Source organism: Xenopus tropicalis, chromosome 4 (assembly GCF_000004195.4).
Source record: "Xenopus tropicalis strain Nigerian chromosome 4, UCB_Xtro_10.0, whole genome shotgun sequence".
Classification (NCBI taxonomy): Eukaryota; Metazoa; Chordata; class Amphibia; order Anura; family Pipidae; genus Xenopus; species Xenopus tropicalis.
In genome coordinates, this window is record NC_030680.2 from 107,928,007 (window position 1) to 108,072,185 (window position 144,179).

The 144,179-nt window shown below is 38.3% G+C and overlaps 3 protein-coding genes across 3 annotated transcripts in view; 2 read left to right on the plus strand and 1 right to left on the minus strand.

Moving 5' to 3' along the window:
- Positions 1 to 19,797: 19,797 nt before the first annotated feature.
- Positions 19,798 to 30,278, plus strand: rgs4 (regulator of G-protein signaling 4). Its single transcript, NM_203964.3, is given in 5 exon segments — positions 19,798 to 20,018; positions 25,091 to 25,189; positions 26,936 to 26,997; positions 27,825 to 27,991; positions 28,814 to 30,278. Coding segments are annotated over 5 exon segments (732 nt in total). The 5' UTR covers positions 19,798 to 19,851; the 3' UTR covers positions 29,051 to 30,278.
- Positions 30,279 to 41,255: 10,977 nt separating this feature from the next.
- rgs5 (regulator of G-protein signaling 5) lies at positions 41,256 to 77,694 on the minus strand. The gene is given in 5 exon segments (NM_001079294.1): positions 41,256 to 43,656; positions 51,800 to 51,966; positions 57,678 to 57,739; positions 59,176 to 59,286; positions 77,538 to 77,694. Coding segments are annotated over 5 exon segments (546 nt in total). The 5' UTR covers positions 77,582 to 77,694; the 3' UTR covers positions 41,256 to 43,494.
- Positions 77,695 to 136,122: 58,428 nt separating this feature from the next.
- The window catches only part of nuf2 (NDC80 kinetochore complex component NUF2), an 11,354-nt gene continuing 3,297 nt past the window's right edge, over positions 136,123 to 144,179 (plus strand). Inside the window, 10 exon segments of the mRNA NM_001126637.1 lie at positions 136,123 to 136,138; positions 137,746 to 137,939; positions 138,427 to 138,501; positions 139,700 to 139,776; positions 140,119 to 140,180; positions 140,678 to 140,775; positions 141,746 to 141,819; positions 141,915 to 142,011; positions 142,448 to 142,510; positions 143,157 to 143,294. Of these exon segments, the coding sequence (NP_001120109.1) occupies positions 137,817 to 137,939; positions 138,427 to 138,501; positions 139,700 to 139,776; positions 140,119 to 140,180; positions 140,678 to 140,775; positions 141,746 to 141,819; positions 141,915 to 142,011; positions 142,448 to 142,510; positions 143,157 to 143,294 (807 nt within the window). The 5' untranslated portion in view covers positions 136,123 to 136,138; positions 137,746 to 137,816.

Below are 144,179 nucleotides of genomic sequence, written 5' to 3' on the forward strand. Positions count from 1 at the left end.
CAGCTAGGCTGACCTGATAGAGAACTGAAGCCTGTCTGTGATTGTGTGACTGCAGGGCTGTCATTGGCTCTCCCCCTCCTACTGTGCCCACTCTTCATTTCACACTGGACAAAGATAGGATCTATAGGGAGCTCCAATAAAGGGGCCATTTTTTTAGATTAATTTTTAGCCCAAAGTGAAACCAGCACCATATATTATTCATAATTGCCTACAAAATTAGGGTTTGTCCCATTTATCCAATATGTCTCCTTTAATAGAGCTTACCCAACAGAATCCTGCACTGAAATCCATTTTTCAAAAATTTTATATAGAGCTAGACATATTCTTAGTTTTCCAGGTGCCCTCAGTCATGTGACTTATACTCTGATAAACTGCAGTATCTATTTATTAAGTAGGACAAACAATAGGTTACCTGAAAGGAGTTTTAATGTGTAGCGCTGGCTCTTTCTGAAAGCTCAGACTCAGGCACAATGCATTGAGATGGCGCCTACACACCAATATTACAGCTAAACAAATACATTTATTGATTCAAGAATACAGTTTTAAATGGCAGTATCAATCCATTATGTTTAACAGTAGGCTCAGTAACTGAATTGATTACACAATGTGAAACATGTAGGCAATGCTCTACTGAGCCTAAACTAAGCATTATCCTAGTTACACATCAAACAGCACAATATTTATTGTACCTAATAGTGCAGACATAGACAGACCAAAAAATTCACTGAAGCATAATTCCTGCTGAGTATTCCCCTAAATGACCTTGACATGCCACCATGTTCCAAATCCAGTTGAGCACTGAAAGAGGCAGTCATTCCCTTGCCACTCTTCTTACATTTCTCACTTAGCTTCTGTGCTTGGGATAAAGAAATAATCCAACTGTGAAGAAATCGATTATTGGAAACGCTGGGAACAAATTCCCATTATCTCACATCTAATACATTATAAACCAATGGTTGTATACACTGTAGTTCAAAGATTTCCTTTACTTGCTCTACTATTCAGTCATAAAACGGAAAATATACAAATACTAAAATTCAGCAGCTTTCTTAGCTCATTTCCAATTTTCTCTCATTTGTGCAAGCCTCTACTAGTCAAGGGGATGCCTGTCTATTTTTCTGATATCCACCTTTATACAGGTATGGGATCACTTATGAGGGAAGCTGTTATCCAGAAAACTGAAATAAGGAAAGGTCATCTCCTAAAGCAAATATTTAACATTTTTAAAAATGATTCTCTGCAATAATAAAATAGTGTCTATAGAGGCTTTCAACACTACAATCTGGTGCAAGGATCAGAACGCAGCATGAGGAGATAGCTTGCCGTAGGGTGCAAGTGCTTAAGCGAGCACTAAGGGGCATACACTTGCATTAGCACTTTTGCCCTAGGGTTGCGTTAATGACCCCTCATGTATTTTTCCCCATAGGAACCAATTAAACATATATTCTGCCAGTCATTCGTGTTTCAGCAAGATGTTGCACTTGTCATCCTAAACCACACGCATTAGCAAGAAACACGAATTGACGTCACAGTTAATGACATCATATAATGCTATTAACATTATAATGCAACTATAATGCAACAATAATGCTATTACAACAGACGGTAAAGAGAAAATGCTTATTCATAAACAGCATGCCAATAGGCATTTTTGCTAATATTTTGGCTGCTGAATATGAGGTTCAAGTAATGAATTTGTCTTGTAGGATTTTACCTATTTTGGCAAACCCATGATACAGAGACCTGTTTTACAACCTAACATTGGGTTAATATACAATCATAATTAGGTTTAGAAAAAATCTTTCTTTTCTAGTAGAAAATAAACATTATAATGCCTCTCAGTGGAGAGAGTAATCCATACACTGTCACACAAACAGACTTTCCATTCCTCCTGTATAATAACCAGTAGTGACTGACTCCCTGCACCCACGCTTTTATTCTATGACCTAAAGCACGAGACCCACCCCCTTCCAGCTGCCTGAGAACAGGCTCTAATCAATCCTTTTGCCCATTTAGCTTCTCACAGCGCCTTATCGCTCATCTGTGTTATGAATTATGCACTTGTACATTATTATTATTCCTGCAGACAGTTAGGCTTCATGTATAATTAATCTCCATGAGTGTTATGTACATATATGGTTATACAGAATGATACTTACATACATATTCACAATAATAATATCACCATGACAGATTGCTTATGAATCAATTTTGCCTGCCAGGTGTTATTCCAAATCTTTTTCTTCTGGGCTCTCTATTAAATTCAAAATATAGCTTACAGCGTTTCTTATTTAAAGAGCCAATGCTGCCAATTGAGGAATGTAATAAAAGGAATACATGTAAAAACAAGCAGTGTGCTAAGAATTTTTTCTTTTGTATGTTGTAGTTTGGAAATAGAAAGTTAGAGGCCACCATCTTTTTTGAACTTTGCGCCCTGTACTGGTGGCAGTGCCCACAGGTCTTTGCTATTCACATCTCACGATCTAGCCCCCTTTAGTGATAAAGCACTTGCTCCTGGCCATTTGTAAAGGAGCCCTAATTTTTGCACCCCGCCCCCCCAAAAAATCTACACCTTTTAACTATCATGACAATGTCAAACTCCTTCCTTTAAACCTCCCACAGAAAATCGATGCAGTATTTTTGGCCCAATCCCACCTCATCATGCCCCAGACATCCCCTCAGCTCCACCCTAGACCTATACAGGAGAACCCTGATTTTACATTTTCTGTGGGACCACATAAAATTGGAGTAAATTCTGGCAAAACATAAAATCCAGGAAGGAAAGAGCACTGCCTACCTATGTCATTTATGGGAAAATTTAAAGGGATTCTGCCATGATTTTTATGGTTTACTTTTCATTTCTAAATTATACTGTTTAAATAGCAAATAATTTACTCAACCATATAACATTTTATTCTTGGACCAACAAATCTATTTTTTTAGCTGTAATATTGGTGTGTAGGCGCCATCTCAGTGCATTGTGCCTGAGTCTGAGCTTTCAGAAGGAGCCAGCGCTACACATTAGAACTGCTTTCAGGTAACCTATTGTTTCTTTTACTTATTGTAGTGTATGACCCAAGTTGCATAATGGCAAACAAAATTTCTCCTTCTTGGGTGCTATTCTCATGTCTACCACTAGGGGCATGGGAGCATATTTAGCAATGCAAATAATTTCTGAACTTGTTCTGCTGAACTCAAACATGCTACAATCTTCATACTTCAAAAACCTGCTTTCTAGAAGGGTTCGGTGTCTCTTACTGTGTTTAATATAAACTCCAATAGGTGAGCTGGACTACTGGAATGGATCACCTGGTCCGCTTGTTCCTTCCAGAACACTATAGCTTCCAGGGCCAGCTTCCTCGGGAGCTGCATTCATGGCAGTAATTCCAGGGTTCCAACACTCTTGCACTTTGGTAGGAATAATATAAACGCAAACTATCTACTGAATGGTAGTGTGTTGGGGGCATCCTTAATGGAGAAGGATCTAGGGGTTTTTGTAGATCACAAGTTGTCTAATTCCAGGCAGTGTCATTCTGTGGCTACTACAGCAAATAAAGTGCTGTCTTGTATAAAAAAGGGCATTGGGATGAGAACATATTTTTGCCGCTTTATAGGTCCCTGGTAAGGCCTCACCTTGAGTATGCAGTGCAGTTTTGGGCTCCAGTCCTTAAGAAGGATATTAATGAGCTGGAGAGAGTGCAGAGACTGCAACTAAACTGGTAAAGGGGATGGAAGATTTAAGCTATGAGGTGAGACTGTCGAGGTTGGGGTTGTTTTCTCTGGAAAAGAGGCGCTTGCGAGGGGACATGATTACTCTGTACAAGTACATTAGAGGGGATTATAGGCAGTTGGGGGATGTTCTTTTTTCCCATAAAAACAATCAGCGCACCAGAGGCCACCCCTATAGATTAGAGGAACAGAGCTTCCATTTGAAGCAGCGTAGGTGGTTTTTCACGGTGAGGGCAGTGAGGCTGTGGAATGCCCTTCCTAGTGATGTGGTAATGGCAGACTCTGTTAATGCCTTTAAGAGGGGCCTGGATGAGTTTTTGAACAAGCAGAATATCCAAGGCTATTGTGATACTAATATCTACAGTTAGTATTACTGGTTGTATATATATAGTTTATGTATGTGAGTGTATAGATTGGTTAGTATAGGTTGTGTGCTGGGTTTACTCGGATGGGTTGAACTTGATGGACAATGGTCTTTTTTCAACCCTATGTAACTATGTAACTATGTAACTCTTAGGGGTGTAAGCCAATATCACCAGTGATGTTGTCCATAGCAACCAATCAGATCTTTGGTTTTGTTTTCTAACTTGTAGGTGACCATTCAATTCTAATTACTAATTGGTTTCTATGGGTAACATCACCTTGCACACTGTTATAAATATGCCCCTTAGTTAGGACCAAGTATAAGGTACTGTTTTATTATTACAAAGAAAAAAGGAAATCATGTTTTTAAATTTATATTATTTGATTAAAATGGAGTCAATGGTTATTTGCAGCTTCCTGGATAACAGGTTTTCAAACAAGGAATCCTTTACCTGTAAGTGCACAATTAAATCTATTGTAACGTATTAGATGTTTGGCCACAATTAAGCTGGGAAGAAATGCTGCTGTGGGTAAAACAACAGGGGAATTTGCTGAAAATTGCACTTTGCACAAGGCACTGCTTTAATAAATGAGCATTCATTACTTTGCAGCTGTTATAGTTCAGTTAGGTCTTTTTTACAGTGATGGACTTAAATGTATTGCCTGCTGCTCTGTTCACCCAGACTCTCTCTTTGTAGCTATCCCAGGGTTCTTCAACATATATCTGTTTCTTATTACTCAACCATTTAATTCGCTGGACAGCAGCCATGCAGGGCTTCTCATGTGCTATCCAGGGGTCTGTTTTTTTCATATTTTTTACCTTTATTAAGTCCTAGTATCAGGTTGTCCCTCTACAGCTGTGGGGATTAGAAATCACCAGAGATACCAGAGGGTGCAGCAGGTATTTTATGCCTTTCCCTTTTGTTTCCTTAGTTAATAAATATCCCGCCTACGTAGTTTTGCATATGCTTGGATATTACACAGTGCTGTATGCCATACTTTCACAATAGCCGTTGGCATAAAACACAAAAGATCCTTGCTTAACAGTAGAATTTCCAGAGCTTATTCAGCATGTAAATCTCTGAGTGACTAATGATTGTTGAGGCAGAGCAGAATATCAGAATTAATAATAAGAAAAAATCTAGCATTTTCTACACTCTAAAATCTAAGGTCATGGAGCGGTACTTTTGCACTTCCTGTCATATTACTGGAAAGAACCCAGAAACGTGCATACAGAGCACTTTGGATAAACAAGTCTGCTGTTCTCCCACGGCAAAGACTTTTATTATTACCCAAGGGAAAGAAATAAATTATGGTCCCCAATTGAGTAATTTGGTGCGGTGACAAAAGATACTATGAAGCAATAGAAATGTTAAGTACTATGTACTTAAGTACTATGTTCCTGGAATCAGGCCCGGACTGGGATTCAAAATAGGCCCTGGCATTCCAAGTACACAGAGGCCCAAACAGCCCCCACAGGACCAATAAATAGTGACTGTCTATGGCATCTTATAGCAGCCCCTCTGGCATTTGCCAGAATTCACAGATTGCCAGGCCTGCCTAGAATGCACTAAAATGGATGCAAAACTGAGCAAGCTCTGATACTATTCATAAAAGCTATACACACTATTTGGCCATGCAGGGGAGGTTAAAGCACCTGTCCAGCCTTCTCGCGTGCAAGCATTCTCATTAACGCAAGAGAACCTTGGAATCATTCCAAAATGGCGTCAATAGGTGCCGCAAGCATTTTGGAGGTTAATGCAGTTATTAATGCAGAAGGCAATTCAGAAGTGACGTTATCCCAACTCTGAAAATGTTTCCTGCAACTTGCATGCAAGCCCCAAATTGTGCTCGCTGATTAGTGCTTACACCAGCCTGCAATTGTGGGAAAATGCTGGGCAAAAAAACATTGTGCTTTGCAGCCGGTGGAAGAAGAAACACGTAAAAAAAATTATGTTGATTTTACCCTGTTTTTTATGCTTTTTAGCAGCTAAGCGTTTTTTATGCTGGCGATGTGTGAATTTTGTTGCTGTTTTTTTACACATCATGATAAATCTGTCCCTTAGTACTGTCCTAGTACCATGACTAGGACAAAGTATTGAAACAACAGACTGTATAGTATATTATAGAAACAATTTTCTACAACATGCAAGAGTAGCCCCTTGTAGCCCTCTGTTCACTTGTATAAGATTTTTAAATGCTCCTCTTGAAAACTGTGGTGAACTGTCCTTTCACCATTTTATAAATATGACCCTGTGTGTAGAGCTGACATGAATGCTACCAATTGCCAATATAAGCTACACTCCTGTAAGAGAAGTAAGAATATATAAGAATAATACAATTATAACAGCGTGTTGAATTTTGGAAGGCCAAAATACGTAAGAATGTATGCTGCATACTTTATTAACATTACATTAAGGCCTTTTTGTGGAACAATATAACAAACAGGGCAGACATAGCAGTTACAGAGATTAGCACTTATATGGACAAAAAGAAATCAGAATAAAAGTATTTTTAAACTGTGACTGTGTGTATTGTTTAACTGTGATTCAAGCCATCAGTATGTCCTCTTATCTCTGCTTTGTGTATCCTTTCAACTCCCTTTCTTTGATATTTCTTTGTAAATGTTCCATTACAGTCTGAGCACAGCCCTTTGTGTTTTACTCTTGTATTTTATTTAGAAGGTTCTTCATGTTTTCAGTCAAATCCTTTCTCTCTTCTTTCCTCGTTTTCTCTTAAAACTGCCCCTGCATATTCCCTCTCCTTCTCTCCATGCTGATTCAAGCGACTCATGATTAATAAGTCAGGCACAGACCTTCCAGTAACAGATGAATAGGTAAAACCCATTATGGTTTAAGTAAGTTTCCCAGCAACTTTGAAGGAGGATTGCAAACAGACTATGTTCTATGTGTAGCTCTGACAGCCCAGTAACTTGTTCTGGTTTGATTGTCTTTATTCTAAAAATACTCACTGACTGCTGTGTCTGTTTAATATTCTGGTGACTTTAGACAGGACTCTTTTTTCATTTTATGATTACATAAAAATGGTATATTATATACAGGATTTTCTCAAGTATTGAACTATAGAATTCTGTAATACAGCCCAGTTTTTACAAGCAGATGTGGCTGAGAAATATAACAAAGTTAGTGGCACTTCCCACTCGTCCCCCTCGGCACCGCGCATCACCTGCTTAACAAAATCCAGACAGTTTGTCAGAATTGCATCAACAGAGTGTGGATACTATTTGCTTTAAAATTATACAATCTCCAGTCTATATCAGGTCATGGCAGAAGGCAATGTTTTGTGCGTAAGCAAATGATATTACCTCAAACAATGTGGAGCCTTTGAATCACCAACTTGTACAGCTCATTTTACTTACTCCTCAGTTCCCTTTTTATTATGGTTCCTAAATTAGGTTAGATTATTGTTTTAATAATAATGTACGAGGATCATGGGATAGAGAATCCCGAGACTTGTTAGTGTCATGAAAATGGCAGAGCCAGTGGTTTTACCTTTGGGAAGATGGTAGTAATGTAATAAATTGACTTGTCTAGTAGTAATCCATAGCAACCAATCAGCAGGTAACCTTTAGGCTGATGCCACACGTGGCGTTTTTACGCTGCGTTTTTTCTCAGCCTCAAAATGCTGCACAAGCCACACAGCCCCTGACTATGGCGTTTTTTAGCCTAGTACTGGTGACGTAGCAAATCCTGTTTCCATGGTGCTAATAGTGCGAAAAAGTAAAAAACGCCGCGTATTTCCGCTAGGTCTGGCAGCTGCCTTTGTGTGTACATAGGAATAGCTTGCTGTGCAAATACTGGCGTATTTCGGCCAACGCTTGAAAAATCCGTGCTAAGGCGTTTTATAGCGTTTTTCCGCATTGTGTGGTTTGCTTCGAGTCTTTTCGAGTTATTTCTATGGATGATGATATCAGGCGTTTTTCAGCCGCTGAGAAAATGAGAAAATACGCAGCGTAAAAACGCCTCGTGTGGCATCAGCCTTACTGATCAATTTTTGATAGCAAAATGACTGGTTGCTATTGGTTATGAGATGTGAGCAAATTTAAACCATGTATTACATTATCCCATAAATGGTGGCAGGTAATTAAAGCAAAAAAGTTTGTCCAGGCACAGTAAACAAAAATAACCAACAAGATCAATAAGACATTATACTTTTAAACAGGGGGCCAGTAAATGCTTCCAGCTGATTGGTTGCTATAGGTAACTAGACCAGTAGCAACTCTGTGCCTTTTGTTACATATGGGTGCTATGTAGCAAAGAGTAGTAAAGAAAAGTGCAAACCTTGCATAGTAGCCATACCAACCAATATGATGTTTTAAACAGATGAAGTGCTACCTGCTGGTTGCTATGAGTGATTTGGCCTGTGGCAACCTTTCCACCTTTTATTACATAACCTTCCCCTCTATAGTATCTTTTATACAGTTATTAAACTTGCATGCCATTCAGACCCCATTGGGCATTCTTGATATAATTTTACAAGTCTGAATATAAATATATCAGTATATTGTAAGTAAATTTATGTCTGTGGTAAGTAGGCTTGCCAACTTTTCCAGTTTATAAAATCAGTCGTTGATGTCAAGAGTCAGGGAAATGGTATGGGGTGGGGTGGATTGAGGGTCCCAGTGACACAGTTTTGTCCAGGTTCAGTCTCTAGGCAGATCTGCACCAGATAATTTAAAGAAAAACAGGTCCTCAGGATGTCTCAGTCCAAGTGAGTAGGTAGAGGAAGAAAGGAACATAGCAGCAGCAGAGACTTATTCTATGATATCACCGTTTTAATATAACCTCAGATATTTTAATATGTTAACTATCCAGCCCATTATATGTAAAAATCTAGACAGGACTTGTCTGCAAAGAACAGCTATGCACCAGAAGCACTTCAGTGAAGCATTGTAACCTTATCTAGCATTCCTCAATCACTAAGGAGAATAGGTCCAAACTAAACCATTCTGCCGACAGATTCAATGCCTTCTGTACTAATGGCTTTTATTACATTCCTTTGTTAGTGGTGTCTCAGATTCTCAGTTAATTTCATAGCTAATTCAACACTTAAGGATAATGTCAGACGAGGTGCCTGGCGTATATTTTCAGCAAGAGGAAAAGGTAGCCGATATCCACATAAAAACGCGAGTTGCCGAAAATATATGCCAGGCGCCTCGTCTGACATTAGCCTTACAGGAGAATTCTTGTATACTGGAATTCTTGTTGCTGGGAGTTGTAATAACATGGGCAAAGGTCTGCACCTGCCCAGCAATCCACTGTAACCAATCAGATTTTGTTTTTATTATTCTGATTACATTAAACCAGTAAAAGTAAAAAATGCCCATTGATTTATTTCTGTGGGGTAATGGAGTGGCACTATTCTTTACCCAAGTTTCTGCATACAGCCTGTATCACTGAAACAAATATTCAAGGCACCCGCAGATTTCCTTGAAGTTTGCCCAGGACTAGTATCCCATAGCAACCATTTATAGTTTTCGTTTTAAAACGCTAAGGGGCAGATTTACTAAAACCTGCTGGTTGGGTGCTATGGGTTATTAGACCTGTAGCAAACTTTTTATTACAATTTTTTTTAATTACATTTATTACAAGTTTGTTTTTCTAAATTGAATAAACTTGCATATTGATTGCTCGCTTTATTAATAAACTTGAATACCTCGAATTTTCAAGTTTACAAACTTGGAAAAAACTTGAATATATCGAATTAAAAATATGGCTTAACTTTGCTTTTAATGTTATTTTTACATTGATGTTTTGAAGTTTTTTTGCCATTAATTAATACCAGACATTTGAGTTTTTGCACCATAATTCAAATTTTAGTTGAGTTTTTTTAGTTGAATGTTAATGAATCTCCCCCTTAATAAAACCAACCCTCCCCTCCAATAAAGCAGTGAGACCTATGGTACCCTGTGCCTTCCAATTAAATGAACTGCAAACACTCTGGCTACAGCAGCTCTAGCCTCTCCTCTGTATTGCCATTTGTAAAGTATGTATAAACAATTGCAAATGCTTAACTAAAGATAAATAGAACAAACTGTGACCCAGCAGTATGTTCAAAAATCTTCCATAATAAATATACAAGCTATGTGACATTACAAATAGTTGCATATACATACCACCAATGGTTGAAACTCTTTTCAAGGGTTTTTTTTGTCTAGTCTACCTCTGTATATATTTAAACACCTTTACAGGAGACCTCTGTTCTACATCCAGTGGTTTAGTATGTCTCCTTTCATGAGCCAATGGGTCAGATACCTTGAAGATTTGGCCTGCATTTTTCCACCTTTACAGATAAAGAGGCATTCAGTATAACAAGTATTTGGAACTCTTTAATCTGAAAGTGGTCCTTAATATCACAGTTTTGCACTCCATGTTACAATATAGTTACTAAAATTAACTCCTTTTTGGGTGTCAGGAAGGTATTTTACCCCCTCTGACGTAAATTGGAAGGGCTTCAGATGGTTTTTCTTTCCCTTCCTATTTACCTATTTAGGTGAAAAGGTATTTGTATGTATATATATATCTTTATTTATAAAGCGCTACTAATGTACGCAGCGCTGTACAGTAGAATACATTAATACAAACAGGGGGTTATTAAGATAATATATAAATACAAAGTATAACAATAAATACAAATAAATACAAGATACAGTTAAGAGTCAAAGACACAAGAGGATGGAGGTCCCTGGCCCGTAGAGCTTACAATCTATATGGGAGGGTAACTTACAGACACAAATAGGCAAATATAAGTGCTGTAGTTTACAGTGGGTGACACTGCATTATATTAAGTGCTGGTTCCCAGATCAGGTGCTGGGCGAGTGCTCCAAAAGGTAGTCTTTAAGTTTAGTTTTATAAAGACTAAGGGAGGTTTCTCTCCGGAGTAAATCAGGGAGGGCATTCCACATGTAAGGGGCAGCAAGGTAAGGTGGTAAATGGATGTATGTCTTTTTAAACTTCCTCTACTATGTTACTGTATAACAAGAAGTACTATTTCTTAACTGTAAAACTAGCACAATGCATTTCCAATACAAACCCAATTTATTGAGCTTATATTGAATACAGGTGTATCTTATACCAAAAACAATAAAACAGCACAGACTCCCCCCAGGTCCTTAGGTTTTCTAATGTTGAGTATAGAACTGCATGCAGTTACCTGTTGTTTGTATCCAGACGACTGGAGAATATTTAAAAAAAAATATTTCAGCACATGAGTTGTATTTTTAAATAATTTGCCTGATGGGCAGTATTTTTTAAACTACTGCCAACACCCTTTTTAGGGATCCCGTTGGCTTTAGCATATTACTGATTCTTTAAGGGGATGGGGGGGGGTGCTTGCTATATCTTTACAAAGGTGCAATTAAGGACATTTGTGGAGGAAAGTTCTGGTTCACTGTTTTGTTAGTGATCAGAGAATGTTTGTTCTCACAGTGTTTCTATGGCATTATCTTTGGATGAGAAAGATTGAGTTTGTAAATTCATGAAATCCAGTTATGCATGGAGCTATTGGTAGGCATTATCTCTGGATAAGAAAGATTAAGTCTGTAAATTTATGAAATCCAGTTATGCATGGAAACATTGGTACTGTCATACTCTAATAATTGCCCCATGTTCCCTGCAGCTAGAAACTGATGTGGAGCTTTGCACCACAGCATTGAGCAGGAATGTAACCAAAATTACATTGCATTAGACTGAGTACATGTTATGCTTACATGTAATATGTACCTTACCTTAAACTGTTTTACCATTTGCAGTTTCTACTTTTGTCCTGAAATAAGATCCTTTTTTCCTGAATACACGCCAGGCGATAAATCTCAGCGACTTTTAATTAACTCAAATCGCGCACACATTTCCATCATGCAGATTAGTCGCCGCAACTTTTTTAAACATTGTGGCGACTAAATGCCGTGTGTGTCTTCACCCTAAGATACTTATATCCTTTGGCATTTAGGGCAGTGGCAGAAAATCTTTGTTGTCACAGGTGACTAATCTCCACACAATGCCATCCCACCGGCTAGAATAAATCGCCAGTGGGATGCAGGGGCGATTCTGGACATATCGCCGCCTAAGGCGGCTCCTGGATGCAACTCGCCTAATGGCAGAAGCACCCCTGGTGGGATGGCATACGCGTCGCTGCAATGTACCGAAGTCGCCTGAAGTTGTCTTGAGAGGAAACTTTGGGCGACTTTGGGACATCGCAGCGACACGTATGCCGTCCCACTGGCGATTTAGATTTAGAATTGCGGGGAGATTACTTGCCTGCGGTAACGAAGATTTGTCGCGAGGCGACTAATCCCCCCGTGTGCCACTGCCCTTAGAATAGGGCCTCCCCTTTCAAGCTGTACACTTGTAAGAACTACAGGCTAAAAGACTGACTAGCAATGAATTAAGATAAATATTGTATGGTAGCAAAGTAGTTCAATCTAATTTAATTGCAATGCACATTTAATGTATGTCTAAAGGGATAAACCGGCACCTCTTAAAAAATGCAAGTTTCTAGGAAGCACCTATTATAATAGTGTGTACTCTGTATTGTGCTGTATTACATCAATAGCAGTGACTCCCAAGCTCTAAAGGTGGCCATACACCTTCAGATACGCTCGCTTGGCGATGTTGAGCAGGCCTGTCGTTGGTGCCCCTACATGGGCCGATTAGCTGCAGAATCGGTCTAAGGGACCTATATCGGCAGCAAGAATCGGCCTGTGTATGGCCACCTTTAGTCTCTGCCAACCTTGGCTCAATTGATGTTCCAGTTGGAATATTTTTTACATTGTATTTTAAAAGAGAGTACAGATATAGGATGAATTATCAGGACACACATTATCCAAAAAGCTGCAAAATTTGGGAAGACAATCTCCCATAGAGACCATTTTATGGAAATAAAACTTTTTTTAATGGTTTTGATTTTCTCGCTAATACTAAAACAATACATACAAAAGGGGCTGGGAACTAAGGTGCATACACCTATATTAGCAGCAAACAATCCTATTTGTTTTTAATGTTTAAAGAATGCTAATACAAGGCTATAGAGAATAATCCCTTAGAAAAAGCCCCATGTCCCAAGCATGAAGTATAATACCTGTACCCATACCTGTATTTATTTGTATAGGTTATGGAAACCTTTTCAAATGAATATAGTACAACTGTAGCGTGACATAACATAAATTTAAAAAAAAGACTTGTGTAAAGTAATGCGGAGTAAGAGGATTATAGTCAGAAATACACACTGCTACTTAGCATCATGCAGTTTGTCCTTCCAACTACTCTTCATTTTTTTAATGCTTGCCATTTTCATCAAAATGTCAAATTGTGAGTGCATTGTGCAATTTGTGTATTACTTGGCACTAACCAGAGATTAATCATAGCTCTAATTCTGCAGCAGGAGTGCTAAATACTCTGATAAGGCAGCCAGCACTCACACTGTTTGCGCACTGTTGCATGAATAAGATATTATTTCGATTTCCCTCTCTGCATTGGCAATAGCCCTTGGTGTGACATGCTAAGTGCTGATCTGAAGGAAGCAGGTAGATGTCATTAACACAACTGGAAACCTGAGACAGACAACATGCTCCCTGCTTCCTAGTTACATACATGGTAGCTGAGGTTGAAAATAATTCCTTTCTCACCTCTAGCCACTGGGAAGAAATGAGAGACTGGAATATGAGTAGGAGAGGGACTGAACAGAAAGGTAAGAAATAAAAAGTAACAATAATAAAAAAATATAGTCTCACAGAGCAATTGTTTGTGACTGCTGGGGTCAGTGACCCCCATTTGTTAGCTGGAAAGATGTAGCAGAGGGAGGCAAATATTTTAAAAACTATAAAAAAATGAACAATAAAGACCAATTTCAAAATTGCTTGGGATAGGACATTCTATTATATCATGAAAGTTAATTTAATGGCAAACCACCACTTTAAAAAATAAATTGCAATTAAATCCCTTGTCCTCTACTGTGCCATCTATCTACCCTGATAATAAACCCCTTGGTCATACTCTTTCAGATGCAGCATAAAGGGTTATTTCTTCAAATCATATGAGTCACCAATAAAGTATTTACAAATTGAGCTACAAGGGGAAATTTAATTGATTCCTGATTCCAACATGGAAATCTTCTTTTACCAGTTTTGGTATGAATTAAAGCCTATGCAAGGCTCCATATGCCATTACCATAAAGAGATACTGACACCAGAAACTAAACCTTTTTTTGCATTTATCATAACAATGTCTTTGCATGCTATGTATAGTTTTGCCATAAAAGTATTTGCCCGGTGCTTTTACATCAGATTTTACCTATCTGATCCCCATGTTACTCTATGAGGGGGCTGCCATATTTGTGCAGCAGGAGTCCGTTAGCATTAGAAGCTATAACTGACAGGCTGAGAAGGGACAGTCAGGTTGGCAAAACAATCAGGTTTAGGAACTTTAGATGTACATTCATATTTTGAAGAGTAGTTTTTTTAGTGTCAGTATCACTTTAAGGCTAATTGCACACAGGGTGTTTCATTTGCCACTGCCATCCAGCAGAAAACAGAAGCAGACCCAATGGCCCTGCCTGCCTGATATCACTGATAATGTTATTTAATGTACAGCACCCTGGCTGAAGCACACAGAGCCCTGACAGATAGACCTCGCCCTGAGCATTTTTTAAAGCAGTGACTGGGGGCCCAGGGCCTTTTGGCTGACGGCAGCTGAGTTTGTCACACTGATTTTAGATTTATGCCCATTAATTACCAAAGTAAACAACTGCTAAGTATTTACTTTTTATTTATAAATATTTTGATTATTTGTAATGCTAAATATACTGAATATGCTTAGATTGAACAAATTAACAAATATCTGTCATTTGCTTATCTGTTTTTCATTCATATCCTGGAAGGAAAACACATCTTCTGTATTTATTATGTCACATGCTTGTGTCATCTCCAGATATTGATTTCCTGCTTTCTAGGCCTTGCATTTGGGGCCTTATTGAATAAGTTGAAAAGGGAAGGTCCATAATTCAACCCTTTGGTTCACCACTTGCTATTTTTGCTCAGTCCCTTTTACATCAATGCTTTGTACTTTGCTCCTTAACAGGTTCTATATCCATTTACAGATGCACTTAGTGAGCTCATATTACATGGGTATATGCAGTGATCCCCATTAATTAAATCCCTTAGACAAATCTAAATAGATTGCATTAACTGCCTTACCCTATTCCAAACATATTCAGTTTAAAATGGGCATGTATCATAAAATACTGGCCAAATGGCCTTTTGATGAATAATGTGCAAATATAATGGATGGGTTCTTCCTTAGTAATAATCAGCAGATTGAGCTTTAACTCACACAAATCGTGGCTACTAAACCACAAGAAAGACCACAGATGGCATTGGTTTCCCATCTCACTGACTGCCCACTGGAAAGAACTTTTATCTTGCTGTGAGCATAAAGTTTCTGGTAAACCAAATGTATCTTAGAACCTAAAAGTCTGTCTTTAGACATGTTTAGTCAGTGATGTCCATTGGAATGTATCCCAAAATTAACTTGGCTTTATTGAGGAGGCTGGCTTGTTAATATTGCTAGGGAGGGTAGAATCAAACTGCTCGAGCTGGCCCTTGTGATCCATTTTGAGTCCTTTGGCATGTTTAATATCTTGCAATTACAATATAATACCCTGTGTGAAGCCTTTTCATATGCTCTCTATTATTGCCAGTTTTCCCAGTTATCTTCACTAAATATTCATTAGCTAGAGCATCTAGATCCTCCCTGCCAGCTATAAATTAGTATAATATCCTGCCAGCAGCCATTAAAGTCATTCACTAATTTATCATCCTCAGTCAGCTATGGCTAATTCTTGTCTGCACAATAGCTTGTCGCTTTTAGGTTTTTCCCCTCAAGGAGCCTCATCTTGCCCCCTCTATTCAAGATGCTCAAGTGATTCATCGGGAATTAGGTGCCTTTTAGAATCTATAAAACATGGTATATGCAGTAATGACTTTGTTTATTTTACTGCTAGTATTTGCCTGCTTGGCTGACGTGTGTGTATAACACAATTTACTTTAAAGTAGATTTGAAGGCAGCCCAATTAAGGAAGCAGGCAGCAGTATTCTAGCGGTGTATTTTTAGCTTTTATACTTTGTTGGAGGTATTCTAATGATTACAAGTTATTTCAGTGACTAGTGATATTCTGGGCATTAAACAGGGCAAAATATTGTAAGCATTGATCTAATACTGTCAGGGGCTGGCAAGTTCTTATCCAGCAACCACATTCTGTTCCATTTATACTGCTTTTTATGATAATACACCCCAAAATGTATTTTAACATGGCTGGCTTAATAACAATGGCTAGAATTTGAATTCCTGATCTTGTAACTATAATAGTAAAAATGTGCTCTTTGTTTATGGTGCATGGGATGTGTCTTACTGGATATAAACACAGAGACAGGATAGGGAGTTAATTGCCTGTGTGATGCTAAGAAGTTCATTGCATTAAGTTAGACTTTGGTGCATATATATAAGCAGTATCTAGGGCAGGGATCCCCAACTTTTCTTACTCATGAGCCACAGTCAAATGTACAAAGACTTGGAGAGCAACACAAGCATCATAAAAGTTCATGGAGGTGCCAAATAAGGGCTGTGATTGGCTATTAGGCAGCCTCTATGCACACTATCAGCTTACAGGGGCTTTATTTGGTAGTAAATCTTGTTTTTATTCAACCAAAATGTGCCACCAAGTGAGGAATTCAAAAATAACTACAGGTATGGGATCCCTTACCCGGAAACCTGTTATACAGAAAGCTCCAAATTACGGAAAGCCAGACTCCCATAGACTCCATTTTAATCAAAAAATGTAGAATTTTAAAACTGATTTCCTTTTTCTCTGTAGTAATAAAACAGTACCTTGTACTTGATCCCAACTAAGATATAAATAATCCTGATTGGATGCAAAACAATCCTATTGGGTTTAATTAATGTTTTGTTGATTTTTTTGTAGACTTGGTGGAGATCCAAATTATGGAAAGACCCCTTATCCGGAATACCCTTGGTCCCGAGCATTCTGGATAACGGGTCCTATACCTGTACCTGGTTTGGGGCCACTGAGAGCAACATCCAAGGGGTTGGGGGAGCAACATGTTGCTCACAAGCCACTGGTTGGGGATCACTGGTCTAGGGCAGGGCTGTCCAACTTCTGTGGTGCCGAGGGCCAGAATTTCTCAGCCAGTTTTGACCACTCCCCTTTTTTAAACCACACCCATGTTATCACAAGACCATACCCACATTAATGGTGGTAGGGCAGAAAAAACCCAAATGGTTGGTACTAACTGCTGGATATCAACCATGATTCATATGATTCATATGTGAAAGAATTATATCATATCATATTAAGACACAACCTTTAATCCATATGGCTCCTTCTTCCCTGTGAATAGCACAGCAACCCCCAGCATATAGTTACACACCTTAGGGACCATTTAATCGCTATTTCCAACTACTAACAAACTCCCAGTACAAACCTCTGCCAGGTTCACCTCCTACAGGCAGCATAGGGCAGACAGAGCATGGCACACAGAGGCAGCTAGAGTATGGCGCACACTGTCAGGGTAGGGAAGGCACAGTATGGCACATACAGGCAGCATAGGGCAGGTAGATTATGGCACACACAGGCAGCATAGGGCAGGCAGAGTATGGCACACACAGGCAGTACTCTGCCTGCCCTATGCTGCCTGTATGTGCCATACTCTGCCTGCCTTATGCTGCCTGTGTGTGCCATACTCTGCCTTCCCTATGCTGCCTGTGTGTGCCATACTCTGCCCTATGATGCCTGTGCCATACACAGTACATACAGTGACAAAATGCTGGCACTGCTCCTACAGTCTGAGGTGTAAAGAAGTGAACAATGTGGGTGCTTATAGCTTGAGCCTGAGGTGTGAACACTGCAGGGGGTGAACAATGCAGGGATTAAAAGGTATGAACAATACAGGGGATTACATATTTAAACAATATAGGGAGATTACAGCCTGAATCTGAGGTGTGAACCATGCAGGGGGCAGTTAATCTCAGTACTGATACCATTTAAAGTTTACACAAACGTAAGCCATCAAAGCAGCCAGACAAGTGGGGGGCCACACAGAGGGGGGTCATGGGCTGCCAGTTGGACAGCACTGGTCTAGGGTATGCTGTGCCTGGCTGTAGCATGGGTTGAGCAAGGGTTTACATAAACTATAGGGCATATTTTTGCATTTGGGCTATAGCTGCTGAGCTGCTGTGCTAGACCAAAACTGTTATCTCAAGTTCAAAACAAGTAATGGCTAAGAAGTGATGTTAATATGTTTGCCACTGTGGATTTGGACTGATTTGTGAATATGATGAATTGTTTATATAGACTGAGGGACTAGAAACAGTACACACGTTGCAGACCAGAAACCTGCCAAAAGAAACAGCAACTCAAGAGGATCTAGTCAAGTACTAATACCACACAGGATGGTGAGGACACAAAGATTAATATATGATTAATATCTCATTAAGTGAGCAGAAAAAGGGATAAACATTTTGGGAATTTAATAGCCCTTGTTAGATACTATCTGCTATCCTGTGTGACATACAGTTGCTCAGTTTTGCCATATAGACACAAATAGGCAGCATTCCAATTGCAGCTGTTGGAGGACTACAAATCAGTGCCATAGTTTGTGGGACATATGCCTAGGTGGTGACTTTGTCATTTAAATATCTATATCACCAGTTTCATAATATTTTTCCTTCTCTCAGACCTAATTCCTTGCCCCTGTATGGTGGACCATTCTTTTTTTAAGGTGAAAAATCAAATTGAGTGATTTTTTTAGGTTTAAACCAACTTTCAGCTTATGAAATAGGTCCAGATATATGAAAACTGTATGACACCAGTCATCCTGCTACAGTTTCAGAACAGCAATAAATGGCAACATTAAATCTCACCCTTTGGGCTTGGTTCTTTATCCACTGCTTTCAGTTCTCTGTCAGATGCAGCCACACTATTCTAATGTTAATGGAACCTCTTAAGGCTGAGGCACTTGTTCCATGCTGTTAGTCTTATCCAATTAAACCAGATTTTCTGCCCCCTAACCTCATGCTCACACCATTATGTGACTGCTTAACCAACTACAGATATTAGATGTGTGTTACAGTTAGGGTCACCACTGGCTGATATATTATAGGCCTGGCTGGTGAGAAGGGGTAGTTCATACTAATGTATTAACTAGGGAAGCAAAACAAAAATGGAAAAAACTTTTCCTCAGAAAAGGTTGTGATAGTTGTTACAGGGTTTGGATTCCAATGTTGTTTTCTCATCTGTCGACTGTAAGCCCTGTAGACAAGGGAACTATAAGATAATTTGTTTTATTACTGAGCAAGGCAGGTGTGGATAGGGGCTTTGTATCAGTGGCATTTCCCAATGATGACATTTGTTGGGAAACATATCTAAATTTGCCTGACTCTGACATCATCCAAATGCTAGCAGCACTTTTCCGAAAACTTCCCTGCTCTGGTTTTTTTCCTCCTCGTTACACGTCATTGTTATATCCCCCTTTGCAGAACTGAGAGTAAATGGAAAAAAGCGCTGGGAGGGAATGAGAGGGAGGAAGCTCAGGAGAGACAGAGGGAGGGAGGAATGATGCTCTGTGCAGAGGGAGGGAGGGAGGACGATTGCAGGGGAGAAGGAAGCTGCTGTGATTGGCTGTTCCCTGCATCTGAGTGTTGCTCTTTGAGGCTATAAAAAGATGAGAGGATGGGAAGCAGCAGCAGCCGAGCAGTGACAAGCTGGACAGACAGATCCAGCGAGACAGACATACGACAGAGATCTAACAGCAGCAGAGTCTGGGAACCTGATCTTACTTCAAGGATGTGCAAGGGACTAGCTGGAGTGACCGCTTTCCCTGCCACCTGTCTGAAAAGGTGAGACTGCAGTCTGCAGAGCATTGCATTACAGGACTATGTACTGAGCGCTGCGGAAGGATGCTTTCTTTGTGAAGACCCTTAACATAGAGTTCCCCCCCGTTAGGGGCAGTGAATGGCACAGGAGGGCTGCAATCTGCTGGGTATCCTAAATGGAGCGCAGAGCATTTTCCATCAGGGGTTGAGGTGGGAAGAGCATCATACTGCCTGCAGAGTTTGCAGAGCTCCATGTATATTCTCTGTGTCTATTGGGGTTCCTCTTGTAAGCTGTAAAATCATTGGCTCTTTGCCTGAGAATGCGAGAAGCCATGATCTGTTTTACCTCCGCTTCATCAATCTATCTATCATCAGCCTAGCATGCTGGGGCAGTTTGTAGTCTTGGATAGCAGGGTTAGGTACACGTTAGATTGCTAGCTCCTTTGGCCTCACTTCAGTTTCTGTGTTATATTGTTCATGTATTTTACCCTTTAGTGTGGTGTACAATTACTGTGCAAATGTATTTAGAGTACATGGACTCTTTTATAGCAGTGGATTATAATGTTATAAAAATGTAATGTATAATAGGCACTGTGTTATTGTCCTCAGCAAATGAAGTTGTGTAGTTTTAGCTATGGGATAAGTAGCTTACATTGTAAGGCATTAATATGGATCACTAATGTTATACAGTGATACCTAAATTGAATCAAGAAGGTATTTGAAAAAAGGCATATATTAGAAATAACTTTCCATCTCACATCATTCTCAGTGTTAAACTTGAAAATAATGGTAGTCATAGATTAACAATAGGTCTGACAATAATCTGTGACACTGGTTATCACTGCCCGACCTCATGGGAGTTGTTCAGCAATATTGCATAATCCAGAGCTTGATGTAGATGTACATATATATAAATCTTTATTTTTTACAATGTTTCTTGTATAGACACGTATTACATTTTACGGATTGCTCAGGATTTCTGTGTGAGCAGCAGAAGCTAGGAATCTCCCTTTGTGCCATTGCTCCTAGAATCTGCTGGCTGTCTTAGGCTCACGGGAGTTATAGTTTAACAATATTTTGTGATGTGAAACCTAGTGTAGAATAAGTTGTATTAAAACAAATTGTCTAAAGTGTTTAAATATCAAGATGATCACATAGACTGTGATGAAAAAATATATCTAAGGTGTATGCGATGCCCTCACCCCAGCGCCACTGCACAAAGTATGCATCCAGGTAAATGGGGTTCATTGAAATCTTAGACTTGTTTAGAGCTTTAAGGTGGCCATACATGGGCCAGTTTGGCTCCTTCAGTCCAAGTCAGCAGCTTGTTCATGCAGCTCTCTCTGGCGGCCTCTATACCTGCCTTTGGGATCCAATGTTTTGGCCCTAGTGTGATTCCATAGTTACATAGGGTTGAAAAAAGACCAGTGTCCATCAAGTTCAACCCATCCAAGTAAACCCAGCACACCTAACCCACACCTACCAATCTATACACTCACATACATAAACTATAAATACAACCACTAGTACTAACTGTAGATATTAGTATCACAATAGCCTTGGATATTCTGATTGATCAAGAACTCATCCAGGCCCCTCTTAAAGGCATTAACAGAATCTGCCATTACCACATCACTAGGAAGGGCATTCCATAACCTCACTGCCCTCACCGTGAAAAACCACCTACGCTGCTTCAAATGGAAGCTCCTTTCCTCTAATCTAAAGGGGTGACCTCTGGTGCGTTGATTGTTTTTATGGGAAAAAAGAACATCCCCCAACTGCCTATAATCCCCTCTAATGTACTTGTACAGAGTAATCATGTCCCCTCGCAAGCGCCTCTTTTCCAGAGAAAACAACCCCAACCTCGACAGTCTAACCTCATAGTTTAAATCTTCCATCCCCTTAACCAGTTTAGTTGCAGTCTCTGCACTCTCTCCAGCTCATTAATATCCCTCTTAAGGACTGGAGCCCAAAACTGCACTGCATACTCAAGGTGAGGCCTTACCAGGGACCTATAAAGGGGCAAAATCATGCTCTTGCAAATAGCCTCATGATACTGTGGCACAGACAGATCAATATGACCAAGGTCTGTCATGTATTTTAGTGCTAAGTCTGCATGTCCCATAATATAGTGTAGTGTGTGTGTATGTTATACTTCAATTAACATACAATTAACAAATATTTCGGGGAATATTTTGTGATAATGCCAAAAAAGTTCATAGAGCTGGTTAACCGAATGTGCAAAGATATGTTTCTACCTATTCTTCCATACTTAAGTCTGGTATCTAATGTAATGGCAAAACTTGCCAATTTCTATGCTCCCCAAAAAATTGTCTAGTAGGTGGGATATAATGTGATTTTTTTTACCATGATTGTATCTGTATTTTAACTAGCAATGTGATAAAATTACAGAGAGATGATTTTTAGACACTTTAGTACACAGACACCTTGGTGGGTGTCACTCATGAATCGAGCCTGTCCTGTTGTGTTGCTAAGCTTCTGCCAATTAATATAAACCCCCCGCCCATACATTTGTATGCAAAATAGGATCCAATATTGATAAAAATACACACCAGATACAAAAATGCCTTAATACTCACACACAATGATGGCTGCAAGGGAAGAATGCTTGCAGGGGGTGATGGGCTGGTTAATATTTGAGAGGTCACTCTCCTGTGACAAGAATGCACTGTGGGAGAAAAGTAAATTCTGGCACATGCTGCTTGTTTTAAAAGCGGGTAGATTTATGTCATGTGGGTGCTTAAGGGTTAATGACTTGAAGGGCCACACAGCAGGGGCAGCAGGTTCTTAGAATATCATAGAAAGCATACTACCAACCAGTTCTACACGTCTGATTAAGAATCAGTGCATTTTAAATGCAATCAGTGCAGCTCTGCTAATTGAATTATTATAAATGCCCTCTAATTAGCAGGTGATCTGGGAAACGTACCATCCCTTGACATATACATGTAAACTGACAGGCAAGAAGCCGTGATTTAATAGTGAGAAGAAGCCGAGGAGTGGAAGGGCATGCAGGCACTGATATATGCACACTAACTGAGTGAGCCCAGATTAATGTAAAGCTTTAAAAATGCCCTTATTGCCTGGCCAGGAACAAGTGGGTAGGGCTGATGCCTCTTCTGGAAAAAAAGATGGACTTCCTATCTTTCTGCTTTATTCAATATTAATAGCATTGGCATCAAGCAACATTTTCACCAGCCAGGTACCAATCCTACAAAGTAGCCTTTTAAACAGGTTTGACACTGTGGAATAGCAGGTATCATAGTGCAACACAGATTGTCCTCCCCATGTACAGAATGGGGGCCTTATCCAATGATTTATAAATCATTTATGACACCCTATAGACATTTCTGAAGTGCTGCATTTCTTGCCAGCATTATACAAATAAATGGTGATGATAATGAGATACTGTAACTTCATTCTTATTTTTAGGTATTTAGTATGAATACCTTGTTTAAATATAATTCCTAGGATCCACTTGTCACCTTCCAAATACCATTTGTACGAGAGGTTGTGCATTTCAGATCTTAGTAATACAGCAGTTTATATTTGTCTGAGATTAAGAGGAAAGGGTTAATCACTTTTAGCCCAGGGCAATGAGTAATGCAAAGCTTCTCTTTGCTTTCCTTGCTCGCTATATGTGTGTACGTGTGTCATATTGACTTGAACAGTTTGCACAAGCTTAGTAAATTAGGTTTTGCTTTAGGTTAATATAATCTAGTGACCATGAAATACATAATGGGAAAATAACAGAGACAGAAGGAACACCATGACACCAAATAATTACATTATCCAGGGCAGCCTGGGTGTACAAGGAGAGCTCAGTGAAAAGACCCTATGTCATATGTGCCCTAGTGATACATTAGCTAGGGATCCCACATTAATAGGAACGTTTGAGCATCAGAAACACATCCTTTTTATAACACAAGAAGGAAATCAAGCACAGAAAAGAATTGTAACTAGTGACTACAAATGCTGCATTGATGCCCCGTGACCGGCTGTACTGGCACCTAGCATCCATATGTCCAGGGACTTGACAACTAAGTGCATGCTGGCAATAATATTGCAGATGGGTAGCACCAGACCTGCCTTTAGAAGTGAAGGGGGGGGGGTCAAAATACTCACGTCTGTCCTGAGTTCCACAGATCAGCAACTTTTAAATGGCAATAACACAAAAATCCCTCTTGATTGTGCAAACAGCTGTAGTGGGGATTATTGGCTGTGGGAATAGAAGCTGGCCTTTGGAAGGTAAATATTGTAGACTAATATGGCAATGGTAAAACTACCCACACAGTGGCCCTTGTTAAAGTACAACCTTTGGTATCTGTTGGCTGCCGAGTTCAGCAACTTAAAGGCCATTTGCATGACATTCTTACTCTATAGATTCCAAACCTATGCCAGTCCTAGATGTCAAAATGAGTAACTTTGATATGTGCTAAAATATTCAGAAATATGAAAAGGTGGCAATTTATTTTCATTTACATTTGATCATTGCTATTTGCTTTTCTCCTGTGCATTTTTGTTCTGTTGAATGAATAAATGTATTTATCAGAGCACAATACTGTGTGAGTTAGAGTATATAGGTGTATATGCCATATACTGGTGATAATAATTGATTACCAGCACTGAATACTGTAGCTCTGTCATTAGGTAGCAGATTATACCAAAGAATATCTTAGAGTATGGCTAGCCAGGTAGATCTAGACCAAGGATATACATTTAACCTCCAGCTGTTTATTAAGTACATATCACAGCTGCCCACAAACCACTGAGCTATCCTGGAAACTGCAATTAAAAAGCATCTGGAGAACTGCATGTTGGGTATCCCTTGCCCAGAAATAGATAAGTCAACATTATTGATGGGTTATAATGACCTGGCTCTGTGTGTAATTGTGATGCTACGCAAAACAAAGCTGCGGGTTTATTTATATCCCAAAACAGTGAATCAGCCAGCATCCCCTGACAGCAAAAGATAAATATATTTCATTCATTCTCATTGGGAGTTGATACAGAAATGCACGTTTATAAACATGCATGTATATTTACCTCTCTCTCTCTGTTGCATTTCTCTCTAGTGCTAAAGATATCAAGCACCGCTTGGGATTCCTGCTGCAGAAAGCAGATGGGTGTGAACACAGCCCATGTGTAAAGAAAGACAAACCTGGTAGCCAGAGGTGAGTACCGTATGCCCTATATCTGCTAAACTGTTATTTAGATAATAAATGCTATATACTTATCAAATGGAGTGAAAATTATTGAAAATGATCTACCTAACCCAGAATATTAGCACACACCTCATTTAAAACATTGCCATTGCTGCATAAAATGCCTGTGGTAGACTAATATAATGTTTTTTTAGTTATACCATCTGGCAATGGAGTATTCAAGCTAACCAGCCCCATGAAGTGGGTCGTAAAGAGATACTGACACCAGAAATGAAACCTTTTTTACATCTATCATGACATTGTCTTTGCATGAGCTTTATAATTTTGCCATAAAAGTATTTCCTGATGCTTTTCCATTCCTTATCTGATCCCCTGTGTTCTTCTATGAAAGGGGCTGCCATATTTGTGCAGCAGTAGGCTGTTAGCATTAGAAGCTATAACTGACAGGCTGAGAAGGGACAGTCAGGTTGGCAAAACAGTCAGGTTTAGGAACTTGCTATAATTTACACGGTTATGGAACTTTTAGAGATGTCAACTAACCCCTTGTCATTTGGGTGGTAATGATCCTGTCCTGGTATGCTTACAATCAAATTCCTCTTCCATCTAAATGGTAACATGAATGTTTCAAAAGTGCGAGAAGTAGATTATTATTTCCCAAATGAGATGAGGTTAGTTGGCTTCTCTGCTGTTTTGGTCTGAAAGTAAAATTAAATTTAACTTAGAAACAACATAAATATCCATATCATTAATTCAATATGGGTATGATGGTAGAAGCCATGGAAAGTTTTGGTCATCTTCCTAAGTAACAATGCACTCCAATAAATGACCAGCACACCCAAGCAAACCTGCATGTAAATTTGAACGCAAATTTATTTGGAGTGATCTTAATGTGACCAAATTGATATAAATGATCCCTTAGAACAGATGTGTTAAAGTGGTATGTTACGTAGACCTGAACTCATTGGGGCTAATTTACAAACAAAGGTGCTAAACTGAAGAAGTGCAGTTGCCAATATCAGAGGTTGGTTTTGAACAGTATACCACAAATGATAAAATAAAAGCAAAGGCCTGATTGACTGCTATCAGCATTTGCACTTTTGCAATTAAAAACCTCAGTTTAGAAATTAGCTTTAATGAATAAATCATGGATTTCAGTGGTGTAGCATACTGACTCCATTATGACTCAGCTATTGGTATGTCCTGTATGAGTCAGTTGCTTGTGGCAATAAAACATGTTAGGCAGACAAATAAAAACTTGTACCATAAACATTCTCTAGTATCTCTCTAGAATAGAGGACAACACATGGATATTAATATTTTCAAGGGAACCTGTCACCCACACATAAAAAAGCTGTACAAAAAAAGTCCTTTGCAAAATAAACATGAAACTGAAATTCTTTTTTTTTATTAAAAATCTGAGCTGTCAGTCATATATTACCTGCCCTGCCTCTATGACTCGGGAACAGGCAATTACTTTCACTTTTTCATTCAGCACTTTGTAGAAGTCAATGCCTTTATGTATACATGGGTATCAGGTACCAGATTGTGGAGCATCAACAAGATTTTGGGATGATGCAAAGCCTGTCTTAATAACAGTGTTTTTGAAATGGCAGCTGCCTGCTTGCTATATACAGTATACTAAAATGATAAAAAAGGATTTGGAATTATTTCTTGATGTGACAGGCCCCCTTTAACAAAGGAAGATGAATGATTAGGAGCCCTCCTGAAAATCTCTGACTTTGTTTTCCTTTCTAGGCTGAGACAAGATGAAGTTAAGAAATGGGCTGAATCTTTGGAGAACCTGATAAACAATGAATGTAAGTGACAGGCCAAGAAACAAAAACTCTAAAACACAGAATGAAGTAAAGTTTAGGCAATGGAATGTTTTAGTTATGTGAGCGAGCATGTAAGAGGATGGAAAGGATAAATGAGCACTTTCTAGGCTTACAGTCCCTACATAGCTCCACTGGCTACGTGACCAAAGTTAGACAGCTAGGGACACCCAGATGTTAGGGACGTGACTGAAGAGCCCATTCCAGAGGGGGGACAGTTCTCTGTCATGTACCTCTAGTGACAGGATACAAATGAGATCTCAGACAGTGACGCAGAAACAAGTTCACTTCCCTGCTGATGGGACCCTGTTTGGCTGTCTTTCAGACACTGAGCGCTGCTTATGGTCCCCAGACAGAGACAATAAAAAGCCTTGGCTCAGTGTCAGACACCAGTTCCCAAGCTTCAGAGGTCGGGGGGATCAGGCCCTGACTCTTAGCCTGAGGATTCAGAAGCTTTCATTATAGGCATATGGTGGGAGCCTCACACCAGCCTCACAGTTCAGTAAATCCTTTTTGTTTACTTTAAATTAACAATAGGTTGTTGCTAAAACTAACTTTAACTGAATAAAATAATGTGCGTAGGACAGCATCCTGCATTCAGCCTCGGCTGTGTTATTACACACATTGACACACATACCCACACGCTCACAAACTCTTACACATGCACTCTCATTCACACACACAGACTTGTAACAATGCCCACTGACTTTCTACTACTTGATAGTTTTAGGATTATGTGCTAGCTGTTACACCATAATATTATAAGCCTCCATGCTGTTAGTTCTTACTACAATTGTCTTTTTACCCCGCAGGTGGTTTGGCAGCTTTTCGGGCCTTCCTTCAATCAGAATACAGTGAGGAAAACATTGATTTTTGGTTAGCCTGCGAGAATTACAAAAAAGTCAAGACCCCAGAAAAGTTACTTGAGAAAGCTCAGAAGATCTATGAAGACTTCATCTCAGTGGAGGCCACAAGAGAAGTAAGATCACTATACTTATTTCTTACAGCAAAAATAATAATTGCCATTTGTATCCTTAATAGCCACAGTTGCTTTGCCTTAGAGAACAGCAAAGTAACACATCTGCAGGGCTGTTGTGTTATAGGTCTACTTTTTAATTGCATAAACACAATATGTTAAAATGTCAAGCTCCCTGTAAAATAACAACTATGTATACATACAAGCATTGTCTTTTAATGATACTTGGGGTTGTTTACCTTCAAGTTAACTTTTACTTTGCTGTAGAGAGTGCTATTGGTCTTAATTTTTTTCATAATTTGCAGTTTTTGAATTATCTAGATTTTTGTTCGGCAGATCTCCAGTTTGGAATTTCACCAGCTATCTGGTTGCTAGGGTCCAATTTAACCTGGCAACCAGACAGTGGTTTAAAAGAGAGACAGAACCATGAATAGAGGGGGGGCTAAATAGAAAGATAAGAAACAAAAAGTAACAATAAAATTGTAGCCTCACAAAGCAATAGTTTTAGGCTGCAGTGACCCCCATTTGAAATCTGGGAAAGCCAGAAGAGGAAAGGCAAATAATTCAAAAACTATAAAAAGAAAAATGAAGAGCAATTAAAAACTTGCTAAGAATAGGCCATTCTATAATATACTAAAAGTTAACCCCTGTAAAATTTGTAACTGACACTTAATATGCATTCTAGCCCTATAGAAAGACTATGGCAACATTCTGTCTTGCTACTTTCTACTGTGTTCCTTGGTCTAAGCGCAGAAAGTTGGTTGTTCTAAATCACCACATTTGACCATAATTCTTATCAGCTAATATTTTTCTTGGCCCACCCAGGTTAATCTGGACTCAGCCACACGTGAGGAGACAAGCAATAATATCATACAACCCACACATTCTACCTTTGACGAGGCCCAGCACAGGATATTTATCTTGATGGAGAAGGATTCCTACCGACGCTTCCTCAAGTCAAAATTCTACCTTGATCTTGTACTGAGCAGCAGTGGGGCAAGCACCAAGAAGATGAAAGTTCTCACCACAGACAGTAACCCCTTCATCCCGCAGTGTGCTTGATACACAAGACACTACTGTGCTCTAAGAACTTAGCATCTATGTGCTCCTATTTATACTGTACGATGGCTCAGAAGTGGTGTCGAGCCAGCTCCTCATATTTATTACATATGTGTGTGAGTGTTGCATGCATTTCATGTCATATTGGGGTGAGCTGGAAAAATCGCATAGACCTATGGGTTTTTGTTGCAGGATTATGACTCACTGGAGAGCTGGGAATGCAGATTCCACACAACACTCTCAGGCATTATTTGTAGGTGGCTTTGCACTGAATCCTTTAAGTTACCTTTGTTATACCAGTATTCCCAAGAATGGTGCCCATTTTATTTTGCACTGACCAGGTTAGTTTATCATCCTGAAAACTAGCCTTTCACATACTCTCACAACACAGTGTCAATAATTCCCCTGTGGTAGTGAAGCATAGATTGTATACTATATGCTTGTGCCACTATACATTCTAAACAGGGACATTTTGCACCTCGGCACCCACAAGGCTTCATGTTTATTGGGCGTATTGAGGAAGACTACTGGTTAAGGCAGACAATTCTGCTCATCAGTTACACACTATTAGATTAGTAAGAGCTGTTCTCTTAGACAAAGCTCTCTGTGACTTAACAATTATTATTTTTTTAACAAATATATTGTTGTCCTCTCCTTTTTAACTTATGTTTGTAAGAAAAAAATAATTGCCGAAGGCTCTCCTTGATCAAAACCTTGTTTTCTGAACAACAGAGAGAACTGGATATGGATTGAGGAAAGTGGAAATATTTTGTGTGAGACTTGCTGCTGAAGGTGCAATCCTTTCATTTTCTTTAAACAAGCATGGATTTGCCTGGGTACTATTTAACTTGTGCATGCTTGTAGTAAATTGTCTGTGAAACCAAATAAATATGTAATACAAACCAAATATTGTTACTGTGTATGGTTACCTAGAACAGGCACTGTGAATCAGCACCATACATTCCACCAGCAGAAATTACTTAATGCTACAAACTGGGGCATTGTACTGACTTCATACATAACCAATGCAAACATGATAATATAATGTAAATCTATACAAAGCAAGTCATTTCAAAGAATGAACTGTTTGAATCGACCCCTTTGCTTTGCAATGCTTTAGTTATTTTTCACTGACTAATGGCCAGCAGAGACACTGCTCTTGGCATGCACAAAATGTTAGTTTAGCAGTGATTGTATCTAACTCATATTAAACATTAATGCTACAGTCTGACCATTCTAATATTTGTGTGTTTTGTTCCTGGATTCTGATATACTGTAAGAGACAGGACCTATTTGGCATGTATGTTGTAATACAGGGAATTACTTGGGAAGCAGAATGTCAGTGGTCTCCAGTATCTGTTAACGCATGGCTAAAAGATTACACAGTCTATAAAGTTACTACAATAGATAATGTCTCAGATGCACAGACTAGAGGGTCAAGAGGAAGAACAGAAGCACATTCATAGATCATGCAGTTATATTAGGTACACAATAGAATGTTTGCTATAGACTAGGGAGGTCACATTATTAGGCAAGATTAAATCAGTCAGTATAATATGAGGGGATTGTGGATTCAGTGGGGAATGTACACATTATTGGATAGAGGATGTCAATGCACTAGGGTTGCTTTCAGTTTCTAGTATTTCTAAAAAAAACACACTGCTTGCAAAAGTGTCAGTGTTAATCAGAGCAATGTAACACCGAGTGTCCCCAGTTAGTCACACTTACTATACTGTGGGTGCAGGACAGGCTTATTTATCCCCCACTAGCCTAAGGACAACATGAACAAGAACTGTTCAAAAAGTATGAATAGGAATTCCATGTTCTACCTAGATGGCACATTCTAAACTCTTTGTAATAAGGACTATAAAGCTCTTATCAACAAGCAGGGGTTTATTATTTTATCTAGATACCAGGAATACAAAGTGCTCCCTTGAAGCATGAGGAGTGTTCTCTTTATCCAATGGACGTCTCACACAGACATGCATATGTCACAATTGTTTCCAAGTATATGTATGGATTGCCTATCTATGTACAGGATCAGACTGTAAGTTACTAGCAGGTCCAGAGCTAGTAGAATGATGAAAAGGTAAACAGTAGGTAAGTCCTTTATATATAACTTGTAAGAGGTCAGGACAAGCATCAGGCAAGCACAAGTGCATAAACAGGCAAGAGGTCAGGGTAGACAGAAGCAAGTATAAAGCAAGTCCATAAACAAGTCAGAGGTCAAACCCAGCAGATCAGTAGAGCTCAGGAGGACTATATGAACCTGCTTCAATCTCCCAGCACAAGATGGAGAAAAAAATAAATAAATAGCCACTTAATTGCTGAACTGCTTGCAGCTGGACTGTATGGTTTGTTCCTATGAGCCAAGAAATGCAAAAGCAAAGAAGAAATGTCATCAAAGTTAATTACACATCTAAAACCACAGCCTTTTGTGGCCCAACCAGGAGAAGCAGTTGCTGTCAAACATAAGGTTTGGTACTATACCAGCCAGGTTTGGTTCTATACTACTCAGATCCTGACTTTTAAAAATACCTGTATGTTGGCATAAACTGTGGGGGTCATTTATGAATGCTTCTGATGCAAGTGCTAGAGCCATAGGCAGGCAGCATCTGAATGGTCCTGTTGAGCCTAAACATAAGGACTTGTGTTGTTTAATGCAGCAAACATAAAAGATAGCCTTGTTTTCTAGGGTGGAAGCTAACAATTGAAACAGGGGGTCACTTACCAATTATATCCCTAGTGGAAGCACAAAACAATGCACAACAGGTAAGAAATTATCTTTCCAAAAGGATAGAAATATATTTTTGAATTTGTGAAGACTTTACAACATCAGTACGTGCCATAATGTAAATTTACATAAGCTATAATTTAAAAAAAATTGTCAAACAAAACAAACAAAAGCTTTTTTTCCCCTTCAGTGCTGCTTATTGTTCTGCTTCTCAGTTTGTGTTGCCTAGGTAACAGAGAAGACTAAATTGGAGAATTCATTGTGTCGCACATGTATTTATATGTTTATGTTAGTTTTTAAATCTGGTTATGTTGTGCATTCCTCTACATGTAATAAAAGCTCATGATATTCATGACAGCTAATAATAATAAGAGCCTGTGGAGGCGAGGTGCTGAGTTTTTATGCATGTTATTTCTATAATAGGATTGAGCTTACTGTTAACTGGTTTATAACAGGAAAACATTAAGTGCTGATACATGTATTTATATTACGCAGACCTATATCTCACATAGTTAGGATGCTGAATGCTGTTACATATAGCCACAGGGGCAGCCATTCAAGCTGGAAAAAGGAAAAAAACACAGGTTACGTAGCAGGTAATAGATAAGCTCTGTAGAATACAATGGGAATCTATGCAACGTATCTGTTATCTGCTTAACCTGTGCCTTTTCTCCTTTTTCAATTTAAATAGCTACCCCCATGGCTACACAGCAGCTTTGTTTATATAAACTGTATTAGGTTTTTTGAAGAAAATGCACAACTTTTACCAGAGCAGGGTAATATTACATAATATATTAATTACTTTGAAACACTTTCATTTTTTGGTGTTACTGTTCCTTTAAATGAACCAAGAGGTAGCCAATTAGAGCACTACAACAAGGTTAGACCAGCTTGTAGCCAGAAGATTTGACCAATTACAAGTCAAAGGTTAATAATCACTGAAATGGGAAAAATAAATAGAGTTCAGTCCTGTATTGTGTGTTTTTGGGTGCAGTAAAGCAGATTAAATTATAAATAGTTAGCCTATGCATAATTCCAATGATTATTTCTAGAGAAAAGACTGAATCTTAAACACAAAGTTGTGCAGTAGGAAGCACACAATGCACCAAATATTACCCAACCTTCTCTGGTTCAAGGCTCCACTAGCAGCTCTGTACTGTGACTGCCATACCTTGTTGGACCATAAAACAAATACAATAGGCCTCATTTATAAACACACAGTAAATTTGCACCTGGGCAGTAAACCATAGCAACCAATCAGTGGTTAGATTTTTCCAGCCAGCTGCAGGTTGAACACTGAAAGGAATCATCAGATTGGTGGCCATGAGTTACTGCCCAGGTGCACATTTGTACGCCCCCCCAAAAGGTTGCTGTTATAATTTGAATAAACACGTAGGGGCTAAGCCCCGCTTGCATCACACTCGTTGTGCCGGTGAATTTTTTTTTTCCTGCCCATGTGCACATTTGCCCAGTGTTTATAAATAACCTCTAGTAAATTTTTTTAAATCGCTTTATTGAGTTTACAAAAAATATAAACAGGGTTGACATCTGAGTTGCATTATTTATACAGTAGTAGTTTTAGGTATGGCAAGACTTAAAAGTGGTCCATTTTATTTTGCGTGCAGTTTTATACATAGTTTATAGACAGATCCTGGAATTGGTTATGGGTTAGTAATGCAAGACATCGTGGTCGTACGGAGGCTGTGCGGGGGTTTTCGAGCCATGGGCCCAAACTTTATTATATTTGTCTGGGTGCCCTCAGTTCTTGTAGCTAATTTCTCTATAGGGAAGTGCTTGGTTTACAAGTGTTTTCCAGCCATTTAAGGTTGGGGATTCTGTTGATAGCCATTTGCTTGTTATGTGTTTGCGAGCTAAATAGAGGAGTTTAGCTATTGCTGTTCTTTTGTATGTACTGGGGTATAAATGTTCAAGGATGGCCAGTAGGCATACCTTAGGTTCCAGTGGTACTGGGGATCCCATCACATCGTGGATAAATTGAGTTATTTGTTTCCAGTAGTCTATGAGGGTTGGACAGGTCCATATTAGGTGATAGAAATGGGGATAATCTGAGTGGCATCTGGGGCATATTGTGTCTGTGTTTTGTCGAAAGTGTCGGAGGGTTAAGGGTGTTAGATATGCTCTATGCAGGATATAGGTTTGGATTGTTCGTTCCCTTGTGTATGGGGAGGCATGTTTAGGGGACTCTAGGGCTTCTTCCCATTCTTCTTGATCAATCTGTTCGGTGTTTTCTTGCCAGGCTGTTTTGGAGCGATCAGTGTGTGTGATAATGTTAGGGCTTAGGAGTGTGCTGTATAGTTTGGATATCATGCCATGACGTATCCGGCTTGGATGATAGTGATGTAGGGTCGAGTTTCAAGGGTTGGGTGTCCTGAGGGGTATTTTGTTGAGAGGGCGTGTCGAAGTTGTAAGTAGCGAAATAGGTAATGATTGGGGAGATTGTATTCTTGTTTTAATTGTTCAAATGATTTGATGGTGTTGTGGCCAAGGACTTGACCCAAGCACCAGATGCCTTTTTTGTAATCATATTTAATATCTCCAATAACATTAGGCTATATATTTGTGGATTATGGGTATGAATATTTTTGGGCTCATTTAGGTATAATTTAGCTTTCTATTTTACCACTCTCCATTGAAAACTGTGACCCTAGCAATGATGGTTATAATGACAGACAAAAGGATGAGTAAGGAAGGGCCTGACACCCTGTATTGTAGTTATCAATAATCGATTGGTTTTTTAGTGTATGTCACACTTTCTGCAGGTTCTCTGCGTTTCATCAAGGGGTTGATAAATGCCTTGTTTTGCTCATGGCTGCACGACTTCCTGCATAGGGATGTGCAACACTGCGTATGGACCTGGCGGCACTTAAACAGTTCCAAATCCAGGCCAGCTTTAAGAGTAGGCTCTGGCTAACTGCAGCTTGAGTCTAGCAGAAATAGTTTTCTTACTCTGTAACTGCTGGTAAGCCTGTAATAGCAATAAATACTAGTTTTTCTGCTGGCACTAAGCACTTGACATAGTTGAATTAATTGTTTTGCTTAAAGGGATTCCTTTATGGGAAAAAATGTTTTTTTCTAAAATAGTTAATAGTGCTCCTCCAGCAGAATCCTGAATTGTATATGTTTTTCAAAAGAGCAATTTTGAAATCTGACATGGGGCTAGACATATTCTTAGTTTTCCAGGTGCCCTCAGCTACAGTATGTGAATTGTGCTGATAAACTTTAGTCTCTCTTTACTGCTGCACTAAGAGTTGCCTGCATTGCTAAAAATGCTCCCTAGTGGTAAATATGAGAATAGTATTCAGTAGTAAAACACACCAATCGGGCCATGACCCATGGCAAATACTTTAGTTTTAGATTTCATTGTTCTACCTGCAGTTGGTTGCAGAAAGCTAATCTTTGACTGGTTGCTCTGGCTAACTGCCCAGCTGTAACTTTGCCCAGTGTTAGTAAATGGGCTATACTGTAACATCAATTGTGGAATAAAAATGTGTGTTATAATCAGGCAATCAAATCTATTTAAAGAATGCTTATATAAGCTAAAGACTGTGCCTTAATACTTTGTACATACAGAGTGATCATGGTGTTAGTGGGGTTGTGTTTTCTGGTTGCATAAATGGATATATATTTCCTAGGGATATCTGTTGCATGAAGAGTTTTTCAGGTCAAAACACAAGATGGAATAAATCTACTTGTTTGGTGAGGTTGTTTTCTCTGTGTAAGGCAATACTCGTGTACATGTACAGCATGCTTCTGTTTTGAGATCCTGCCCAATTGATACCTGCCAACCTTCTAGGTCATCTCTATGTGGCCCATCCCCTGACCCTGTGCTGTGATCCATACAATGCTTGTATACTTCACTTTAGATCACAGATGAGAAATCTGTAGGGGCAAAAGGCAGTTTGTCTTTCCCTAATTTGTCAGAGCCCCATATGATATTTTCTATCACCACTACACAGTACAGAGATCCTTAGAGAAGTAGTCTGTTCTAGTCGAAAAATATAGATCCACAATGTATTGTTGCATTCTATTTAGTTATGTATAAAGAACAAGAATATGGAAGCACATTTAATAAATAACATTACCCAGTGATGGCACATTCTCTAGTCCCATTGATATACCAGGAGTCATAGGCCTGAAGCATATGTACATTAGCCACCAGAGTATTTTTGGGATCCCCAGAGAGGTTGTACAGTGTATAAACATGGGAATATTTTATTTATACTATCAGCACCAGATTGGATTCAGTGAAACACTTGTAATGCATACAAACACGGGAACCAAACTATTTGTGTACATTTATTTCATATGCAGTGACACAGAGGGTATACAGCTTAAGCCAAGATATCCAAAGCATGCAAAATATATTTACCATGTTCCACTGTGAGAAACAAGTAGGGTTGGGGCTGGAATATCATCTTTTAATGTGCTCACATCATTAGTATTGAACTGCTTTGTCATAAATGAAAATATTGCAACTGTTTTAATATTAGATTTAAATCTAAACCAAATAATGTATATTAGCATGGAATACTTTAATAGGCATTTCAATTTAAGCCCTTTCAGTCTTACAGAGGTTTGGTGCTCAAAAAGATATATTGGTACCGGTATATGATTGTGTATCTATAAGCCCCCTTCTGGTTATTTGATCTGGGAGACAGAACAATGTATGGAATGCTTATAACAATTACTTTTTTGGGCTGAAAGACAAATATCCAGCACATAATCGATTGCTGCTGTTTAAGCAGGTGTTTATATAAAATATTCTGATTTCACTGCCAATGTATCATAACATCATGAAAGATCTCAGAATTAGCTTCACACTTCCCTCCATAACCTTTTTTAGGCATTCTTATAATGACTGATACAGAAGGAGAACATTCTGTTATTCAAGAAATAACCTGGCAGAGGTTCTAACCAAGAATCTTGGTTTTGGAGAGAGAAAACATTGCTTGCTCCATTTCTTAAAGCTCTGCTATGTGCTTGTTGTGCCCAGAAGAACAGTTTTCCATTACATCCAAATATCTCAAGGAGACATATTTAGCCTCTGTGCGCTTACTGTTATTTAGTGATGTGGTCTGTCTTCTCTTGGACAAAGAAACGATGTCTGGGGAATATAATTTTCCTGACTCTAATTTATATTATTCATGCTAACAGAATCACATTTTTTAGAAATGTCAACCTAATCCAGTGATACAGTCCTTGTAGCTATAACATCTCTCACACCCACTGGAAACATCGAACATGGGTTTTAAAATGGCTGGGCTGAATCATCATGTCTCTGATAACATTAACCTGCATAAGTAATAAAAGGCACTAAGTTTGCCCATTAGTAGTAGCCCCTAGCAACCAATAAGAGGTTTGTTTTAAAACAGGTGACCATTAATTTCTACCTGCTGATTAGTTGCTATGGGCTATTGCACCTGGGCAAACTTAGTGCCTTTTATTACATATGGAAGAAAGTGTGCTAGTGTCTACTTTGTGCCCCATTCCTCCTAGAGTACTTGTCTCTGGCTGTCTCTCTGTGTGGTGATCTATGAAATGATTCCCACAACATATACTTATATATATCTATAAAATTGTATAATCCAGCAAATCCTCTATGCATTATGTATGTATAAGGAGCAAAGCACTATTAAAGATACATTGCTGTATGCATATAGGAAAGGTTTATGATAAACCCTATTAAGCGTAAAGGGGCCTGCAATACACTGCCCTTCTAGAAATAAAAAAGATGAATGTCCTGTTGACAGAGATTCCTTTCATTGTGATATAGTAGGAAAATGTTAAGTTATAACAAACAGCAGTGAGATTTTGCAGCTGCATAAAGCTTTAAATGATAAGTAATGTTTGTTTGAAACTCAGTTTAATAGCATGTCTTTAATCTAACCATACAGTCTGTGTGCTATAAAACTGTGTGCAGCGAATCTACTTCGCAGCTTTTCTGTCTCTGGGGGAAAGAAGATGACTGCATGACTGATGCTGCATTTTTCTTTTAGCTGCAATGTCCCATAGTTATCATTAGGCGGAGCCTCTGCTCTTCAACAATTTGGTCTCTACTGACTTAATGGTGTTTAGTAGCCAGAAGACACATAAGGCTAATGCCACACGAGGCGTAGGGCTGAAATTTTCGGCAAGCGGATAAACGCTTGCCGAAAATTCAGCCCTACGCCTCCTACTTGTGCCTGCACCCGAATGAATGGGATACGCTCGGGTGCAGGCACATGTAGCCGATATACGCATGAAAACGCGAGACTTTGCATTCTCTCGCGTTTTCGTGCGTATTTCTGCTACATGTGCCTGCACCCGAGCGTATCTCATTCATTCGGGTGCAGGCACAAGTAGCAGGCGTAGGGCTGATTTTTCGGCAAGCGTTTTTCCGCTTGCCGAAAAAATCAGCCCTACGCCGCGTGTGGCATTAGCCTAAGGGCTTATATACTAATGCAGGCGCTAACTTACATAACACCCATTGCAACTAGCAATCAATAACACAGTTGCTTTCAATTTTGTATCTTGTTGTGTTCAAAACTAAGGGGTTAATTACTAAAGTTGGAATTTTTTATCTATTTATTGTGGGGATTTTTTGTGATAAAACAGAATTTTTTGTGTAAAAGGCCATCTAAAACCTGTGGAAGTCATGTAGAAAACAATACGAGCTGTCCTAGGCAAACTGTAACAATCTTTAGTTTTAGAGGTTCTTCAGCTTTTGTTTCATTTATAACTACACGAGACTTCAAAGGAAAATGTAAAAACCATGAAAAATGCACGGTTTTCGTGTTCTTTTAGTTTTCGGCCTGCATTTTAATTCGTTTGTGCTTTTTCAATTTGGATCCTTTAATAAATGACTAGACATTTGTGGTTTAGTGGAAATGAGTTTATTTGTGGTTTCAAAAACCTCTAAAACTGGGAAAATCATAACGTTGATCAGTCTGCCTTCACCTGTTGATAGGTTGCTATTGGCAACTACACAAGTGCAATTAAGTACCTATGATAGCTATGTTCATTGAAAAAGTATTAAGGTTATCTCAACAGAGAAACAAGAGTAAGGATGAAGACACACGGAGCTACTGAGTAGCAGTTACTACTAAACACCAGAAATTCCCTGCCAAAGACAATACTGAGAATTGCCTCTGCTAAAACACACGTAGATACAATTGTCAGTAAATTATCAGCATTTCTATTTCTGTAGCTGTGACAAGTAGCTGCTACTAGTAGCTCTGTGTGTCTTCACCCTAAGACCCGTGGAAGCTCAGGCTACATAGCTAGTATAAGTAAATAAACATGTCCACATTTTTTAAACCTTAATGACCAAATGAGGATAAGCAACTTACAGGTTTTGAACTGTTGCAGGACTACCCAGAATCCTCTTTCAGGCTCAGCAGCATTCAGAGACCAAGACATTGTAGTTTGACAACAACTGGAACCCTGAAACTGTGCGTGCACACCAGGATTTTGTCTGGGTGCTAGTTTAGATTTACCCATTTGAAACAAAACATCACTTACATTTTTTTTGGAAAAGATATATTTTTTAACTGACACGAAAGTAAAAGAGCAGGGCTGGATAGCATAGTCCAGTTTAATGATAAAACAAGGTACAGAATGGTGCCATATTTAGGAACTACACCCCTACAAGTGCAAGAAAGGAACTCCTGTCTGTGCTACACAATATGGCTAATTTATTCTCAGCACACTTCGCTAATATTGACAAAAAAAAATTGAGTTCTCAGCTTTTTCACATTGTTATTTAAAGAAGACTGCATTTGTGAAATTGGTGGCTATTTTTGCCTTCGTTTTTGCAATAATATGAATGGGAGTCTCATGCTGCCTGACATGAGATTGACCCCATTGCCTTCCGACTCAACCCTATTGCCTTTCTTCTTTTCTATAGTGAGCAGCCTGGTGCATGCTATAGATAAAGGGCATAGGTTACTGACATTGTCAAATTCATATAGCAGGGCCATTTGTAAATTAACACTTACATGCTCTAATATACTCTTCTGCTTCACAAACAAAGCTTAACCCATTTGTTACTTAGGAGTCTTTCACAAAAGGCATTTAAATGCAGCCCTAATGACATCTCTGGAGAACTTATTAGTTATGCCTGAAAGGAATCTGTAAGGATGATGGTCATTTGAACAGAACATCAAACTGGCGTTACACCTACAAAGCAAGAAAGTTACATATGGCAACAGAACAAGATAACAAAAGGCTTATGCATATCCCAGACATTTTATTGAGCTGTGCAGAGATCATACATGCAAAAGCAATGGCCAAACAGTGCTCTTTTTGCAGAGGTGTCCTATACCCTCACCTTGCTGTTTCACTGATAAAATGATAGTAATAGCATTACTTTATTCTAATTATTTGTCAGCTGTAAAAAAACATTAGTTTCAGGTTGGTAAAGCTGAGCCTTGCCTTTGAATAACACCAAAATTAGTATATGCAACTGCATTACTTGTTAGAGTGCAAGTTTGCACCTACATCAGTGCCAGATGTGACCACTAGGAAAGATGCATAGTTTTATTGAGATTTACAAATCCATAGTAACCAGTCAGCACTTGACATTTATAGGTCTACTGCAGTTAGAATGGTAAAAGGTTTACACCTGATTAGTTGCTATGGAATGGTAGACCCCTAACCCAGAACCACTTTTCCACTGTAGTATGATTATTATTGCAAAGTATAGACATGTAGAGATAACAGAAATGGGGCTGAACATTTGTCTGCAATAAAAAAATGTAGGGTGAACCACTATAGTTAATTCACTCCATTTTCCACCCTAGGACACCTACACAAATCCTCAAAAACTACTTCAAAGACTAATGGACCTCTGGAAAGCATGGTAATTGTTATCTTTAGATAAATCATTCCTTTATATATATTCATCACTTATCACACAAACACAGAGCAAAAATAGTTGGCAGTTATAATAATTTTCATCACCCTATCACTAGCTACTACAAGAAAAAGTTTATACTTTCGCCAGCAAGCGTGCCTGTGTACATGAAAAGTGTAAGAAGACATGGAGCTTTCATAGTTTTAGTACAATTAAATAGTGGTGCTCTGTCTGATGCTGAAAGCCTGTTCCTTATGGAATGCCTTGTTGGCCTGCTTTAGCACAACATGCCTGGATTTATTGAGCCCTTTTGCCTGCCTTACAGAAAGGTTCCCTTCGATATGTTTGTTTATCTTCGTTGCCTTTTTTCATGAAATTAAAGTCATAATGTTTTAGCTTAAAGCTGGGAATTCAGCTGAAAGACACATTCCTATCAGATTAAAAATAATAAAAAAACATATATACAAGATTGTAGAAATGATACCTATATTGGCTAACAATAACAATACATTGCAAGCTTTCGGAGCTCTAAGGCCCCTTCGTCAGGTATTTTGCCTGACGAAGGGGCCTTAGAGCTCCGAAAGCTACAATATTCTTGTATTTGTGTTTTTTTTTTATTATTTTTGACACTGGCTAACAAGGTAATACAGTTTTTGTTTTGTGACTATCAGATTAACAATGCTTTAAAGGGTGTTGCATGGCCAATTCAAGTAACTGGAAATGGTACTTTCACACCAAGAATGGTGTGCTTCTCTTGGGCATTGGCCTCGCATTGCCATTTGGATGTGAGGTTTTGACTTGTAAAGGTGAAGAAGATGATGATATCTGTAAATATAAATGTAACAGACTGCTACAATATTGAATGCCTTGCTCTCTTTTGACAGATTAAGATTAATGCTCTATACTACATTCTCATGATTTGACAGAGCATAATAGACCAATATTTTATTTGCTAGTGCTTCATTTATTTATTCATATAACTGTAGTTTCATTCTTGGCCCAAGGTGCACTTTCAGCAAAAAGTTAATTTTCTTATCTTAGGGTACTGATTTGATTCCTTTTGCCTTGAACTAAATATGTATGGTTAAATTACATAAAGAAATGAGAAATGGTATTCTGTGAAGCTACACATGTTATGACTGCTGCCTTTGTCCTACTCTAGCTCACTCACAGTGCTCTTTCCATTAGTATTTACGGCATCTAACTACTGTGTGTAAACCATCTCCTTATGTTAAATTCAGTAGCAAATAGAACCCCAAGTCATAAAGAGATGGGTGGGGTTAACAAATGCAAATGTGAAAAGTAGAGGAGATTATAAATAATGTGGGAAGAGTATGGCAAAGGAAAATATATTTTTGATAACCATTGTACAGGGAGTTTTCCGTCAATCTATGATAGTTTTCCGGGATAGTTTTTTTCCAGATTAGAATATGCTGCCGTCATGCAGTGATGTGGCAGGTTCATGTGCATGATCCAAAATATAATTAGAAATGTGTAATATCATCTTGTGTACACACACCACGTAGCTGAAATTTATTGAGACCCACAATCTCATTTAACATTTTAAAGAAATAAAAGTTTTTTTTTCTGCCACAAAAAGTAGTTCAGACAAAAAGCAATGGAAAGGCAGTGGCAGCAGATGCTGAGGGTTATTATTTAATAAAATGCTAGGTATGTTTCAGCTATTCATATAGGTGTGCTTTCACTATAAACCCTGAGAGCCTTTATCAGCAAGCCTTCAGCTCCCACATTTACTGCATATTTGACTTCATTCAATCTATCAAACCTTTCTGTAAGCATTTCAACCCATTCCCGAAACATACACCTGACTGCTTTCAAGCCATATAACCTCCCTTTACTTATCATAAGACTAAGAGCTCCATCCTAGCTTCGATAAGTATCCTTTCAATCACGTACAATGACAGTCTGTGCAGGTCACCAGGGCATGTAAAAGCAGTTGTCCTGTGCTCAAATCTGAGGAGATCTATAAAATTAATACAATGGAAGCATTAAGATACACTTGTCATCAACATAACCGAGTGGTAGTTATTAGATTTTGGTCAAATTAATGCATTCATTATTTTAATATTTAGAAACAAATAAATGCTTCCAAATTAGACATTTCTAAAACAGATATGGAAGTATACATTCAGCTTGACTTGTTACATGGACAGCCTTCCTAGATCCAAAGTTTTATTTATTCTTTCTTTACGTTTCCTTTTCTAACAGATGTAATCATGTTACAAAGCCCATACAATGGAAAAAAACCTCACATGTAGGTAATTGTGGCATGCTTGGGTCATGCTGAATACCTTGTTAGTGACAGGGTTAAATATTTGGGGATGGTCACATGTACCATGTCTCCTTGTGTAAGCACATGATTAGTGATTACGGTTACAGTGTCCTTAACCTGTGTGTAATGCTGTTGCATATACATAATGAAGAGTTTCCTTCCTTGAATACTGATAAGCATATTCTGCACTGTAGCAAGCTAAAGGTCAACACTTGGCTTTCTCAGATTCTCTTCATAGTGCCTTATCTCTAGGGTGTTAAACCTATTCATGTTATTAAAAGCTTTATACATTAGAATACATCAGTCTGTCTCTATGACACATGCTGGGATGGGTTTGTGTGAAGAACTGATGGACACCCATCATGTACACATCACTGAAAAAGTTTGATGTGATATATCTGGAGTTGTATATAAATCAACTTTTATATTACACTTATAGGACACCATAACAACAAAATCATACAAAGCACACATTGGCCAAAGCAGACACAATAGGAAAATGCCAGCTAACCAGTGTCTGGGACTCAAGGAGTGCTAAGAATCCACTGCACAGCTCCATTACACCGCTACTTTATTAGCTCCTGATAGAATTCTGAGCGCACAAATCTGGGCAGTGAATCTTTTTCCATCAGAGCAAAAATCTTCTTCTGGGCAAGGTCAAAACTTGAAGACGATGGTTCAACCAAGTTCTTCATGGTAACAGCTTTGGTGAAATGGTCGATATTGACCTATTAAGAGAGAAAGCAAATAAAGATTAAAAAATAATTTTAGAGTAAAGTAAAGTCACAAGTCATCAAAATACATTTTATATAAGTTATGTTAAATTATGTATATAGATAAATAATGTATTGGTCCAGTTACAAATAAGGTGAATCATTTATAGAACCTGCCTTCTCCACATCTACCCGGCAGGGTATTTCCCAACCTTGCTGCCCGCACTAAAAGGAACCATTTATGTCACTTCAAATGAAAATTCTGTTCCTAGAGGGTGGCCTCTGGTTCTTTGTTCTTTTGCATGTGAAAAAGATCCCCTACTGTCTCTAATATTCTCTAATATAATTATAACGAGTAATTATGTCCCCTGACAAGATGCTGGAGACTTGTCTCTTTTAGCACAGCTGTAACATCCGAAGTAGTAATGTGGCTGCCCCTTAAACCATTCCAAGTTTTTAAGGTAAGTGCATGGGGTTTGAGGGGAGTCTTTTGTCTCCTTCCTTTCAGCAGCAGCCCTTGAAGAACCTATGTTGTTTACAGATACCTGTAACAATACTTTTAATTTTTGGCAGTGATTGCCAATGGATGAGGGCTAGGTGTTGACTGCTACCCCAGCCCTAAGAGTTTAGGTTGAGTCCTTAGAACTGTTACTTGCAATCTACAGTCTGTTTCTGCATCATAAATCTCATCTACAGAAAGGTTGTGTACCTACTATGCCTTTATGCCATTATCCAAACAATAAAGTGTGAAATTGACATCTTACAGCATTCCATTTCTCAGATTTAATGTGACCTTGGATGAGCAGAATTTTGCCTCAGCTGGAAAACTGACCGATTGACCTATGATACCTGTGATCTTTACTTTTCAGAACTGATCTAACATGTTTGTCGGCCTTAGTTTTAAATTTTCTTCTGTGTCCTATTTACTCAAGACAGCATATTCATCTTTGTGATCTAATCTAACCTTAGGGGAATATTTAAAGTGAGTTCCCTTTGATTTGTGTTGAAAACATAATAACCATAATCCAGTTTTATTACTAACACCCATTAGGGTGTCTCTACACAAGCCAATTTCACATTCATATTTATCTTGGACTAAAATGTATTTTTCATAAATATATTTTTTTGTGTAATTTGTTGGACATATACACTGTACCTTGTGCTTAAATTGTACACACTTCACTCCCTCAGTGTCACTAAATGGCTTGTTTCCATTTCGGCTGCTAAGGTACAGTATGGTGCTAGGCTCTTTATCACACTGAATACATAGATTAGACAGACATATGTACTGCAAATTTCTCTGCAAATTTCTCTGCAAATTTGGATGGTTTATTAGGAGAATAATTTGGCTTCCAAACCATGTCATACTGATATTCACTGCCTTACTTTTTCACACGGGATCCTCAAATCTCCCGAGTAGTTTATGGGCGGGAGTTTTCTCATGCAGGTCCTTAAAACATATTTGCTTGCGCCTCAGACTGAAAGTCTTAAATTCTAAAGTTGCTTGGATAATAAAATAGTCAGTAAGCTTTACAGGAGACCCAAAGTTTGTAACTGTTGGCAGGAATGGCACACTTACTCTCAGAACTCAACCTGATCATCTACCATTTTGATATGTTGTATAAATATTGCAAAACAAAGCTGTTTTAACTTTACTGCATATAATAAGATATGTAAAATATGTACCTATATGCAGCTAATAATATTATGTTTTTATCCCCAGGGCCTTCTCTTTTTATTTGCTATCCTCTTTTTCTTTCTTTTCCCCTCAATCTCCTCTATATAGTTGTTTATGATGTAGACAACAGCATAATATTGCAATTTACAACTTTACAATTTACAACCTTTTGCTCCTCACCTCTTTACTTTATTTACTTTAGAATTTAAATATGGCTTCTTGGGTCCCACTTACCCTAGCAACCAGACATTGATCTAAATGACAGACTGCAAGACAAATAGCAAAGGGCTTGTCTAGTAGTAATACAATAAATAAAAATCTACCCTGATAATGATTCTGTTTTCTGTTGCAAACTAAATCTGAGCCTGGAAAACAGACAGTATTTTCACATTTCAGGTTTCAGAGAGGGAACCTGAAAGGTAATTAATAACAAAATAGAAAAAGAAGTAGAAAATTAATGTTTCAACAGGTTGTCAGACTGTCAGAGGGGTTTGAAATATGAACATAAGTCTCAGTGAGGACCACATACCTTTTATGGAAAGCCAGATAGCTCTAAACTAAATTCTGCTATCAATGTCTACTATTAACTGAACTGATTTATAATATAACGTGCCCTTAATTTAAATCAGGTGATACAGAATAGATTGGGAGATGAAAGCCAGAAAAGGGAGCGCAAGGACAGGGCAAGAAACAGGAGGGCTAGCTGACGCTCAGCACCATTCTGTCCCTGACGATACTCCCGACCATCACCACAACCAGTGCATTTAACATGTGCCCCAGTCTTGCTGGCACCAAACCACTAAAATGTTTGTGGGGAGTGGACCGTGTGCCTGAAAGTGTAAAGCCCCCCAATCTAGCCTAAAGCACATTTCACTTTGTATACACAGAGTTTCTCAAAGTGAATGCACTGGTTGTAGTGATGATGGGTAGTATCATTAGCGACAGAATGGCGATAAGTGTCAGTTAGCCAGGCAGGGCTAGCTCTCCTAACTAGGCCACTGAATCCCGGCATGTCTGATTATAATCTTTTCTATTAGTAAGGGAGAGTGAGATGCTGAGTGTCAAGTAGAACCAGGCAGGGACAATTATTGTTTTTTTGGACCACAATTAAGTGCTCTACTGTATATTAAATTCCTAGTCTCCAGCATAAGGGCACCACTTAAGATACAATTTTGTATTCTGTGCTAATTTTACATTTTTGGGTATATCGCATACCTTACCTTTTTAGCAGTAGTATTAAATGTTACATTATATCTCAGTATTGAGAGGGGTTTGCAATGGTACAAATTTTCAAGGGGGCTTGGAGAATTCAACCGCATCTTTTTTTTGTGGCTGAATATTTTGGTAATTTGTTTTGGTTTTACCCCGTCATTGCCTGCCAATCACTGTTTCCTCCCTTATTTAACACTGATGTGGAAGGTGCAGTCCAACCACACAATTACTAACTCTTTACATAAACTGCTCTATACTGTACTTTTTAAATTTGCCAGTGCAAGTTAGCACTTGCAAATTTAGAGACTGTCTTTATCTCTGCTGGGCATGTGCCTGATGCCAGTTACCACTATGACAGGATGCCAGCTAGACCCGACATGCTGCTTTCACAGTACAGCATGTCACTAGACTGAGCAGTAAATATTTACACAAGTGGCTGAACGCAGCTCGGGTCACTGTGCCTCTCCCTGGGAGACTCGACATCTGTATTCTGTGGCACAGCTTGCTCCTCTGGGATAAAACATCTGTATCCTGCTGGAAAGAATCAGCATGGGAAGTGAAGACCCAAGATGGGACTACGTGCAGTGTCCTACTTCCAACTTCTAGTACTCTTTGCATTTGTACCACTACCCTGTGCTCATTCAGAGGCTACAGTGCCCGTTTCCCTTATGTAAATGGCAATGACAAGCCCTATTGTAGAAATAACAATCTAATTTCCTGTGTATAAAGGAAACTAAATTTTATACATCTAGAATAATGTTGAATGCTAAGAAATGCAATCAACTGTTTTTAATTAAGATGTTATTCTTACATGGTAAAGACTGGCGTATACACCCTACTGTTGGGAGCTTAAGTCAAGGAGACAACCCATGTGTACTGAGGGGCAAAAAAACAATTTATTTTCTTTTTAATATGAATAAGTCAAATACAAACTGAAATTTGAAAACAAGCTTTTTTAACGAGCCTTTAACATTCTCAATACAGGTATGGGATCCCTTATCCGGAAACACATTATCCAGAAATCTCCGAATTATGGAAAGCCTTTCTCCCATAGACTCCATTTTAATCAAATCATTTAAAATTTTAAAACTGATTTCCTTTTTCTCTGTAGTAATTAAAGTGCCTTGTAATTGATCCCAACTAAGATATAAATAATCCTTATTGGATGCAAAACAATCCTACTGGGTTTAATTAACGGTTTAATGATTTATTAGTAGACTTAAGGTATGGAGATCCAAATTACGGAAAGACCCCTTATCCAGAATACCCTTGGTCCCGAGCATTCTGGATAACAGGTCCTATACCTGTACTAACATGAGTAACAAACTGGTCATTTGCAGTAAACTAATGAAGCCAATTAGGTATTTACTTTTGTTTGTCTAAAAGAAAGAAATTACAGTTACAAGCTCCTGATCAATGATTTGAACAAGGTTAGCAACCTATAGTGACAAATTTCCAATTGGGTTGGTATAGGAGAGCCATTTTGTTTTTGAGCAATAATATAACACGCCTGCTCCCTTCTCTGAGGCAAGAGCAAGCTGTTGACAGTCACTAAATGCAAAATTGTAGGAAACTTTTTCCAACATGGTACAAGATAAAGCAGTGAAATGGGTGGCTACTAAAATTAGGATACACCACAACATATTTAGAGTATTCATAATCCTAGCACATACACACACACACACCCAAACCAGCACAAGAATAGCCATCAGATCTACAGTATGAAACAGGTGATCCCTCACCCTCTAGGGTGGCTGCTGGACTCTAGCTTTAAGCCCCCCTGGAGGACACATAATTATTAATACCCCACTGAAGCTTTTCAGCCTTGCTTGGTACCACAGCAATTGTCTTAGTAGTTCCGAAATGTAACAATGAGGACTACTGAAATAATTTTATAGTGTACCCTTTATTCCAGCTTCAAGAAACACCCCTCACTTCCTAAGGCTAATCTGCTAATTATTAACAAGAGCAAATTGCTTTGCCTATTTTTTAACCTTAATCTCAACCCCACAATTACTCCCAAGGGCCCTATAATGATTAAGAAGGCTACATAATGTGCTAGCTGGAAATATAGTGTGCAGTAGTATCATACTCTATAAATGCAGCTAATATGCAATTTGGGCTAAAAGTATTGTAATTTGTGCAGAAATAACTTACGGCAAAACCTCTTGATAAGTAATAGGGTTAATTTCCCCAAGTTAAGGATGTTTGCTCTAAGCCTGGTATGGCTGGCAGCTATTTATTACATGGTGATGTGGATTAGTTGACTAATTAGAATTTGGAAATGCACCAAAAGCAACAATATAAAAATATATATAAGCATAACAGGAAAAAGGGATACATTATTAACCAGTAACACTCATTTCATTCCCAGGAGAAATCTCGCTGCAAGATGCTGTGCTACTCCTGACAGTATCTTCAAAACATAAGGCCAGATTTAGTTTGATGAGAAAAGCTTAACTCATAATTCAGTTCTAGATTTTCCCTTATTGCCAGATGCAATTCAATTAGAAAAACTTGTGAAAAATCTCACTGTCAATCACATGATTACTCTATAAAAGGGGGAACGCCGCCAAAACACAGCTTAAGCTCTTTTAAAATTAAACATAATTTTAAGCAACTTTGCAATATATATCAGTTAAAAAATACACAGACATTTCTTGATTTTTAATCTAATAATATGGTTTGCAACAGTTACCTAAGGCTGATGGCAGACGTGGCGTTTTTACGCTGCGTATTTTCCCCACCTAAAAACGCCGCACAACCCACACAGCCCCTGACTATGGCGTTTTTCAGCCTAGTTCTGGTGACGTAGCAAATCCCGTTTCCCATGGTGCTAATAGTGCGAAATAGTAAAAAACGCCGCATATTTCCGCAAGGTCTGGCAGCTGCCTTTGTGTATACATAGGAATAGGTTGCTGTGCAAATAATGGCGTATTTCGGCAAACGCATGAAAAGTCCCTGGTAGCGCGTTTTCTAGCGTATTTACGCATTGTGTGTTTTCCATCGAGACTGTTTCAGTTATTTCTATGGATGATGATATCGTGCGTTTTTCAGCCGCCGAGAGAATTAGAAAATACGCAGCGTAAAAACGCCTCGTCTGGCATCAGCCTAAGGCAGGCCCCCTGCTAATCTGGCTGTCTACTTTGAGAATAAAAAAAACAGTAGTCGACTGTTCTCAGCCTGCATCCTCAAAATCCCACAATCCCCTGCACACATGATGTTAATAAGGAAAAGAACAACACAGTGCAAAGCATTGTGGGCTATGTAGTTCCTGCATGCTGCCTGTAAGCTGTGGAAACGTTGTTACAATTTGTAACATCATTGTTTTAGTCCCTCCTGTACTGCCAGGATTTTAAATGATACAGTTTTGCAGTTGGATTTCAGCATATGGTACCGATTCATACTTTTTGAAGGAAAAGATTACAGTGATACAAAGTTTGGTTTGGAAACCAGAGTTCCCCTTCAAAGTCTATGGGAAAAAAACTGGAACTGAATTAGGAGAAAAGTTTTTTCTCATCAAACTGAATCTTGCAATAAGTTTGCATGTGACAGTTTTGTTTATGTCTTAGACATCATTATGTACCCCTTTTACAAAAACATTACTAAAAAAAACAATATTAGACAAGGGGCCAGTTTATGGTTAATTGACATTCTTTTCCGATTGGTAACCATATAAAAAAAAAAAAAACATTTTCACTGGAATTGGATTGGATCTTGCCTATAGTTCTATTTTATGATGTAAAATGAACCTATACACCCCCCCCCCCCCCCGAAGACTACAGCTGTCTCAAACTTACTGTATATATTTTTTAGGCAGAGTACATGCTGCAGTTACACAAATTAGTGGCCCCTACATTAAAGCCCTGGCATGGCTGAGATGAAAGGGTTTGGTAATGCTAATGGCTATCTGTTCATGGCAAAATGTATAACAGCGTTGTGTCTGAGACACAATTACGTTCTTGGAAACACACAAGCCTGGAAGGCAGAATGATATAACATGTTAAATTAACTGTGTACCATAGAGGACTGGTACTTTCAAAGCCATTATGTATTTTTCCATTGCTTTATTACATTCAAACATTAATCTAAATAAAGTAATGTCATTTTCTATTTCATAACAATCCAAGCTTGTGCACAGACTTGTTTGGGGGTGGAAAATGTTCTGCCTGTGGAACACCCTAAGCTTCGGTCATCATGAGGTAGCTATGTACAAAGAAGAGAAGTCATTTGCAGATACATTTTGTAACTGCTTCCCCTCTATAAGTGAGCCCTTGGGTTTGTGGGTAGTTATAAATAAGGCAAAATCATTCAGTATTAACAATACATGTTGCATATGCAGACATACTGCTATAAAAGTTATATGGGTGATATATGAATTTTATTTAAAAAGAATTTTAGCCAAATATATTTGGCAGGAAAATAACATGCATTTATAAAAAATGTTGGGAAGAAAAGCCTAAAACGGAACGATATAAGGGAAATATTATAATCAGTTACTTCTGAAGGCAGCACGGATGTGCCATTATTTAGGTCTCAGAACTATAACTGAGATTTATCAAACTGGGGTTTATCAAACTGGCATTTTGATATTTTTCCATTAATTACCACTTTCTTGACTGTCAGAAAAAGTCGGCATAAAGGATTCAGACATTTTTTCTGCCTTTTGTATTGATTTGTATATAAATCGTTAAAACTATGGTTACCAATCGGAAAAGAATGTCAATTAACCATAAACTGGCCCCTGGTCTAAGACATAAATGGTAGAACAGTCCCTTGTGAACAGAATACTACTACTATTAGCTCTTTGTAGCTAGGTAACCTGCTGGTATGTTGCCTTGTGCCTTTGTACATGCCCCATAATTGTGAGATGACACCTTAAGGTCATCTTTTCAGGTCCCTAACTTAACTGTACCTTCCTACAATGGGAGTTGTAGTTTAGCAAACCTGAATAAATACAGACTAATGTCATAGATTTAGGAATATTCCTTTTGCAATATTCCTTAAAATACATGAGTGGTGCTACAATTATTTATTATTACTATTACTACATAAGGAAACTGGTAACTATAGTTCCTGTAATGAGTAATGTTGCAGTTATAACAAAACACATTTACCTCTGGTTATAAAAACAATATGACATCCTGTATTATACACATACAAAACATACAGTGAATGCCCTGTCATGCTTCATATGGAGAGAGGTGATGGTAGGTTGAAATTGCCCAATCGGTGGCAATTAGAGAGACATTAGGACATTTATTATACCTCTCTGGGAGCCTCTGTTTGGATGAACTCATCATAGATCTTTTTGGCCTTGGTTGCCATCTTGGATGGAGACTTGACCTTTTTGTAATCCTCACAGGCCATCCAGAACTCAATGTTCTCCTCACTGAACTCTGACTTCAGGAAACCCTGGAAGACAGAGAGACCATCTGCAGAGGAAGGGAACATAATTCAATATGGCATGGTAACGACTTAAACAGAATCTCAAGTCACAAAGTCAGTTACAGAAAACATTATCTTAGACACCAAGGTTTAACATAATATAAAGAAATACTATCATGGGAAAACATGTTTTTTTACAAAACACATCAGTTAATAGAGCTTCTCCAGCAGAATCCTGCATTGAAATCTGCTTTTCAAAAAGACAAATATACTTTTTGATATTTAATTTTGAAATTTCGCATGGGGCTAGCCATATTATTCATTTCCCAGGGTGCCACAGCCATGTGACCTGTGCTCTGATAAACTTCAGTCACACTTTACTTGGAGTGATGCCCCCCCCCCCAGCAGTTGCCCGGCAGAAAAAAGGGAAGGTAACAAGAAGGTAACAGTTGGCTACCTACACCTGTATTGCTAACAATGCTCTCATGCCCCACCTAGTGGTAGGTATGTGAATAGTAAAAACCAGTAAAAACCCAAGTCCAGGTCAGCCGAATGATGACTTGTCCACTTACATAGAGTAGAAGAAACATTGGTTCTTTCTGAAAGCTCACACAGTGACCCAAGATGGCTGCCTACACACCAATATTACAACTAAAAAATACATTTGTTGGTTCAAGAATAACATTTTAGATTGTATAATGAATTATTTGCAATGTTAGTAATTGGTATAATATTGCAATAAAAACTATACCATAAAAATCATGAGAGAATCCATTTATAGTAGATTTTATTTTTCTGTATCATTCATTGGCTATTTTTCTGTGTCACTCATTTGCTTTTCGTCTATATTTTCTGAAACTTTAAAAATGATAATGTGTGCATTTAAAATGTTTGTTTCCATTTATAAAGGTCTACAGTAATCTACAGTAGTCTCCAGTTAAATGTCTAAATGATTCTTGTTATTCTTGGACACTCGGACACAAAAGTCATATATCAGTTGTAATGGGTTTAAACTCTTAAAAACTGTTTTTTCTAGTTCGTTGGTGCTGGGACACCAGAAGAATTTGTGCAGTCAGGGAAGGAAAGTGAGTTTTTGTTTGGGGGTTGAATATGTTGCTGTTGATCTCTTTTTGTGAAAGCTAACACTAACTTCATATGAGTGTACTGGTTACATGCAGAAATGTTCTATGGCCACTGCCCATGGACAGACTGAAGTGCCCACTAACAGTGATAGCCATCCCAGTGTAGTTACTGACATGAACAAAATAACAGTGAGCAACTGATGAATAGGTAAGAATCAAAGAGAATCAAAAATTAGCGAAACGCATTTGTTGCACAATTTTTTTGTCGCCCACATCTTTTTTTGCCGATCCCGTCTTTTTTTTGTCGCCTGCATTTTTTTACGCGACCGCGGCCCTTTTTTTTACACGACCGTGCCCAATTTGACGCATGGCGGATTTTTTTTACGCATTATGAATTTTTATGCGCCGAATTTTCACTAAAGTTTCGCAAAACAATTCGCCAATGGGGAAATGGGGAAATTAGCTGCAAATCCATGCCTGGCAAAAAAATTTGCTCATCACCACTGTTAAACACACCATGCAAAATCCAATTCAGTCTGCATAGCCAAAGAATGTATAAACAGGTATCAGATTCTTTGGAAAAAAAAACAAAAAGAACTATTTTTATGGGAAAACAGTCATTATAAATAAGGAAGTTTAGAGAGAAAAACAGTGTTGGAGGATTCGGAGAAATAGACTCTGTGTGGTTTCCTGCACCACGCATGGTTCTCATATCATTTACATTTTCTAGTAAGAATATTTCCATCTTGTTTACTCATAATAGACATCTGTGTATGTTACAGTAAAGATGATCAATGCAATTATTTTTCCTTGGAAAGAAAGATAGTACACACACAGCAGAATAATATTCTCATGTATTCTGCTTGCAGAGAGGGACGTGGCTTCACCATAGAAACACATGGCAACGGAAGAAATACAAGTGGAGTAATCTAATAAAAGTTGCACATTTGCAAGATAGCCTAAAGAAATATAAATCAATATTAAATCTGATTCAAGTAATTTAGAAGAAATCTATTCACATTTAATTGCCATGCACTTTCACATAGACAAATCAAGATGTGATTTTAGATCTGATTGGTCACTTTTGAGCCCAAATGGGAATCTCAGCAATGATCAGCATTTGTGGCCCCGTGTTGTACCCTATAATTTTAGCTCTTTTGGCAAAGTGTCCATTACACCTGTTTAAATCACATTACTGTCAATGAACTGTTGTAGGAATAAACTACATACATTTCTCTCTTACAGCATGTTCAGCTTCTCCCAATTAATGGAACCAAACAGAAAGGAATCTATTTAGTAAAACTATGAAAACTAATTTTAATCTCCATGGTATTCTTGTTATGTTCCTCCCAAAAATGTTTGTTTTTTTGCGTGCAACTTTATCTCTGTAAAAAATGTATTCTGTAAAAATAGATATATATTTCAACAAGACATTCCCATAGATGTATAGTTATAATATCAGAAATTATCCCTGTGCTAAAATATTTTTCAGCAACTTGCTTGATACAGTGCTTTCCAGTTATAATGGTTTAGGTCACCTCAGAGTAGGCAAACACTGTGAGAAAATCAATATCGTAATTGTAAAGTAGAAAAAAGGGTGGAACTAAATATTTTGCCCAAAACATTGTTTTAATGAATGGAAAAAAATCTTTGAATTAGTGAGAAACTCATCTTTACTAATGCTCATTAAAGCTATTTGAAAGCAGTTTTCTCACCACTGAGAGTATCATTTCACTGTCTGGGGCACAAAACAAACCTGCTAATGTATTTCTACAGCAATACTTGGCTTTTATTCCTATTCAAGCTGAGCAGAAATTATCTAAAAATGACAGCACCCATAGCAGTCACAGGCTAAGATTAATGGCACAGGGGCTCTGCCCAAGGCTGTATTTAGGTCCTGTGTCACCCTAGGCACCGAGCTAAATATGCTCCCAGATTGGGGAAGTGACATACGAAGTGATGTCACACACAACATCGGGCAATTGGGCAACCTACCCCCTCACCCGCACAGCTCCGGTGCTGGATTTCTGAAGAAACTTTCCAGCCAGGGGGATTTTTGATTTTTTTTTTTAAAAGGAAAATTTATTATATAAGTACCTGAGAGTCGCCCCCCAAAAACTGCCTCCCTAAGCACAGGCCCTTGGGTGCCTATATATAAATACAGCCCTGGCTGTGCCTCACTTTTTTTTTTTTGCCTGCCTTTTCTAGAGATGCAGAAAAACTGATCCAGTCAAGAGAATGGAAGTGAATCTGATTTTCTCTGCACGGATAAAATGCAGGTGGAGAAAAACCAAGGCACAGCCCTGTGCATCACTAGCCTAATGTCTAATACATGTACTTGTAAGCTTTAATGAGCCAAGCCCTCTTTCCAGCGTCCATTGATCAGTATTTGTATGTAATTTGTGTGTTTGGTGTATATACCCTTTTTTGGTCAGTGCTGCACAATATGCCATTGATTTATAAATACAAATAATATTTGTAAGGATGATTTCTATAAAAGCAAAACGTATAAATGAACCTACATTTTCACCCAAAGACATGATACAGTCATTCTTTCCCCCTAGCACCTGCAGCCTTTATTGGCTCACAGAAAATACATTTCTTCAATAGACAAATGACTATATAAAGAGTACAAATGGTAACCCTGGAGTGATATAACTGAATACACAGTGTTATATAACCAAATCAGATGTGCATTTACAAGTTGAAAAGCATGTTTTTTGTCTTTGCATTGATTGCAAACTGTAGCCTATTCAAGGAGTACATGTATATTTCTGCAGCAGATATAAAGTAATTATTTAAACAGTTTGAAAAGCCATGAAGGCCACAATATTGTTATAATTACAGATCTGACAGGACAGATTATAATTAAGCAGGAGAAAATATGACAAAATAGGACAATAGAAATTCAAACTTCCATTCTCTTCTGCCTGAGTGTATACGCTCGGTACATGCCGGAGGATGTTGTTTGGCAAATAAGCTTAGTACAAGTTATTATAATATGCGGTAGCCCTGGGCAACTCAACAATAGCGCAATCTTATGTAAGGACTGAAAAAGGGGAGGTAGGCACTAAGCCAAAACTGAGGTGTTATGAGGTGTTTGTAGTTAAAATATTTATGTAATATGAGCCAAACTGAGAATGCTTTTCATGTATCAGTTCATAATGTGGGTTGTTTATGTAACTGGCATTTGCCTTTGTAGTTTTAACAGGAATTGTTTCCATTACAAAGGGAAACCAGAGTTTTGCTCATTTGTGCAGAGAAGAGTTTCACTGATCCCCAACCATTGGCTTGTGAGCACCATGTTGCTCCCCAACCTCTTGGATGTTGCTCCCAGTGACCTCAAAGCAGGTACTTATTTTTTCATTTCTGGCATGAGGGCAGAATTTACCTGAATAAAAAACCCATGTACTGCCAAACAAACCCCCTTGTAGGCTGCCAGTCCACATAGGGGCTACCAAATAATCAATCATGGTTGTGTTTCTCTCCAACTCTTTTTACATTTGAATGTGGCTCGTGGTAAAAAAGGATGAGAATCTCTGATCTAATATATGGGTATTAAAGCACCATTAGCTCCCCTTGGAGAACAGTAGAGCTTCATTAGTTCCCTAGGATTGTTGGGTAGTACAATCTGTTGATTATACTAAGGAGACAATAAGGCTACACAGTAACCTTACAATGTCTTGAACAGCGATCCCCAACCAGTGGTTCATGAGCAACATATTGCTCAACACCCCCTTTGATGTTGCTCCCAGTGACCTTAAAGTAGGTGCCATTTTTTAATTTCTGGCTTGGAGGCAAGTTTTGGAAGCACAGAGACACAGTTTTAAACAAAGCAGACATACTGCAGGCTAGCAGTCTACATGAGGCTACCATATAGCCAATCACAGTCCTTTTTGGCATCCCCAAAGAATCCTATAGGACTCCATGATCACTTAATGACAGAAGGAACTCCCTACATTTCCTTTTGATATAGGAAAAATAGTACACCATTACTTGTGATGTTAGGACAAACTGCATTGTGGTGTGAAAAGGAGGGCTCAGTTATTTAATTTTGTGATTAGGTCAGATTAGATGACGTGTGTCAAAAACGACGGCATTTCATCTTTGTAAAAGATTAGTCCGAATACCGAACCAAAGAGAACTGCACGCAAAGCGCTAGGTGAAAATTTTTCAACTTTCGTGTTTATTTGACAAAAAGTCACATGATTTTAAGGATTTGGTTGGGGCAGAGGCATGGATTCAGGTGAATCTAAATCCTGCTGAGAAAGGCCGAATATTGGTGGAATCCAGAACTGAATCCTGGATTCTCTGCATCCCTAGTCTGAATACTTTTGCACTGTATAGAGACCAACAGGTTTGTTTCATGTGTCATATGTTTCACATCAATGTGACAGTGACTGTGTGAATAACAGCAGACTAATACATACAAAACGTCAGATGATTGTGGTGTTTCCTTAAACCCTTCTAGGAATTCAAACCCTTATGGGGTCAACTAAAACCAAAGGACAAAAAGGTCTGCTTTTTCCAGTCAGTGGAATATTCCTGCTTGTGGGAAAAAATAATCTCTAAGGGGTCAATGGCATAAAGCCGCACAAGGCAGAGCTTGTGCAAGGGGACACAGACAGGAAGCAGCAAGGAGCAGGGAGACAGAAGACAGACAGTAGAATACTCACAGCTGTTCTGCAGCAGCTTATCCAGTGAATCACGCCATTGCCCTGCTTCTTCTGCCGATGGCCTGACAAAGAAATCAGAAGCCCTAATAAAACATGGCTCCAAGCTCAGTACTTTATGCACAGTATATACATTATGTCCCACTCTATAAATATAATGTACAATCAATTTACTGCAGGTATGATACAGACAGCCTGGCATACAATAGGAGCAGGTCATTCACCTGCATGAAATATACATTGCTAGGGGACGAGTTTTAGTTATGGCTACAAACACAACATGGTTTATTTAATCCATATATTGTAACTGTGGTGTTTCGATAAAGAGATGGGAATTTACAGTAACTTTCCTCATCGTGCTGAAAATTCATTGCTTATGGCAAATGACATTGGCCAGAATCAGTTCAGTGAGAACAATGAAACTCATGAAAATAAATTGGGAATTGTTTTTCCCATCAAATTGTATCTAACCTGTTGTCACTTATAAGACAGGGAACAGTGAAATAAAATGCTTTATGGGATATTTTACAGCACCCAATAATTATTCCTGAATTTAATTAGAGAGGTTTTAGAACCACAGTATCCAATATGTCTCTATCATTTATCAAGGTGATTAGATCTACGAGAGGGAGTACAAACATTATTTATACAGAGCACCTGTGAACTCCAAACAAGAACAAAGCAATATCAGATACAAAAAAAGACTGCCCTGAGCACTAATTTTTGTCCTGCACTGAAGAGAATTGATAGGAAAAGCCAAGGACAAGCAAGAACAGAATAAAAACTGTTAACTGTGCACTAACTATAATATATTTCTCATCTCTAAACCAGTTTCACCATAAAATTAAAACTTAAAAGGGAAATGATTATTAAAAATATGTTTTACTTGCACTAAAGCTAGGTGCTATGTAAAACTATATCAAGTAAAACGTAGGGAAAAAGATTTGGTTAAATGAATCTTTATTTTACTTTTTTTTAGGTATTAATAGTATACACACAATCCTTTTATATTATATAATGTGATTTGGAATCACATTTACTTCTGAAAAACTGTAGCTGTGTTGTCACCTTGTTTAATGTGAAAAATTAATAAAAATCATTGAAAAGAAAAGAATAGGAACTGGGCCTGAACTGGATCTGCTATGCCCAGAAGAATCATGTAGGTAGATCAAAGGAAAGTTGTATCCTCTGATCTCAAGAAATGGGTCTGATAATATATAGACATAAGGACGGCCTTTAACATGATGTAAATTATGTCATTTTTGAAACAATGTAAAATTATACAATAACATTTACTATGAAAGCATAAGTGAAGAGTTAGAAAATCAATCCCTGAGACATGTCAGCCATCCAGAAGACCTAAACAGCCCTTAGTTCTAAACTAACTCAGTTAGAAGACTGACTCCCAAGTGGAAGTTCAAGGCAGAGTCAAGATTCTAAATGTAAGTATTACAGGCAGGAAAGACCATCACACATAAAATATATATGCAAAAAAACATACTTAGAAGCTTTTGGTGTTTTTTCAGGCTTATCTGGATAGGGGATAATCAAATCGATGGCTGATTCAGGCTTCTGGAGAAGAGTCCCGAGTTTGGTCTTTATCTCCTTTGCTCTAAGGAGAAACAAAAGAAGGTAACAAATCAGAAGAATGCATGATGGGATCATAAACCACACACGTGGCACCTACTTGCAAGCTGTTATGGTATCCAAGTCATTTTCTGTGTCACCATGCTGGTGAGTTCTGATGATTGTTCACCAGCTGTGAAGTGACACAATTTGACCAGAAACATGAGGCTTTCCAGCTTTTACTAAAATACATTTCATGTCCCAGCATCCTAGGGTAGTGATGTTGGAAACTGTAGAACTGCAGCAGAAGAGTTAATGTAATCCCACTTCCCAAATCTCTGCTTTATGTCATATTATTCCTTCAATATTCATTCCATTTGTGACCCTTTCTTTCCTATCCTTTCCCTTTCTTTCCAGTACTTTATTTATAACCTCTGCATCCTTTCCCATTAATTTAAAGGATCAGTAACACCAAAAAAATTAAAGTGTTTTAAAGTAATGAAAATGTACTTTACAATGCACTGGTAAAAGTTGTATGTTTACTTCAGAAACACTACTATAGTTTATATAAATAAGCTGCTGTGTAGCCATGGGGGCAGCCATTCAATCTGAAAAAAGAGAAAAAGCACAGGTTACATAGCAGATAACAGAAAAGTTCTGGGATTCTATCTGCTTAACTGCCTGCACCTTTTCTCCTTTTTTCAGACTGAATGGCTGCCCCCATGGCTACAAAGCAATGTGTTTACCTAAACTATAATAGAATTACTGAAGCAAATGCACCAATTTTACCAGTGCAGGGCAAAAGTACATTGTATTTTCATCATTTTATATTTTGATGTTACTATTTCTTTAAAAGCTCTGAATGAAACTGTCTATTTCATTCCTTCATATTGTATGTTTAGTGCACAATCTCTTTCTTTTCTACACCTACCTCTCTTTTCAAAATGTAGGCATCTATTCTAGCTTTTACCCGCCCAAGCAAACCAAGTGGGAAAAGACCAAATCAATAAAAAATGGCTAAGTCTCAACATTTGACATTGTCAGCTATAAATACAGCATACCAGGTTTTCTAAAGACACAATTAATGTATGAATTTAAGAGTTCAACAAAAGCCATAATCTCTGATTTTCAACATATGTGGTAACCAGTTGTTGTTGTTGCCCTGACAGACCCACATCTATTTCTCTGGTCTTATATCAGTATTTAAAAAGGGAAGCCATTTTTGAGAATATGCTTGGGATTTAGTGACATGAAAGGCTCTGAGTTTATTACCTCCTTCTGTCACCTGACCAAGCTGGAAGGGTGCTCTAGGCAAGGCTGCCTGGGGGGTGTGGGGGGTGATGAGCTGGAGGGGAGCCTCTTTTCACAAACATTGCTGACACTCGCCCAGGGCCAGACTCTCCCTTTCTCTTACCCAGGGCCCAGTAAAGGGGTAGGCTGACAGAAGAGGTACGTGACTAGTGCCCCCCACCTAGGCTCATAACTTTTTTGCCTATCCCTAGTTCCAGTCCTGTCTATCACTAAACATCTAAAAGGGTTGAATTTGCCTTGCAGAACTGGAATTTTCTCTTCTATGGCTTTACACATTTTCTGCTTTTTGATTTTAAGGCCTTCTAACCAGATATAACTTTTCTTTGATATTTATGTGGCTGTAATAATTTGAAATAAAAAGTAAATATTAATATACATTCAGACTCACCCTATGTCCCAGTACCTGAGAAAACTGCCAAACCTAGGTTAGCTCATAACATAATGATAACTATAGGGAGAATGCAGTAACAGCTGCTTGCCTATTAGTCTGCTGTCTGACAGCAACACCAGATTGGTGGCTATGGGTTACTAGATCTTAAGGAGACCTTCCGCCTGTTATCGTGTTTCCCCACTTTATTTATCGTGTTTCCCCACTTTATCGTGTTTCCCCACATCTTTATTGACCTGTGATGAAGCTTTTCGCAAACATAGGCTAAGGAGATTTTTTAAAAGTCTATGTTTATAGTACATGCAATCACTTCATTGCCTAAATTACTTAATACGGTAATATTTATTGACATATACAAAGTAGTTTCTATTTTTGTTTTCTTTACTACCATATAATATATTTAATATGGATAACTATGGGATACTGCATCTTATTAACGTTTGCAGTTGGGATGTCCAGTCACAGTATTAACGGCCATGACAAAATGTAATACAGAGCAAGTAAATATACATGACATGTACCATCCAAAAAAACAAGTGGGGACAGCCACATCAGTAATACAGAAACAGATACAGTTACTTTGATTGCATATTATACTGTAGCATAGTAATTGTGCTTTGCTTTATACTACGGACAGGCTGTTATCACTATCTGTGATAAATAATGGCAAATGCTAACACTATTTTACTTGCTGCAAGAGCATGCCATTATAAACAGGCACCAATATGTGTTGTAGGAGCTCAGGATCAATGTGCCTGTGCAATGATATATTTAGTAGCTAGTAATATACCTACCAGGTTCCACTTTGGAACCCAATTATTACTAGTAGGCTTCCCAGTACTCAATATTGATTTTCTGTTGGCCAGGTAAAATGTTATCTTGATATCCCCATGTTGCCTTCTTGGAATGGGGGATATAGAGTGTAGTTATATAGCATCTGCGGGGCTGACATCTCTGCCTTACAGCAAAGAAGACATAATTTATGATAACTCAGCTTCTATTGTGCTTATCTTTGCTCCAATCAAAGAGCCACTGTGTGGGCCCCATAAAAAAATCATAACACAAAGCTAACAGATCAGAATATGAAGTGGAAAACACATACGATGAAATGCAACAAAAGACAGAAAGTTTCCATAATTGGAGCGCTGTCTTCTCATCAAAGTGAGCTGCTGCTATTTCCAGAAATGCAGTTTATTTGTTCTGGGGTAACAGCTTTCATGCAAGAATTTATCTGGACTGAAAACAGTAAGATGTTCTGCTTTATCTTAATTTATCAAGCACATAAGTCATTTTTCAGAATATTTCAGAGCAAAATCTAAACAGGTCCGCAAATGGAAAACTATCCATCATAACAGGGTTACTAAGGACTTGTATTTATGGAGAGAACAGGTTAAAGGCAAATTATTCCCTCAGAATGAATACTTAACCAACAGATTATTCATTTAAATCATGTAAAGTGGCCTATTAAAGAATCTTACCAAACTGGAATATATAAATCAGTAAATATTGCCCTTTATGTCTTTTCTCGTGAGCCACCATTTTGTGATGGGCTTTGTGCTCCCTCAGAGATCACCTGACAGGAAATAATGCAGCTCTAATTGTAACAGGAAGAAGTGTGGGAGTAAAAGACCGAACTGTGCCCATAAATTAGCTGAAGTATCACAACATTACATTTACATTTCATTAACATTTATTTATAAAGCGCCAACATATTCCGCAGCGCTGTACAATATGTGGGTTACATACATTGGACATACAGAGTAACATATAAAGCAATCAGTAACCGATACAAGAGGTGAAGAGGGCCCTGCCCAAAAGAGCTTACAATCTACAAGGAGAAAGGGTTGAGACACAAGGTGTGGGAATGGGCATGACCAGAGTTGTGAGAGGTGGGGCACAGGGTATTGCTAAACTAGATTAGGGCAAGCCTCTCTAAATAAATGTGTTTTTAGAGATCTCTTGAAGGCAGAGAGATTGGGAGAAAGTCTGACAGTTTGTGGGAGCGAATTCCAGAGAAGGGGGGCAGCCCTTGCAAAGTCTTGAATGCGAGCGTGTGAGGAGGGAATGAGAGAGGAGTTGAGGAGCAGGTCAGTAGAGGAGCGTAACAAGCGGGTTGGATGGTACCTAGAGATGAGTTCAGAGATGTAGGGTGGGGCAGAGTTATGGACTTCTTTAAATGTGAGGGTCAATAGTTTGAATTTTATCCTGGATGGTAGGGGAAGCCAGTGCAGGGATTGGCAGAGTGGCATGGCAGAGGAGGAGCGGTTGGAGAGGTGTATGAGCCTGGCAGCAGTATTCATTATGGACTGGAGAGGGGACAGTCTTTGGAGGGGAAGGCCAATTAATAGGGAGTTACAGTAGTCCAGGCGAGAGATTATAAGAGAGTGAATAAGAATTTTGGCAGCATCTTGGGTGATAAATGATCGTATTTTGGAGATATTGCTTAGGTGAAAGTGACATGATTTGATAAGTGATTGGATATGAGGAGTGAAGGACAGGGCAGAATCAAGGATAACCCCAAGGCACCGGGCCTGGGAAGATGGGGTGATGGTAGAATTGTTAACCGTTATAGATACCTCGGGAACAATGCGGGCGTTGGATGGGGGAAAGAGAACCAGTTCAGTTTTAGAGAGGTTTAATTTGAGGTAACGTTGGGACATCCAAGTGGAGATAGCGGACAGGCAGGAAGAGACGCGAGTTAGAAGCTCTGGGTTGAGATCAGGAGAGGAAAGATAGATCTGAGTATTGTCAGCATAGAGGTGGTACTGAAAGCCAAAAGAACTGATTAATTTGCCAAGTGAGGAGGTATAGAGAGAAAATAGTAAGGGGCCCAGGACAGAGCCTTGAGGAACCCCGACAGAAAGAGGCAGGGGAGAAGATGATTCCCCATTGTAAGAGACACTGAAGGATCGATCTGAGAGATAAGATGAAAACCAGGATAAGGCAGTGTCACGAAGGCCAAGAGAGCGGAGAGTCTGGAGGAGAAGAGGGTGATCCACAGTGTCAAAAGCAGCAGAGAGATCGAGAAGTATTAGTAGTGTTTTTTGGCTTTAGCCGAAAGGAGGTCATTTGTTAGTCGGGTTAGAGCAGTTTCGGTGGAGTGTTGTTGTCTAAAACCAGATTGTAGGGGATCCAGGAGGTTATTGTCAGAGAGGAATAGCGTCAGTCGGTTGTATACTAGGCGCTCAAGCAGTTTGGAGATGAATGGGAGCAGAGAGATAGGTTGAAGGTTAGTAGGATTGGAAGGATCAAGGGAGGGTTTTTTCAGAATAGGGGTTACCAGTGCATGTTTCAGTTGGGAGGGAAAGATTCCAGTAGAGAGCGAGAGATTGAATAGATGAGTTAAGGCTTTGATAAGACAGGGGTTGGCATTGCGTAGAAGTTTGGTAGGTATGGGATCAAGCTGGCAGGTAGTAAGGTGGGAGGAAGACAGCAGTTTTGAGACTTCCTCTCCAGTCACTGGGGAGAAGGAGCCAAGAAGAGACTGGGGAGCATGTAGGGAGGGAGGGGAATGGTTATGGGGATTTAGTTGTGCAATGTCACTTCGGATGGTGTCAATTTTATTTTTAAAGTGCTCAGCAATAGCTTGAGCAGTGACTGAAGCACACGGAGGGGGCGGAGGAGGGGACAGCAGAGAGTTAAAGGTAGAGAAGAGTTGTGCAGGTTTTTTAGAGAGGGAGTTAATAAGTGCAGTGAAGTAGGTTTGTTTAGCTTGGCAGAGGGTGGTGTTGTAGGAGAGCAGAGCAGATTTGTAGCTGCAGAAATCTGACTCTGACCTTGATTTGCGCCAGCGGCGCTCAAGTGTACGTGACTGTTTTTGGAGGGATTTGGTATGAGCAGTGTGCCAGGGTTGGAGTGGTTTGGGCCTCATGCGTTTAGTCTTGGCAGGAGCAAGCACATTGAGGGCAGTGGTGAGTGTGCTGTAGTAGACAGAGGTAGCCTGATTAGGACAAGAGACAGTTAGGATGTTAGAATGAAGAGAGTCAAAGGTAGAAGAGAGATGTGATGTGTTTAGGGATTGCAGGTCTCGGTATGTGTATGTTTGGGGGGCAGCAGAGGGTGTTAGCGAGAGGTGAAATGTGAGCAGATTGTGATCAGAGAGGGGGAAAGGGGAGTTAGTGAAGTTGGAAGTAGAACAACATTTTGTAAATATAAGATCCAGGGAGTTTCCATTAGAGTGGGAGGGGGAGTCAGAGCACAGAGATAACCAGAGTCTGGCACAAGATAGGGCCAGAAAGAGGGCAAAGGCTGCTTGTGGCACCCAGAACCTAAGGAAGGTTTTCAACTTGAAAGAAAACTTTACAAGAGTGGAGGGATATTTTACCGGGGAGGGAGAATGTACCAACCCTATTAAATGCATACTGCTGACACAAGCATTACCGAGCAATGCCCAGCCTATACTATTACAGAGTTAAGTTGGGTTGAAAAAAGTCCATCAAGTTCAACCCTCCCAAGTAAACCAATACTGACCAATCTATACACTCAGATACATAAAATATATATACCAGCATCAATACCAATTATAGATTTTAATATGTTTAGATGTTAGTGTTGGCTGGGATGTGCTTCCTATTCTTTATATATAATAGAGTCATGCAAATATAAATGAGGTCAAAAACAGTTTAAGCAACTTTTGGTAAAGCAGTCAGATAACATTCTACAGGAAAAACATTTCTAGCATCCGGTCCCACCAGTCTTTTCTGCAGACTCTTTTTTGGGGGCCTGTTTTAATGCCTGGATCTCCCCAAAAAAGTAATTGTGATCCATTACCAATATACCTACGAGTTGCCTTGGGTGCCTGGACAGCTTGGCCCGCCTCTGAATTTGGATCTCCATTTCTTAAGTCTACTAAAAAATAATTTAAATATTGAATAAACCCATCGAATTGTTTGCCTCCAATAAGGATTAATGAAATCTTAGTTGGGATGAATTACATGGTACTGTTTTATTATTACATAGAAACAGGAAACCATAATTAAACATTTGCATTATTTGACTAGAATAGAGTCTATGGGAGTTAAGGTCCCCATACACGGGCCGATAGTAGCTGCCGATATCGGTCCCTTGTACCAATTCGGCAGCTAATCAGCCTGTGTATGAGCACTTCCGATGGGTCCGCCCAACTGATATCTGGCCTGAAATCGGGCAGGTTAGAAAATCTAATCGTTGATGCGGTCCCCGGACCGACTTCTCCTATGCCCGCCGTCGTAATCCGATCATTTGGCCCCAGGGCCAAACGATCGAATTACCCTGGATTCTACCGATATCGCCCACACGTAGGTGGGGGATATCGGGAGAAGATCCGCTCGCTTGGCGATGTTCTGCCAGTGTATGGGGAACTTAAGCCTTCTTGTAATTCAGAGCTTTCTGCATAACAGGCTTCCAGATAATGGATTCCATACCTTAATCAGTTGCCAGAGTCTACAAGTTTCCCTTCTAGGTCATATCTAAGCGCGACTGAATATCCTTATTTACTGTTGGTATTAGCTAGCTTTGGAAGGCATTGTTTAACAAATCTGCGTTAGGTATTGCTTACATGAACCAGGGTTATTTCATCGGGGTAGAATGTACAGATCTGTTATAAACAGCACCCAGGTCAGTACAAACAGCTCATTTGTTATATAACAGATTACAATACAAAGCGAGGGATGATCTAAAGTTACAGCTTAATACAGGATGGAAGTTGATGGGGCAGGTTTTCAAAAGTCTTTGAAATAAAGCCAATTACGTACATGTTATTAAATGTGAATGGGCCATATACTATACAATAGATGAGCAGGGATTGTTATGAACAAGGCTTCCTTTATGGCTGTGCCACTTTGTCTATGTACTGAAGGAGAGGAAGTATTCTGATCAAACATTTCAGCTAGAAAACTTCCTTTACTTTACCAACATCTCCCAGGAGAATAACAGAAAGCAGGAAAATTAAACTGATGGGTTCCCAGAGTCATTTGGGAGTGGCAGTGTAAGCAAAAAAGCAAAGAGAATTAGACGTAGACATACTTTTCCCCATTGTGCTCAGTCACAACATAATACAATCATATTGCTACAAAGACCTTATTGTAACACTTTGTGACACAGTAACAAACCCAGGAATGAGCACAAAACTGATTTTTAACACAACAAATAAAGGGATGGTAGCCAATGGGGGCATGGCCATGTTCAGCTGATGTAACAGAGTTCTTGAACTTTCCTGTTCATTAAAATAAAAGCAGAAATGCTGTTTTTAAAATTTCAAGTTTTTTAAGATAATTCTGAGTGTATCTGCAACCACTTTTTAAATAGAAAAGTACCCATGTGCCGTTTGTGGCTTATAAATATGTATATGGTAGAAAAGAAGACTTTGCAGAACTTAACACAAGGAACAGATTTTATTGGTTCAAATCATGTAGCATACTGGGCATACTGATATAATGAAGTAAAAAGTACATAACCATTGTACAGTCACTATAGGTTTTATTGTAACTCTGCTTACAGGACACCCTTGTAGTAACATGAGATCATTGCACAAGTAGTAAAAACAATGTAATCTGCCCATTAAAAAATTAAGGTTTATTGCTACCACAGGACCTCCGGTGTGGTAGACATGGATCTGCTCTGTGGCTATTATTGTGCTTCTGATGTTTATAGCAGAGAGTGTTATATAAATACAGGCTGATTTATCCTATTTTCATTCCAGCAACAGAAAGTGAGAAGGGTCCTGGAATGTTCTTACAACTATTTATCTGAGGTTCAGTGAACAAATGAACTGAGAATGTTGTATAAACAGGGCTTTAAGAAGAAATAGTCATTACACAAAAACACTTTGCATAGAATTCTGTATGAAGAAGGTAGTTGAGCTTTAAAGAAAATTAAAAATGGACTCCATCCTGCAGTTCTGTGTGTTAATAATAAAGAAACTATGGAGAATTTAGTCATTTTGGCTATGGCCTCATTCCTAACACCCAGAGGCAGATTTACTAAGACTCTCATTTTTCAAAAATTTAAATAAATTAATTTCCATAAATGTCTGACATTTACTAAAAAATCTGACAAAGTATGGCAACCTTTTATTGTTATGATAACTGAAACTTTTTCAAATTGTTGCACAAAAGCCAGCGTCAAAAATTCAAAAGCCTCTAACAATTCAAAGCAAAGAATGATCTTTTTTCAGACAAGAAAGAAAGAGGAGAAATTAAAATTTAAGGACCAGGGCAAATAGAAAAAAATTGAAAGGACAGGACATGTTTTCAGTTTGGAGGCCAGAAAACTATAGCAGACAATTCGGATACAAGAAGAGTAAATAGCTGTAGCACTTGGGATAGAAAGAACATTAGCCAGAAGCTGTAACAAGTGGGACCGAGAACAAGAGCAGTGAGGGAGGAAAGAAAATACTCTGCTAGAGACAATACTGAGAACTGCCTCTGCTAAAACACACGTAGAGACAATTATCAGTGTTGTCTATTTTGTTACCTCGACAAGTAGCTCCAAGTCTCAGTGCCCTATATGAAGTAGTGGGAAACAAAAGCTGGAACAGTGAGATTAAGAAGGGAAGATAGAGGAACCCAGTTGCAGTTAGGAGTGCCCTATATGAAGTAGTGGGAAACAAAAGCTGGAACAGTGAGATTAAGAAGGGAAGATAGAGGAACCCAGTTGCAGTTAGGAGTGCCCTATATGAAGCAGTGGGAAACAAAAGCTGGAACAGTGAGATTAAGAAGGGAAGATAGAGGAACCCAGTTGCAGTTAGGAGTGCCCTATATGAAGCAGTGGGAAACAAAAGCTGGAACAGTGAGATTAAGCAGGGAAGATAGAGAAACCCAGTTGCAGTTAGGAGAGGGAGAGATGTGAAGGATGAGGTTGCTAAATTAAGCCGGTAAAAACCTCTGGTGTTCCCTATTGTGTGTGGATAAGCTCTAGAGACCTATTATTAGAGACCTAGTGAATGTATAAGGCACCAAACCACAAGACCTTTTGATTCAGATTAAATTCAATAAATCCTGATTTACCTATTGAATTCAGTGGAGAACTCGTGAGAAAAAACAAATGTTTTTTTTTCTTCATCAAACTGAATCTAGCTGATGTTATTAGTACTTTAACACTGATGCATTAGATTGCTCATTTTCTGTAGAAAAGGTGCATAGATATGCCAATAATATTTTTTTTAAACAAATACATGGTTCTTAGATTTGGAGGAAGCCATGCTACTCTGCCTCTGACCATTCCCCCCAGCTCCTCATTTATTGACAATATCAATAAAATGGAATTATAGAGTTGTCTATGAAAAGGTGCTGCTAGTAAAAGATCTATCCTGTTAAAAAAAACATAATTATACAGTATCATTCAGAAGCGAAGACACACAGAGCTACTAGTAGCAGCTATGGCAGGGAATTTTCTGGTGTTCAGTAGCCGTGAACAGTAGCTACTACTAAATAGCTCTGTGTGTCTTCTAAAAGCTACCAGTAGCAGCTACTTGTCGTGGCTACTAAAAAATACAATGCTAATCATTTACTTATAATTGTCTCTAAGTGTTTTTTAGCAGAGGCAATTCTCTAGTCTAGGGCAGGGTATTTTCTGGAGTTTAGTAGCCCAGTGTGTCAGGTAGGCACAGAGAACAGGAGATACTTTTAAACAAGAGAATGTGTAATATGAGAGACTGCAGTAGTGATAGAACTGAAACAAATGAGCAGACCACCCCAATAAAGGACAGAGGGCACAGGACATTGATGTGGAGACTAGATATAAAAATAAACAGCAAATAGATACCTATGTATGAAAACATGTAAATCAGTGGGAGTTAAAAAGAAAACACAGGCATCAGATGGGAGGTCGGAGACCATGGAGAAGCTAATAAAATTAAAAGGATTGAAAGTAGAGATAGGTGTTACAGAAACCAAGGCAGTTCAGTGAAATTCAGTAGTGAAACATAAAACGTACTAGTGCAATCCAGCAAAGGGATCAGCTGGGCATGGGATGGGACACAAAGCACAACTAAATGCAATAGCAAAGTAGTGTGTGAGATTAGTACAAATGAGAAGAGCACTAAAAAAAACAGAGCTACTTGTTGCAAGTTTCTGTGCAAGTTATAGAAATGTTATTGGCATATTTATTAAGAAACTCAAAGTTAATTTTACTTTTTTTTAACTATTAGTTCGATCAAATTTTTTAAAATAATATAAATGAAGCAGAATTCACTTATTTTGAGACCTTTGTTTCTATCATTGGACCTGAAAAGTCATTAGCTGTGATTATTGTGGATGAGAGGACACTTGACTAATATGTAGACCTATTTCTCTGTCTCTGCCTCCCAGCTGTAAGTAATTATGTACCAAACCCAGCATGATCTGTACCTGCAGCTGGCCTAATGTATTCCTGCTGACAGATGCACATCTTACCATTTGTACAGGACACAAAGCAACACACGGTACAAACTGTTTTAACCTACAGGCAAAAAAAACCAGTGATGTCCCATGGAGAGAAGGGCCCCGCACTCACTACAGATTCTGTAATGAATGAGCACAATATATGTATATACCCAGGCAAGAAATGTATATAAGATCTACAGATAGTGAGTTAAATTCTACACCATCATCATAAAACACTTTGCATGGGATCTCTGTTCATCCAACGTGAGCCCCCCCCCCCCCAGCTGTTCTTATATTTCTATGTAGCATTAACATGTTTACAAAGTCTATAGAGTAACTCACATTTGATGTTATTCTATAACCACATCATATTCCAAAATCAAAAATTAAATTGGCTTTTGATGTAGTTCAACACCAAGGACCACTGTCTGGCTAAAGAATGCCAGCCACTTTACTAATAGATACAAGCATGTTTGCCTTTGCACAAGTAACACAGTAACAACTACATATTAATTAGTGCCCATTATAACAACTGCCTGCTAAGGACATTGTAGCCTATAACCACCTACAGACCAGAAAAGCAATATTTTGTAAAATAGGGCCAGAATGGATATTTTTCAGTCCAAGAGCTCAGAAGGGGGTTAATTTAAAGAAAGCCTAAATATTAGGTATTACTAATTTTACTTGATTTTCGCAGGCAATACCTAAAAGACTGGGCAAGTAGTGGTTTCAGTTGAACTATCCAAAAAAACAAGGGCTGCAGAAGGCGTAAATGGTAATGTAGTTGGTTAATTGTTAACATAAATTACCTTTACAGCCTCAGCAAAACTCATGCTGCATGAATAACAAGAACCACAATACAATTTTTTTTTCTGCCCCTGGCCATTTATACGTTTGAATGTCATGAGATGTCAGTTTCTCTCTGGACTAAAAATTAGTCAATATATGCCCAGGGTATTTAAAGGAACAATAACACAAAAAAAAGTAATTGAAATATAATGTACTGTTGCCCTGCACTGGTAAAAGTTGTTTATTTGCTTCAAAAAGACTACTATAGTTTAGCTGTGTTTCCATAGGGGCAGCAATTCAAGCTGTAAAAAATGGAAAAAGGCACAGGTTACATAGCAGATAGCAGATAAGCTATGTGGAATACAATGGTGTTTTTTACAGAGCTTACCTACTTTCTGCTATGTAACCTGTGCCATTTAGCCCTATTTCAATATAAATAGATACCTTTGTTTATATAACTATAGCAATGTTTCTGAAGCAAACACGCAAATTTAATCAGTGCAGGGCACCAGAACATTATATATTAATTGCTGTTCCTTTAAGAGGCAGCTCACACACTTCTAATGATCTCAGAGTTCTGTAACCTTTAGAATCTATATAACGTACAGTATATGTGAATGTTACCGTACATACTGGAGGATCCCACAAGAGGCATAACTACGGAGGAAGTTGCAGAGGGGCCCAGGGGTGCAGGGGGCCAAGAAGGGCCCTAAATATGTTTCAGTAAATATGGGTATATTTGCTATGGGGCCCAATAAAATCTAGTTATGCCACTGTATACTACAATTGTGATTTTCTTTGTTACTTTATTTAAAAAAGACTGTTGTTGCATGTGTATTAAATGAGAGCCTTTGATTTATGTTTTTTATTTTGATTTTGTCACGCGGCACAGATCAAAAGGGAAGCAAGGCTATACAGAAACTATCTGTAAATTGTATTTCCATTTGCTTAATTGTTGAGTAAGTGAAGCATAATCATAATCATATATGCATCATCTTAATAAGACCATGCTCCCCTATCTCCTATATAGAATACAAGATTTTATTGTGATCATGGAATTTGCTGGGAGGATTGCTGGTTGTACTAGCTGAGAAATATGATGCAACAACAGTATACAGTAGATGTCCCTGATTTATGCTTTTTTTCTTCTTAAACTGCAGGCCCAGTCTCCTGTATTGTCCAGGATCTAAACTCATAAAAATATTTACTTCATCTCTACCACTGGCCAATAAATAACATGAAAGAAATAGATAAATGGCAACAGACGGAACAGCAAGGCATGAAAGTGTTTCATATTTCATATTGTATATTGTATGGAGGGGAATATTTTAGCAGCAGTGCTGCTTTAAATACAGGAGAGACTGCATTCTCAATTAGTCGCAATAAGGCATTTTATAACATTAATGTAGCATGACTAACTAAAGGAAAAATTTCAACGGATCATTACCAAAAGGGAAGGAATAATTAAAGCTTATACTGTAGACATGAACTCTGAGCTTGAAATGTGAACACAATGTATTCAAGCAAACTGGAGGCGCAAAGCCGATGGACTCAAACTGTACAACATCTGAGACAACAAAATGAATTTTTGCCAATCCGAGGCTGGCATAGCAAATTTAAATTTAAGCAGAGAAATGCAGAACAATACCAAAGACTTCAAGGTGCATATCATACATGGTAAATTATAAAACTGCATTTTTTAACCAGAAAAGGAGGAAACCTATAGTCTATGACCTTGAACCAATTGCCCCCTTGTTATTAGGGGCTAAAACAAACTAAGGAGGGCTATTCATCAGAGAAGAACCCCCAAATAATTTGAAGAATCTGGAATTTAATCTGGTCATGTACTAACTGTCTGATACTATGGCTCACTGGCCCTTTCATTATTTCACATTCTGGTTATTACAGAATTAATGAGGACGTTTAGCAGTAGAACTCTATGAACCTGTTACCTTTAAACTGAGGAAGCTGGGTGGATTCAGTCAACAACAGTGGAACCCTCCTTTTTATGCTTTTAATAGCAGACAAACCTTCCATAATGAGAGATTCATACACAGGATTACTAAGGTCAAATCAGGGATTCCTGGTCATTTCCCAGCGGTTCAAAATGTTTCACTTTTAATAACACTTTTCTCACAGTCAGGAAAGTGTTTAATGAACTGACATAATTGACTCCATCAACCAATTCCAACCTTTAAACAACGTGATTTTTTTTGTCAGAAATTGTTTACCAGCCGAAAGCCATCAAATTCTATAGTTTTCTGTTTACAACTTGCAAATGTTGGTGTATAATCTGCCATAACTCTGGTGGGTAAATTTATATAAGTAGCCATAGCTCTTAAATATGGAAGTCACGCCAAAGGGGAAACAATACTATTTTACATGCTGTCTAACAAATGTTATTAGTTTTATACCAAATTTTACACTTTTTTGGGATAACAACTTGATATTGATATCCTGGTATAACCTTATGTTAAACCATTTTGTAATTTATTTTTCCCTTTTTCTTTAAAACCCATCAAAAATAAAGATATAGTTACATAGTTCAAGTTCAACCCATCCAAGTAAACCCAGCACACACAACCTATACTAACCAATCTATACACTCACATACATAAACTATATATACAACCACTAGTACTAACTGTAGATATTAGTATCACAATAACCTTGGATATTCTGCTTGTTCAAAAACTTAAAAGATAATCACTTCTATTTGGAAACTAGCTGATTATTTACTCCCTGCTACTCCTGGAACCACTTCTGAACTCTACACTGATTCTTCCCTAACTCCTTATACCCTATATAGAATAATTAACACACCTTACTTGTAGGCACAACTCCTCTTACCCACTATGATTATGTTCCCCATAAATCTCCTTATCCTACAGATTTACTAAATAATTATTCTTAAAACCCATTTAACCCTATAGGTATTGTTCTACTACCAATAACAATTCTGACCTACATGTAAATAAAATTACATCCTTCTCTTACTCTCTAGGTAAATGATCATCTCTTAACCCTATTGTAAAATTTATTTACTAATGGTCGGATTTAGTTTTTTTTTTGCGATTTGGATTTTTAAGTGATAAGAGTCGCAGAGGGTCAGATGCAGTTATTGGTGCAACCTGCTAAGGGAACCTGGGAATAACAGTCAGTGAATTCAGTGTAACTTTCTGTTTACAAACAGCCAAAGCAAATTATTTAAAGAAACTGTATATTTTATACCAAATTACTCAGTTGTCCTTGATGTGAAAGAATCTTTCATAATAATGCTATATAATAACGATAACCTGTGTCCATTACACCAGGGTTTCCTTGAACCTTGATTCTCCAGCTGTCTCTAAGATATTGTATTCTATTTTATTTTCAGGTTTCCTGTTGGTGCAACATTATATATTAGTTTTACCTAAAAACAGTTTCATAGTAAATAAGGTCTACAGTGTAAATTTAGACAAACATTGAAACACTGGAAAATAGAAAGGTGACTGAATAAAGTGACAAATACAGGTAGTATTAAAGTAGTTGTTGGACACTATGTTCCAGGGGCAGCTGCCATCATTTCTCAGGTTCACATGAAGAAGCTAGACAGCTTTCCCAAGAAATGTTTGGGGCACCATTACTTTACTATTCAAAGCAAGTATACTAGAAGAGCCGTCCTCTGACACTAGGATGCTTGCCTCATTTACTAATTCTGAAGTTCTGTATGAGGTGCACAGCAGCTATACCCCAGCATAATACTATTATTTTGAATGCTGAGACATTGTGTATAGAAAATACATTCAAAACACTATCATATGTTTTGAGAATATGAGTAATATCCCAAACTAAGTAATTCAAGAAAAAGACAAGAAAAAATTCTCTAAGCTCAGCAAAAAGATTTTCTAACGTTTATGTGATTGTTTAATAGCCAGTTGCGAAAAGGGAAACCTACTAGACTACTGGAATTCCTTGTGGTGTATTAAACTATTTTTCCAGGAAAATATCTCCTTTTATAGTGGACATTTAGCAATTTGAGCACAGTTTTGTGATTCAGTCTTACAATGGGAGCACAGAAGCACATCCATTACATAGTTACATACTCCAAAGAACAGCAATTTACTTTTCAATCACTTATTTCAAAAGATGGGATGTAAGGATCACAGTTTGACAATCAAAACCTTTAAAGGAAGGAAATCATTCTTGGCAGTGTAAAGGTGAGAAATCTGAATTAAGCAAAGTAGACATGCTCACTCAACAGTTATGGTACGGCCACCTGTCTAGTGACCTTGCCTCTGATCTCCCTCATAGACCTACAATTATCTAAATTCCAAACAAACCCCAAGTTTCAATGGTTCATAGGCATCTAACATAGCTCTAGACTTGTGTTTATTCCCTTACAAGTGGATAAGGATGGGTGGAAAATTGATTAAAATGACCTGATCAGCATTTGATCTCCTGTTGAGTTGCATTAATATCCCAGACACTCTTACCTAGACCCATTAAGTTAGCATCATTTCTATAAAGTAACTTTACAGATTTAAGGTTGGGTGCACTTAAACTTAAACTATACCTCAAATCAAAATTCCTTCAACACTGTAGTAATGTTGGAAGTTGAATCCTATTACATCAATCCTTCCTTTGCAAGTCCCTTCCCTACTGACTGGGCTCAAAATAGAGGAATCTGTACCCAGAGGTACTGTAGGTAAAGGATTTGGTTCCAAATTAGGCTGGATCCCTGTACATTTTTAACTTGAATATGTAAATTAGAGTTGAAATTTGATTATTATTTGGCTGATTTGGATGATTCAATATTCAACTGAATCTAAAATGTATGCCTTATCTATATTACCAGATGAATTTATACAAGAGGACATAAACTAGATGCTGGATGACTATAGTCTGTACAAGCCCATTGAACTTTGTGTGAAAATATTAGTAAAGTAGATTAAAAGTGGAATATAGTGAATAGTTTGTGTTGCACTTTTTCTGGCAATCAGTCAGTTATTATAACAACACCAAAACAACCCAAAATACAAATTTTTCAGCGATGATGCTAGAAGGCCGCATATAAAGTGTTTTACATGTGCTAACCCACATGTTAGTTAAGGGTCACCTGCGAGTAGTGGGCGAGAAATCTGTCATTGCCCTAAAGCACTGAGACATCACACAGTGCTGCACAATGTCAGTAGTTCAACAATAAAACCTTATAATGACTAAAACTACATTATCTGTAATATTCATAACTAATGAAAGTCAACTGCCTCTTCATTTTGATACTACTACTACTACTACCATCAGCACACCAAACAAAATCCAAACTACAAACTGTAAAGCAAGTCATAAACTAATATCACACTTATATGAATCACTGTAAGATCTGATTTCATTCAAATCTGCTGTAACCAGCTCACTGCTGTTAATATGCTAGGATCTGTACTTATTTATGTGATTTATACTTTGTTTTATGCTATTGCTGTGAGCCAGTTCATGTAACAATGTATAATACACTGTGCTTCCCTTATACCTTACAGGTATGGGACTTGTTATGCAGAGTACTCAGAACCTGTGGGGTTTTTGGTTAAGGTTTTTTTTCCCATAATTTGAATCTCCATACTTTAGGTTTTCTAAAATGTATTTAAAAATGACATAAACACAATAGGATTGTTTTCCTTCAAATAAGGATTAATAATATCCTATTTGGGACCAAGTACAAGGGACTGTTTTGTTGTTGCAGAAGAAAAGGAAGAATGTTTTAAAAAATTTCAGTTATTTTATTAAATCAGGGAGAAGACCCTCCTGTAATTCAGAACTTTCTGGATAAAGGGTCTCCAGATAACGGATCCCACAACTATATAATATATACAAATTCTCCTTTTAAGTAACTTTACAGTCTCTAAGGAGTGACCCAATGGTTCTCTCAATGGACTTGTCAAAGCCTGCCTTTCAGTCCTATCCTGTATCTATATAGTTACAAGCACAAAGTATATTTTAAATAACAAAGGTTCCATATGAAAAAAAGACAAACATCTTGTACAGCATGATATTATACAGGGTATGCCAAGAAAAGATCTTGCCCAGGAGAGTGGATTTCTAGCAGTTAATACTCTGGAAACACCTTATCATTATACAGAGGATTAGGTCCCATTTAGTGTGACAAGCCACTTCTATCCACCCACATCTATTACTTAGAGTCCGACAAGCACATTATTAGTTCAGTAACTAACAATATATCAGCTGAAGTGCCTAGCACAAAGGGCTATACTTACAGACCTGGATACAATGCACTCTATAGTAGCTATAGAAACATCTTTACTTGCTATCCTCCTTCAATAGATAGTTATGTAAACATTCAGTATCATGATACAACGCAGACTCCTGGCTCACATGAGATGTAATTACTTAGTATTAATGCACAGAGCAAACCGCTACTGTGTAGTTATACTTAGTACCATTAAACGGTTACACACTCTTAAAGTATCTCACCTCTCCAGGCAGGTGTGGGGCAGGGCGGCTAATCCTTTGCACATTTTGGCTTTTTATGGGTTCTTATGTTTCTTGAGAAGAAATGAATAGAAAATGTTCTTTCTCCCTCAGTTGATGCAGTCGGTGTCCTCTTATAGACAGTGCCTAGCTCTTTAACGGAACTTGCTGGTTGCACTCTGATACAAGCTGTCTATGACTCTGACAGGAGCAGTCTGTGATTCCCTCAGTCTGAGGCAGGCTGCTCTTGTCACAAGTATATAGAGCTTTCATCCTGGAAGGGAGCCAGCCCCCACATCCAATGATATTCTGCCTAGCACTCAGGCTGAAGAAATCAACTCCGTGCTTCCCTAAGGCAGTAGGGACTGCAGACGAAACTAAGTTGGGGGATTCTCTGTGGCTGTGACAGCACCACTTTACACACCCTAATTAGTGTATTTCTCTCTGCTGTTCAGTAAATTGGTCCCTGTCTGAGCCCCCAGAAGGACCTGCTTACCCTGAATAGAGTTGCTGGATGCTGTGTTTATATGCTGCATATCCATCCAGTACTGTAAGACAAAACAAGCTTTGATTTCTGCCCCAAATAGAACACTTTTTTGTAGTCAAAATAATTGATATAATTACATTTTTACATATGCCACAAAGCTATATTCAAAGCAATATTAACCTAAAATAATGGCAAGTAAAAACAGTAATGCCATTCCATGCTGGTTATTGTTTTCATCAAATGACTGACTTTTCTTCTTTAAGTAATTTAATAGGGCTTATTTCTAATGAGTAGGCGTAAGTGCTAGGCACACTAGGGAGTGCAATATTGTACCCTTTAGAGTGCACCTACTCCTGGTTTAGTTTAACTATCCTTGCCCCAGTTGTGCCTTTGTAACAGCATCTAGACAACATCAAGAGGTTCCTATTACATTTTTTAACTTTGTGCCTTGCTGATGACATAATCACAAAAATGCATGCTGTTTCAAGTGTGATGAAATATATTCACCCATAGGTGCCCAAAACATCTGACACTTGGTAGCCATACACGTTAAGAATTTTCTCTCCCTAACGACCAATTTCAGTGTGATCGGACAAATCCATCAAATTATAGTAAGGTTAGTGGGCACTGAGCTATCGCACATTTCATCCGATATCGTTCAGAAAATCCATTGGGCAGGTTTGAAAATATTCGTTGTTAGCAATCAAATTTGCCCATTGTCCACTTGTTTGCAGGACCCAGCGGGTAGTTTTCCCAACTTTTCGTTGATCATACTTTTAAACGATCGTTTCAGGATAAGCTTGGTCCTACAATAACTAAAAGATCTTTTCAAAATTTTAACATTTATGGCCATCTTAGGGCATTCTGAATTACGGATAACCTTTAATAATTACGTAATGCTATTACATTAATAGAAACCAATATAAATGATTATAATTATTGGTACTCTTTCCCACACCAGGGAACAATTTGCTTCTACTTTAAACAATAAGCTTGCCTTCTGTTGCATACAACAATCCTTAAATGCACAGTTACAAATAAATGCACATTAACTTTGTATATTTATATTCAGAACACTTAGGACAAAGACGCACAGAGCTACTGGTACCAGCTACTTGTCACAGCTACTAAGGGCTCTGGCACACGGGGAGAGCCCGTTTTGTCGCGGGCGACTAATCTCCCCCGTGTGCCAGACAGAGCCTGTTTCTATGTTTGTTTTAGCAGAGGCAAATCTCAGTATTGTCTTTGGCAAGGTATTTTCTAGCATTTTGTAGCTGCGACAAGTAACTCTGTGTCTTCACCCTTATGCCTGTGTCTACCACAGTGTATAGCAGGAATGAACAACTTTGGACAAGCACAGAGTAACAGGTTTCAGTACAGGTATCATAAAATATGTCCAAAAGGTGATATGCTTAGTATATACAATATATATATTACAAACATTGATGCTAAATGTGCAGTTGACAGTGATGAACCACACCAGCCTGGTGCCCTAGGCCAAGGTATTACAAAATGTAACCATAAAAGGCCTGCAATAATAACACTCCACAGAAAGATAGACAGAGAAAGAGAGAGAGAGAGAGAGATAGATAGATAGATAAATAGATAGATAGATAGATGCATACTTAAGAATTTTCCAGTTTTTGGAACTGGAGTGGGGAAATGTCACTTGTTCTTCTTACTTTCCTATTAAGAGAATGCAATATACAGCAGGAAGATATTACAATTAAAAAAAGTCTGTTAAAAGACGAAAGGGCTCACTTACCTAGATGCAGTGTGCAAGTACAATCGTCATGTTTTTCCCCACAATGAACCATTTCCTCCCACAATTACGGCGTTCTTGCAGATGCATATGGGCAATTCTCTTAATGCACTTCCACTGGACCTGCTGCGCTTACCACTGATTCCCCAATATGGACGCAACTGCACGTGAGCTTTGGTTCAAATGGGACACAGTTACGCCGACTATTTTCTAAGTCTCGTGCCAATTGCGGTGTTCATTGTGCAAATTACGTTTGTGCCCTATTATTTGTGCAAGTGCACTGTGCCTATTGATGCAGGGTGCTGAGAAAACCCTGGCACTACTGCCTGGTCAAGAGGTGGCAGTAGCTCTGGGGCTTCCATGTGTTAATAGGTGCAACAGCGCCCGATTTGGATTGGGAGGTAGTAAGGACTGAGCAGCACCAAGGACAACTATACAGAAATGAAGTACATTTAATGAAAGTGTTTATAAGCACAACTCACTGCAGGGAAAATGGCAAGCTGCCCACTGTGCTTGAGATGGTAAATGAGCACTTAAATATGTACAATCATATATCACAAGCACACAAACAAAAGAAATGCTTGGAGCAGAAGTGTGCCTTGGTTCATTAGTTAAAGGAATAAAATCAACAAAATACATTGAAAATGTGTTAATTTTGTTTGAAAAACCCTTCATGGTTATAGTTGCGTTGCTTTTCTGTCTGCATGTTTCCTGATACTCGTTGGCCTATTTTTTTTTTTCCAGTAATTTCCAGTTAAGACTTACCCGAGAAAGTCAGGGGTCCTTAAATTCCTTTTTATTAATAAAATGCCTATTTATTTATAAAAATAGATGACTAATAAAAATGTGCATTATTTGCATAAATGGAATATTGCTGCATATGATGATAACAGCACCTTTCATTTTCTATTCTGGCCAGGCAGCAGGGGTGTAAAGGTGGCCATATGCACAAAGGTATTATCATACGAAACTAAGGTTAATATGCTAAGATCCGAATTGTAGCGTGTATGGTCACCTTTAGGCAATAATACACAGTGATTTAGATAAGTATGCTGATAGAAGACTGCTAAAAGGTAGCTTGCACATAAATCCAGATTTAATAAAATGTGAACTGTGGAATTCCTGATGGATTTTAAGCCATTTAAAGGTTATCATTAAGAATTTTGTGACAGTGAGGAAAGTGGAACTGGCAAATTTAACAAAGCCTTTAGCTTTCTTATGCATGCTTATTTGGCAGAATTGATTCTATTTTATTCTATGATGTCTTATAATCTATTTTAACACAATTCTCATTTATAGGTGACAAATCGGTACTAATCATTTAATCACCCCAACCAGCTGTTCACATTCCTGTCTACCCATGTTGGATCCAATGCCCTGACTCACCTACAGAGACCTGCAGCGGTTGGGTACCCGCTAGTACCAGTGGAATACCCACAAAGCAGTCGGGCTTTCGTAGAAAGTTCCCAATTTGCCAACACGGCAGGTACCCTGCCTGGGTTTCAGGTTCAGTTGAGGCCCTCCCACCTGCCTCTGATGATTAAGCAATTTTTCCCCTTTACCTGGTTGATCTGCCCCCAGAGTGATGCCACCTCTGGTCCACACTGGTCTCACGTGTCCATGGGTCAGCTGTTAAGTAAACCCAAAGCGGGTGCAGGTCTGGGTAGGGGCCATAATGGGGTGTTGCTGCAGGTTAGGTTGCAGGTCAGTGGGTCCAGGTTGGTCATAGGCCTGCCCAACTGGACCCATACAGAACTCTTATGTACATGTTTCCTTGCCACTGAGAGGCTGAGCAGGGCTTTGTATTTTGTACTTCAGTTACCTTGCCATCACATTGCTCTATGCATCAGTGGTGCTGAATAAAAATATAGCAAAGTAACGATGTTATGAAATTGTCCTAAATCAATTGAGCTGTTCCCATTGCATGATTAATTACACAAATAAACAGGGCTCACTTAAAATAATGAAAATGTCACTGTCCTGCATATAGTAATATAGCAGAAGTAACAAAATGGAAATGTTTTCAGACAGTATAAAATCTCTATCCAGAGAGTATATAGCAGAATAGTAACCCACTACACTGCTATTTTGGAAATGTTCTAACCAGCATGATTAATATAGCAGCTCATTATGTGAATTTTACCATAATATCCAAGTAATGTAAAGTGAGCATGTCATGTGGGCCAACAGCCAGAAAAGTAATGGGCTGGACACCATCATATTTAGGAACTTGGGAATTTTACACTTGAACAGAGAGCCTTAAAAATATTTACACTTATTTCCAATGGCACATAATTAAGTGCAAACATGCACTGACAAGACCCCAGATCTGTGGGAATATAATCTGCTTTTACAAACAGGTTATTGAGAAATGATTTCAGGCATACATGCCAATACTTGACCCTAAAGTAGGGGTACATCAGCTGCCTGTCAGAACCTCTATACTTCCATTCTGGGAATGGATATGAGTTTAGTACGGGTATGGGATCCCTTATCCAGAAACCCATTATCCAGAAAGCTTTAAATTACAGGGGGGGGGGGGCATCATGTAAACTCAATTTTAATCAAATAATTCAAATGTTTCAATAATTCAAAATGTTTTCAAAAGATGTCTCTCTGTAATTATAATGTTTAAATGATGTCCTTATCTGGTACACCCAAAGTTCCAAGCATTCTGGATAGTAGATCTCATTCCACTGATATACAATTCAAATTGGAGCTTGATGATTTTTGATTAAAAATGCTTTTATGTTGAAATAGATATTTTTATTGTTTACACATGTAGAGGTATGGGACCTATTATCCAGAATGCATGGGACCTTGGGTTTTTGGATAAGAGATCTTTCTGTAACTTAAGTCTACAAAAAAAATCATAAAAACATAAAATGAAGCCAGTAGGATTTGTTTTGCCATCAATAAAGTATTACTGAATTATTATTACAGAGAAAAAATCAATTTTAAATTTGAATTATGTGATTATTATGGAGTCTATGGGAGATGACCTTCCTGTAATTTAGAACTTTCTGAATAACAGGTTTTCGGATAACTGAACTAATTTCGGGCTCACACATTAGCATATTGAGCTGAATATAAAAGAAAAAATCAGGAAATGCAAAATGGTGAAAGCCCCATGTAAGAAATACTGCAATGGAATTAAGTGATCAGAAAGGAAGTGGGTTAAGAGATATGTAGTTTATCGCAGGATAAATAATCGTCTGTGCCATGATTGGCAGTGCTTAAATGGGTATTAGTCATACATGTGTATCTAGTTTGAGCAAAGGACTTGTATTAATAAACACTGGACTTGAAGAGCTTTACATAAACCTATTGTTAACCTTAGAAGTCTCCAGAAATGTTATGGCAGGTAGGCTAGGATTCCCAGGCCTTTGCTTGCAGCAATAGATGGAGCAGGGGTCAAGACTGCTATAAGGAATTCCTGCATCACTTGTTTATTTTAGGATTCTGATAAACAGACATTTCCTTCAGGACTTCTAGGTTCAGGTTGCTTTTTCTCACTACCAGCCTACAAAGCCATAACTCTTAGGGGAAGATTTATCAACAGTTGAAAATTCGAGGCATTCGTATTTTTTTTAATCACATGAGTTTACCACATTAATCAATAAGCGAGTATTCGATATGTGAGTTTATTTGATTTAGAAAAACACTTGAATTCACAAACTCGAAAATTGCTAAATAAGCCCAATAAAGTATAGGGACAAAAAGTGAATTTCTATTTCCTACATAAAGAAGAGCTGCTATAGACTTGTAAGCTGACATTCAACTTAGTCTTCACCTTCTTACAAAGATGTAGAGAGTACCAAATCTCGAATTTTTTTTTAAATCTTTTGGGTGTTGTTTAATTGAATCTACTGGGCTGTTGTTAGATGTTGTTTACCCATGATACCATAGACACATATTCATGTAATATTAAAGTAATGGTGTCATGGAGCTCATGAGACAGGTGGGGTGCATAAGAGGCCTTAGGGACATTAATCTGTCACTTTGTCATCTGAATTAGGACTAACCTTATCTGGTTTTAAACAGCATGACTTATAAGCTCTATGGGGCAGGGAACTCCTTCCTACTGTATTTCACACCACATGGCACTTACTCCCTGTGTATTTATACTTATTTATTGTATTTATTATAACACTTGTCCTCCCTGTGTGTAATTGTGTATATTGTAAGATTGTACAGCGCTGCGTACCCTTGTGGTGCTTTATAAATAAAGTTATACATACAAACATACATGACACTAATGCTTCTGGTGAGGTAACTTTAGGGCTACATTAGAAAGCTGAAAGGAGGCATATGTTTTCCTACGCCACCATTGAGGAGATTAATCGCAGGGTGAATAATATCCTTATGTGACACTGCCCTTACACAACAAATTAAATATTTATTTTCATAATTATGTTCCATTGAATTTTCTTTGTTTACGTACATGGAAAAGTAAGCCAAGGGCGTTAATCATTGCTGGGGGTTCCAATTGCTAGATTTTATACCAACCCAGCAAGTAAAACAAATCTTTGATGTTATAATTAGAGAAGAAGATAATAGCGATAGGAAGGCTAATGTTAATTCTAAAAATGTAGCAACTCTCTACAGTGGGTGTGGGAGATTTCTGCTTATTTTTAGATTGTTAAGATGCAGTACATCAGGGATTAGACATTCCTCAATGAATTAACACCCCCACTTAATTGTTTAACACTTAGCTTTCTGATTTATAATGCTAAAAGGGCTGATGACCTATTAAGATATTATAACTTTACAAACTCATCCAGAGTAATGCAAACTCCCTAGATCAGTGATCCCCAACCAGTGGCTCGCTAGCAACAAATTTCTCACCAACCCAGTGAGAATTTTTGAGTGCTCCCAGTGGCCTCAAAGCAGGTGCTTATTTTTCAATTGCTGGCTTGGAGACACGTTTCGGTTGCATAAAAACCAGGTGTAATACAAACAGAACCTCCTGTAGCCTGCCAGTCCACATAGGGGCTACCAAAAAGCCAATAACAGTCATTATTTGGCTTGTGTTGCTCCCCAACTCTTTTTACATTTGAATGTGCCTCATATTTAAAAAAGGTTGGGGGTCCATGCCCTAGATGATAAACTGTCAAAACAATTCCTTTCTAGGTCCAAAATGGGAACAGGTTGGGATGTATGATTAACTGCTTATTGTTAAATATTCATATATCCTTTTTGCTAAAAAGACAAAAAAAAGTTACCCATTGTTGAACTTAACCAATCACTGAAAAGTCCTTAAGCTGGCTGCCTTTATAATTAAAAAAACCCTTCCTGCATTGATCCTGAAACCAAATTTCTTCTAGTCTGAATGGAAGTCTATTTGGTATTTGCCCCATCCTAGGGAAAAGTTGTGGTTCTTTAGAGGTTTTAAGACTTTTTATAATTCCCACTTTGAGATCCAACATCTGATCAGGGTTGCAGCTAGGTTAAACGTGAATTCAAACTTTATTTTATCAATCATCAGCTTCAGTATAATTATATAATTATTTTGCTTGTTACTGCAATCTACGTGCATGACTTCACATTTATTAACAGGAAAAATCATCTGTTATTTATCTGCCCATTTGACCTTAGTGTCCCAGCCTTTTTGTCCATCAACATTGTCATTAAGAAAACAATTTTATATTACTCGACTTAGTAGTGATCTCTGTGGTAGTTCCAAATTTGGATTATGTTAAATGTTTGTATTTCATTGGTTTTACACTAGTGTTGTGGCACCAGCCCCAATAAATAATGGTCTATGAATTTAAAGTATTTTTAAGCTTCATTATAGTTAATCTTTATGTGCATTTTCATATGTTAGACTAACTAATTTCAATGAGGAACATGGAATGAATCTACAGGAAATGACCAGACAACTTGCATTCTGTGCATAAACTTGTGAGAGTACGCAAGATTTATACCTAAGTGGTAGAAAGCAAAAGTCAGGTGGAAATGTTTGTGTTATATCAGTAGCAGAAGTGAGAAATGATTGATTTACAGACTTCACTTATGTAAGGATAGGCCAGTGGAGGGAAATAGTTATTAAGGTGAGTTAGCTAAGAATACAAGGGCAAAAATATGTGGACATGTCTAACTTCTCATTCCAAAATCAATATAAACATGGTCTTCTGATTTCTGCTACAAGTGCCTTTACCCTCTACTTTTCTGGAAAGGCTTTTTTCTAGATGTAGGAATATTGTTGGTGGTTTGCCTCCATTGGTAAAATATGATTGGCACTTTGGGCAACGAGGACTAGATTGCATCAGCATTCCAACTAATCCCACAGGTCTAGTTCTTTCACTTCTATTGACCATACATTGTGTACAGACTTATTATCCTTCTGAAACAGGAAATGACCTTCCCTAAAATGCTTTCTACAAAGTAGAATGCATGAGATTGTCAAGAATATCATTGTATAATGTAGTGGCTTAAATAGCCAATTGTAAAAATTAAACATTTTGTCAACATACTTTTTTCGATAGTAGGTCACCACAATTATATGTTTCTTAAGAAAATGCAGTTACATTAATAAAAATGATGCAACATTATGAGGGAAATGTGAAGAAAAAGGAAGCAAAGACATTTCAGGTACCAATAGAAAACTCAAAACCCTTCATATAAGAAAACCTTTCCTTCTTTTCTTCACACTTTTAGAAGATTCTGGTCCATTGTATTTTGATAACCCATAAAACATTTAGGGATGTCAAACCAGTGGCTTACCAGCTATTGAATAATAACTTTCAGCATCCTCTAGTAATGTTTAGCTGTTAGTGGATTAACTGTTGGACCTTCCTGAATCCCATACAAGAAAAAAACATTATTATTCCAGAAAACAAGATGGGACCAGAAAAAAAAGCCAAAGAATGCACCTCCAGGACTCAGGACTTCAGATTATTGGTACACTGGGCCTTCCTTTATGATCAAGATTTTAAATGCGCTTGTTATGGAAAAATGAAGCAAATAAACCCAAAAGCATAATGCAACAGGGTTAAAGTGGTTCAGATTGCGATGATTTGAGTTCAGCAGAGCCAAATATTTAAAGCTTCAGACAACTGAGATTTTGACCATCTGACGTTTTGTGGAGGATTTTGTATTCTATTTGTATTTTGTATTCTGCTGAACGCAAAAAATATAAATGCAGTGCATCCCTTCCAAATACAACTAATGAACAGATAATAGTAAGGATTCAGAAAACTCAAGAAATGCAACTACCACACAACTATTTTAATGTGCACGCCATTTTTGGCATGACTGTGACTTTTCTGGCGTGACCGCGACTTTTTTTGCTACGCGCAACTTTTTTCTCACTCCAAATACATTAAAGTCAATGGGCGTTTTTGTTGGCAAATTTGCCAATGGAGAAACGTGTCATTTTGCAGCAAATCCATGTCTAGCAAAAAAATTTGCACATCTCTACTAATTATTACCAATGCATTGTGACCTTAGTTCAAGAGCCTGACAAAGCTAAATTGTAATTGTAATTTGGTATTCTCTGCAGGAATTAGAGGAGATCAGAGACTCTCCCAAATGTTTTTCTTTCATTAGAGATGCCAGCAGAAACAACTAGATCAGAAATCAATTATAAAATAGAAACTTGCAATCTATGTTACTGACAAAGCTATCTTGACTAAAGTTTGCATTATGTTGTATATTTTCAATAGCCACAAACTCCCCAACAAATAAAATACCCTACGGAAATGTATTTTCTTTTTTTAAAAAAAATAAAATATATTTATATCTCTGAAATAATATATAGGGGATTTTGTGGCAACTCCTCCTTGTTTTGGAAATGTATGTAAACCATTACTTACATTTACAGTCCACTAATAGTATAAAAAGAGGGACAAAGATTGCAATGAATATACAAAAATATTCACACTTACAAAAATTACATAGTAAATGCTAAGACACAGGAGAAAACAGGTCCCTGCCTGTAGATCTTATAGTGTAAGTGGGTGGGTTACTTACAGGCACAAATCAACACTTTTTCCTCTTAAAACTTTAGACAAGGGTTTTTGATCTTAATCAGCTCGTGCACAGTCTTGTTGCTGTATTTAATAGTAATAATGATATAATAGGTTTTTAGAGTGATCACACAATATATATATATATATATATATATATATATATATAAACTATGCATGCACAATGGAAAACATATTCATGCAGAGTAAAACTGTTTGCATTGTGCAAATTTCTGTTGTTCTTCTGTTATTGCACCATAGCACCCAATCAGCAGGTGGCATTTACTAATACCCTGTTTGATATAAGGTTACCAGACAGCAATGTTTCCAAATTTCAGAATAGCAGGAGCCAGCAGTAAGAGCCAATGATTGCAGCTGTGTCAGCCAGTGGTATTGGGGCAGAGCAGCAAAGGTCAATGAAGAGGGGGTGCTTCCTGAAACAACAGAAATGCTAGTGCAGGAAGTTGTGAGGGTGTGGCAGGAAGGAAGCAGGTCAGGTGACAGAAGATCACTCCTCCTGTCATAGAATAGCACCAATTGGCTAGGGACAGCTTTCAGATGTAGGGATGCTTGCCGGGGTCACTTTTCCAAGGGGACACAGAATCTGACACAAGGTCACCCCCACTTAAACAGGGACTGATGGTAACTTTAGTTTAGCATTGTCTGATTGCTATGGGTTTCTAGACTTGGTGCAAATTTTGTAACATTAGTTAAAATGTGTTCATCATGTATCCAGGTTCTTATAGTTGCTTTTTACAGAATATATTTTAAATCATAGCTTGTGTTGGGAAACCTATAGTGCTTTTTGTGTATATAATATATACACTATAAATGTGATTTATAATGGAATATGCAGCTTGAAAATCAAGTCTTCTATGTCCTGTATATGATGCAAGTGCAAATATGGCATTTTGACATTATATAGACTGATCTGTATGCTAGTGCCCTAAGCTAAGGAGAATAGGCTATGGGCCATCTTACTTTCAGCGGCCATTTTTGATGTAAAGAGTTGGCTCTGCTTCCTTTCTCTCATGTAATTGTAATTGCAGCTGGCGGAATTCAAAGGGCCCCTGTGAACAGCACGTTCTGTTTTCTGTTCAAAGGGAACATAAGGGAACAAAATGAATGACAAAAACAAAACAGATCTGCTGAGCCTGAGAGATCGCTATCAGACAGACAGAATGACAATATCTGCGAGTGAATAGGAGGAGAGAGAGGAAGAACAAGATCCGAAATTACTAGGGTACTGGTAAAGATAGACTAGTTAACTTTTTTACATGATATTTTTATGATACGCCTCTTTGATATTACCTTTATGAATTAATCACTGTTTCGTTCACAACAGGAAGTATTATGTCATTTTGGAGTTTTCTTGGGAAAAAAACTTGAGTGTTGAGTCGGTGGAAATCTCACTGGTTTTTTTTTAAATATGTAAACAAATAATAATTATCATGTAAAAATGCAGAAAAAAAGTGATAAGGTATATTGGAAGAATTCTCACCTCAATAAATGTAACAGGTGGGCACCCCAAATGGAAGACAAGCACTTAAACTTACTTTGGAATAGAGAAGGAAGGCAGAGGTGCAGAGTGCAACTATACGGAAGCATGGCTGTATTTAGGTCCCGTGCCACCCTAGGCATCAGACCTAACTACGCCTGGAAGTGGCTTTGCATACGGCTACGATTACAGAGGTTGCCCCCCCCCTCTGCTGCACGATTTGGCTAGGAAGTATCTGGCAGCGGCTGGGAAGAGTTTCTTATTTTTATTTTTTAAAATGATTAAATATATATACACCCGAGGGCTGCCCCACTAAGACATAAGAACCTTTAGTGAATGGGATTTTTCAAGTACCTGACTGTGGCCATTTTAGCAACACTGAAACTTCTTTTGTGGTTGTAAAGTAGCCCTTAGCTCTCCCACCTGCTTCCTGATCACTGCTAACTAATATCTTCTGACTAGTCTTGCACCTTGTGTTACATGCCCCTACTGTTAGATTGCAAGTGAGCAGGGACCACTTTATTGCCTGTATCAGTCACTATATAATTCAAAATTGTATGATTGAAATATACACCCATCTATTATAAAGAACTACAAAATGTGTTGGAGATAAATAAATACACAAAAATAATAAACAATTGCAATTGCAGGAATTCACTAAAATAGAAACTGACCAAGCCAAACTAATTATTGATTGGTTATTGCTTTAAGGTAATTTACAACAGTTTTGTTTATTATTTCCTGATGGATTCTCTGCTTGTTGCACGTGGCCAAGGCATGCCGATCTTTCTTACTCACATGTTCTCTGCTCACCTTTTTTTCCTCATCCTTTGGAACATCTAATTGGGCCTGAAAGTAGCAGATCATAGCAGATCCTAAACGAGTCTATTAGCATGAAGTCCAGAGCACTCTACACAAAGTGACCCAGGCATCTGGTATCTTTCAACAACCTGTAAAGGGACAGAAAGCAGGGAAAGTGATATGTCTTCTGGTTACTCACTGGCCAGGCAGGGGAACCATGCAACTGTTTCTGTGGAGCAAATGTTTTCCAAAAGTATCCTGATAGCTTCCCACATTTATCATGAACATATAGCTGATACACAGTTTTGGATGAAATACTGTTGTGTAGCTTCTCTTGCTTCTTCGAAACTCAAACATTTTTGCAGAACTATTAATAACATAAGTTAAAATGATTTTATTTTCCAGACAAAGCTTCTGAACATTTTGTATATACTGTATGTTGCAAGATGTAAGATCATACGTTTTTGTGACAGTAAATCACAAGTATTTGCGGGAAATGAAGAGAACATTAAATAGAGGCATATTTGTTAAACCGCTAACACATCTTTTGGAGCTTACAATTTATTTTTTGTCTTCCACTACAGAAAATAATTGTCTAAATCTATTCACCCCACATAATTTTAGCAGGGAAAGAAAGGTTTAGGACAGGCGAGAGTGCTTAGAGCATTAATAAGCACTACCACTCCATAGGGCAGAATGGAGTCAATTCGATAAAGATTTTCCTGACACTAAAAAAAATTTTGATAAATGGCAAAAAAAACGGAACTGCTGGAAATATTTCTGGATCCCCTTGTTTGAGCCATACTAAGGGGCTGATTTACTAACCCACGAATCCGACCCGAATTGGAAAAGTTCCGACTTGAAAACGAATATTTTGCGACTTTTTCGTATGTTTTGCGATTTTTTCGGATTCTGTACGAATTTTTCGGATCCAATACGATTTTTGCGTAAAAACGCGAGTTTTTCGTATCCATTACGAAAGTTGCGTAAAAAGTTGCGCATTTTGCGTAGCGTTAAAACTTACGCGAAAAGTTGCGCATTTTTCGTAGCGTTAAAACTTAACGCTACGAAAAATGCGCAACTTTTCGCGTAAGTTTTAACGCTACGCAAAATGCGCAACTTTTTACGCAACTTTCGTAATGGATAGGAAAACTCGCGTTTTTACGCAAAAATCGTATTGGATCCGAAAAATTCGTAAAGAATCCGAAAAAATCGCAAAACATACGAAAAAATCGCAAAGTACCGATCATTACGAAAAAAACGCAATCGGACTCCATTCGACCCGTTCGTGGGTAAGTAAATCAGCCCCTAAATCTACCCATAGCTTTCTAGTTTTTCAAAAAATTGTGGGAGAATTCTTCCTCAATGTTATATACAGTTTGTAAGAAAAAAAAAAATATTTATATATATATATAGCTGTGCTTGAGAGAATGTTCTATATTCCTGCATAATAATACACTAAAACATGAGGAGAGCACCAATGTTCTTTTTGGATTGTAGTAGCTTTCTTCTTGAAACCCTGTTATGTTCAGTATAGTTGTTTAGAGTTCTACTAATAGTTCTCATGAACAAGAACATTTGCCATTTTGTTCCTTAGACATTAACTTTAAGAGCATCCAAATATTAAATGCCTTGTTCTTTGTGTGATCATTGTTAGTCAACCATTCCTGGAGAGGGCAACAATGTTGTTGAATTTCCTCCATTTTTACACAATCTCCCTGACAGTGGACTGGTGGAGTTCAAATGCATTAGTAATTGTTTAAAGGTACCACCAATGTAAAAAAAAAAGTAACACCAAAAAATGAAAGAGCTTTAAAGTAATAAAAATATAATGCACTGTTGCCCTGCACTGGTAAAACTGGTGTGTTTGCTACAGTAACACTACTATAATTTATATAATAAGCTGCTGTGTAGCCACGGGGCAGCCATTCAAGCTGGAAAAAAGGAGAAAAGGCACAGGTTACATAGCAGATAACAGATAAGTTCTGTAGAATACAATAGTGTTTTATCTGTTATCTGCTATGTGCCTGTGCCTTTTCTCCTTTGAATGGCTGCCTCCATGGCTACATAGCAGCTTATTTATATAAATTATAGTAGACTTTCTGAAGGAAACACACAACTTTTACCAGTGCAGGGCAGAAGCACATTATATTTTAGTTACTTTTATACACTTTAATTTTTTGGTGTTACTGTTCCTTTAACCTTAACCTCCTGCTTGGTGAGCTTCAACAAATGATTTGAAGGTTCTCAGAAATGTTTGTTTGAGAAATTAAATACTTCTACATGCCTGTGATATTAAGACTCGGATAGTGAAGACCAACATTTCTGTTTTATAATAAGGCAGGGCCTCCCACCCTCCCAATTGATTTTCATCCTGCTGATTGACTCTAATTTGCCCTTCAAATTAACTGGAAATCTTAGCGGCCCATAATTTTGCCACACACAAATATTTAACTTTGGCACATATTTCTTAGGACCTTGCACCCTAAGAAATAATTCAAAATTCTTTTCTATTGGGTTTGTTAAGCAAAATAAACTTCACTAACACTATATAAGTTTTAGGTTTTGTTTCCTTCAGTCCTGAAATTACACAATCACAGCAAATGGGCAGGTGCCATTTTGTGGACACTGTTATTAAGGCATGCTTTGTATCACCCGAAAATCTTGTGTATGTGCCAGAATGGGGGGACCTGATGCCCATGCCCATGCTACACAATTAGATGGTTAGGAGGAAGGGGGAAAGTGTGAGCTGAATTGAAATTTAAATTACTTGTCTGTCCCGCCTCTATGCCTAAGGCATAGAGGTGGGGCAGGCAATATATGATTGACAGCTGGGATTTTTAAATGCTTTTATAATAGGTTTGGATGTGTTCATATAAAAACGAATTTGGGTTTCTTGTTTAATTTGAAAAGGACTTTTATTATACAGATTTTTATGTCTGGGAGACAGGTCCACATTAATAAATAAAGTAACAACTATAATGTTTTTACTCTTTTGTTTAACTGGATTCTCCTTATCTTGTTTCAGGACTTACAAACAGATCACCTACAGTATTTATACAGTATTTATGCAGGAATATTGTAAATTCTAAAGGGTTCAAAAACTTCCAAGCACCACTGTATATTATCTGTATTTAGATGTAAGGTATTGGACAGTCTGTGTTAATAAATAAGGAAACCCTTAGCTTAGGACAGTTTTGCTTTTTGTGTTTGCTGGATATGTTTGGTATCTTTTATTAAATAAAAGGAAAAGGGATATATGGAACTACAACTCTCTAACTTATTGCTAACAAAGGCTCCCACTATGATCTCATAACCAATAAGCCTATGATGCATAAACTATTAACAATGAGAAAAGAGAAAGATAACCCTTTTTTGGTTATTTACCCTATATATAAAGCTTCCCTTGATACTCTAGCATTTTTGTAGTTAATGTAGTTACTTCTCTCAATTTTTAAAATAACGATCATTTCCAGTGTTAAAAATGTATTGCCTATTCATATATAAGTGCCAAAAAATCAGTTGAATAAAAAATTCCTTGATACATTCCAAAATCTTTGATTCATCACTGAAAATTCACCACTAAATAAATAAAGTGCTATTGATCAATTCATAATAAAGTGACTGGTGCTTAATTTAAAGTGACAATACCACAATTGATCAGTATATTCAGGTGAGATGGATTATTAAAAACTATAAATAATTAACCCCTTAAAAATTGTTACCATGATTACCACCTTGATAATAGACAAGATTAGAAAATGGAAATATAAAGATGGTGGAGATATTCCCAAAGAAAACTACTATCTTACATTAGCTATCTAAGCCATTGGAATACCACAAAGAAAGAGAAGGCAGGAGCCCAGGGGCTGCGGTCTTAATTGTTACCTTACCTATACTAATTGAAGAGAACTATATAACCTAACAAAACCGCAAACCCCTAGGACCTTGAAGGGAAGAGATCAAGGTGAGCAAAAAATAAAAGTAAAAACTGGCTACCCTGTATTGCCAATTCCACAAAAAAGAGATAGTGAACAAAAAAAGAGACAATGTGAACCCACACCAAAGGATTGCCCTGAGGTGTGTTTCAAAAGGCAAACCCTGTTATCTTTTGCTAGCAATGAAATATTCATATTCTATTCCTGCATTTTCTTTGTGATCAATGATACGATTTTCCTTTTTTGAACATCTCTTTTAGTGTTTATTTATAACATGTTCCCCTTAGCAGAACATCTCGTTGGGAAACATTTCATGCTCAGCAAGGCACAAACATCATCAAAATCGTTTGCCATATGAATTATTTGCTTAATCCAAATGAGATTTGCTTGTGTATCAGAGACACAAACAAAGCATTCCAAATCGCACATATTATCAAGCCACAAGGACTACATTTTGAAACTGGCAATAAAGTAAGGGAATGTTTGGTTTGCGAGTTATCCAAAAGTAATTACATTTGAAAACAAGAATATTTCTAAGCTAAACATACAAATGACGCCTGTAATGGTTTGTGAAAGACACAATTGAACAGTAGTGCAAATAGTGGTCTCACAGATACCTATTTACTCCACAGAAAAAGTTAAAAACACTTGTTGGTAAAAAAAACATTAAAAAAGGCAATGGTTACAGATGTAAATATAACTTATTTCATGCATAGCAACCACCTAACACGGTGATTATGTGCTTGAGATGCTTAAAACATGTTACGTGTGTTTAAGGTTTTATCCTGTGCCTGTTTTCTGTCCCCTCCCCAGTAAAGTGATGTTTTTACCTTTTCCTCTGCCAAAATCATTTTCTGAGTTTCTGGACTTTAGATTTCACATCAGCATCCAAATTGCATTTTTGCTGTGATGAATACAACTCAGAGCATTCTAAATCCTTTTGCTGCAGTTAAGAGCAAAGCTAATGTCTTTATAGCCCTTTGTTTGTTGCTAAGTACAAATCACTCAAAAGGCCCTTTCCGAGTACTGGTTCGGATCACATGGCCCAGTGGTAAATACAGTAAATGCCCAGAGTGCAAGGCAGATGGTTTTGTCGAGAACATTGAAAGCAGAACTGGATCAGTCAATGTCAGTGCTTTCAATTGTGGACAAAATGAAATGTGGGACAATCATAGAGACTGCCATGCCTCGCTATTTCTGGCCCCCTTGCATCAGGTGGGCTCTAGGTAGGTGACTAACGTGTCATCTGAATCTGTGTCAATTCTTGCTATAAAACAAACACATTTTTAAGTGCTATTGGCCTGCATAGGAATGAAGGAGGGTGACATGTTTTGGAAAATGTTCAGGTGACAAAATGCTTGGAATTGCCCATGTGCCATTACCCTTAAGGCATCTTTCTTGGCTTTGTAGAAATTAATTTAAATGCCTGTAAATGACTACTGGTTTCAGCACAACCATGCATCCCTGGAGTGACAAGAGAGTGCTAAGCACCCGTGCAAAATAAATCTTTGAAGGGCCTGTTACGCACAGCAGCTCCCACCTGCCCCCAATGAGCACCACAGTCTTAGACACGTATCTGACTGCATTCCCTTGCCTTGGATCTTTCATGCATCACCAGCATTGAGTGCTTGCCTGCACCTCAGTGAGTACGAAGTGATTTGTGTTTCCCTGTGGTTAAACATATGAAAGGTCCACCACTAAGGGAGCCTTCATAGCCTCAGTTGTAATGATATTTGATGAGAGAGCCCTAAGTGCTTAGGGTTCTAAATGTGTACTGGATACCTGTACAAAATACAAAATATACAAAAATGTGACAAAGCTGATAAGTAAATTATGCGGAATGCAACCAAACTAATTACTAATCAAACAGTATGTGTGTTTAATAGGTGGTCACCACTGAGACTGATCATTTGAATATTCTTGTTCAGAACCTGGCACCTACTGGCCTCCCTCCAAAATGATTGCAGAAGGAAATAGTTTTCTTGTTTTCTGTTCTAGGATTAATATAGATCTTTAATTTCTTTGGATTGGCAGTAAAAAACATTCTTTAATAATAATCTATTGGCACTGGTACCAATAAAACTCTATTGGTCTAATACAACTTGTACAAATAGGGGTGTCTGTGTTCAATGGGAGTGGCTCATTCTTGTGAGACAAACTAAGGAAACAAGGCAGTCTAACATTTTCTTACTACATTTTCTTTGTATATGGGTAAATACCTATGTTTTACATAATAATGCTCATTTAGGAATGTAATGTGCAAAATACAAGATGGATGCTTATTGTATTTTATCCACAATGCAGCATTTCCCCATATTTCCCCAGCATTACTGATTTACCAATGTGGGTGCTCAGCTTTTTATAGGAAACCTGTTGGTGAATGGTGTCGGGCTTATAATGGTACAAACATGTGATTCACTAGGAAAAATTAAGCCGTGTTTGGAGGAGCCCTGAAAATAACATATTCTTAAGCCAGTGTTAATTTTAGGGCTCCCTCCAGTCTTTGGCACTGTAGTCTGCACCTTGCAAATTGCTTGCAGAATTAGAGCAAGCTAAATCAGTGCAATGTCACTCAGAGCAAGGTTTAAGATACCCTTATGGGTCTAAGAACATTTGAAAATAGCATTTAAGCACACTAGATTTTAAATGTATTTTTTGTGCTTGTTTTCAAAAGCTCTGTAGTAACATGGACAAAGCTTTGTAAAAATGAAGCCTAAACAAGTTGCCTTATTTGGCCAGATTGATAGGCTTACAGTCACCCAGATCTTTATCTAAACAAATACAGAACAATATCTGATCTGACTGTCTGGGAAATCATCAGATGAGGACTCCACATTCATGAATTTGAAGTGATCCTTGTCTGATTAGATTTTCCAGCTAGTTTGAACCTCAGTAAAAAAAGGCCTATAAACAATCCAAAAAGCTACCAACACTAGGGTATTAGTTTAAATCTGGTAAAATACTAAAGAGGGTGTTTTTATATGGCAAAGACCATGTGAATCTTTTTATTTATGAGTGCCATTTGAATGGTGTACTTTGCATTAAAATAACTTCTCCTCCAGAGTTCCCTTCAGTCTGTCACCCCTCCAAATTTGCAACTTGCAAATTGGTATTTACTGTTTGTAAGGAGTGTATGCGGGAACAAGTGCATTAGTATTGTTCATAATTAGAGTACTGTAGTAGAAAACACACAGCAACGGGTTTCAGCAAAGCACTGCAACAACTGTGGCTTCCATGAATTCATGACAGACCTGCAAAATTTGTATCATGATGTAGGGCAGGGCTGTCCAACTGGCGGCCCGCGACCCCCCTCTGTGTGGCCCCCCACCTGTCTGGCTGCTTTGATGGTTTACCTTTGTGGAAGATTTAAATGGTATCAGTACTGAGATTAACTGCCCCCCTGCATGGTTCACACCTCATATTCAGGCTTTAATCCCCCTGTATTGTTTAAATATGTAATCTCCTGTACTGTTCACACCTTTTAATCCTTGCATTGTTCACGCCCTGCATTGTTCACACCTCAGGCTCTTATCACCCACATTGTTCACCTGTTCACACCTGAGACATTGTGTCAGTGTATGCTGTCTATGTGTGCCATACACACTGGCAGCATAGGGCAGAGAGAGTATGGCACACATAGGCAGGGTAGGGCAGAGAGAGTATGGCACATATAGGCAGGGTAGGGCAGGCAAAGTATGGCACACACAGGCAGGGTAGGGCAGGCAGAGTATGGCACATACTCTGCCTGCCCTACCCTGCCTGTGTGTGCCATACTCTGCCTGCCATATGCTGCCTGTGGGAGGTGAACCTGGCAGGGGTTTGTTCTGGTAGTTTGTTAGCATTTGAAAATAGTCATTATATGGTCCCTAAGATGTGTAATTATGTGCTGGGGGTTGCTGTGCTATCCACAGGGGAAGAGGAGGCATAGGGATTTAAGGTTGTGTCTTAATATGGCATAATATAATTCTTTCACATACGAATGAAGGGTGACATCATTACAGTGAGCACCAACCATTTTGGGTTTTTCTGCGCCATTAATGTGGGTACAGTCGTAAAAGCTCTTGTGATAACATGGGTGTGGTTTTAAGTGGGTGTGGTTTTAAAAGGAGGCGTAGCCAAACTGGCTTCCATTATCGGCCCTCTACCACGTTGGACAGAAAGATTCTGGCCCTCGGTACCACAGAAGTTGGACAGCGCTGATGTAGGGGATTGGATTGGTGTGCAGCGTTAAGAACTGCCACCACATAGAACAGAATTGAACTCAATTGCTCAAAGCACTTAAATACATTCTGACAAACTCTTTTATCTTTAGCAAGGTTTTGTTAAAATAGATGAAATGTTGGCTGCCTGGATTCATTTTAAGTGCTTTGCGTTCCACTCTTTATATTCACCTTATCCATCCATTTAGGATTTTTATGCACATTTCATAACCAGTATATATTTTGCCTCCAATGTTCACTTGTATATACTGATCTTCAGACATAGCAAGATTTAATCTTGCATTTAGAGAATACAATGCACAAGGCACACCTTTCACAAAAGAGCTGCTTCTTCTGTACCTAATCATCTAATCATGGGCATCAGAGCCATGATACAAGAAGCCAGCAGACACAGAACACTAGGGCTTGTATATGTCCACAAGCGCAATGGGCAATGTGCCCTTTTTTCAGCAGTTAGTTGTTTGTAAAACCTCTTTTATTATAGGTACTCAAAACAATCTCTTTGCATTTCCAGCTGTGCCTGATTTGCGACAATATGCAGTTGCATCCATATTGGTGAATCGCAGTAGACATAGTGCAACTGCATCAAGAGAATTTACCATTTGCATCTGCAATGATGGAACTCTGTGAGAAAATTCAGCAAATTCACTAAAATCCTTGTATAGTCTTCAGATAAGGACCTGTAGAAACAATAGGAAAAAAGTGGGAAGGATAGGGAGGTTAAATAATACATTGCACTGCTATAGAACTACTACAGAAAGTCCATCATTTCAAGCAACTTGCAATATCCATCAATGAAAATGATGCAACCTTTTCATGATTTGTAAGGTAATAATATGGTTTGGAACAGTTACCTAAGCCTGGCCCCCTGTTCTCCTGCTGACTACTTTAACACTTAAATGTAAAGGTCCCCATACACGGGCCGATTATAGCTGCCGATATCGGTGCCTTGGACTGATTCAGCAGCTTATTGGCCTGTGTAGGCGCAGAAACGAGGGGCCTGGCCGACTGATATCTGGTCTGAAATTGGCCAGATATCGATCGACCAGGTTAGAAAATTCAGTCGGATCAGGGACTCGTTGATGAGGTCCCCGAACCGACTGCCCCATTGCCGCCAATATAATTCGATCATTTGGCCCCAGGGCCAAACTATCGAATTGTAGCCTACACGCTCCCCGATATCGCCAACCTGTAGGTGGGGATATTGGATAAAGATCTGCTCGCTTGGCGATCTCACCAAGCGAGCGAATCTCAACGTGTATGGGGACCTTAACATTAGTCGACTGTTCTCAGCCTGCATTCATCCTGCATCCTCCAAATAATAAAAAATTATATGATAATAAAATGTCACATTTGAAACATTAGATGCTTTTGATAGCAATGTCTAAAGGGCTTCTGAAAGATCTTTAACAACATTATTTTTAGAGCAAGAGTGACTGATTTTAATTACATAGGATTTAGCCACTTTGAATAAACATATGCAATCTAATATAGTACCTAGGGAACTGTGGATAAGAAGGTGCCATATGTTTACCCTGAATGATGAAGGTTTCACTAATAACTTTAATGAAATTAATAAAATTATTGATTGGTGATTGTTAAAGCTGAAGGATACAATTAAGCAAATTCAGCTTGATAGATGTGCATTGAAAGAAGATACCCTCTATGAGAAACTGAATTAGATTTTGATGTTTAGAGTTAAAGAAAAAGTAACACTAAAAATTTTTAACTAAAAAATCTATTCTACCCTCCCCCATTAATTGCCCTAACTTCAAAATAACAAATGGTTTTCAGGATAGGGCAATTATTGGGGGAGGGTAGAATAGATTTTTTAGTTAAAAATTTTTAGTGTTACTTTTCCTTTAAGAAAGAGGAGGACTTGTTTGATAGGAGGTATTATAAGGAAAATGTATGTGTATAAGTCACAATCTAGTTTTGTGAATAAAACACCAAAGTCTATATTAAAGTATTGATGACATGACATGTTAGCTTTTCCAGGGCTGATGACTTACAGTATACTGTACAGACAGGGATACCTTCTGTTGCTATTCTCCCGCTCCTCACAGAGTGACCATGAGAATAAAGCTTTAGAGTCATTTTCGCAGCCTCAGAAGAATGTATAAGCTGATATGGAAAAAAATGAAAGACAAACTGCATGGATGATCTAAACATAAATAAGACAAAACACAGGTATGGCAGAAAACCGGTTTACGGAAAGATCAGAAAAAGATGGAGCTTAAAAGTGAAAGTATGAAGGCATGGAAGAGTAAGAAGGAGGAGGGAAATATTTCAAAGCAGAACTCAGAAGACTCTGTATTAAACTTGTCAAGAAAGCCCCTATACCCTGATCAATTCTAATTTTTGTCTAAAAGTTTATCGTTCTCCCCACTAGGGATTTCAGTGTGTTTGAAAAGTTGATTATTGTGAATCAGTTTGTTTAAAAAAAGTTTTGAAGAAATATTTATTGACAAAAAATGAGATTGAAAACCATCCTTCTGAAAATCCTAATTCATGCTCCAAGAAGGCCAAAACTTTTGATGCCCCTTTGTTTTTGGACTTTTTGGATGAAAAAAACACATAATTTGCAATCCCTCCTCTTTGAATCTGACTCTGATGCCCTTAAAGAAGTCAGACTTGAGTTGGATGTGGGAGAAAAGCTGAGAAAGAAGTCTGACTTCAATAAGCGACTGGGGTGTAAACTATCTAGTAGTGAACAAAGGGCTTCATGAAAATGGAAACCTGTTACAGAAAGTGAAATACAAAAGGCCTGATAAAGGGGGTTCAGTAGTTGGGCTTGACAGGGATAATTACCTCACTGAGGTTTTAAGGCAGTTAAATGATAAATTTAATTCTGCAGTTGAGCTTAGGAGAATTTTAGTGTGTTTAGTGGAGGTAGAGTGGTTGGATGGTATTTTTGGTTCCTATGTGTCTAATATTCCTATCTCCCACCACCTTCAAGACAAGAGCCAAGGTTCTCCAGAGGGTATACTAATTGTTTTCTGTGTAGGGTCATTACATAAAAATTATGTGTTAAATGATGTGTTTTTGCAGCCTTTGGTAAAGCGCTTAAGGCCATATTTGAGGGACACCAAAGATGTCTTACAGATTTAAGATTACTTTTTTTGGGGATATTTGTTACAGCTGAGCCACTGTGAAGGTTGTAGGGTTATATTTGTGTATGTCTCATGATATGAGATTGAAAGATATAGAATTATATTAATAAAATCCATGTTTTACCTCCAAAAGTGTGGGACATCATCCAACACAGATGTTGGAGTACATACATTTTTACAAATGTTGTGCCAGAATCAGTTCCATAAGAAAACATTATTTTATGGTTTATCATGTGAAAACCTAAGGCCAAGACCCAATTTGAGAAGAAACTTTTTTTTCACTTGGCATTATTTGGATGCAGCAAAGAGTGTTTTTACTGTCAATATTAATAGCATAAATGTGGGAGTTATATATATATATATATATACAGGGTTGGAATGACAGCACACGCAGGATGTTTTTCAAGAAGAATCACAGAGGTTTAGATAAATAAATGTGAGGCTTTATTCAGTCCGACGTTTCAGTTCCTATCTGGAACTTTCATCAGGGACAGATGAAACGTCGGACTGAATAAAGCCTCACATTTATTTATCTAAACCTCTGTGATTCTTCTTGAAAAACATCCTGCGTGTGCTGTCATTCCAACCCTGTGTATCTACGCTTTCAGCACTGGCACCCAGGTATTATCTTGCTCTTATGGTGTGCAGCTTTCCAGCAACTCGTTTCTATATATATATATATATATATAAGTGCTATATTCATCAGATTATAGTGCAGTGTAGTGTTGTCAAGCAATACAAAAGGGCATATTTACATTTGCAAGTGCAGTTGCAGTCCCTGCAATTCCCCAGAAGTCAGTTGCACATCAAAATGTGCTCCTTGCACTTATGTATAGTTGTGCTCAGAGCTGCTCAGTCCTTCCTGTTGCGCCAACTGATGCAGAGGAACTCTGGAGCGACCTCCACCTCCTGACCAGGTTGTAGCTCTAGGGTTCCCTTTCACATCCTGCCGTCAATATGCACAGCACGCTTGTGCCTAAAGAACTGGGAGCAGACATCACTTGCATGTCAAACACCGGAAATAACACCAGACAGACTTTCGCACAATAGCATCTGATTTGTGATGAAATGCAAACAATTGTGTTCATTTTGGCAAATTAGACACAATTGTTGTAGGCTCAACAACAACTGTCTGTGCATCACCCTCTTGCGACCACACTGTAAATTAAATTCTGAGAAAAAAACCCTGCATTGGGGAAAAAATATGACGATTGTGCTTGGAATTGTACATTGCTCATTGTACTTGTGGATAGAACTTAGACCTATGTTGTTATAGAAACATTAACCAAACTTTTTATTTTGTTTTTTTTTTTAAACATCAAAAACCAAAGTGAAAGAATGGCAATGGACTGAAAGAATTTTACTGAGTGATCCCACAAGAGGGCTGAGAACATCTTGAAAAGCAGTGGCTGTTGTCTGAGGGTCTGCAAATAAAAACAAGTAGTAACATGGTGTTGGTAAGGGAAAGAAATCATAAACACTGGTACTTTGTGGCCAGAATGCTGTAACCACTCCAGTTCAGAAATAATCAAGATATAATTGCCATGTATTGGCATTGAGAATCATTATTATGTAAAATTGAGAATTAAAATTCTGGGTTCTTTTAAGGTTTGCAGCTGGAAACATCAACATGTATAGAGAAGCAACTGGAGCCAAGCATTGGTAAGCCCAGGCCTTGAGTGTCTGCCATACTGCAGTCTTAGGCATTTATAAGTGAAAAGCCACGTCTTTTCTGCAGTCTATCACAGTAAAAAGTAAGGAACAGCCGACATGGAATTATTTAGAGATGACCAATAAGGGCAAATAGGATCAGATCAGATAATTCCACTTCCCCTCCTATTTGCACAGCTGCTTCATTTGTTACACTGGCCATAGCAATATGTATTTTTGAATTTACTTGCAATTAAACAGCCTGTCTGACTTACAAATCCTCGTGGGAAGAACTGGGAGCTCATCTATTTATATTCCCCTTCCAACCTTTGCTTGTGTATATTGAATAAAAAGGCACCAAAATATTTCATATGGATCCCATCCACGCAGCTTTTACAGCTTCCCACTTATCATTAGCCTGCCTATGAGAACATTTTTGTGCCTTGACATGTCACCTTTTCCAGAATAATAGGTTTGCGTATTTGATGAAAATTGTCATATTGCTTGGTTGTATATTTGACTTTCTTAGACTGAGGGCACATGGAGCCCCAAATCTGTTGCTCTGCACTTAAAAGTACAGCTTTTTTTTTTGGAGCATGGAGGTCGGCCCGAAGATGCCTGCTTTTGCATTTTCGGGCCAACTTCAGCTCCACTACATGTTCCTGCATGCAAACAGAAGCTGTGCTTTTAAGTGCAGATTAGCAAAGCCTGGAAAAAAAATTGCAGGCTGAGAGAAGTAGAGCCAACATTCTGTGTGCCCTCAGCCCTAAACAGTAACAGATGGAAACAGTAGACTATACCAGTGTTCAAAACCATTTTAGATCCTAATTCATATCCAAATCCATATTAATTATGATATTGCCTGATGTTTCCTTACAACCTTATCAGTACAGATGCAAGCAAAATTTTAACCTTTGTAGTAAAGCAGGCAACCTTTCATTTAGAAAATGGACACAAATATCTGTATAACACAAAGGCAGATTTAACATGATCCAAAATCCAGTTTATCAGCTCTTATTGGTTAAACAGGAACAGATGGAAACAGTAGACTATACCAGTGTTCAGAAACCATTTTAGATCCTAATCCAGTTTATCAGCTCTTATTGTTTGGTATTTTACCGTACAAATCTGTGCCGCTCTTATAGAAGCACAAAGGCTGTGTGGCCCCTTTAACTGCTTTTCTCAGCCACCTGGAATGCACAGGGAAGCTTTAGTAGTGGTGGAGTTTACTCTTGAGGATTTACAGCACAGAGTGTAGCACTCTTTTGTAAATGGATGACATCACTTTGAGAGCACAGACAACTGTGAGGGCGCCAGCAATGTGACTGGCACACTTGGGTTCTATTGTTTGGTGTTTTTAATCTTTAAACCTTTTTGCACCTGTTGATCCCAATGTTCTATAAAATAGCAAAGTTTAATGGGGGTATATCCTGGACAAGTAGAATGAGTATAAGAAGGAGGATGCATTTGTATTAAACCATTTGTGAAAACAAAACAAAGTTCCAAAAACATAGTTCCCCATTAACGGTATTATTGTTAACTATATAAGTGAATCCTCACTTAAAATTTAGTATTTAAAGAAAACATTATGATTATAAAGGATTATAAAGGAGAACTACCGTATATACTCGAGTACAAGCCGAGTTTTTCAGCACTAAAAATGTGCTAAAAAAGTAACCCTCGGCTTATACTCGAGTATATGTGTCTGCATACCTGCCGCTGCGCGCACTCTCGATGACTCTGGCTGGCTGCGCGCAACCCCTCTCCCCCCGTGGACGAACTTGTTCCAGCACGGCAGAGTAAGCGTTTGTAATAGTCTGCAGCAGGGACGCACTCATTCACTTGTGTCTGGCATCGAGGGGAGGTGCGCGTGGCCGTGCATATCGGCGTGCACGCACTCACTCACTTTTGTCCGGCGCTCGTTCAGCGTGCCAGAGTAAGCGTCTGTAAGAGTATGCGGCACGCACTTATGTCCGGCATCGAAGGGAAGTGCGCGAGTTCGTTCAGCGCCCCAGAGTTAAAGTCTGTCAGAGTCAGCGCAGCGGCAGGTATGCTCAAGTGGAGGGAGGGATAGAGGTATCAGGGGGGAGATGTGTCTGGCATGGGGCAGACCAGAGGCAACCAGAGGCGCAAGGGCAGGTATGCACACAAGTGGAGGGAGGGAGGTATGAACCTAGAAACCAGCCTCCAGCTAGTGCTCCATCATGTATTCCCTTCTTCTGACTTCTCATTAAGATGTTCCAAGTAAAATATGGCCAGGGATCATCTAACATTACTGGGATACACTGACTGCAGAGAAACGCTATCCCTTATGTAGGTCCCATAGTATGTGGTCATGGGCAAACCACCACATCCCTACAGCTAATTTTTACTATATTTTTGGTATATCTTATATAGGTGTTGCCCAGTTCCTGAAATGAAGGATCCATATTTTATTTCAGTGTGATGTAGGTAGGTTTTTTTTGGTAAAACATAGCACCCATTGCAGGAAGTAAGAAGGAAACAAGCTGAATAACTGAAAATTTTATGGATAGGATAATAAATGAATTATTTTTCCCTTGTAACTACTATTGTAGTACTGTGGTGGGACTTGTACACTGGGGTCCAAGTACTTGATAATTAGTATGGCAGCTTCCTTAGCCTTCCCAAACTTGCTTTTGTCTGCTGCTGTAGCATTTTTGTTTCTCTAAAGTTATCTATTTATTTATCTGTTATTTGTTTGATTATTGAAACTTAGCAGTAGCTGCTGCATTTCCCACCCTAGGCTTATACACGAGTCAATAAGTTTTTCCAGTTTTCTTAGGTAAAATTAGGTACCTCGGCTTATATTCGGATCGGCTTATACTCGAGTATATACGGTATATGTTCAGAACACAAACATAATGAACAGATAATTGTTATTTCAATATGTGAATCTTACCAAATTATAACTTACATATAAGTAAACACTGACCGTTTACATGTTTTGTCTTGGGAGTAAAAGACAGAACACTGTCCAGTCACTGACTTATGTAACCTAGCATGTGCCCTTGGTTTGCATGTGAACAGAGTGCCTCATATCCCCCAGAGCAACAACTTATATTTCTAAAATGCCATTTTTTAAATATGGGATTATACAATGGCATATACTATATAAAAGCATTGTTTTACTGCAGACTGATTTATGTTATATGTTTTTATAGATACCCTCATGTTTAGAGATATAGTTTCCCTCACAGTCAGGAATACAAGGTCATTGTTTGCTTACCTTACATAATAAGAAGGTATAATTAGAGCAATAGCTGCCCTCAAAGCATAATCATCAACAAGAAGACCATCCTCTGCAACAGAAAAAATGGAAGGCAATTTGTAGATGAATAATCAATTTGTTACACCCCCAGCATAACTGCCTGATTAAATGTGCTTATTAGCATTACATAGCATAGCCCTTTACATTTTCCTTAAAACAAGAGACTAGGAATACATTATGGACACTAATAGGCAGAACAGCTGATTCACAATGGAATTAATTCAGTCATAACCCATACTTAATACTTGCCATGCTCAGGCAATGTATAATAAATCCTACAACTAGGGAATATTACTATATGGAGATCTAAATCCTATTTCAGCATATATAATCAAATGCTATAATTCTGCAAACAAAATATCCAGTTTAATATAAAGCCCATCGGATTTTGTGAGGTTGTAATTATCCTTTGGAGGGCCATATCCAGCATGTAGCCCTCGAGTGCTCATGTACTTGGGACATGAGGAAATAATTCAAGTTAAGAAATTTTACAAATATCAGAAATGAAGCACACAACAGACAGAATACCCCCATCCCTGTAGTTTTTGGATAAACAATTGTTCATCTTTATATTCGACAGTTGCACACGAGTGCAAAGGAACCCTGGAAGACCTGGTAACTTGGGTTTTCCCAGCTGGTTGCGCCACTGGGATGACCACTTCCTGCACACTGTAATATAGTGTTATGCAGGGCATTGGCACTTCCTCTTTGGCCTTCCTCTCATCAGTAAAGGTGGTGTACATTGAGCCTGGGACCCAACTAGGCCCAGAAGCCTGTGCCCTAGTGGAAGCTATCCATCTAGAAATTCTAAGTCGGGGACAGGGACCCCATAAATGAGGTGAAGTCATTTGCAGGTTAGACCTCTGTAATAGCACACTCTAGGAGTGTGACTTAGCTCAGGGTTATTTAGCAAAAGCAGCTTCTGCTCCAACAAAGGAGAATTTAGTGGGTTTAGTACACCCAAGGCCCTGCTGCCTTATTGTAGGGACCACAGTTCAGAAATAGGATTCAGGCTATTCCTAAACCCTGATATTACAGTGTATGGTAACAGTGTATGGTCACCTTAACATAAAGAAGGGAAATGTTTTGGTCTGAAGGAAGCCCAGTGTGTATACACATGGCACCCAGTTAATTTGAAATGTGAATACATTGGTGCTTCATTGTGCCAAATCTGTCACTATTCTGCTCTCCAAGTGCAATATATAGTTGTACTGCTCTTAGTCAGATACGCGTTGCACCCAAAGCTGTGTCAAAATGGCACATCCTATAGGAATTGGGGAAGAAAATAAATTTTTATCCATAAATCTTAGATATGTTGCAAATTTGTTTTGAGTTATTTGTATTTCATTTAGCAGCTACGTCAGAGATGTGGGAATGAGACTAGCTACTAGACAAACAAAAGGATTAAAACCACAGAAGCTTGGGAGGAGGGGAAACAAAAATAAATCTTTGACTGCTTGTTCTTGATCCTCTCTTGGACAATATGTTTTATGTAAAACAGCACTTTTTCTTTTCTACCTAAATCTGACACAGAAACTGATTTTAACAAAAACAAAAAAGAGACCATTTGAAATTAAATAACCGATAGTGTTTATTCCTTGTGTTTCAGACACCATGAACACACTGCACAATGTTTCGGGGGGGGGGGGGAACTTGTGTTACCCAATCCCTTCCTCAGGTGCACCTGAGGAAGGGATAGGGTAACACAAACCCCCAACATTACCCCCTACATTGAAAGACTTCACACATTCTCTAAGGGTTAACTTGACATGTTTTTCTCATGCACTTCTAAGCTATCTTATATCTGTCTCTTATTATCATCACTCCATCTGTAATGGTCTGCTTTGTAACTTCAGCTGCAGCTTCATTTGGAGCCAGATTCTTGGTCTTCTTTAGACCATACTACCACCTTAATTTTATATACTACCACTCACTCGCTTCTCATTTCTAAAATCTTTGTCTGTGACTGCTCCTTCCACTGGTTCTGCCTTAGTAAAAGCACTAGCAGTGGTGCAACCTGATGTCCTGGTTCCACAGTAAGGATGGCCCTATACTATAAAATCTGCTTTTTTGGCATGGTCACTAAATGAGGACATCCTTATCCAACTGGCCATTAGCACACTGGGCCAAATGAGGATAATCTAATTGTTTAACCCCAGCCAACAATGGAATAATTATGGATTATTGGTGATCCAAAAGTCACAAAATTTTCGTAATGACCATTGTAAACAGCGGCAGAGCCTTTATGAATTTTTCGCTCCCCCATAGTATTAATACTGTATTATTGTGCTCTTTTCCTTGTAGGTTAAACTATATAAAGGCAAAATATATGAATTCACTGGAACTCAACTGGAATTGGATGCCAAAGTAGAGAGATCTTTGGAAGGAAGATATTGATGGTGTATATGACTAGAAATGCATTTGCTAGAAAGAACTTATAACTCAGCCAATAAACACTGGGATTTCATGTAAGATTCGTTATATTAAACAGTTTTTTTAAACACAATATTGGTTAAATAGTCAGGAGTCATGAAATAATAGCAATGTTGATAATGTATGTGCCACGGTGTCTTCCACTGAACACACAATTCATTGTAAATAGGATCTCTTACTTAATTAAAAACAAAAGCTGCTTCCTCCAGCCTTCTCATGTATCAATTCAACCAGAATAACTATAAACAGGTAGCAGAGGACCAGGAAACAGAGTATGCGTGCTACAGAGAGCCAACACTTTATGTTGCAGCCAGAAATTGTATTATTGTTTATGCATTCATGGATTAGGAAATGTCAAAGCATGTAATGCAGTGCTCACTAGTGGTATTGCTGCATAGCATACCATACTTGTATCTCAGGATTACATATGGGGTCATGTTTTATAAAATTCAGATATTTACTTTTTAGTAAAACTGTCATTCTACATTGCTTAGCATTCACTTTATACATACAGTATATATATATATATATATATATCAGTCCTGATGGTGTCTGCACTCCAAGGCTTTAATATTCTGTGGGGTGCACAGCCAAAATCTGAGTATTTAGCATGAAATAATCCATGGCCGGCACACCCTTAAAATTCCAAAAAATTTTTTTATTGAAAACTCATTGTTTTAAAAACCAACGTTTCAGTCCTCATTAGGCCCTTTACTTAAAAACGTTGGTTTTTAAAACAATGAGTTTTCAATAAAAAATTTTTTTAGAATTTTAAGGGTGTGCCGGCCATGGATTATTTCATGCTATATATATATATATATATATATATATGTTGGAGCGTAGTCAGCAATCATTGTGTACACTACAAAGCTTTTGTACACTGGATGGAAATCCCTGATTTAAGCAGTTTTTAGCTGGGCTTCATTTGTACATTCACTGGGGTAGACCAAACTTTTGCATTTGTTTTGATGCCGGAGGGACTGCTATAAGATGCCATAGACCAGTGATCCCCAACCAGTGGCCCATGAGCATCATGTTGCTCCCCAACCCCTTGAATGTTGCTCCCAGTGGCCTCAAAACAGGTGCTTATTCCTGGCTTGTAAGCAAGTTTTAGTTGCATAAAAACTGGTGTACTGCCAAACAGAGTCTCATGTAGGTTGACTAGCTATAATATGGAACCTCTAAAACTATTTTTCCTGCTTGTGTTGCTCCCCAACTCTTTTTACATTTGAATGTGTCTCACGGGCAAAAAAGGTTGGGGATTCATGCCATAGACAGTCACTATTTAGTGGGCTAGTGGGGGGCTGTTTGGGCCTCTGTGTACTTGAAATGCCCATCCAGACCTGGTTGTGTGACAGAAATGACATCACTAAGCATTCACTATTAAAAAAAAAAAACTTTACACACCAAACTTTACACATCACAATGGAGTTCCATGGTCTGTATAATGTGCTAGAAGCAATTACAATTTACAATGTAATAAATATCTAATGACAAAAGTGCTATGAGAAAAGTTTAATTTTTTTAATCAACGTTTAGGGGCTGATTTACTAAGACACGATTTCGAATCCGAATTGGAAAAATTCCGATTGGAAACGAACATTTTGCGACTTTTTCGTATTTTTTGCGATTTTTTCGGCGTCTTTACGATTTTTGCGTAAAAACGCGAGTTTTTCGGCGTCTTTACGATTTTTGCGTAAAAACGCGAGTTTTTCGGCGTCTTTACGAAAGTTGCGCAAAGTCACGATTTTTTCGTAGCGTTAACACTTGTGCGCAAAGTCGCGCCTTTTTCGTAGCGTTAAAACTTAAAAGGCACGACGTTTCGCGCAAGTTTTAACGTTACGAAAAAATCGCGACTTTGCGCAACTTTCGTAAAGACGCCGAAAAACTCGCGTTTTTACGCAAAAATCGTAAAGACGCCGAAAAACTCGCGTTTTTACGCAAAAATCGTAAAGACGCCGAAAAAAATCGCAAAATTACCGATCATTACGAAAAAAACGCAATCGGACGCATTCGGCCCGTTCGTGGGTTAGTAAATGTGCCCCTTAGTGTATTGGAGTAGCAAAGGTGCGATGTGGCTGAAACAATTGCAGGTGATGCATCAATATTAACACAATATCACTCACACAACCTCTGGTTGATGTCATTTCCTGTGATCAGCCCAAGAGTGAAGCACAGTTTTTGATACACGTGTTCTGTGTCTGTTATTGTACTCTAAGGGAGCAAAGATATACTAAAAAAATAGAATTACCTTATTACCTGGTATCACATATTAATATATAGTGGTACTGTTGTGTATATTTTTCAATGACCTAAGTGCCTGGACATAAATGTGTAAACAGTAAGCAGGTACCTAAGGTTTACCTGTTCTTTACAAAGGTCCCTGTATGAGACTGAAATGTTCAATAAAATCTCTATTATTTAATCCTGATTGTGCCAGCTGCTGCATATGATGGATGGATAGATGATAGATAGAGAGACATACCGACAGAAGGACAGATAGATAGATGGATAATGAATGGATGGACAGCCAGAAAAATAAACAGACAAACAGATAGATAAACGGATACACAGATAGATAGACAGATAGATAGATGCCATTTTTTATTTTTGCGTTTTTTAAATACTTTTCTTTCAGCGGCCCTCTAGTTAGGAATTTCAGCTACTGGTTGCTAGGGATCAATTTAAGATAGAAACCAGATACAAGATAAATAGGAGAGGTCCCAAATAGAAAGATAATTAATAAAAATTACTAATAACAATAAAATTGTAGCCTCAAAGAGCAACTATTTTTTCGGAGACTCTTTTGAAAGCTGAAAAGAGGTAGAAGAAGAAACAAAAACTATTTTAAAAAATGAAGATCTGTTGAAAATAATACAATAGGACATTTTATAACATACTAAATGCTAACTTAAAGGTAAACCTTCAAAGCCATTTAATACTTTATACATTATGCATACTCACACACATTAATGGGAAAATGAAATTACAGAAGAATATTCAATGTCATAAAATGTGACAGCCAGCGATGCAGCTGGTGATAATGTTAAATAATAACATAATCAGAAGACGAGGTTATGATAACACAAGAAGAAGGAAAGGAGTGGATAGTTCCTAAAAGCATCACAAGATCGCAAACAATAGAAAGAGATGCACAAATTGCATGTTGTTGTATAAACTCTGTACAAATTTTGTTTACTGCCCCATAAACAATGGGTTCAATCTGTCATTATCAGGGATCACAGCCCTTTCCTGCCCTCTGTCCACAATGCCAACATGTAACGCAACTTCCTGCCTGGCGCTATAACAGAATGCCAGCATGGTATAATTACAGACTATCAGGAAACGATGAAAATAACCAACAGGGGCACAGAATAGGAAACCACACACTGACAGCAAGACACAGAGACACAGGGAAAGAGACAGACACATACTGTATATAAATCAATGTGCAGACACACCCACATCTATATGGGAACAAAAGCTGTGGTAATCTCCTTTAAAAAAAAATATAGAATCATAATTTTCAATCCCAACTTTCCTGGTAACCTGATATCGTGATGTAGCCCTAGTTATATTTAATTTCTGGCAGAGGCATAATGTGACTCCCCCAGCAAAAAAATATACTTACCCTGTCCACAAATGTACTAGGTCCACCCAACCAAAAGGAGGCATTTAGATTGTAAGCTCTTTAGGGCAGGGCCCTCTTCACTTTTTGTATTGACTATTTGTATATTTTCTTGTATGTAAAGTTATTATTAATTGTGCAACACAGCAGGGTATGCGGCCATTTCATAAATACATGTTGATAATGATATTACTAACACTGTTCCTTACTAGGAAGTCTAATCTCCCCACACTGTCATTTGGTCTGCACCCCTTATGTTACGCTATGTATTATTTATTTAAAAAGTTCAATATTTTTGATGCTCAACTTGCAGAAATATGTACTTATTGTATCTCTGTTTTACTTTTACTGCTGAAACCAATGAATACCTTCTTCAATTAATAATAACCATATTTATTAGATGGCCAGCTAGCCTTATTTTCTTTACCATTACAGTGATTTTTTTAAAACATTCTATTAAAACACAAATCTTGGTAAAATTCCCATTGAAAATCATTTTGAGAAATAAGGGAGGCAGTCAGATGTACAAAACTATCCACCGCACCTAGTGTTTAAATTCTGTTTTCTATAAGCCCCATGACTGGAACAATTCCACAGGGCACACATTCAGTCATTAGCCTGTGCTGTGAAAAAATGATTTTTGCGCCAAAAAAAGTATGCATCTTCAAGCTCACCTTAAACTGGACTATGCACAGTTTAAAGTTACAGAGCAATAATGGTCTATAATTGTGATATGCAAATGCTTGTTTACCGCCTGCCCTGACTTTGACCTTATTACTGACTTTACTAGCTCACTGCCTGCCCTGGCCTCAGCCTGACTTGTTCTCCACTGATTTCTGCTTATCCTGACATCTTTTCTGCTGGCTTCTCTAACTGCTCAGATAGAGTGTCTTCATGGTTGCTGCTTCTCCACCTGAACATAGCTCTTTTGCTTATGTGCTATACCTGCTGCTCTGATGCACACACCACTAACACATGGTGTGACACATGGGCACTGCTAAAACAAGAATAAAGACAAACATTGATGCATGTATTACCTACACATACTAACAATAAAACTGCATTAGTAAAAGTGTGTAGTCTGTTTTATTAAGCTGCATCAATCATCACTGGCTGTATAAAGACCATACTTCATTAATTAACAAATCATCTGCAGTATAACCATGACAATTCTGAAGAAACTAGCATGGGAACCCAATGTATTTACTTCTCCGTTCATGGGTTTATTTGCTGTAGACAGCCTCTGTATGTCACAGTGAATGCATGGGGATCTGAATGGGCATGAGCAGTAGGTGAAAGTCTGTATGAGGGGAGGTTTTGAGGGAAGCCACACTGTTGGATATTGGCCTGTGACAGTCAACATAGTGTTAGAAAACCAATCAACCCTGAGGATCATGTGAACTAATAGGTACTGTGAGATTTTGATCAAATGTTAGTCAAATATTAGAAGCCAAGTTACCTTTCCCCACAAATGCACACCTGGAAATAAACTGCAAATCCATATACAACAGAGCATTCGCTCAATAATTTCTAGTCCCTACCATGCACTGCTTAGCTTTCCAGAACAAAAGGGCAAAATGTCTGTGTAAATGCTACTCGCTCAGGCAGGCTGTAACAAAACTCGCAAGAAAAGTATAAAATCACTGCTTTGCTCTAAAAAAGAAAAGAGCTACCAGTTCCCACAACTCTGTTCATAAACATTTTATAAGCTGCTTGAGAATCAAAGTATTTATGCCCCAGTACTGCCATGAAGCATTTTAGTGATATCACAATATTTCATTACATTTTTATGTGCATCGTAATGAATCCCAGCACAGAGGACACCTGATATACGTCCCCAAGGTTTGCTGCTGGGAGACATTAAAAGCAGGGAAATACAACAGTCATGGCTTATTAAACGAAAATAATATAAAAGATTGGTGACATAATAACACAAACAGTAGCAGCAATATAAAGCAGAGACACAGAGCAGCTTTCTGACAAAAAACAGCCATCAAATGAAAAGTCACAAGCTCCAGGAAGTGGCGCATTTCACACATTTTCTCATTCTGAAGATTGTTCGATTAGAAAAATGGCCATTCAGTGCATTACATCACAGCCTTCATTCTTTTTACCACTTTACAAGTTACATTTCAGCAGAAGGAAAGTTATAACCACTTGTGCCAAATGTTAGAAACCTTTCCCCCCAGGGAGAAAAATCACTCACCCCAGGCTGGTGTTGCTGTTCAATTAAAAAAAATTGGTCCACAGTACTTGTGTAGATGAAGATACAAAAGAAGAATATGGCGGTGGCGTGTCCTTGCAGTAATACTCAGTGCTGGTGCTCTTTTCAGTGAATAGGAGGATCAGCCTGGGTATCAGATATGTGCTGGGAGAACCCTGGAATTAATAGCTTAAGCATTAATAAGCAAATAAGCGGCAGGACAGAGACAACAGCACAGAGCAATTATACAGAAGGGCAAAGAATGTTTTCTGGGGCAAGTACTTTTAATTAATGGCATAAGCACACACAGTTGCATCCATTTTATGACCATGCTTGTCATTGTAAATGAGGAATACATGGGGTTCAGAGTCATTTCATCGGAATACTTTGGATTCAGCCAAATCCAGCAAAACCATGAATTTGTAATTTTTTGTGTTTACAATTACATTACAAGAAGCCAGAAGGGGGTGTCAAGTGACTATCAAGGGGGTTCTCGACCATGTCACTGGTGGCGTGGCCAGCTGAACAATAGCACTCTCCATAACAGAAATAACTTACTGAGTTTTCTTATAGTCTGTATTTAGACATACCATGGGAGGAATTTGCAATGCTTCTGGGCAGAAGAGCAAGAGAACTAAGGGGCGCAAGTACATTTGGCTGATGGAAAATGTGTGCATAGTGCAGGTGGTAAGGACAGGTCCTCATTGCAGGCTGTGTCCACTGTCGCTCCCTAACTTGTATGTCTGAATGATGCCTATGTGCCTCTCTCTCACATTAATACAGCACTGCAAAATGACAACTAATTAGGTCATGCCACTATAGCTATTGCTAAAATCTACTCTAAAATTGTAGTGCTCAGCGGATAGTGGCATCCAGTTCAAATTAGAAAGGACTCTCTTAGGATACTAAGCATTCCACATTGGACTAAATCAACAGCCACCTTGCTAAAAAATACTATCAAACTGCTCCATGTTATTGGTATACATTATTTATGTTGTTGCATTATTTTGCATTTTACTAAACATATTTGCATAATCAACGTTAGATGTGGACTAATAATATATTTTTATGGCACTTAGTGGTAAAAGTGAGGTGGAATGCAATGCTGCTGATTTTCTCTGCTGTTCAGAATGTTGGTTATTATTCTCTAATGTTTCCCCATATGCTGGGACACCACTTTACATCTGTGTATAAAATTACAGGCTGTCACCATGAACCACTTACAGGACACAAGAGAAAATTTGCGCCGCTTTTATACTTTTGTGTGCTACTTAGACTTCAGCTCTCTCAGAACATTCAAAGCAGACTTTATCAACAACCCAAGGATTGTGGATCAATTCCAAGAAGTCAATTTATACAATACAAACAAAAACATGAAATAGTTTGTCCACCTATAGTGGTCAAATACAATCCCCATATAAATACCCTCAGAAAAATAGCCAGGGATCTACAGTATACACTTCATAAAGATAAGAGGCTCAAAAGCATATTCCCAGAACAAACACTTCTAGAATTTAGCCTCCAAATCTAAAAAGAATAACAAGAACTGCCTTATAACAACCCACCAAAAATGGAAAAAAAACCTGCCCACACATCTTCATTTCAGAGAAAATATGGATTCATGGCTAGTCAAACTGTTCTTATTCCAATGTGGTGTACTTAAAGGAGAAAAGCCCCCTTAACTGCCCTCCGCTGCCAACACGAACCCTGTGTGAGCAGCCACAGTTGAAGCTGATTCCTGACTAGCCCCAACTGCGCATGCTCCTGTAGGGTACGTATTTGCGGTAAGGCCTAAAGCATTTTCTAATGGGCAGAAGATGGCACCTAGGTACTCTGCTGTGCTGCTCTGCTTTTTTAGCTCAGGTTTTTAAATAGGGCCACTTAGCAATGTAATAGCATGTATTTGTACCTACGGGGGGTTTAGTTCTGCACTAATGCACTAGATGCCCAACAGGATTACTGTATATAAAAGAGACTGGTCAAAGCCTGAGAAATACACACTATCTCTATAACAAATAAAAAACTGGATACACCAGTAGGATACCATTTCAACAGCCCTCACCACTCCTTAAATTATTAAAGAATTTTGATACTTAAGGAAAATTTTAAAACAGAAAATGAAAGAAAATTATGGGAATACAACTTAATGAAAATGTTCAACTCTCTGGAGAAGGGACTGAACCTGAGCCATGGATTTATGGCTAATTATGTGTCTGCACCAAGGCAGAAATAAAAACATGTGTAGAGACAATGGACTAATTGATCATATGGAATTCCTTTTATTTTACATTTCACTAACTTAGCCCTACTCTATATTCAGCCACTTTGACCCACATTATCTTGTACCTTATCTGTTTGTCCTTTGCAGGTCCCCATGTACTGTATATGACTTTGTTAACAACTTGCACACAAAGGCTGGTCATTTGATCTATAGGTTGAATGTTGTAAATATATCAGATAACTACAGCTTCATTGTAATCAGCTTAAAAAAGGAACTAAAATGTTCCAAAAGTTTGCTATGGTTATCATAGTTAGCCAATGAAGGTATTACCTTTATAAAGGTCCCCATACACAGCCCGATTCTAGATGCCAATATCGGTTCCTTAGACCAATTCGGCAGCTAATCGGCCCGTGTGAGGGCACTACTGACGGGCCTGCCCGACCGATATCTCGCCTGAAATCGCCCAGATATCGATCGGGCAGGTTAAAAAATCTAGTCGGGTCAGGGACCGCATTGGCTCGTTGATGCGGTCCCCGGACCGACTTTGCCTATACCCGTTGTTATAAATGTATATATATATATATGGCCCTGGGGTCAAACGATCGAATTAGCCTGGATTCTCCCGATATCGCGCACCCGTAGGTGGGGGATATCGGGAGAAGATCCGCTCGTTTGGCAAAATCACCAAGCAATCGGTTCTGAAGGTGTATGGCCACCTTTACACATGTTATTTTTTTAATTTCATAAGGGTTGCCCTGTAATATTCTGAATGGTTAACATGGTACAACAACTTTTCCTGCATCTATATTTTTAAGTAGCCAGTCTGGTACTAATCAACACAAAGGAGTAATCCCAGTTTGTAAGAGCTCTGCTCTGTATCGACACAACATGGCCAATGTGATAATCAGTGACAATGCATTTTGTTGGGTAAAATTGTTGATGGGCAGAGTAGGATCAGGAGATGTTCTAGGTTATTGCAGGGGTTACAAAGTTGAACTCCATCATTAAGGCAAATGAATAACTATTATATTGTCACAAAACAAAAACTGTAGTACCGTGTTAGCCAGTGTCAAAAATACGTATTCTGCCTGATGAAGGGGCCTTAGAGCTCCGAAAGCTTGCAATGTATTTTTATTGTTAGCCAATATAGGTATCATTTCTACAATAATCTTGTATTTGTGTTTTATTGTTTTTTTATTATTATTATATTGTCACATCTGCATACAAGAACATAAGGTAAGTCACTTTGGGGGGCTTTTAGTTTCTGGCTATTGTTCCATATAGAGGCACTTACCCATTTTTTATAAGGGGAGGTGGTTGCAGAGAGTCTATTGTACACCACCATGAACCACGCTGAAGAATTGAACATACACAATAGCAACAATAACATGGTGCTTGTTTTAGGTAAAGCAAGTTGCGTTTAGTGCCACTGGTGACTTATGGGACAACTAAGACATTCCATAGAGTCTTTTACATTTCATAACCTTTCTTTTTATTTTCTCTACAATTTCTCCCAGATTCACTGATTACACATGCAATTTAAATGATAATGGAATGCCATTTTTTTCCTTACTAGACAGGCATTCTGTTTACTTTACATGGACCAGCATGGGAGCTCAGAATTTCATACGACAAGAACTGTATGTATTTTCCCAGCATCCTAGAACATTCATATTCTTGCAAATGCACTTTCATTACATCTTAATTGTGATTGCTAAGCAGTGTTAGCTATGAAGGCAGGCTTCCTTATAGCTCAAATTATGGCAACCTCTGTTACTGATTTGGAATGTGGGCTATTTGGAGAACTTTCACAAGAAATGAGAGATGGGGGTGGGCTATTTATAATGTAAAATAATCAAACTGCATGTCTGATAATCTAACCTCCCACCACTTGTCCTGTTTCTCTTTGACCTTTCCAGGAACACAGGAAGAGGATTTGAGCAAGAATAAACAATCTCTTTAATGTCTCTTTACACTTTCACTAACTCACACTGCCCTACAAGATGTCAATGAATAACACGTCTGATGCAAAGGTAAATATATGAAAAAACATTTAACACTAAGGGCCCGATTCACTAAAGTCCGAAATAAGGAGTGCTATTTATAGCATGCGTTAAAAATCTTATCACTTCTTATTTTTCGCTCGATTCACTAAAAGGACACTTGTCATAATTAAGAAGCGATGTTCTTGGCGTTATTTATCTTGCAACGACATATTTTCAAGCAACGTGCTGCGTAATATGTTGTGCGCTGCGTAATATATTGCTTGAAAATATGTCGTCACAAGATAAATAACGGCAAGAACAACGCTTCTTAGTTATGACAAGTGTCCTTTTAGTGAATCGAGCGAAAAATAAGAAGTGATAAGATTTTTAACGCATGCTATAAATAGCACTCCTTATTTCGGACTTTAGTGAATCGGGCCCTAAGCCTTCAAAATGGCTATTCCCTTAATTAATCTGCCATTCTCTGAACCTTTTCTTATTCCTTTCTATCAGATAGATACGTGCAAAGACTGTGCCAAAAGCAATTCCATGTTGTCTAAGCTGTTTAAAGTATAAAAAGGAATGCTTGTTTTCCTAGAATAGCTTCTACCAACCGCATATACTAATATTTCATTTCGTATTTGCCTCTGTTGTCACCATATAACCTGCTATCATATTAACCCTTGATCGTATGTTTTATTTCTAAATGCCAGCAGTTGCATTTCTGCCTCTGATTCCTGTAACAATCTACCTGACAACGCCAAATGATGTATGATAGTTTAGCTGTATATTTGTGTGGACAGAGTACCCAGAGGAAACCCCCAAAGACACGGGAAGAACTTACAAACTTCTTACCGATAATGCCCTGGCTGGAATCAAACTCAGGACCCTCATGTTAGTTTGCCTTGAAAAGATCAGGACAGAGGGTCCCTTTTATGTGCGTAGTTTATTTACTGTCCATTGGTAATTTAAATTTTGTCAGGGCTCTTCACCATAAGCAGATTAATTTTGCTGTGTGGAAAAAGGCAAAGCTAATTTCCCAGGGGCCTCTTCCTGGCATTTCACATCAGACAAAGAAGCGTAAGACATATTACAAGGTCCCATCAGTATCATGAGGTAATCTACCTGTAAGTGATTGTCAAGTTCAAATGAGGAGCAATACCAGGACAAACTTTAGTAATGCTATTGGAAATGCTTGGTGGTGGATTTGTCATATTTCCCCTAAAAAAAGTCAGAATGGAATGATTAATTACAATTGCACTGTAGTGCATACAGAGAAGTTTTTAAAAATGTGGAGCATCACTTTGGTCAAGTGCCAAGCTGTGTCTGCCGCAATCATGCCCAAAGCATCATACTCAATGCAATTGTGCTAAGGCTTGCCAGATGAAACAGTCTTTGAAAAAGTGAAGATTAGTTTAATCCTCATCATCTTAATTACTTATCTATCCCAAAGTTAATCGTATAGAATAATATGGGTTAAAGCACACCCAGGTGTATAAAATCTACTATAACAGAGGGGTGAGTCAGGATAAGATTTGGGGAGAATGCCTTTTTGCTCTCCTAAACACCTGAAAGATCAGCGTAAAGGTCAATTAAAGTGAGATAAAACATATTCAATAAACAAAGCATTCTTGGAATTATGGCTGATGTATCAATGTTTTCCTATATGTTAACCAGATTGAACCTCCCAGGGTACTTGAACTGAAAAACACAGACAACCACTGAAGTAAAACTCAGCAAAATCTTAAGGTGAAGACACACAGAGCTACTTAGTAGCAGCTACTTGTCATGGCTACTAAAGGCCAGAAAATACCCTGCCATAGACAATACTGAGAATTGCCTCTGCTTAAACACACATTACAATTATCAGTAAATTATCAGGATTGTCTATTTTAGTGGCCACGACAAGTAGGTGCTACTAGTAGCTCCGTGTATCTTCACCCTTAATCTTAGTAGGTCTCCAGCGTAGCGCACAAGGGATTGAGGTTGGATAGTGTCAGGCTCATCTGGGAATTGAACCTGGAACCTTCTGATTGCTGGCTTTTCTGCCTAAAGCTAGTCATACAGGTTTAGATTTTAGTCTTCTTCTGACAAACGTTTGGATATCGGTCGTTACATTTAAATGCAACAATCTAAAACTAACATTCAGACTGAAATTGTGGGATTAAAAAACATGAAATAGTTGGCAGACACCAATCGTACAAAAGTCACTTCCATTGAGGTCCCCCAAGGATATCATCCGATACACAATATATGTGCAGATTTTATCATTAGCCAACTGAAATTTTCTAACCTGGCCGATCAACTAAACAACCAATCGCCATGGGACTAAAACTATCGGGAAGATAATTTGCAGCCTGCACTTTGCCTAAAAATCGTATGAAACTAGGTTTCCTATGATTTTATCAGTACATGTATGGCCAGCCTTACTATTGGTCCAGAAGAGTATCTGGCCACTCCCATTCATTTTCCCTTTCACATGCTCACATCCTGGCCTGAGAATTGCCCTCTGTTACCTAGGCACTGTGGTACATCCCTGGCTCTTAATTACTTCCTCTGGTTCCTGTCTGCTCCTAGGCTTTTTCCAGTCCTGTTCCTATTCACGTATACTGCTCTAGTCCTGTTCCTGTACCTAGTGCTGTTCCAGCCTCTATGCAATGCAGTACATACAGTGACACAATGCTGGCACTGCTTCTACAGTCTGAGTTTTGAACAATGCAGGGTGTGAATAATGCAGGGACTTAAAATGTTAGAAAAAAAAACTTGGAAAAAATACATGCAATAAGGTTCCTGCATTGACAGACAATGGTATAAATGGTTAGATGTTCTTTTAAATAATAGCAATTTGCTTAATAAGTGCTAAGTGTTCTTTTTTCAGCCATGTCAATAAAAGACTAGGGACAAAGTAGGCCTCAGTGCTCAAATACATAAATTAACTGAGCTAATATACCATCCATGTCATGAAAAATCCCCCATATCAGCGGATATGTATAGCAACATACATAGCTATTTCCTTGGTGTAATGAGAAGCGTGTTAAGGAAAGGCACACTCTTCAGAGATTCCTCACTTCAGGGCTTTGAAATGTTCAGTTAAATACACAGAAAGGTAGAAGGATCCATCCAAGCTATTTTTAGCATGGTTTACATTTGGAGTTCACAGCTTATATCAAGCACAGAATCCTGCCTAAGAGGCCCACTCCATAAATGCTTCATCAGCCTCCTAAGTGGACAAGTGTTCCAACTGTGAACCACAAGAGCATCTCACAATCTCCAGCATGAAAGAAACCACCAATGTGAATAGTAACTGGTATAGCATATTTAATGAAGTGCAGGCGCATTGCTTACATTCCTAGATATGTATACTACAAACTAGCACTATATTTAATTAGATTAGAAATTTCATTAGAAATGCTGTTTCTTGGCTGTACTGCAACAAATTATTTTTTTATTTCTTTATTTTCTGTTTTAAAGAAACAGTTCATTTATTATATTAAAATGGGAGGGAAGGTTAACACTTTGGATGTTTATAAAAGGCCATAAGAGTGCAACCCTAACCACCATATTGTTTTAGATAAAAAATGCCTAATACCTAGGCGTTTTATAAGTAATCTGTCAAAGCTGTAGCACAGAGCCTTCCTCCCAGCCACCATGTTGCCTTCCACTGACCAACTTGTCATAAAAATGTACCCAGCCAAAGCTCAGTCCATCCTGAGAAACAGGACTTTTTAAACATGGCTATCAGCTTTAATTCTGTCATCTCATGGGGGGGAATTCACGAAAGTGGAGATAGCCCTTTTTTGGAGTAAAAGTGGCAGAAAAACTGGAGGAAAACACTTTCTTCAGATTCACAAACAGAAATCCACCTAAATTCCGACTCAACTGCCACTTTTCCTTTTTTGGTGAAAGAAAGACAGTTTACAGACACTTTTGTGAATTTGTCGTTTAAACGACATTTATACAACGTTTTAACAACATTTTTTCCCGACATTTTCAAAATGGAGTAAAGCTCAGTGTAACTCTGTCAGACCAATTCTAAGCTTTTCTGTTTTGCTTCACCCAGTCTCCATTCCACACCTAAGGCAGGGGCCCTTTGGGGGATCATTAACATATTAATGGAAATTAGCTGCCTATTGTTAGGGGACAAGTTTCTGTCTAACCCTAGAACAATAGGTCTCTAGCATTAGAGACCTATTGTAGAGAACCTTGAGAGCTACAATATCTAGAAAAAAATCGGATCGCCATTCGCAAATGGTCGTTTCAATGCGAACATTTCGGAACTTTTGGATCATAAGTACGAAATTTTCATATTCAAACAAAAAGATTTTTCGTGACATTTGCAATCATCAGAAATGATCGGATTTCGTGATTCGTATTCGTACCTTAGTGAATCGGACCCTATAAATATTATGATCTATAGCAGTTACTTACATGTGACACATATTATTCAAGCACAATAATATCTTGGCACAGTACTCTAAAAATAAAAATTGCAAAAGCATTATATTTTAGTTCTTGAATTGTAAGCTATTTCTTCTTAAATACAGAGGAAGGATCAAAAAGCATTACTTCTGAAAATGTTGAATTATTATTAATTTAATATATTATTTAATGTGCAGAGACTTATGAATATAGGATCTGTCTCTAGCGTTATCATAGAGACAACCTTGAGAGTTACAATATCTAGTAAAAAATATATGGATTAGCGGACCTTTTCTTTTTGTAAAACAAAATATATCACTGAGAAGGTCCATGGCCAAAGGCACAATAACTAATTAATAAAGCTGTAATTTTAGTTTATACACCAGTGAAGAAGATATATTTCCCCTAAGAATAGTGATAAGATCCTTTTCTCTGTCACTGCCCCAAGGGAAGAATAAAGCACAAGACAGGTGAGACTTTGCTAGGCTGCCTGTGGCTTAACAGAAAGGATTGTGGTCCAACGTTAAAGCAAAAACTTCAATCATTTCCATTATCACTGGCCTTTAGGGAGGGAAAAGGCAGCTGTCATAAGGTCTAAACGTGCAAAACAAAACGATTACATGATATAATAGCATGTGTATATTTCACGTGGTAGTTTAGAAGCACGTAATCTGAATGTAATGACAATTGATAGAGCAATAATATGGATATATATACCTTGGATACATTGCAAAGTTACAGTGAAGTTCTAGTCTTGATGTACAGATTTCCAGGTAACCAGTTAATACCATTAATTAGAACTAAGGGTTTTGAATTTACTGGAAAGCATGGTATAAGTATTAGAAGGCAGTCCTAAAAAACAATGCTCTGCCGTGCTCTTCGTTAATTTCTTTTTCTGATTATTATGACAGCTACATTTCCTTGCCACAATGTACTTTAATCTGGGATGTTTCAGGACATTGCTCATTCCTTGTAGCTGCATTTATGTGAATTAGATGGCTTTTGTAAAATATATGGATTTTGAGCCTTGCTCAGTTTGTTCTCTGGGAACCAAGGGACCTTGGAACTGGACTGCTCCCATACAATTAAGTTTCACCAGTATTTATGGGCATGCTTTACCAGAATAGACTGTAATGTGCAGGTGCTGGGCCAGGACAGTGAGCCATCAGAAATACCCAACCTGGTGCCACAGTCTGGTACAAGTCTGCTGTGTTGAGAGGGTGATGTTTTTACAAAAGAAAGTAAAGGACATGGAAACCAATTTTTTCAGTACAACACAAGTTTTTAAATGTACATTAAATAGTGTGTAACATCCCTTCTGTAACAAGCCATATGGCTCTAAATACATGCAAAGTTATTATTTTGAATAAAACAGAAATAATACAGGCTCATTTATAAAGGGCTAGGCATAAATGTAGGAACGCTAAGGGGCCCATTTCGGAAATTTAAAAGTATGATAGAAAAAAATTGGATTAAATCCGATAATTTCTGATGTGCGTTAAAAGCGCAAAAATTTTGCATTGTGGTTGTACGAAAATATTGTGGTACGATCCAAAAGTTCAAAAATTTTCGTATCCGAACAGCGCAAAAAACTTCCTGACTTTGAACCTTCAGTGCATGGTTTTGGAAGCCTCCCATAGGACTCAATGGCACTCTGCAGCTCCAACCTGGCCCAAGGAATGTCTCCCATAGGGCTCAATGGCACTCTGTAGCTCCAACCCGGCCCAAGGAAAGTCTCCCATAGGGCTCAATGGCACTCTGCAGCTCCAACCTGGCCCAAGGAAAGTCTCCCATAGGGCTCAATGGCACTCTGCAGCTCCAACCTGGCCCAAGGAAAGTCTCCCATAGGGCTCAATGGCACTCTGCAGCTCCAACCCGGCCCAAGGAAAGTCTCCCATAGGGCTCAATGGCACTCTGCAGCTCCAACCTGGCCCAAGGAAAGCCTCCCATAGGACTCAATGGCACTCTGCAGCTCCAACCTGGCCCAAGGAAAGTCTCCCATAGGGCTCAATGGCACTCTGCAGCTCCAACCTGGCCCAAGGAAAGCCTCCCATAGGACTCAATGGCACTCTGCAGCTCCAACCTGGCCCAAGGGAAGTCTCCCATAGGGCTCAATGGCACTCTGCAGCTCCAACCCGGCCCAAGGAAAGTCTCCCATAGGGCTCAATGGCACTCTGCAGCTCCAACCCGGCCCAAGGAAAGTCTCCCATAGGGCTCAATGGCACTCTGCAGCTCCAACCTGGCCCAAGGAAAGTCTCCCATAGGGCTCAATGGCACTCTGCAGCTCCAACCTGGCCAAAGGAAAGTCAAGATACTGAAGCTTAAATGAATTCTGAAACTTTCGTACTCGTCGCGACAAATACAATTTTGTCACACAAATTTTTGCGAAGTATGAAAAAGTTGCAGAAATTAACTAACAAAAACGCAGAAAACACGCACATTTCTAAAAGTTAGAAAAAATACAATTTTTTTGTAATCGTACCCAATCGTACATTGATAAATGGGCCCCTAAGTTGTGGCCTTTAAATAGAAGACACTTGCACCCTAGCCCATTCAAGGTATAGTGTGCAGCACAATTAAGCGAATGGAAGATCTGTACTTAACTTAAGTAAGGAGAAACAGGAAGATTTAATAGCCATCTTTTTGCAACTGGAAAATGCTGCAGATCCTAACATTTAGGGGCAGATTTACTAATCTACGAACGGTCCGAAGGCATCCGAATGCGTTTTTTTCGTAATGATCGGTATTTTTGCGACTTTTTGTCGGCGTCGCGACTTTTCCGTATGTTCTGCGACTTTTTCGTCGCCATCGCAAAAAAAATCAGATTGGTTTTTCCGCCGTTTACAATCACTCAATACGAAAAAATTTCGACGGCGACGAAAAAGTCGCGACAAATACGAACAAGTTGCGACGGCGACGAAAAGACGGCAAAATTTTCGTTTCCAATCCAAATTTTTCCCTTTCGGGATTCGGATTTGTGGATTAGTAAATCTCCCCCTTAGAAACTGTAGCCAACATTATGGGGCACATTCATTAATGTACGATTGAGTCTGAATACCAAAAAATTGTATTTTTTCTAAGTGTGAGAACTGTGAGCATTTTCTGCGATTTTTTCGTTAATTTGTGTAACTTTTTTGTACTTTGCGACAATTTGCCAAAGTTGCAAAAGCATTACATTTTAGTTCTTGAATTGTAGTTTACAAAATGTGTGGGGTTTTGCACATTATTGCTGGGAATATAAGATACAAATCAAGTCATTTTGCAGTTGTAAAGTTTGATTAGCAACAATATTGGGGTAAAAGATCAGTTGTTTCCATTGATACTGGCCATACTACTAGAACTGGCTACACCTTGGGCTTTCCTCTCAAGTGGTATCATGTTGTAGTCAGGAACGGTGATAGCACTAGGTATAAGTAGTGATGAGCAAATTTTTTTTCCCCAAGCATGTTTTTGCATGTTTTTGCAGCAAAACTTTACATCATGCCATTGGCAAATTTTTTGCGCAACCACGAGAAAAATTTGCCACAAAAAGAAATTCACAGGAAAAGTTGCATGTGTAAAAAACAAAAGCTGTGCACATAAAAAAGTGTAAAAAAAAATTGAGTGGCAGGATTGAGAAAAAAGCCTATAGACTTTAATGCATTTGGAGTGAGAAAAAAAGTCACATGCATAAAAAACATTGCGTACATTAAAAATAAAAGTCATGTGGAAAAAAAGATGGCATGGTAGCATTTCAGGAATTTTTTGCTTTCACAATTTTTTCAGCAGTTTTGCCAATTTTTTAGTGAAGCAAACCAGACAGATTTACTCTTGACTGAGTAACCAAGATTTTTCACCATTATTGCTGATGCCTGTGACAATGTGATGTTACTTGAAGCACAAACACAATGGCTCATGTTCAAGGCAGGTTGCGTTTGTGCATACCTTGAATGCCAGCCCAATGTTGGTCTAAAATTGTATCAAACCCATTTGGTTGTTGTACTATGTGAACAAATACACTTGGCATAGGTGCAGTTTTACTTCGCTTACAATGCAGCCACTATCCACCCCTATGAAAAATCTCCAGTCATGTGCACAATCAATGTGTGGTTGAATGCAGAGTACAGTCAAAGTGAATTTCATGCAGAATATATAGGCACATCAAAGCATTCCTGCTTTTATCTACCATGAAACATGGACTTCAGTATATTTGCTTCCTTTTTGTATCAAGCTATTATCAATAATAAATGCACCAAATGCATTTCACAGTACACAGCAGGATGATTATTTACTGTACTAATTATCAGTGTATTATATAATAACCAATTACTGCTCAGTCAATTGCCTTCCTATAGTCGTTTAAAGTAGCACATGCACACACTGACACATTATCCTTCATCACCTTTTCTTGCTTATATAAATCTGCTTGTTTTCATCAATAGATTATATTTATCAAAAACTACAGCAATTCTCCAGCTAAGTGACCGCTCTATATTTAGCAACAGAAAATGTCCCATTGATTTCTGTTGTTTTCTGATAATAAATATGCCCTAGCATTAATCAAGGTTGATGCTGATAAATATGTGGTGCTATTCTTTTACATGTATTTATTTCCTTCCTCTGTCTCAGGGACACACAAGAAGCTATTGAGCCAATGCATGTAACAACGGGGGCAGATCAGTCGCTAGTAGGTTCAGCTTTATTCTATTGCTATCATGTTAACAACTGATAAGGTTTAAGTAAAAAATTGAAATAAATCAGATATTAATAATACTATATAACACTGCTTAAATCTACAAGAGTGCAGCTGTTGTGACCCTTAATTCCCAGCATTTCAGGAAACCTTTAAATAAAATGCATATTTCATCAGCCTCTAACTGCGCACTACACTGAAAGGTATAATAATGTTTCCGGCTCTGGCCTGTGCTTCGCGTTAAGGACAATGAAAGGTTAATATAAATTAAAAGTAAGTCTAAAGGCATTCTTTTTAAGTACTTACTGCATATCTAAATTCCCAGATCCCTGCTTGCTTCTCTGAGATATGGTGCTGGCAGCCTACAGCAGTGTGAAGCCTACAGTGACATCACTGAAATCTCTCTTCCCTTCCTGTAGGTGCCAACGGCAGCCTTCCTGTTCTCTGAGCATGTGTGTAACTTGATCCTGTCTCCTGTTCTGAGCTACACATGCCCACCAACCAATCAGAAGCGGATCTGGCAGGGGGGAGGGGGGAATGAAACACATATGCAGTATGAAGCAAGGAGGGAAAGGAAGGGAGGATACCTTTTTAGAGATGGCTGCCTGTTCTAGAAAATGTGAAGTAAGTGTGACTGAGTAAATATTTGATTAGGTGAGCCAAAAGTGTGGTGTTTGTACTAAACAATAGGAGGACTATTGGGCAGTATGCTTTTTAATTTTGACTTGCATTCTCCTTTAAGCAGCAGATGAAAGGAGCATTATATGACTTTGAAACTACTTTTCTGTAATTTGTGATTGACACCAATGCACTTTTTTCTCGCAGGAATCGGCCAAGGTTAGTGGCACCCTAGGTGTTTTTGCTGCGATCCTCTCCATGTTAGCAGTGCACTGACAGATATGACATCAGCCCATCAGTGCACCCACACACGGCAGATTTTGGTGCAAAAATGCATACTTTCATGTTTCTGCACCAAAATCCACTTTAGAATTATATAATATCCATGAAAAAATAGCAATGAAAGTCACATTGAGTTATTAACTAATCAATGAATAATCAGTAGGATGAGAGAAACCATGACAACAGGAGGATGACGCATTGACAAATAAGGTGAGAAGGCCAGCACCTCCTTGCCACTTCTATTCAGATCGTCTCATCTGGGATGTTGGCTGAAAGAGCAAATCAATATTACCTAACCATTATTGAAAAAGAGTACATTTAACCAAAATACACATCTAATTAATAAATCAGGCCCTAAGTCTGGTAAGCTTAACAAAAGTGTTGCAAAATTAAATGAAGATAAAATGAAGTCTTTTTTAGCATTTGGAAAGCTTGGCTAATTTTATCAGTTAATAGGATATAACAGATTTATAGTAATATAACCAGATAATCAAAGCTTACCTGAGGTGGGCACTCAGGAAATCCACAAAGGCCACATAAAAACCATTAAAAAAAGTGTATATTTATTAAAGAAAACACTTAACAGTGCCTTACACATTTTGTACAATAAGAACTATTGTTGCAGCTATTGTTGCAAATGGAGGAGGCTTCAAAACTGGGTCAAGTTGTTATTATGGGGGACTTTAATTATCCGGACATTGACTGAAGTAATGGGGTGGCTAAGTCAGAAAAAGCTAGTAGGTTTGTAAATATGCTAAATGACAACTTTTTATTTCAGGTGGTTCAAGAACCTACTAGGAATGACTCTATTTTGGACCTGGTGATATCTAATAATAATGAACTCATCTCTAACATTTGTGTGGGTGAGCATTTGGGGAACAGTGATCACAACATGGTCTCCTTTGAGATAATGCTACAGAGACAGCGCTATAAGGGAGTAACTAAAACGCTCAATTTTAGACGTGCAGACTTTGCCAGTATAAGGGCATCTCTGCAATGTGTCAACTGGGAAAGGCTTTTCATGGGGTTAGACACAGAAGGAAAATGGAACATCTTTAAAACATTGCTTTGTAGGTATACACAACAGTATATCCCCCTTGTAAGCAAGGAGAGGCATCGCAAAGCAAAACCTTTATGGCTGAATAAAAGTGTTTTTGTCGAGGTTGGTAAGAAAAAACGTGCTTTTAGGGCATTCAAGTTAGCTGGGACAGCAGAAACTTTCATCAGGTACAAGGAAGCAAATAAAGCATGCAAAAAAGCTATCAAGCAAGCTAAAATAGAAATGGAAAGGGATATTGCAGCTAGGAGTAAAAAGAATCCAAAATTATTTTTTAATTATGTGATTAGTAAAAAAATGAAGCAAGAAGGGGTGGGAACTTTATTATCACGGGGGGGTAAGTTGGTTGATGAGAACGGGGAAAAAGCTGAAATTTTGAACTCTTATTTTTCATCTGTCTATACATCTGAGGAGCCAGATAATGAAGGCTTCCCTTGTAATATGCCCAGTTCTAGTAATTTAGCTACTGACGCGTGGGTCACTCAGGAGGAAATTCAAAAGAGACTTGAACATGTAAAGGTAAACAAAGGTCCAGGGCCGGATGGGATTCATCCCAGGGTATTAAATGAGCTGAGCGCTGTGATTGCCAAACCTCTTCACTTAATTTTTCAGGATTCACTGAGGTCTGGCATGGTGCCGAGAGACTGGCGGATTGCTAATGTGGTGCCATTATTTAAAAAGGGTTCCCGTTCTCAGCCTGAAAACTATAGGCCTGTTAGTCTGACATCAGTAGTAGGAAAACTTTTGGAAGGGGTAATAAGGGATAGGGTACTTGAATACATTGCAGTTCACAATACTATTAGTTTGTGCCAGCATGGTTTTATGCGTAACAGATCTTGCCAGACTAATTTAGTCGCCTTTTATGAGGAGGTGAGTAGGAACCTTGATGCTGGAATGGCAGTTGATGTCATCTACTTGGACTTTGCTAAAGCGTTTGATACAGTACCTCACAGAAGGTTAATGATCAAATTAAGGAATATTGGCCTAGAACATAATATTTGTAATTGGATGGAGAACTGGCTGAAGGATAGAGTACAAAGAGTGGTTGTAAATGGAACATTTTCTAATTGGACCAGTGTGGTTAGTGGAGTACCGCAGGGGTCAGTCCTTGGTCCTTTGCTTTTTAACTTGTTTATTAATGACCTGGAGGTGGGCATAGACAGTACTGTTTCTATTTTTGCTGATGACACAAAATTGTGCAAAACTATAAGTTCCATGCAGGATGCTGCCGCTTTGCAGAGCGATTTGACAAAATTAGATAACTGGGCAGCAAACTGGAAAATGAGGTTCAATGTTGATAAGTGCAAAGTTATGCACTTTGGTAGAAATAATATAAACGCAAACTATCTACTGAATGGTAGTGTGTTGGGGGTATCCTTAATGGAGAAGGATCTAGGGGTTTTTGTTGATAACAAGTTGTCTAATGCCAGGCAGTGTCATTCTGTGGCTACTACAGCAAATAAAGTGCTGTCTTGTATAAAAAAGGGCATAATTTTGCCCCTTTATAGGTCCCTGGTAAGGCCTCACCTTGAGTATGCAGTGCAGTTTTGGGCTCCAGTCCTTAAGAGGGATATTAATGAGCTGGAGAAAGTGCAGAGACGTGCAACTAAACTGGTTAAGGGGATGGAAGATTTAAACTATGAGGTGAGACTGTCAAGGTTGAGGTTGTTTTCTCTGGAAAAGAGGCGCTTGCGAGGGGACATGATTACTCTGTACAAGTACATTAGAGGGGATTATAGGCAGTTGGGGGATGTTCTTTTTTCCCATAAAAACAATCAACACACCAGAGGTCACCCCTTTAGATTAGAGGAACGGAGCTTCCATTTGAAGCAGCGTAGGTGGTTTTTCATGGTGAGGGCAGTGAGGTTGTGGAATGCCCTTCCTAGTGATGTGGTAATGGCAGATTCTGTTAATGCCTTTAAGAGGGGCCTGGATGAGTTCTTGATCAATCAGAATATCCAAGGCTATTGTGATACTAATATCTACAGTTAGTACTAGTGGTTGTATTTATAGTTTATGTATGTGAGTGTATAGATTGGTAGGTGTGGGTTAGGTGTGCTGGGTTTACTTGGATGGGTTGAACTTGATGGACACTGGTCTTTTTTCAACCCTATGTAACTATGTAACTTAATCAGCCCCATGTTACAATACAGACTAATAGATAAAATAATAGCTTTGCTGATTTTATTAGATAATGAATAATATAACAAATCTAGCCAAAACATCACATCTCACTAGTGGAAATGTGAGATCTGGGTGTACATGCCCCAGACATATGGCCTGAGGAGGTAACCAGTACCGAAATATGCAGCAGGCACGCACAGATACCACAAATAAAATTGTAAAATAAAGTAAACTTTATTACAAAAACATATCAGATAAAAGAGATAGCCTTACGCGTTTTGCGCTCCACAGCACTTAATAGTAAGCTTGTAAATGTGTCATAGAACACATAACAAGTACGTCTATCCCTTGTAGCTGATGTTTTTGTTGTAAAGTGTACTTTTTTCACAACACCTGTTCATGGGATGTGAGTGCATTCCGCATATTTTGATACCAATTTCATGAGTTTAAGGTTGCAGGTCAGTTATTCAATATTTAGCTTGTATTTTTACCCAATAACTGAAGCCCTGGAGATATTAAGTCACAAACTGCCCAGTTCAGTTTGTTGCCATGCAAGAGGAATATAACATGAGATATTGCACACTCCGGCTATGTTTCAGAAATGTTTTACTACCAGGAATCCCTGGTGCATAGGAATAGTACCACCTGGACAGAAACTTGCTTTATTACTGCTTTATTAATATTTCTGTCATTATTCAACATTTGTGAATTTTGAATTCTGATTACAGTGAAACAGACTGGAATTTTTTTTTTTTTTTAAGAAAACAATTAATTTACTGAACATGTAAGACTATACTACCATCTAGTGGCTAAATCTAGCTAAGTAAATCTATAGTCTTGTTATTTCCCTTGTTAAATATTACATTTCATTACTTATTTATCACTAATCTTTAACAGTTATTATAATATTACAGTTTACACTATAAAGGGATTGTTGCAAACATCTCATTATATTCACTCATTATTCTCAATAGTCTGCATCAGCATTAGTGCAATAAGTAGGGCTTGTGCCGAAAATGCTTTTTCCCTATTACAGTAGAACCAACATATTACAATTTTATAGGGGGCCATAAAAAATGGTGTATAGTCCAGGAAAATGTACAATCAGGAAAATTCATTATACACTGGTGGGACCACAAAAAAGGTGTAAAATCTGTGACAATGTACAATCAGGAAAATGCATTATATATTGGTTGGACCACAAAAAAACTTGTGTAAAACAAGTCATTTACTAAATGGGAATATCAAAAACAAAAAATAAAGCTGCATTGTACTTCCTGGTTTATAGAAGCACAATCAAAGCAGCAGTCCATAAGAATAATCCATAAGTCCTCTTTCCTGCATCTGGTTTCTACATCATCTAGAACCAATCGTAAAATTAAGAATCTGATCTGCCATGTACATCTCCCAACATTCCAGCTCCCAAGACCAAACATAAAACATTAAGAGAAATCTGTTTTTATTCCAGAGTTTTATAAAATGGGAAAAGGTGTGATCCAGATTTTCTGAGGAACGGATATTTTCAAATACTGTCTATGCTTAAATGTTGTATGTGATTAGATTTGAGATTTCCAAGACTATCAAACAGCAAACGAAAAGAAAGATTTTTTTTTTTCCAAAACGAAAAAAAAAGTTGTAGGTTGCCCTGTTGTAGCTTGGCCATATAAGCCAGCTCTTAAAATGGTTTGGGTCAAGTCAAAAAGAATTTGTGACACCATATTATTTTGTTTTATTTTTTCTTTTTTTATGCTTTTCCCTATTTCTTGTGCTGAATTGTTTGAGGCCCAATCAGAGGGGTATATCTGGAGGAAGCTGCAAGCAAGAATATTTCACGCATTATTGGATTTTCTATCTCATAAAGACAAAGTTTAGTGCCGAATATTTTATAAAAGGTTGTAATGTACAGCATAGATATTTTCAACAAATGTTCATTCATCCCTGCAAGAGAAGGGAGGGTGCCAAAATAACATGGATAACATGCAGAGAAACATTTAATATAGTTTTTCACTGGGAGTAGGAAATGTTAGGCACATTTACTAATCCACGAACATCCGAAAAGTGTCCGAATGCGTTTTTTTTTGTAATGATTGGTATTTTGCGAATTGTCGCAAATTTTTCGAGCACTCAATACGAAAAAGTCGCGACAATTCACAAAAGTCGTAATGGCAATGCAAAAGTTGCGACAATTCACGCAAGTCGAAACGGTTACGAAAAAGTCGCGACAATTTACGAAAAAGTCGTAACAGCAACGAAAAAATTAAAAAAAATACGAAAAAGTCGCAAAATGTTCGTTTTCCAATCCGAATTTTTCTCATTCGGATTCATGGATTAGTAAATCAGCCCCTAAGTGATATGTTTGTTTAAAAATGCTGGTGCTATAATTTAGCCAATAGAAGTTGACATGGCAGCTTATGGGTTTAAATAAGTATATTACTGTCAAATGTCACACGATTAGAGGGGCCCATTCATTAAAGCACAAATTTTCGCCAATTAAAAGCACGATTGGAAAAAATTCTGAGTAACCACGATAATTTCTGATGCGCGAAAATTCTTTTCTGGGTCGTACGGAAATATTGTGGTTGCAATCCGAAAGTCACAAAATGTTCATATCTGAACAATCGTAAACGGCACGAAAACCTTTCTGGATTTGAAACTTCAATGCATGATTTTGGCAGCCTTCCATAGGACTCAATGGCACTCTGCAGCTCCAACCTGGCCAAAAGATAGTCACAATACCAAAGCTTGAATGAATTCCGAAATGGTCGTAGTCTTTGCAAAAAATACGACTTTTTCTAGGAATTTACCGAAAACCACAAAAAAGTCATACTATTTTAATGATATTATTGTGATCAATACAAAAAGTTCTAACAATTAGAAAAAATATGAATTTTCCTCATTTGTGGTTAATCATGCTTTAATGAATGAGCCCTTAGTGTTGCTCTTATGCTTGTGGGGGGAGCAGAAAGTAACCATTACAAGGTCTATACTTGTCAGCAAACCAATTACAGTAGCAGAGACCTACAAACTGTAAAAATTACTTTCCCAGTCCCCATTCCAAGACCCTTGTTTGCACTTTTTGTTCCACAAGAATAAACAATATTATTCATCATGACACACCCTGTGCTGATACGTAGTGCCCAGCTGGGGAGAATATACAGAACATATACAGTAGCTTGTGACTTAAACAAAGGGCAGCTCCTGTATTAAAAGCCCTGTTTGCAATATTTTATTGCACCATTTTAGTACAGGGTAGACCATGGGGTGATGACAAACACATCTGAAACCTCACTGGCCCTGCAAATACAAGAACTAATCATGGTGCCCATATTATAGGAAAAAATCTATTCCTATGCCTGTTATTGGTCATCCTCATCAATTACACTGGTACCAAAACACATTTGATGAATCTTCCATCTATCCATCCCCCACTACTGGCAAAGTCTCACCCTCTACCAACCTTATTTCACAACAGCAAAAACTTCCCTTTGCACCAAAATCTATATCACAAAATTGCCCAAAGGAACTAGAAAGATTGATCGTGTTCCTTTCCTATGGACTTGTGATTGTGGCAGCACCCATCCCCTCCAGCATCACTCAGCCCTCACTTTCCTACACTGCAACCCAAGCCCAATATACTAAACAATTCCTACTCATTTGTAGGGAAAAAATATTTCAGTCTTTATGGCTATTACATTGGGTCCAAAAAGAGTCCTATGGCGGCCACACATTTTAACAGTTAATTAATTTTGCGAATAATGTAAAATAGCCACACCTCACAATTAGATTTTTTTCAAAATATTACAAAATATATCCTACCAACATAAAAAGCAGTGATACTACTCTTTAGAAACTACCGAGAGTCTCAATCAATAACTCCCTACGCAACTTTTAGTTTAACTGCTGAACGTTCCAGCTCCAAGCTTTCTGGAAAGGAGATGGAGAGGAATTTCTAATCGCGCATCTTTACCACTTCTTTGTATTGTAACATAACTACTGACACTAGTCCTTGCGAACATACTTTCCTAAGAGCGTTAGCAAAACTAGGGCCGCCTATAGTGACGTCATAACTAGTGCGCCGGTTAGAGGCCAACCAGAACGAGGCGTGGTTTTCGAAATGCGTTTCAAAGCCTGTTCCATAACGTCATGGCGATGGGCGGTGCGAAGGATTTTGAAAGTGCCCGGTAAACAAACGGCTGAGAAATAGAGCTGAGCCTCTATAAGGAAGCATTATTCTGTAAGTATCGCAGCTTGACTAGGTTTTCGCACCAATACAATGCCGTTTCATGTACCTGTAGGGTTATGTTCCTTGATACGCATTACACGCCACTTTTATAACAGAGAAAATTGGCCTATACGGAGCCACACATCAGCTTCTTTAGAGAAAAGTGTATTTGCACAGTACGGAATAGAATTTATAATAGTCGCTGAAATAATACTATTTTAATCCGAGCAAAGTTATTAAAACATATGGATATTCAAAAGACAAACACTGTAGTATTCATGTAATTTTATTGCAGGGGAGATGCTGGGATTGAAGTTGCTTCCCCAGTGGTTATAAAATATATTGTTTACATTGTGTTATGTTGTAAATGTTACCAGCACTTACTGACAGCTGCTAATGTGAACAGACCCATAGGGTTTAGTGTGATCTGTCAAACTGTTCAAATATTTTGTACATGCTGTTCCAGAGCAATGATGGAAATTCTTCTTGGTCACTCCACACTCCCAGGACAGGGGCCCACCGTCACAACAAACCACTCAATATTTTACCGCTGGAAGAGAGATAAATAATTAAGGCTACTTTTTATTATGTATACAGAGCCAACATATTACCTTCTTCAGACCCAGGATCCACTGTGCTGTCCATCAGAATACGTTTAAATATAAAATCATCTTTATTGCAAATTCATATTAAAAGTAAGGATGCACTGTACCCGCTTTTTTGGGTTCTGCCAAGCCCCTGAACCCACCCTGATGGATTCTGCCAAATCCAGAACTGAATCCTAATTAGCGTGTGCTAATTAGGATTGTGAAGGGTTAAAAGTTGAAGTTAAAAAATCCCCCCTAATTTTTAACCCTTTCCGAATACTAATTAGCATGTGCTAATTTATGCCGAAACCGAATCCATCAAAAAAGGCAGAATTCGGTGCATCCCTAATTAAAAGCTGTCCGCAATGGCAGAGTGCATTAAGAATGAACCGCTGACGCCTTTGTGTCCCATTTTCCAGCACTTCTTTACAGTCTATTATACAAAATTTCCGATTTTATCAATATCCCCTGCCTTCTTTAAAGGCATTCTTAAAGACACATTCCCTTAATTTGAAGTAAAGATGATCTTAAATTTGAGCATTTTCTGATGAACTGCATGATAGATCCTGGGTCGAAAGGAGTTAGGCGTTACAGGAAGTTTCTGTCATGAGGACCAAGGAACACGCTGGTATCCACATATTCCACAGTGCTGTTCAGTAGAAATGTATATACATCAAACATTCAGATTATATACAAATGCGGACAGATACAGGGAGTAAAGAAGGCCCCTGCTCTTTAGAGCTTACAATCTAAAATATTTCGGCCTTCCAAGACTCATCAAGGCTTCCACATTTTACTAACAGCGGCCACATTTGAATAAGGGAGTTTGTGTTCCTTGCTTGCTGTCTGCCTTTATAATGATAGGGATGATTGATGATAGTTGAAGGGAAACACCAGTCATACAATGATGCTGGGAACTGTAGTTTACATTCAGCTGGACTACTAAATTTGGACTTTTTTGTCACTGCAGAAAATGAAAGAATTTAATGTGTGGCTATTTGCATCTCCTTAACCATGCTTTCTGTTGTGTAGGAATTGTCTGCTCCAAGGGAATACATCTCATCTAGCTGAGTCAGGTCAAGTTTGCATATATCACATGCAGGATGGACAAACTTACCTTTCCAATTTTCCCAGCTGCAGACTTGGTTAATTTTTTCCGTCAGAATATTCTCACTGGCACTGAAGCTAAAAATTTCAACAAAAATGACATATATCCCAACCCCAAGGTAAGTCAGCTTTTTTCTATCGTAGAAAAGTATGTACAATGCCTCATTGAAAACAAAGGGCCTTTTCCAGGGGTTTCCTTTTTTAGCTTTGTTTAAATATATATATTTTTTTTTACTGGGTGGGATAAAATAACACAATGTACTTTCAACCTCCCCAGTGTAATACTTTTTACTGAAGAAATAGTAGAATGTACTTTTGTATATGCTACAGCTCTCTCTACTGGCTTCTAGAAAAAGTGTCAATGTTTGGGGTGGCTTTTGCAGGTGGGAGCAGAGCTGCCAAAAATGCCAGAGACAGCACTGTTTTCCAGTGCTGACAAAAATCATGTGGATAGGGATTTTGCCAAATCTGGGTACTTCAAAAAATCAAAGTGCTAGGATTCAACCAAATTCCATAAGGCATCCTAGGAAGACTTTGTGCAAGCTCCCTTAATATATATGTGTGTCAGTGGCCAAGATCAAACTGCACTGTTTTTTTGTTTTCCAGCCTGACATGGTGCAAAAACTTTACATGAGAATCCTGCAACAGGTTTTCAGTTATGGCGTTGAACAATTTTATATGGTAAGTAGATGGTTTTTCTTAACCAGACAAAAAAGAAAAGTGCACCATGGGTTACCAGGCTAAAATCAGATCAAGATGAAAGGTTATCCTCTTCAAATATCTGCCTAGTGAAGCAGCAGAGACAGGAAAACTTATCATGAATACAAAAGGAACAGTTCCACACTGTTCCCTCCTATTAGGGCTCTGGCACACGGGGAGATTAGTCGCCCGCGACAAATCTCCCTGTTCGCGGACGACTAATCTCCCCGAAATGCTATCCCACCGGTGATTTACATTTTCCCCGGTGGGATGGCATTTTGGGGAGATTAGTCGCCCGCGAACAGGGAGATTTGTCGCGGGCAACTAATCTCCCTGTGTGCCAGAGCCCTTAGGAGAGAATAATAATCTGCATAACATTTATACCAAAGCAGACCTTGCTGAGGCTGCTATATCTAGTCTAGAATGTATAATGGTGTGTAATGCCCAAATATCTGCTCAACCATTTTCTAAAAGGCGCCCTAAGCTTAGAAGAGCCTGTTTAAGCCTGCAGCATAAGCCTACCAAATAAAAGATCTGAAATATTACATAAAGCTTTAGACCTATTCAAATAATGTTTTTTCCACAACTAGTAAGTGAAAAGCTTTTTCAGATCCAGACAGCTTTTTACAGACAGTCAGCTGGTTAACATGAAAATCTGACAACACCTTGGGCAAAAATGTAGGTTTTAAAAATTATGTATCTAACAAAACTATCCATCCACAACTTGGTTTGTATCACCCCTTGCATCTAGCCAATTGAATAATAATTAAAAAATGAAGACTTTAAGTATAAGCCATGTGAGATAGATACTGGAAGGGGGATCACAAAGGGAGAGAACAATCCCTCACCTGAGCTGAGTTTCAACTACCTTAGAAACACTGTAACCTTTCAGCAGCCAGACTGTTACTTTTAATTTCTGCAGCTTTGAAAAAGAAATGAGTACTTGCTGAATGAAATCTTAAGTATTTGTTATTCTGATCTACAATATGGGTATTGGAGATGATTTCTATATATAGCAATTTATAATAATTGGAATATGGAAACCAACTTGTGAAAAAGAATTATTAACCACGTTTGATTTTGAATGCATGTTTGTATCAGTGACTGTTCTGCCTTTGAGATTTTATTAGTCCTATGAACTTGATGTATCTACATATATATCATTATATATTTATTACAGGTGCCCATGGATCTTGACATTCAGTATCCACATCTCGTTGAGGGTTTTGCACCTGTAGCCAATATTCTGAAGCTCATGTATGTGTTTCATTTTTATGATTTTGTGTGTAGGGAGGTGAGGTGTATTTGGGATTAAACTCCTACGCTGTTATCTAATGTTTGAAATATGCTGCAAGGCTTGTCGCTTATAGCAGCTGATCAGCTGGTCGCATTTTCTGGTCACCTGTTTAAAACCTGGTATGGATTACTGTGTCTGGGCAAACTTTGTCTCTTTTATTACCTATAGGGGTTAATGTGCTGGATCCCCAATAGAAGTTCTAGAAATGAAATGAAAAAAAATTACACATTTTTAGAATGGATTCCATGTTGTGTGTCTGTTGTGCTACAAATTATAATAATAATGTTATTCTGATTCTACAGGGCACGCTTCTTACCAATGTGCAGAGTGTATGATTTCCATCCTTCTGATGTCCTGAATCCCAGTAAGTTTTACCACTATTTGACTTGTGTTAATGAAGCATTTTCATAGAAAAATGTATTTGGCCAACTTAACTATCCACCTAAGGGTCATGGCAAACGGTTTGTCGCCCACTTAAATGAGTACTACCGTGGGCAACAAATCTCCCAGACTTGATTTGCCATAGTATAACTTTAAGATCGCCGCAAGTAAAAACTACTACTTGCTGCAACCTGGCTTAGTCCCGAGAAATTTCTTTTGCATTTACTGATCAGATAGATCAGTAATTGGTTTACTTGAGGCAATCTTAATTTTATATTATGGCAAGTCATTTACTTACCATGTGCCATCACCCTAAGGCATATTGTGTACTTAGGTTCATTGATATATATAATTTGATTGTGTGTTGCATGCCTGGCTTTGTTGCAACAGCCCACAACCGTTGATTTGTACGGGACAATTGGCTATATAAAACTGCCCTCACAGTGTTAGTTGTTGGATTAAAACTGTGTTTACTTGCAGAAGGAAAACGTACTCTCCATTTGCTAAGTGGGATTGTCAACTTCCTCCACTTCAGTGCTACACGGAAGGAAGTTTATATGGAATACTGCTTAAGCTATGTAAGAGCAAATTATTTTGTTACAGAGTTACATTCAAACCTTTTTGTTTTATACATGCAGTTTATACTTTTGTCTTTCTAAATATACAGATTGTACATTTATCACAATAGGCCTACTCATTTGACTACAAATATCAGCAGTCTGCTGACATTAATCCAAGGTCATTTTTCGGCATTTTTCCACCTGTGGAGAGAATGCATATATGGCTGCTGCCCCTTGTTTTAGTTCCTAGCGTTCACCTGTCACTGTGCACATGGTGTGGATTTCAACCAGAAAATTCAGGGTTTTCTGTGTGGCAACATGGAATATTGGTTTTCTCCATCTGCATAGAAAATGTGTTATGTGACCTAAGCCTTACAATTTTGCAGTAAAGTTGGATATGTAGAAGCAGATCAGATTTGCCAGTTTTTGATCAGACTTGCTGATCTGTTGCTTAAGCACACGGAGCATAGATCTGCTTCTCGCCCTTCGGTTTTCCTTTAGACTGAGAAGTGCTTCCCTATGCTGCCCAGTGTGCCCGCAATGAAAACTACAGTATCCACCTCAATGCAGGCACGCGGAGTGTAGGTATTCATGTAAAACGTGAAAGCAGGCGTTTTCAGCCTGACTTACGCTCCACTGCGTGTGCCAGTGCTGAGGTGGATACTGCAATTTTTAGTGCACGCACATGGGGCAGCATAGGGAAGTGGATCCGCTTCTCTCAGCCTGACAAAAGAACACTAGGCTAAGAGAAGTGGATCCATGGTTCATGTGCCCTTGCCCAAGTCCCATGAGCCTGGTTTTTTGTCTATATTTGCTTTAAGTGTTCTGTGCCTATATTGGCCAAATTGGATATCAGTGTGTGTAGACAAATTGGCCACTGCTTTGCTCATCTGCAGCTAGTTAAATCTTATTTTTTTTTTTTTTTATGTTTGAAGCTGTTTATGTAAAGAGTTTTGTTTGTAACTTTGGCTCGGAATATTAATTTCAGAAATCTGCTTTGGACAATGTGCGGCAGCTTCAGAAGACAAATCAAGAGGCAGAAATCAAGATAGAAAAACTCACGTAAGTTCATTATCAGCCTTTTATCTATATATCTAATATTCTAAGTTCATTATTTTCTGTTTATAAATATCGAAACGAATATGTATATTTTCCAGGACTGTTCCACCTGAGCAGCAAGCAGAGTTTAAAGCACTTTCTGCTGAAATCCATGATTTGCAACAGATAATAAGTCAGGAATACCGTGCCAAGGATGTGAGTAAAACCTTATGTTCAAGTTATGTTTTTTTCTAATATTTTCCAAAAACAACAGGATTTTCTGGCAGGCAGTCCCTAGTGGCCTCTTTTGTCTTCCTTTTAGTAGTTTCAATAAAATCAGACTGTTGATATTACTTCCATTCCATATTGACGGTAACAGAAAGTGATCAGCCTCAACACTTATTATTGCTAACATTTTCCTTTCAGAAAACTGCTGAAATGGAAATGTGTAGTGACTCTTAATGTATTTAAAGGTTTGTTGTGTTGCATTTCTACTTTTTGTTATCCATGCTAAATACACCCATGGAGGTCTTAACACCAATTTCGACTCCCTCTTTTGATTCTCTTGTCCCTTATCTACACACTGACTGAATACTTAAACGGTAATATTGTATCCTGTTAAAAATTCTCTTTTCCCTTATTTGAAAACCAGGTTGTGTTTCAAGAGAAAATTGCTCAGCGAAAAACTGAATTTGCAGAAAAGAACAAAAGATTGGTGAGTTTTTTTTTTTCCCTTCCAGTATGACATTGAACTAACTTTTCCTCAGTAGTAAAGCAAACTGGATACTTTTGTATATAAAGCCATGTACTTTAGGCCACTGAAAAAGTGACCCATGTCAAGTTTGCTATACTCTGCATGCACACACCTCAGAGTGTGTAGAGATGAGCTAAATGGCAGAGCAACAGTGAAAGAACCCAGGAAAACAATAAGTGATGTTATTGGACTTCACATTCCCTGGGCTTTAATGTTAAAGATTTTGCATAGATAAAAGAGGTGAAGCATCATTATATAAAATATGCATATTAGAAAAAGGTCGGTGGGTATAAATCTATGACCGCAGAAGAGGGATCTAAGTGTTTTCAAACTGAAATGGTCATGTATTCAACGGCTTGTTGAAGCATAGGTTGTGTGAATTTATAAATGCTGAAACCAAATCAAAGAATCAAAGAGTAAGATGGCTTGTCTCGGAGGCAGAATGCTATTAGTAATGTAATCTGGACTTGCATAGATCTGAGCTTGCCAGCAAAATAATATCATGAACCATGTTATTGCTTGCATCTGGAGTCTTAGTTGATCAGCCAAGGATTATCTTGTTAGACTGTACTTGCACTTTAATTACATTTTCTTCTCCTTGATACAGAATGAACAAAAGTTGGCTATTGCGACCATGAAGGAAGAGCAGGAGCGTATGAAATCACAGATTGTGGAATCTCCAGAACAACGCAAAAGTAAAACTGAGAGGATGAAGGAAACTGTTCACAGACTGAAGCAATCCAGGGTAAGCCACAGTGTGTGTGTGTGTGTGTGTGTGTGTGTGTTTTAGCTCTAGCAGCATTATATTGTTAGTCTCCCTTTATTATGTTTTCCAAGGGCAAAGTGCTTCTTACCCAAGATGAGCTCAAACTTTCACCTTAATAAAGAAGTAGGACAGAAATACTATACATTATGTTTTGGGCTTCTGTACCAACCCAAGGCAGCCACAGCCCTTTAGCAGGGAAGATCTGTGCCCCCGAAGATGCCCCAGTAGCTCCCCATCTTCTTTTCTGCTAATTCACTGCACATGCTCTGTGTTGCTGTCACTTACTGAGCTTAGGGACCGACACACAATATACTGTATATATAGAATATTAATTTCACAATATACGGTTGAATAGGAAATAATATACATAATTACTATATGACAGGTCAGAAACCAGTGCAGTTAGCATCAGAATATAATAATCAACTCTGTGGCATCAGCGTCTATGACAGACAAACTTCATTTTCTTTTTCATCATTTGCAACAACTCCTGTGTTCAGCTTCTTAACAGCTGCCCAGACACTTTCCAAGATGGGGAGCTCTTGTGACAAGTTTGAAGTGCTTGGTCATTGCTGCTATTGAAATGCTGAGACTTTAGTCTGGTACAGTAAGTTCAGTTTATATAATATGGCATTTTTAGCCATATTCTTTTGTAGGGTTTAGTCCTAGTCATACCCTCTTCTCAGTGCCATACTATTCTAGGGAAACATGTCTGCACAACCTTGATGTTAAAACCTGTGCCGTGAGTACACGATATGTCCAATCCACATTTTGTTCCAAAATGGGGACATATGGGGACATAGACCTTCTCTTCCCTGCTATGAGTTTGTGTGGTTGACTACCATGAACACATTTCCTTTGGGG